At 42.3% G+C, this 144,179-nt stretch overlaps 2 protein-coding genes across 4 annotated transcripts; both read left to right on the top strand.

The window, feature by feature from the left end:
• Window positions 1-24,812: 24,812 nt before the first annotated feature.
• On the top strand, window positions 24,813-110,534 carry RBM6 (RNA binding motif protein 6; the record flags this gene model as incomplete). Of its 2 annotated transcripts, none has more annotated exons than XM_084247981.1 (20): window positions 24,813-24,856; window positions 30,545-31,808; window positions 33,091-33,180; window positions 34,902-34,971; window positions 52,375-52,448; window positions 84,537-84,611; window positions 90,315-90,375; window positions 92,990-93,253; window positions 94,947-95,107; window positions 96,814-96,911; window positions 97,567-97,609; window positions 97,767-97,848; window positions 98,094-98,179; window positions 98,723-98,869; window positions 100,795-100,890; window positions 102,039-102,299; window positions 104,518-104,592; window positions 105,256-105,353; window positions 108,675-108,804; window positions 110,409-110,534. In XM_084247981.1, the coding sequence occupies 20 exons, from the start codon at window positions 24,813-24,815 to the stop codon at window positions 110,532-110,534; spliced, it is 3,345 nt and encodes a 1,114-aa protein (XP_084104107.1). The 2 variants fall into 2 exon arrangements, with proteins under 2 accessions (XP_084104107.1, XP_084104106.1); XM_084247980.1 differs by having other exon boundaries at window positions 92,984-93,253.
• Window positions 110,535-115,538: 5,004 nt separating this feature from the next.
• Window positions 115,539-140,233, top strand: RBM5 (RNA binding motif protein 5; the record flags this gene model as incomplete). 2 transcript variants are annotated; one of them, XM_084246982.1, is made up of 24 exons in its annotated part: window positions 115,539-115,555; window positions 117,174-117,339; window positions 117,864-118,019; window positions 123,093-123,162; window positions 123,657-123,730; window positions 126,183-126,266; window positions 127,655-127,715; window positions 128,551-128,616; window positions 128,910-129,070; window positions 129,483-129,580; window positions 130,473-130,560; window positions 131,002-131,079; window positions 131,164-131,236; window positions 131,848-131,933; window positions 132,309-132,393; window positions 132,618-132,706; window positions 135,387-135,548; window positions 135,948-136,097; window positions 136,180-136,251; window positions 136,802-136,981; window positions 137,569-137,643; window positions 138,654-138,751; window positions 138,831-138,960; window positions 140,108-140,233. In XM_084246982.1, 24 exons carry the CDS (start codon window positions 115,539-115,541, stop codon window positions 140,231-140,233), a joined length of 2,445 nt encoding a protein of 814 aa, XP_084103108.1. The 2 variants fall into 2 exon arrangements, with proteins under 2 accessions (XP_084103108.1, XP_084103107.1); XM_084246981.1 differs by having other exon boundaries at window positions 132,615-132,706.
• Window positions 140,234-144,179: the final 3,946 nt, after the last annotated feature.

Below are 144,179 nucleotides of genomic sequence, written 5' to 3'. Positions count from 1 at the left end.
GGTGGTGGGGAACTCAAGGATATCTGGTAATCAAGAAGTGTCTTTGGGGCCTTCCCCATGGTGCAGAGGGTTAAGTCTCAGCACTATGAAGCTATTTGCAGCCACTGCAGCACTAGTTGATCCTGGCCAGGGAGCTACCCACATGGCACAGCAGACCTTTCCTGTCTCGCCCACTGCTCCCCCTCAGCAGTAGATCCACTTGTTCTGCTCCCCACTCTGTCTCTGGTGAATCCTCTCACCCCCTGCACCTCTGGCCTACACCCCCATTCTTGTATGCATAAATAAATAAATCTTTTTAAAAAAATCTTTCAAAAAAAAAAAAGTGTCTTTGCCACAACCTGTCCGCTCTTCTCTCTTGAACTCATTCCAGTTAGACTTCCACCTCCATCACTCCAGCAAGATTGCTCCCATCAGGCCAACTCAGGATCATCTCACTGTATTTAGCAGCAGCAGCGATGGATATACTTGATTATTTCCACTCTCTCGAAGCACTTTTTCCTTTTGTACACCACTCTCCTTTCCCATTCCTTCCCCCACCTCATGGGCCATTCTTTCTAAGTCCTCTTATAGCTGAGGCACCCAGATTTCAGTCCTTGGATCTTATCTCTGTTTTCATTCAATCTCATTCAGTCTCATGTTTTAAATTCTCACTGATACATTAATAATTCCAATTTTTATTTCCAGCTTCATTCTCTCTTCTGATTTCTAAGGCCATGTACATTTAACTGCTACTGGATGTTTGCCCTTGAAAGTCTTACAGTATCTATCTCAAGGTTATAGTACAAATTGAGTTCCTAATTATCCCCTTAATAAGTTGTTCCTTGCAGAGTTTTCTTTATCTCAGTGAAATAATTTCATGCTTTTAGTTATTTAGTGAAAAATCTCAGACCTCCCTGGTGGCCTAGGGGTTAAGGCTCAGTACAACTTTCCTAGGACAGATTGTTGATGTTAAGTGGGAAATGCCATATCCAGATTCTCACCACTTCTCATCACCTTCACCACTACACATTGATCCTAGCCACCATTATATTGCTCTAGGAGATCATTGCAAGTCTTCTTGTTGGGGGAAAGGATGACCTGAATGAACCCCACAAACATAGGTTTTATGGAATCCACCCCTACCCCAGACCAAAGAGATCCAAGATAACAAGGACTACAAATCCCATAATGTCATCACCACCGAAGGGAGGATCATTAGGAACTGAGGGTGGAGTTAAGCAGCCAGGATTGGTATGTAACCAGAGATGTGGGCCTTTGGGGTTCTTGTTTTTTTTCACCAGCTTTCAGCGTGCTATTGGGATCCCAGCTCCATGGAACTGGTAGGATGCATTCACCAATTTATCTCACTCTCTTTCTCCCTGTGTTTTTTCTGTCATCATTCCCCCCCCCCTTTTTTTTTTTTTTTGCAAATAAACCTTTATTAACCTTTTTGTGTGTGCCTGTAATTGAGTCTCATTATAAGTCCCTTTCCAGCATGAGGGTGAGGACCCACAGTCAGGCAGCCCATTTCACATTGGGGTTGCCCTGTAACATTCTAACGAGTCTCCCCACTTCTGCCCTTGTCCCTGCAGTTTATACATCTCCCAGTACTGAAACACAATTCACGTCACATAGAACCTCCACTCATAATTCTGTCTTAGTCCATCTCATTCAGTGAGGAAGTCAATCTCCTCACTGTGATGCACTAGGCCTCACTCTATTTACCACCTCCCCATTTCTTTGACCTCATTGCCTACACTTTTCCCCCCATGCTTGTCCCACTTTGCTTTAGTTCTGCCATTCTGAACCTATAATTTTTCTTAAGTATAATGAAAATGTAAATTCTTAGTATTCTTTCACTTCAGAGTTTTGCCTTGCTGAACTTTCTCCCTGGTCCACACCTCCCTGCTTTTCCTCTGTCTCTCCCCTCACCTATCCCACTGCCTGGGCTAGATATATACATGACTCAGCTTCCTTCAGGTCGCTGCTCAAGTGTTGCCTTATCAGAGAGGCCTTTCTGCACAATCCCTAATCCTTATTCCCCTGGCCCTGCTTTATTTTCCTACATTGAAGGTCACTGTGACCTGTGACAAATTTCAGAATGCCAGCTCCACACAGGAGGAGTTTAACCACTATTTGCCAGATAAATAAGTTTTGGAAAGGAAGATCAAAGATCCTCACTGCCATGTGGTCTCTGGAGACCCTTGTCTGGGGGTGGGGGGGAAGATTTGTCCTTGGTGGTAGTCAAGTGTTTAGAAATAATCTCTCTGGAGTCAGAGAGGCCTGGATTAGGTTGGCATGTTTTTTGTTAAGTCTCAGCTTTCTCATCTATAAAATGGGGATATTAATAGCACAATTCATTGGGCTGTAAAAGTGCAAAGTGAGATAATCCATGTAATTTGGTTATCTTGGGGCATAGTAGGTTCTTGTGCTGTAGAGCAACCCCGATACAAAACGGGGGTCCTCACCCGCGCGCTTAAAAGGACTTATCAATGCTCTACTGCAGGCACACGCGAAAGGTTAATAAAAGGTTTATTTACAAGGGAAGGGGAAATGAGGAAATGTACAGCTCAGGGAGAAAAGTGGGAGACAAAGTTTTAAATGAGTCCTACCCGATCTGCCGATCAGGAATCCCAAAATGGCACTCTGAGAGCTGGCAGCCAGCCAGGAGTGGTGAAGCCAGGAGGTGAGCGATAGCGAGCCCCCCAAGGCCCACGTGTTTGGTTTTTATATCCAACCTGGCTGCCCAACTCCACCCTCAGGTCCCAGCCACCCTCCCTTTGGTGGTGATGGGATTTGTCTTTCCCAATGTCTTGATGGCTTTAGTTTGGAGTGGGGGTGGGGTCCACAAAGCCTGTATGGGATTAACTCAGGACATAATTTACCCCTAACAATTTGGGATTTGTCTTTCCCAGTGTCTTGATGGCTTTAGTCTGGAGTGGGGGTGGGGTTCACAAAGCCTGTATGGGATTAACTCAGGACATCATTTCCCCCTAACACTTGTACATTCATCTGCTTATTTAGCATCCAGACTGTGTATAGTGTTAACATGGAACCAGTGGCCTCTGCCATGTAGCTTGCTCACCCTGAACCAGGCCCTGAGTGAACTGGCCTGTACTTCTGATCTCATGAAGCCAGGTGGGCTCTAGCCTAAAGTGACTCACTTGTGATGTAGGCCAAAGAGCTGTCCATTGGTCTAAGGCTGGGAGTTTCTCCAGGCTAATTGGCTATTCACTGGCCCTGGGTTGCAGGAACAGACTAACAGTTCTCTGATGTTCCTGGAGTCTCTCCCAAGTTGAACAACTTGGTCTGCCACATGCCCTTGCTCTGTGGTCTTGTAACTGACTCAAAGACCCAGACAAAGTCTACAGCAGTTTACCCAATGTCCTGTGGGTCAACTACCCACTGATCCTCTATAGCTTCCCAAGCCACTTGTAGCTTCAGTTGACTGAACCCAGAGTGGTACCCAACTTGGTACCCACATGGAATAGAAGCAGGGTCAGCTGGCTGGAGCTAATCTCCACCACATTTCTCCCGTCACTTGAAATCATGCATCATATTATCACCTCCAAGGCCGATGTGGGAACCCAGCCAGAAGCCTTGATGAAGCAAACAGTTCTCTGGATATTTATTTTGGAAACTAAGTAGGGAGGGTGAGTGACTTACAACAAAACTAACCCAAATCCACACTGGAACTGTAACCTGTGTAGCTGAAGCTTCTGGGAGGCTGAACTTAAAGTAGTTAAGCAAGAGAGGTCTCTTGCAATCAATCCCAGTTGTTCCCATGGATTCCTGTGCTTTCCAGGCAGCCTCTCTAGAAGCCCTTAAGGCTTACCACTTTCCTTAGAAGAGCCCTCTTGTGCCTATGAGCAATGACACCAAACAGGTTGACTCAATCAGCCCTTACAGTGAGTGTGCAATCATGGGGGGTGGTTTGCGAGAAGGGGAGTGGTTGAGCCTTGCAGGAGCCCCCTCCCTACTAGCTGGCTAACACTCTTCTCCCTCTTCCTGCTTAAATAGTTCTCCATCCTGCCTTGACCCTTCAGGGAATGGTGTATCTGGGAGAGTGGGCCCAAGAAGTATGCATGTGTAGCAGAGAGAGCCAGGGGAGGCTGTGCTGTAGCTGCTTCGGCTGGAGCCTACTCCATGCTGTCTAGGTACTAGTCATTGCTGGTGCCACTCCCCTTTCTGACAAAGGCTGCTCACCCTCCCCCAGGAAACCTGATCCCAGAAAGGGTGGCTCACCCAGTACAAGGGGCAGCCCGGTTATCCAATCAGGGCACCGTAGAGAGCAAACTCCCAAGCCCCGAGACACTTCCAGGATCTTCAGCTAACCCCACAATCAACTCTGCCATCTTTGAAAAGACTTGAAATCTGGGTGTGTATTGGGGGCGGGCCTTACCTGGCCTCTGCCCCCTACTGGACTTCGCCCTCCCAGTAAAAGGATGGGTTCCAGGAATTGCCTTTTGTATTCTCCAGCTGGGGGCCAACCAGCTAAAGGACCCCAAAGAGACTACTTCAAATGATGGCAGGGTCCCCCAGTCTTCAAGCCCCTCCCTCCAAGGATGACAGCTCTCCTGTCTCTCGGCACCCCCAGGCCACGTGGGTTAGCAGACGGACTCACCTATTTCTTTGGGGGGCCCTGGACGCACAGAGATTGCCGGTCACTGCCCTCTGTCGGACCCCCAGGAGGGCACGGGTGTCGGGCCAGGCCAGGTCTGAGGACGCAGATTGGTGGGGCCACGGCCCCCTGCGGACGCAGACATAGCCACAGCGCAGGACACCTGCCCTTCCCACCGCCCCTCGCCCGATTGTCGGTGCAGGAAGAAGACAGCCCTAGCCGGACTCTCCCGGCGGAGGCCCGGCTCCAGCCGCTGGACCCGGCCCTGCCCGCCCCCGGGTGCATTATGGGAAATGTAGTCCACAGTGCACTGCCGCCGGCGGCTGGCGGGTCGGGGCGGGTCGGGGCCGCGTCGAGGCCTGACCCGGTCGCAGATGCCTCAGCCAATGTCGCCTTCTCCGCCTCCGGTCCAGGCCCGGGCGCCTCCCCAGAGCCCAGAACCCAGAACCCCGGGTGAACCACAGACGCAGACTCTCCGACCCCTCCACCCGAGACAACTAGAGATTTATTTCAAGTGGAGAAAAACACGTTGATATTGTTTCCTATATTGATCATGGAAAGGTGCAATTTGAGGGGGCTGGATAAATGTCATTAGTGGGCTAGACTACACTGACTACAAAGGATGTGAGCATGCGCAAAAGCCACACTAATGCCTACCCAAAACATCTTTTTTTTTGCCACTTTTTTTTAATTTATTTGCCTTTTATTTATTTATTTATTTTAATTTTTTTATTTTTATATTTTGCCACGTTTTAATATATCTGTATGAGGGGCCTTCCTTCCTTGTGGCGCAAGGGGTTAAGACGCAGCACTATGAAGCTATTTGCAGCCCCACTTCGATCCTGGCCAGGGAGGTGACCCACATGGCTCAGCAGACCTCTCCTCACCCACTGCTTCCCTCAGCAGTGTAGTTCATTTAATCCACCTGTGCTGTTCCCCAATCTGTCTCTGGTGAATCCTCTCACCCACCACATCTCTGGTGCGCACCCCAGTTCTTGTATGCATAAATAAATATATGTATGTGCGCGTGTGCACACACACAAACACACTCTGAATTAGGCTCCAGAACAGTAGTTCTCAACTCTTGACTGAAAATAGAACGACTTGGGGAACTTTAAGAAAACATTAATGCTTGAACGCTACTCCTAGGGAATTCAATTTAATTACACTGGGATGGGACTCAGCCATCACTGTCTTTTTAAAAGTTTCCCAGATGATTTGCCAAGACAAGGGAGCACCGTCACAAATATTTTTAATTTCCTGGGTGCATAGCAATAAAAACAGTAGGAAAACATAAAGCTTTTCCAAACAATTTTATTTTTGGAAAACGGTTAAAGAAGCAAAATTAGGGATTAACAATACTGCTAAAGTTTCCTCTGAAGCAATTAAACCACATTATAAACTTGTGGTTATTTCCCCCAACAGTTCTGGGATGAAGTAAAAAGTCTGAAATCACGCCAGTGATTCTCCCTCGCTTCAAGCACTCCAGTGCACTGTCCTGAGCCCATCTCAATCCTACAATGGAAATGGGGGAGAGCTCTGCTAATGGCTTTTTTTCATGGTCTCAGATGCCTGTCTCTTGGAATCTACCTCCACAGCAGTGGCCTATCACTAACATGGTGACAAAACTGTGGCTTTTACCATAGATGGCTTTACACAGCCCCTCCCCTTTAAATAACAGCAAGTGAGAAAATGCCCCATTCCTTAGTAATCTTTTCTCCTGGAGAGGAGAGAGAGGAGAGGAGTCCCTCCCGGTCCCCACAGATTCTCACTTACTCAGGTCAGGCTCCTTCCCTTATGGTAAAAATAATTTATACAGTTTTGCTCTCATTAATTCCACTACTGAAAATAGAAAAGTTTAAGCCATGGGGCCTCCCTAGTGGTGCAGGAGTTTAACGTTTCAGCACTATGAAGCAATCTGCAGCCACTGCAGCATTAATTCGATCCCCAGTCAGGGAGTTATCCACATGGCACAGCAGACCTCTCCAGTCTTGCTGGCTGCTCCCCTCAACCATGAAGTTCTCATGTTCTATATTTGGTTGAGAAATACACCGGCTTTATTCTTTTAGCCGGAAGTTGCACCCCACAGAATTGATTCTCTTTGAATACACATTAAGGTTTTATTTTTTTGAAGATTTATTTATTTATTTATTTATTTATTTATTTATTTATTTATTTATGCATACAAGAATTGGGGTACAGGTCAGAGGTGCAGGGAGGGGGGAGAGATTGAGAGGATTCACCAGAAACAGAGTAGGGAGCAGAACATGCAGATTGATTGAAATACACTGCTGAGGGGAGCAATGGGTGAATCAGGAGAGGTCTACTGTGCCATGTGGGTCACCCCCCTGGCTGGGGATCCAACTCGTGCTGCAGTGGCTGCAGATTGCTTCATAGTGCTGCAAATTAACCCGTTGTGCCACCAGGGAGGCCCCGAATTTAAAGATTTCTAATACGCCTAACCAGTCTCAATAGTCTCCATGTTGACCTAAGTGTCTGTTGTCAGAGTCTCAATCTTGCTTGCAGGCACATTAGATTCACCAGAGAGAACCACTGTCATTTGAAAGTATTGCATCTACTTAGCCAAGTAAGTAGCCATATATAGCAGGTCTCCCAATAATGTCGATCATTCAATATCAGCTGGGATTGTCTTTTGCTCATGGATGTTATAACAAAATGACTTTGAAGAAAACATTACTCAAGGACTTCCTGTACCCCATGTGCTCTGGCTAAGACTTTTGCCTAGGATATTCTCACAGAACAAACCATTATAGCTACTTACTAAAACATTTTTTTAAAGATTTATTTTATTTATTTATGCATGCAAGAGTGGGTGTGGTGGGGGGAGGGATAGTTGGGAGGGGTGAGAGGATTCACCAGAGACAAAACAAGGAGCAGAACAGGGGGATCTACTGAAATACACTGCTGAGGGGAGCAGCAGGCAAGACAGAAGAGGTCGACTGCACCATGTGAGTTAGCTCCTTGGCTGGGGATTGAACTCATGCTGTTGTGGCTGGCAATAGCTTGATAGTGATGAAACTTAACCCCTGTGCCACCAAGGAGGCCCTCTTTCCTTTTTTATTTTTATTTTTTTAAGATTTATTTATTTATTTATACAAGCACTGGGTACAGTCAGAAGCGCAGGAGGGTGAGAGAATTCACCAGAGCCAGAGTGGGGAACAGAACAGGCAGAATGACAAAGTACACTGCTGAGGGGAGCAGCGGAAGCGGCAAGAGAGGTCTGCATGCCATGTGGGACCCTCTCCTTGAGGCCGGGGATTGAACCAGCGCTGCAGAGGCTGCAGGCAGCTTCACAGCCCAGCGCTCAACCGCTGTGCCACCAGGGAGGCCCACCTTTCCTTTTTTAAATAACCATTTTTTTGAAAATTTAATTGTGGTAAGAGTTTTCTTTCATAGTTATAAGTGGACATTTCAGAACCTCAGGTGCTATGAAGAGGTTGTGGCTAAAGTGACAAGGCTCCATTGTAGCCTGAGGCTATGCTATCTTGCTTGTCTGACTAGGGGCAAATCCTTTAGTGATGTTTTCAGTATCTTCAGCAGTTCCCCATCATATATAAAGCAAGATATTGAATGTGAAGTATCCTGAGCTAATAATAACAGTCAGGCCTTCCCTGGAAATTTTGAAGAGGTTTTCCTTCCTGCCTTTATTACTTTGCAGCTCCTGGGAAGGCAGCCGGAAAAAATTTCCTGCTTTGCTGGAATGTTACGTCAGTGGTCTTATATCATTGGTATCTGTCCTGGTTCCAGTCTCTCATTTTAACATTTGATCAGACCCCTACTTCCTATGATGAAGAGCCATGGCCCCAAATGAGAGCAAAGCAACAAGAACAGCAGGCAGGACAATGTCCTTCTCTTTGCTAGATCCTCCCTCTGAGGATTTAGGGGCTGAAAGTGAGTCCACCCTACTGTACTCCCTTCCAGCTGGGGGCACTGCTCTGGGTGAGTGCTTCTAAATAGCTCAAACTTCCTTGTCTTAGGCAGTAAAAACCACCTTACAGATACTGTGAGCCCATATGCAATGAAAAAAAAATTCAGAATCTTCCTCTGAAAATCCTCATAATCACTATAAGAAAAAAGGGAAAGTAGTGAGGAGTATGAGTCTTGGAGTAATCAGACTGACCTGGGTTGGAATTCCTCCACCTTCTACTTTCCAGCTGTGGCAAGTTACTCACTCAGTCTTGCTGGACTTTGGTTTCCTTGACTATAAAAGGGAATATCATATGGTAATTGTGAAGATTAAATAAGATAATGAAGTGCCATCACAATACCAAACATATAGTATGATGAAAGGTAGCAATTATTATTATCTAAGGATATTGGGCATAAGGCAAGAATTAGTTCTTTAATATTAGTTCCTCTACCTCTTTGGAAAATATAGTACTATCACTGATAATGGCTTAATTTGGGAAACAAAGTAAAATATCCAGAGTTCTATATAACCGTTTCTTCTCTTCCCTGGAAACTCAAAGATGCTGGTGTACCCCAGGGTTCAGTGTTGGAACCCTGTTCTTCTGTCTACACTCACTCCCTCATTCCCTTGGTTATCACATGTATGGGTATGGCTTTAGATCCCAGCACCAGCAATATGCTAATACATCCCAGGTTTGCATCTTTAACTTATTGCTTTATCCTGAACTCCAGACTATTATATCCAACTGCCAACTCCATGTCTCACTTGTCTACTACACATTAAAAACTTCAATTGACCCCAAACTGAGCTTCTGCTCTTCCTACCAAAACTGCTTCTCCCACGTCCTTCCCTGCATCCTAGTCCACATCTCCTGTTTTCATTGTGGCCACACAGGTACAATTACAATCTTCTGTATTATTGTGACAATCTCTTAACTTGATGCTCTGCTTCTGCCTTTCCCATCTTCAAGCCTTTCACCACACAAGCCAGAGGGATTCTGGATATTATTCTGTTTAGAGCCCTTCACCAGTTTTCCATCTCCCTCTTTATAATAACCAAACTCACTTTAGCAGAGATTGTGTATCTTGTTTAGTTTGCATCTCCAGTAATTGTTCCAACCTCATTTCCACTAAGGCAGCAGAGATTATCAGCCTTATTCTTTCCTGTATCCCCTGCTGGCAAAGAGCAGGCACTCACAGTTTTTGAGAAGGAATGCTTCACATAAAAGATATCTGAAAAGTGGAAAGGTAACTTTAAAGTCTACTTAACTCAACAACTTCCTTTCTCTGCAGACAAGGCTTGATTTATTTTGTAATGCTTTGCAGACTTTCTTTCTCTCTTTTTCTCTTTCTCTCTCTCTCTCTATTTTTTTCATACAAGAACTGGGGTAAAGGCCAGAGGCACAGCGTGGGAGGGTGAGGGGATTCACCAGAGACAGAGCAGGGTGCAAAACAGGCCGACTGACCGAAAGCACTGCTGAGGGGAGCAGCAGGTGAGGCAGGAGAGGTCTGATGCATCATGTGGGTTGCTTCCTGTCAGGTCGGGAATTGAACCCGTGCTGCAGAGGCTGCAGACAGCTTCACAGCGCTGCGCTCAACCCACTGCGCCACCGGAGAGGGGAGACCCCTACAGACTTTCTTGTACCAGTCATCTTTGATCTCATGATGTTGAATTTAGACTATAAAATCAGGTTACCTTCCCTAAGGGAAAAGACACTAAGTGGCTGGAACCAGCAAACATTTCAACAGTATAGACAATCCATTGGGAAGCTCGGCACTGGCTATTTGAAGAACACTAGCTGGAAGGAGATTCTGGAAATGAGTTACAGATTGAAAGCTGTGCTGCCCTGTTTTCCACTACGTTGCAGATTTGCAGGTGTCTTTCAGTTTGCAGGTGTCTCTGTAATCTTGCACAAGTCACTCTTGTTCAGCTTTATTGCTCAAGAACTAGCAAGGCCCTCTGAAAGCTGGGTGGATTTTCCTTCATAGGTAGGGCTACTGAAACTTCTTTATGTATGTATGTATGTATTATGTATATATGTACATACATACGCATTATGTATGTCTATGCACTGAAACTCTTTAACATAGATGGTTTACCTGGATTCTTGAGGGTGGACACCTAACCTGGAAATCCATCAAAAGGAGAAGGGGACAAGCCTCTTTGATTACTGCTTCTCTAATTCAAGTATTTCTCTTGCAACCATCCCAGGCTAAATTCTAGGGCTGGGAGGGTCAAGAGTAGGGCACTGGGGTGGACAAAAAGTCCCTTCTAGAAGGCACAGGATAGAGAAGTGTCGCGTCCTTTCCCTTTACACTAACGGACGAGTAGGAGGCTTCGAGCTAGGCAGGCCAGGGCCGTATTCAGGCTCCTAGCCAGGAATAAACCTCGAGAAGGCCAAGTTACCGAGAGCCCACGCGCCAGGCTGAACTCTCACCGAGAGCGCAGGAATACAAGAGGCCTCAGGTACGAAGGCTAAACCACAACCCCCAGGCGCCCCAGCGATCCGGGCCTGGGCAGCGCGCCCTCCCATTGGACGCCAGTGAACGGCGTGCCGCCACGCCCCGCCCCCGTGTGCAGGCCGACCCCACCCCTCCCTGCGCGGGGCATGGCGGGACTGGAGTCTGCGAGACCCGCCGCTGTACTCCATCTCCCGGCGGGCTGCGCGCTGGCGGCGGCGGCGCGGCGCCTTTGTGGAGGTAGCGGCTCCGCGCGGAGGAAGTTCCGGTCTCCGCGGCGCTGGGTCGGTGGCAGTGGCTGAGGATTAGGGGGATCGGGCCGCGGAGGCCGCGGTGCCTCGGTAAGGGTCTGGGGCGGCCGAGAGGGAGTGCTGGAGCCTGCGGGGAAGGACCCGGCCTGGCAGGCCGCTCTGGCTGTCGCGGGCCCGCGCGGCTTGGAAACTGCGGCTTCGGTGTCGCGGGGCGGCCGCGGCCTCGCTCGGGAAGAAGAGAGCCGAGAGCGGTGTGTGAGGGAGGCGCCGCCCACGGGAGGAACGCCCCGGAACGGTCGCGGGCTCGGGGCGGAGTCGGCTCGGCGGCAGAATTACCGGTTTAGCCTCGGGGGCTTGGGGGCTGGCGCGTGGTGGAGGTCCGGTGCTCCCGGTCCTCGGAGCCGCAGGCGGGCCCTGTTTGCCTGCTTTTGCAGAAATTTGATCTAGTTCCGAGTCGTCACCGAGAGGGAGACTTTCTTGTGCCTGGGACGTAGCCTTACTCTCAGACACGGACAGATGGGAGTGGACGCAGTTGGCCCAGAGGGCGCGGGAGCTCAGAGCCCGGCACGAGGGTGGTAGAACTTGGGCGCGGGGGAGTGGTCTGGTGGGTTTTCGCCCGTTGGGTAAATGTGTGGAGAGAGGGAGAGAGGGAATTCTCCTTGTATTCAATCTTTAGATTCCTTTTGGTGTTGTAAATCTGTTTTTCTCTTTAGAATTGATGTGCTGCTGGGTTCAACTCTTTCAATAAAGAGGCGCTTGTTTCGTAGAGACAAATTGTAGGGTAATTGTATGTTTTGCATATTCGAGGTTTACCTATGAAGGTCAGAATTGCTGGATCTCAGTGAAGATATTCAGTAGACTCTCATGTGCCAGGTCACCTGGTTCATTTTTTGAACTCTGGATTGTGTCCTCCGTTTGTTAGTTTTTAACTTCCTGTTGAGTAATGCCACCATTGTGAATGGTTTAACAGTGTTAACATCAGCAAACTTGTAAGGGCTGTAGTGAGGTATCAAGAACTCTAGCAGGACTAGCAAATGTCTGAAGTAATTGATGATATTACTGTTTTGGTGAAACACACAGAAATGGGACCTGAATCATGTCTGTTACCTAAGTAGGTACCCAACCTAGGGGGCTATCTGTAGTACCCTTCTTTATAGACTTCTGTTACAAAACTTGGGTTTATTTTTGTTGCCTTTATGATCCTACGTTCTAGTAGCCTATCAAAGGAAAATTGTCAAGAGGAAGGTTACTAAATGAACTCTCCAGTGTAGTGCAGATATTGGGCAACGTATACTCTTCTAATGTTTAAACGTGTAATCTGGTGTTAAATGTATAAATGTGATTCAGATTAAAATTTGTAAAGTTATGAAAACTTAAAGATATAAAGCTTTCTTTGGTGGATTCTTCTACCTACATACTCAGTGCTTAGTGTTAATTTTTCTGCTAGACTCCCACAGTACATTCTTCATCTCAGTCATTTAGATAATGGGATATTTATTGAGTGCCTTTTTTTTCTTTTTAAAGATTTTTTTATACAAGAACTGGGGTACAGTCAGAGATGCGGGAGGGTGAGAGAATTCACCAGAGACAGAGTGGGGAGCAGAGCAGGCAGACAGACTGAAGACACTGCTGAAGGAAGCAGCGGGCGAGGCAGGAGAGGTCTGCCATGCAATGTGGGATTCTCCCTGGCTGGCCGGGAATTGAACTGGCGCTGCAGAAGCTGTGGACAGCTTCACAGCGTGGCACTCAACCCGCTGTGCCACCGGGGAGGCCCTTGAGTGCCTTTTTATAACCCTCCTTTCACACTGTGGGACTTGGTATAGCAGAATGGGTAACTGTAGGAGCTATAGAATCTGATGGGGTTTGAATCCCTGAGTACTCCACTAACTCAGTGACATTGGACAAATTACCCAGCCTCAGTTTACTCATTTGAGAAATGAGATTAAGAAATGTAACCATCTTATATATCGTTGTGCCGCTTATGTAATACATGTAATGCCTGTAAAACTGGTGTGCTGAAAGTTCATTAACTGTTGGCCACCATTGTTACCTTTCTTTCTTAACAGCTTTGTTGAGATGTACTTCATACACAAATACACTTCACCCATTTAAGGTGTATATATTTTTTTGCATAGTGCATTATTTATTTTTTTAAAAGATTTATTTTCGGGGCCTCCCCGTTGGCGCAGCGGTTGAACGCTGGCCTGCGAAGCTGCCTGCAGCCTCTGCAGTGCTGGTTCGATCCCCGGCTGCTCCCTGGCCACCGGAGGAGGGTCCCACATGGCGCGCAGACCTCTCCTGCTGCCCGCTGCTCCCCTCAGCAGTGTATTTCGGTCCTTCTGCCTGCTCTGCTCCCCGCTCTGGCTCTGGTGAATTCTCTCACCCTCCCGCGCTTCTGACTGTACCCAGTGCTTGCATAAACAAACAAACAAATAAATAAATCTTTAAAAAAAATAAAATAAAAGATTTATTTTCATTTATTTATGCATACAGGAGCTGGGATGTAGGCCAGAGGTGTGGGGGGTGAGAGGACTCACCAGAAATAGAGTGGGGAGCAGAACAGGCAGATTGACTGAAATACACTGCTGAGGGGAGCCGCAGGTGAGATAGGAGGGGTCTGCTGTGCCATGTGGGTCAGCTCCCTGACTGGGGATCATGCAGCAGTGCGGATAGCTTCATAGTGCTGAGACTTAACCCCTTGTGCCACCAGGGAGGCCCGCATTAATTTTTTTTTTGAAGATTTGTTTATTTATACAAGAACTGGGTTACAGGTCAGAAGTGCGGGAGGGTGAGAGGATTCACCAGAGACAGCGGGTGGCAGAACAGGTAGAAGGACCAAAGACACTGCTGAGGGGAGCAGTGGGGCGAGGCAGGAGAAGTCTGCTGTACCATGTGGGTTTCTCCCTGGCCAGCCGGGAATTGAACCCGTGTTGCTGCGGACAGCTTCACCACAGTGCTCAACCCGCTGCACCACCAGGGAGACTCCTGCATTAATTTTTTTTTTTTTAAATTGTGATAAGTATATTTTGTTACATATGTTGTAGCAAAAATTGCCATTCAAACCACTTAAGTGTAACATCTCAGCTCATTAATTACATACAACCCTCACTGCCATCAATTTGTAAAACTTTTTCATCACTTCAAACAGAAACTCTGTTAACTGTTACAAATAAATGCCCATTGTCCTGCTCCTCTAGCCTATGGTAACCTCTAACCTATAGTCTCTATTAATTTGCCTGTTCTGGGTAATCCATATAAATAGAATCATAACAATATTTGTCCTTTCCTGTTTGATTTATTTCATTTAACTTAATATTTTTGAGGTTTACTTAGGTCAGCATGTATCCAAACTCCATTCCTTTTTAAAAATTAAAACAAAAAAAAAATTTGGGGGGGTGAGATATAGTGGACATCTGTTGTTGGTAGATGTTTGTTTCCATCTTTTGGCTATTGTGTAATTATTATACAATGTTATACAAATGTTTCTTTATGTTCCTACTTGCAATTTTTTTTGGTTTAAACCCAAGATGGGTCATATGATAATTTCTATGTTAGCTTTTTGAGGAAGTGCTGTACTTTTTTTCCATAGTATTTGCATTATTTTACATTCCCACTAGTAATGCGCATCAATTTTTCCACATCCTTGCCCACTTTTTTTTTTTTTTTTTTGAGATTTATTTATTTATTTATACAAGCACTGGGTACAGTCAGAAGCGTGGGAGGGTGAGAGAATTCACCAGAGCCAGAGCGGGGAGCAGAGCAGGCAGAAGGACCGAAGTACACTGCTGAGGGGAGCAGCGGGCGGCAGGAGAGGTCTGCGCGCCATGAGGGACCCTCCTCCAGTGGCTGGGGAGCAGCCGGGGATCTAACCGGCGCTGCAGAGGCTGTGGGGCAGCTTCCAGCTTTGCCACCCAGCACTCAACTGCTGCGCACCGGGGAGGCCCCACATTTGTTATTTTTGGTGAATATACTAAGTACATTCACATTGTTGTGCAGCCATCATCACCTTGTGATCTCAGAATTGTGTTCATCTTCCCAAACTGATACTCTGTACCTATTAAACAATAACTCCCCATTCTCCACTCTAACTTCTGGCAACCACCATTCTACTTTCTATCATTGTGAATTTGCCTCTTCTAGATACCTCATATAAATAGAATCATAAATCTCACATTAGTTTGTTTGTGACAGGCTTATTTCACTGACAGTGTCCTCAGGGTTCACCAGTATTATAGCATCTTCCAGAAAAACTGAACTTCATAAAAAATTAAAAGCTTTTGTGCATCAAAGAACACTCATTTGAATAAAAGGGCAACCCAAAGAATGAGAGAAAATATTTGCAAATCACGTATCTGATAAGGGATTAATACCAGCATATATAGAAAGTTCCTAGACTCAACAACAATAAAAAACAATTTGATTCAAAACTGGGCAAAAAAAGGACACCCAGATGGCCAATAAACTCTTGAAAAGATGCTTAACATCATCAGTCATTAGGGAAATGCAAGTCAAAACTACAGTGACATGCCTTTCACACCTATTAGGATGACATTTAAAAAAATGTGCTGATGAGAATGCGGAGAAACTGGAATTGTAGTCTACAAGGCTGCCATAATAAAACACCTGTGTCTGATGGCTTAAACAACAGAAATTTATTTTCTCATAATCTGGAAGCCCAAAGTGCAGCAGGATTGGGTTTTGGTGAGGCCTCCTTGGCTTATAGAAGACTGCCTTCTTGCTGTGTCCTCACATGACTTTATCTCTGTGCTTGCAATCCTGATGTCTCTGTCTCTGACACCCCTCCGGTTGATTTGACCCCGCCCTTGGGCCTCTTTTAACTTTATCTCTTTCAATGCCCTATCCCCAAATACAGTCACTTTGGGGGTTTGGTACATCAGCATGTGCATTGTGCTGAGGTGGGCACAAAAGAGAATTGAAAGCAGGGACATGAAGAGATACTTTACATCTCTGTTCACTGCATTATTAAATTCTTTTTTTTTAATTTTTTAATAGAGGCATGTTTTATTTGTTTGTTTGTTTGTTTGTTTTTGTTTATACATGCACTGGGTACAGTCAGAAGTGTGGGAGGGTGAGAGAATTCACCAGAGCTGGGAGCAGAACAGGCAGACTGTTGAAGTACACTGCTGAGGGGAGCAGCGGGCAGCAGGAGAGGTCTGCACGCCACGTGGGACCCTCCTCCAGTGGCCAGGGAGCAGCCGGGGATTGAACTGGCGCCGCAGAGGCCGCGGGCAGCTTCGCAACCTAGCGCTCAACTGCTGCGCCACCCGGGAGGCCCCACTGCAGCATTATTAACAATAGCCAAGAGGTGGAAGTAACCCAACTGTCCAGTGGACGAGTGGATAAACAAAATGTGGCATGTATATACAATGGCATATTATTCAGCTTTAAGAAGGAATGAAATTCTGATAGATGCTTCTGTATGGTTGAACCTTGAAAATACTATGCTGAGTGCAATAAGCCAGTCATGAAAGGACAAATATTGTATGATTCTACTAGTATTATTAGATATGTAGAGTAGTCAAAATTACAGAGACAGAAAGTAGAGTGGTGGTTACCAAGGGCTGGGCTAAGGGGGAATGGGGAGTTACCATTTACTGCGTAGAGTTCAGTTTTGCAAGATGAAAAAAGTTCTGTGAATGGATGGGGATGATGCTTGCATAACAGTATGACTGTACTGGCCTTTATACTTAAAAAATGGATTAAATGGTAACTGCATTTTATAACAAAAAAGAAAAATGAAAAGTAGGTCTTGTTGATTCTCATTTTCCATTTCCGCTTTCTTATTAACCTTTTCCCCTCTTTACCAAAAAGTCATCTCTCCATTTAAGTCTAAGTGAAGTACACTACCCCAGGGAGGAAAATCCTTCAAGATATCACATGATATCTGTTTTTATCATTTATTGAAGAGTAGTTGGGTGGTTTCCATTTTTGTTTAAAACTGTTATGAATAAAGCTGTTGGGAACATTTTTGCATGTTCAAGTCTTGTGTTCATTTATCTTGGGTAAATAACTTAGAAGAGGAATTGCTAGGTCATAGCATTGTGTTTGTCAGACCAATTTCTAAAGCGGTTGTACCATTTTGGATTCTTCCCAGCAGTGTATGATATTTCTGATTGCTGGAAATCCTTGTGTATTTGACTTGGTGAATCTGTAATTTTAGCAGTTCTAGTGTATGTGTAATAGTATCTCATGGTTTTATTTATTTATTTTTAAGATTTATGTACTTATGCATATGAGAGCTGGGGTACAGGCCAGTGGTTCGGGGGGTGGGGGAGGGTGAGAGGATTCACCAGAGACAGAGTGGGGAACAGAATAGGCAGATTGAGCAGCGGGCGAGACAGGAGAGGTCTACTGTGCCATGTGGGTTGCTCCCTGGCCGGCCGGGGATCGAACTCGTGCTGCAGAGGCTGTGTATTGCTTCATAGTGCTGTGCTTAACCCCTTGCGCCACCAGGGAGGCCCCGGTATCTCATGGTTTTAATCGTTTTCTTTCTTTCTTTTTTTTTTTTTAAAGGATTTATTTATTTATTTATACAAGCACTGGGTACAGTCAGAAGCGCGGGAGGGTGAGAGGATTCACCAGAGCCAGAGCGGGGAGCAGAGCAGACAGAAGGACCGAAGTACACTGCTGAGGGGAGCAGCGGGCGGCAGGAGAGGTCTGCACGCCATGTGGGACCCTCCTCCAGTGGCCGGGGAGCAGCCGGGGATCGAACCGGCGCTGTGGAGGCTTCGGGCAGCTTCGTAACCCAGTGCTCAACCGCTGCGCCACCAGGAGGCCCTTAATCTTTTTCTTTTATGATTTATCTTTCTGGATCCTACCTAAGAGTCTTTGCTGATACCAAGCTCAAAAAGATTTTCTCCTTGTATATGCATTGGAGAACGGGTGTGTAGGTCCGAGGTGTGGGGTGAGAGCTTTCACCAGAGACAGTGGGGAGCAGAATAGGCAGATCAACTGAAATACACTGCTGAGGGGAGCAGCAGGCAAGACAGGAGAGGTTTGCGGGAGAGGTGCAGGGGGTGAGAGGATTCACCAGAGATACAGCAGGAGCAGAACAGGTGGATTTACTAAAATACACTGCTGAGGGGAGCAGACAGGAGAGGTCTGCTCCGCCATATGTGGGTTAGGCCCCTGGCTCAGGATTGAACTCAGGCCATAGTGGTTATAGTGCTGAGACTTAACCTCTAGGCCAGGAAGGCCCTAAATCTCATTTTTAATTAACTTTTAAAAGAGTTATGATAGTAGGCGAAGAAAATGCCATTAAACGGGAAACAAGCTATGAATCTTCAAGGGAGCTTGAAAAACTGTTGCCACATGGAGGGAAGGTATCAGACATGCAGATTTCCAACTCCAGGTCAGAGGAGATGACTTTTTGTAATAAAACACTTAAAGTCTTATAACAGGAATTTTTATGGTGGTAAGGGTGCTGCAAGAATCTACTAATTCTAACTCCAGTAGTTTATATTAAAATTACTACTGTTTAAAAACTCATAGTTAGATCTTAGTTGGGTAGATGCTCAAACTAATCCTTTCCTGTTAGTGTCCCCCTGATGCTCTTAGTTGAGTGTTTTAGGGGGCCCAAAGCACTTACTTTGGAAAAAATTAGAATGTTTCAAGCAGGATCAGATTGCTACACATGAGGGTTAAAACTGCTAGAATAAGACCCCTGATTATGCCTTTTTTTGTCTTTTGGAACTGCAGTCACCATCGAGGCAGATGGCCGTGGGGTATAGGTATTGTTATTAGAAGTGAAACTCTTGGACCTGTGCAACATGAACCAGAGGGAGAGCATTTGACTAGAATGTTTTTATTAATAAGGAATGAAAGGCAGAGGCATAGAAAACAACCAACTACCATCGTAGTTCAACTGTAAAAGGTGCTGACCTATAGTGAATGGGGAACTTCATTCTCAACCCACTGGTCAGCTTTTAGGAACTCAGGCAGTTTGAATGTAAGGCTGAAACTGAGATGAATTGATAGAAGGGCATCACCAGCACTGTAGCCTATAGTTTAACATGATGCTTGCCCTCTCTCGGGGCTAGCTGATGGGGCTGTCTGTTCAGCTGTTTACATGGAGCCATTTTTCATTTCATACTTCAGAACTCATTTGACTTTTTACTATTATCAAGGTTTGCACCAGTGGCAGCTTCACCTGCTCTTAAGCCAGTCTTCAGAACTCAGCTCAGGGGCTCTTCTATTTACTGCTGTGTAGCATCAGTTGAGGATTTGGGTAGTTGAGGTAGCAGACCCTTTTAGCTCCCATGTACATGTTTACTGCCAGCCATAGTCAATTTGTGGAGTTGATATTTTAGTACAATTTATTTTCAGTTAGGTTATATGGTAGTGACTTACATACTCCTAGTGGATTCTGACTTTCTTGACTTCTGTCTTGTATATATCAGCTATGGGTCTGATGAGCTGCAGCATTTAAAGTCTCAGCCTGGCATTTGGTTCATTGCACAGTGCCAGTGGCCCTGGCTCCCTACCAGCAACTCAGAGTTTTTACCCATTTAAATTTTGAAAGGGCCTTCCCTGGTGGCGCAGTGGTTGAGCACTGGGCTGCAAAGTTGCCCGCAGCCTCTGCAGCGCTGGTTCGATCCCCGGCCACTGGCGAGGGTCCCACAAGGTGCGCAGACCTCTCCTGCCGCCCGCTGCTCCCCTCAGCAGTATATTTCTTCAAGTCTGCCTGTTCTGTTCCCTGCTCTGGCTCTGGTGAATTCTCTCACCCTCCCGCGCTTCTGACTGTACCCAGTGCTTGTATAAATAAATCATTAAAAAAAATTTATTTATTATTATTTTTTTTGGCCTCCCCGGTGGCGCAGCGGTTGAGCACTGGGTTGCGAAGCTGCCTGCAGCCTCTGCAGCGCCAGTTCCATCCCCGGCTGCTCCCCGGCCACAGGAGGAGGGTCCCACATGGCGCGCAGACCTCTCCTGCCGCCCGCTGCTCCCCTCAGCAGTGTCCTTTGGTCCTTCTGCCTGTTCTGCTCCCTGCTCTGGCTCTGGTGAATTCTCTCACCCTCCCGCGCTTCTGACTGTACCCAGTGCTTGTATAAATAAATAAATAAATAAATAAATAAATAAATCTTTAAAAAAAAAAATTTTTTTTTTTTGAGAAATTTTCTTGTATATTGACCATTTGTGTATCATCATTGGAGAAATGTGTATCATAGCCATTGTCTATTTTAAAACTTGGGTTTTCCTTTTTTTATTGAGTTCTAAATTTCCGAAGTCCTTTATCAGATGCATGATTTTTCTCAAGTTTCCCCCACTTTATGCGCTTTATGCGTCTTTTAACTTTTTTTTAAAGACTTATTTATTTATGCCTACAAGACCTGGGGTACAGGCCAGAGGTGTGGAGGGTGAGAGGATTCACCAGAGCAGAGTGGGGAACAGAGCAGGCAGATTGACTGAAGTATACTGCTGAGGGGAAGCAGCAAGTGAGTCAGGAGAGGTCTGCTGCGCTGTGTGGGCAGCTTCCTGGCCAGGGATCGAACTCGTGCTGCAGTGGCTGTGGACAGCTTCATAGGTTGCTTCTTAACCCCTTGCGCCACCTCTTTTAATTTTCTTAATGTTGTCCTTTAAAGGATAAATGTTTTAAATTTTGATTATAACCAATTTATTTTTATTGTTTGTGGTTTTGGTATCTATCTTACCTAAGAAACCATAGCTGAATCCAAGATGACATTCATATCTGCTTTTTATCCAAGAATTTTATAGCTTTACCTTTCACATTTAGGTCTATAATCCATTTTGAATCAATTTTTATATAATAATATAAATTGCTCTTTGTGTATAATCTAGGGTCCAACTCCATTCTTTCATGTAGAAACATCCAGTTGTCCCAATCCCTATGATTTGTAGAAAATACTGTTCTTTCTTAATTGAATTGTCTTGGCACTTTTGTCTGGAAGAGTTGACCAAAATGTGAGGGTTTATTTATGGACTCATTCTGTCCCATTGATCAGTGTCTATCCTTAGGCCAATGCAACACTGCCTTGATTATTGTAGCAAGTTTTAAAATTTGGGAGTGTGCTCTAACTTCGTTGTATATATTCTTTTCTGTTTTACACAGATGATACCATGTCACAATTCATGTTTAGTACACCTTTTAAAACTTAAGATATATTAACTTACTCTGTAGCAATTAATATAGCTAACTCAATTTTGAGAGTTGCATACTATTTCAATAATATAAATGTATTTTGTTGAAATGTAGATTTTATAATCTTATTGCTGTCACAAACACTAATATATTAGTCACATTAAGTTTCTAGAGAATGAATTATTAGAAGAGGAACTGGAAAGTCAAGGTAATATGCATTCAAAATTAAGTGACTTGGGGCCTCCCCTGGCGGCGTAGCTGTTGAGCGCTGGGTTGCAAGGCTGCCTGCAGCCTCTGCAGCGCCAGTTCGATCCCCGGCCACTGGCGAGGGTCCCACAAAAATAAATGAATAAATAAATTAAATAAAATTAAGAAGTGACTTGGGGGCCTCCCCGGTGGTGCAGCGGTTGAGCGCTGGGTTGCGAAGCTGCCCGCGGCCTCTGCGGCGCCGGTTCGATCCCCGGCTGCTCCCCGGCCACCGGAGGAGGGTCCCACATGGCGCGCAGACCTCTCCTGCCGCCCGCTGCTCCCCTCAGCAGTGTACTTCGGTCCTTCTGCCTGCTCTGCTCCCCGCTCTGGCTCTGGTGAATTCTCTCACTCTCCCGCACTTCTCACTGTACCCAGTGCATATATAAACAAACAAATAAATAAATAAAACATGCCTCTATTAAAAATATATATATATAAAAAAAAGAAGTGACTTGGGCCTCCCTGGTGGCGCAGGGGTTAAAGACATGAGGCTGTCAAGCTATTGCCAGCCATTGCAGCACCAGCCATTGCAGGATGAGTTTGATCCCCAGCCCGCCAGGGAGCAACCCACATGGTGCAGCAGACCTCTCCTGTCTCACCCACTACTCCCCTCAGCAGTGTATTTCAGTAGATCTGCCTGTTCTTTTCTGCTCCCCACTCTCTCTGTTGAATCCTCTCACCAACCTCCACTCCCCGTACCTCTGGTCTACAACCCAGTTTTTGTATGTGTAAATAAATAAATCTTTAAAAAAATAAATAAATTTAAGTGACTTTAATAGTTTTCCTTATGTTATTGACTTCTAGCTTTATCCCATTTGGGTCTGATAAGATATTTTGTATGTTATTTATTGTATAAAATCTATTGAGACAGTTTATGACCTAATAAGTAGTCCACTCTAGAGAATATCCCATGTGCATTTGATTTATGGGCGAGACAGGAGAGGTCTGCTGCCTCATGTGGGTCAGCTTCCTGGCCAGTGATCGAATTCATGCTCCAGTGGCTGTGGATAGCTCTTCAGTGCTGACACTTAACCCCTTGCACCACCAGGGAGGCCCCCATGTGCCTTTAAGAAGATATGATCCTATAGTTGTTGGACAGAGTATTCTGTATGTGAATTGGTTCTAATTGGCTTCTTGTATTATTTAAGTTCTCTATTTCTTTATATTCTGCTTGATTGCTCTATCATTATTAAAAGTGGAGTTTGCATTGTCCAGCTATTACTGTAGAGCAGTTTATTTCTCCCTTTGAGTCTTTCAATTTTTGTTTCATGTATTTTGAGAATCTCTTAGGTGTGTAATCTTTTTGATCATTTTATCTTCTTGCTGTATTTTTTGAACCTCTTAATGAATATGTAATGTCCCTCATTGTCTTTTGTAACCTTTTTGTATTTAAAGTGTATTTTGTCATATGTTAGTATGGTCACCCCAGCTCTTCTTTGGCTGATATTTGTCTCTTTTCCCATCCTTTCACTTTCAACATGTTTGAGTTTTTGGATCTAAAGTGAATCACTTGCAGACAACATATTGTTTGGTCTCATCTATTTTGCCAGTTTCTGCTTTTGATTAGAAGAGTTTAAGCCATTTACATTTAAACTAATATGGAAGAACTTCTGCCATTTTGTTATAGGTTTTCCGTATTCTTACTGCTTTTGTTATCTTTCATTTCTTCCATTATTACCTTCTTCAGTGTTTAATTGGGTTTTTCTAATGAAATATTTTGATTTTCTTGCATATGTATTCTATAGATACTCCTTTATAGTTACCATGGAAATTATTTATTTAATATTATTCAGTTATAACAACCTAATTTGAATTTATACCAACTTAATTTCAATAGTATACAAAAACAACTCCTTTACCTCCTTCATTCTGTTAATAATGTCACAGTTGGACAGAGAGTTCTGCATATAAATTGTGTCTCCAATAACCTAGATTGTTTTTTATGTGTTTGTCTTAAATCATTTAGAAAATAAAAAGTTGTCTTTTTTTTTTTAACTTTTTTTTTTTTTTAATAGAGGCATGTTTTTTTATTTATTTATTTGTTTGTCTGTTTGTTTGTTTTGTTTATACATGCACTGGGCACAGTCAGAAACGAGGGAGGGTGAGAGAACTCACCAGAGCCAGAGCGGGGAGCAGAGCAGGCAGAAGGACCGAAGTACACTGCTGAGGGGAGCAGCGGGCGGCAGGAGAGGTCTGCGCGCCATGTGGGACCCTCCTCCGGTGGCCGGGGAGCAGCCGGGGATCGAACCGGCGCCTCAGAGGCCGCGGGCAGCTTCGCAACCCAGCGCTCAACCGCTGCGCCACCGGGGAGGCCCAATAAAAAGTTGTCTTTACCAGATAATTTATCTTTACCAGAGAATGAGCTTTCTCTTTTTTTTTTTTTTAAAGATTTATTTATTTAGGCATTCACCAGAGACAGAGTGGGGAGCAGAACAGGCAGATTAACTGAGATACACTGCTGAGGGGAGCAGCGGGTAAAACAGAGAGGTCTGCTGTGCCGTGTGGGTTAGCTCTCTGTGGGGGATCGAACTCATGCTGCAGTGGCTGGTAATAGTTTGACAGTGCTGAGACTTAACCCCTTGCACAACCAGGGACGCCCTGCTTTGCTATTTTTTGGTTATTTTTGTGTATGTGTGTAGAAGAACTGCGTGTAGGCCAGAGGTATGGGGGGTGAGAGGATTCACCAGAGACAAAGTGAGGAGAACAGTCAGATTTACTGAAACACACTGCTAAGGGGATCAGCGGGCGAGACAGGAGAGGTCTGCTGTGCTATATGTGGATTAGGTCCCTGGCCAGGATCAAACTCAGGCTGAAGCAGTGATAGAGCTGAGACCTAACCCCTAGGGTACCAAGCAGGCCCATGATGATATTTCTAAAAGGAAGATAGAATAGGTGCTAGAAAACTAGTAAATATTTAGTAAAGAGAAGTATGTTTAGTACTTTGAAACATTTATGGTACCTCAGAGTATATATTTCTAATTAAAAATGTATTTTTCTGGTTATAAATTAATATGTAAATATTTAAAAGTGACTTCCAAAAATATGTGGTTCCTGTTATGCCAGATAGGAGGAAATTAGTTTAGCCTTTAGTTCATGTTCTAAAATAATTATTTTTTGTGCTTTGTTTTGTATAGGTCCTACTAAAACCAGGGTTTGGTAACAAAAGGATCTATTTATTGGGGTCCTCTTGGCACAGAAAGAGATGTGGGGGGATTCTCGATCTGCTAACAGAACAGGACCTTTTCGGTAAGTCTTGAAATTTGAATACTGGAATTGCCAATATTTTAATGTTAAAGATGTAGTATGATTTTTTGTTTGTCTACCATAAAGGAGGATATTTGTGTAAAAACAGCTCTATTTAAAAAATAGAAACTATTTAAAAATTTTCTACTCATTTCTGAAGTGATTATGAGATGGACTACCTGGCATACCAAGTACGTTGTGTTTTAGCATTTTTTGTAAGATTTATTTTTATTTATTTATGCATACAAAAACTGGGGTGTAGACCAGAGGTATGGGAGGGCACGATGATTCACCAGAGATAGAGTGAGGAGCAGAACAGGTGTATCTACTGAAATACACTGCTGAGGGGAGCAGTGGGCAAGGTAGAAGAGGTCTGCTGCACCAGGCCTCATGCCACAGTGTCTGGTGATAGCTTGATAGCACTGAGACTTTAACCCCTGTGCCACCAGGGAGGTCCTTAGCATTTTTTTAACATTAAGAACTCCCCCCAATTTTACTTCACTTTTTTTTTAAAAAGATTTATTTATTTATGAGTACAAGAACTGGGGTACAGGCCAGAGGCGTGGGGATGAGAGGATTCACCAGAGACAGGGGCTGGGGGGAGCGATGGAACAGAGCAGGCAGATTGACCGAAGTACACTGCTGAAGGGAGCAGTGGGTGAGCCAGGAGAGGTCTGCTGTGGGGCTCGAACTCGTGCTGCAGAGGCTGCGGACAGCCTCATAGGTTGTATCTTAACCCCTTGCGCCACCAGGGAGACCCTTAATTCACTTCTTATCTCTTTTAATAAAGTAATACATATTTGGCTAATAAGAGTTAGCAAAAATGTACATATAATTTATTATGTATTTATTTATTTATGCATACAAGAACTGGAGGTAGGCCAGAGGTGGGGGGGATGTGAGAGGATTCACCAGAGACAAGAGTGGGGAGCAGAACAGGCAGATCTACTGAAATATACTGCTGAGGGGAGCAGCGGGTAAGACAGCATAGGTCTGCTGCACCATGTGGGTTAGCTCCCTGGCCGGGGATTGAACTCATGTTGCAGTGGCTGGCGATAGCTTGATAGCTGTGTCTTTAACCCCTGCACCACCAGGGAGGCTCCTGTACATGTAATTTATAAATGCACATAAATGGCCCATTAAGTTCACTAATTCTGTCTAGAATCCAGAGCCTCATCTTGCCCATCATACATTGTGTTAGGGCTACCATAAGTAGTTCTGAAAAGTAAAAATTACTTGATGTAATTTTTTTTTTTTTTAAATCAGAGGTTTTTTTTTTTTTTTTAATATTTATTTATTTATTTATTTATACAAGCACTGGGTACTGTCAGATGCACGGGAGGGTGAGAGAATTCACCAGAGCCAGAGCGGGGAACAGAGCAGGCAGAAGGACCCAAGTACACTGCTGAGGGGAGCAGTGGGCGGCAGGAGAGGTCTGCGCACCATGTGGGACCCTCCTCCGGTGGCCGGGGAGCAGCCAGGAATCGAACCGGCGCTGCAGAGGCTGTGGGCAGCTTTGCAACCCAGCGCTCAACCACTGAGCCACCGGGGAGGCCCTACTTGATGTAATTTTCTAAGCTACATTTCAATTTTAGGGGTTACTGGGTACAAAGAGAAGTGATGCCATTCAGTTATAAAAAGATTATATTTTAGATTTAGGCTGTTTATGTGTTGGAGTCTATGTAATAAGCAGTGATGATTGTAAGTTAGATTATTTTTTAAACTTTTGCATTGTTTTCATTTAATAAAATACTATAGAAATGTGTTTTTTTATGGTTTTGCTTGGTATAGGGTCAAGAACTATAACCTTAAATTATACATTAAAAAGTATTAATGTGTCAATTGAAACTTGTGTCACTAGTGAATTTTCTTTTGGATTAGCAGTTGGTAAGATTTTTATTGTATAAATTCAGCAGACATTTTCATTCATTTTTCTGAAACTTGGGGTTCCAATGAAAAATTTAAAAATTCATGTAATACTCAGTAAAGCTAGTGTTTAATGAATACTAAATGATAGGGGTCTTTACTTTCTGCTCAGCCATCCTTAAATTAAAGCATTGGTGGTGATGCTGGGTATCAGCTGGGTATCAGCTGGGTATCAGTACTGTCTTTCTTTCTTTTTTTTTGTGAGACCCTCGCCGGCAGCCGGGGAATGAACCTGCGCTGCAGAGGCTGTGGGCAGCCTCCCAGCGCTCAACCGCTGTGCCACCAGGGGAGGTCCTATGTTTTTTCTTTCAAAATATCAAGGTCTGGATCAGTGGTCAGCAAATTACAGCCTGTAGCTTGTTTTTTTGTTTAATTGGATCACAGTCATGATCATTTGTTTACAAATTGTCTGTGGTTTCTTTCATGCTGCAATGGCAGAGTTGAATAATTGAGTTGGAGACTACAGAGCCTAATGTAATTATTATCTGGCTCTTTATAGACAAAGTTGACCTATTAGTCTAGCTCAGGGGGCTTAAAGGTTAATAGTTAACATTAAAGGTTAACAATTTAAAATATTTAGATTATAATCTTTCTTTTTATTTGTATTTATGTGTAATTATTTTGTAAGTCAGACAATTTCTTGTAGAATTAACCCAAGTTAAATGGTTTTGGTGCCTTCAGAAATGCTAGGTATCTTTAGCTCTATTGCATAACTTAAAAAATTTTCCAGTGCTAGCTTTGGTAGCACATATACTAAAATTGGAACAATACAGAGAAGATTAGCATGGCCCCTGTGCCAGGATGACAGGCAAATTCATGAAGCATTCCATTAAAAAAATAAATAAAATTTTCTGTACAGAATTTTTTTGACCTGTTTATTACTTAAAATTATATTTCCCGGGCCTCCCTGATGGTGCAAGGGGTTGAGCACTGCACTGTGAAGCAGTCCGCAGCCTCTGTAGCACGAGATCCATCCCTGGCTGGCTGGGGAGCAACCCATATGGAGTGGCAGACCTCTCCTGTCTCCCTCACTGCTACCTTCAGCAGTGTGTTTCGGTCAGTCTGCCTGTTCTGTTCCCCACTCTGTCTCTGGTCAGTTCTCTTTCCCTCCACATCTCTGGCCTGTACCCCAGCTCTTGTATGCATAAATAAATAAATCTTAAAAAAATGAAATTATATTTCCCTATCTTAGTTTAAACATGAAACATTACATGTTATTTTTTAAGATCTTTGATCAGAAAAGATATATAGCTTACATAACATAACTGTTGGTGGGGACCAATTTGAATTTTAAAAGGTATCTTATAGTTAAATGATTTTGTGTTTCATTTTCACAACTTCTTTTTTTTTTTCATTTGGTTGAAAATTTTCATAGCCACTGCTGTTTTATATTAATATAACTGCCTTCTTGAATAGTCTACATAAAATGCAGTTCTAAAAACCCGAGTGGAGTAGGTTACTCTAGATCTGTTTAATCTTTTTGAATTAAGAGGGTATGATAGGGCCTCCCCGGTGGCGCAGCGGTTGAGCCCTGGGTTGCGAAGCTGCCCGCAGCCTCTACAGCGCTGGTTCGATCCCCGGCTGTTCCCCGGCCACCGGAGGAGGGTCCCACATGGCGCGCAGACCTCTCCTGCCGCCCGCTGCTCCCCTCAGCAGTGTACTTCGTTCCTTCTGCCTGCTCTGCTCCCTGCTCTGGCTCTGGTGAATTCTCTCACCCTCCCACGCTTCTGACTGTACCCAGTGCTTGTATAAACAAACAAACAAATAAATAAATAAATCTTTAAAAAAAAAAAAAAGAGGGTCTGATAAACCTTAAGGCAGTATTCAAAGACTATATTGAATGTGTTCTAGGCAAAAAACATGGAGGTTATGATTCCTCAGCACTGATCCCGTGAGTGTCTGCTGAGACTTAAAATCTTCCTGCAAGCTAACTGTTGGAATTTGAATGCTTTGTTTTTAAAATGGAGACACTAGGATTAGTGGTTATGTCTTAATTTTATTTATTTATTTTTAAAGATTTATTTATTCATGCATACAAGAACTGGGGTGCAGGCCAGAGGGGTGGGGCCGGTGAGAGGATTCACAAGAGAGAGTGGGTAATAGAACAGACAGACTGAAATACACATCTGAGGGGAACCGCGGGTGAGACAGGAAAAGTCTGCTGCACCATGTGGGTAGCTCCCTGGCTGGCCGGAGATCGAACTTGTACTGCAGAGGCTGCGGATAGCTTCATAGTGCTGTGCTTAACCCCTTGCGCCATTAGGGAGGCCCTTAATTTTAAATTGTATTATTTATGAAGAACATTTAAACGTGCTCCTTTCGTGATGAACCACATAGATGTACCTAATGTTAATGGGAGCTAATGGAAGTAATCACATTCTGCAAAACCATTAAATGTGCATAATTCTAATATTTAGGTTTGCTGTTGTTAAATTCCTGTTTAAGAAAGTGTTTTGCATTGTAACTGTTTCTCTTGAACTGAGTGACCCAGAATCAGTTGTCCTTTGAATCTTTCTATAGTAGTATAATCTGAGTTTAGAAAGATCATTTAATAGAACTTACATATTCTAGAAGGAGATAACTGAATTGGAGTTGATTTCTTAATACTCTTGTTCTACTGATAAATAGTGGAGAACTTTTTGGATCATTTCATGTTTTCCTTTTTCATATCCTCCCATCCCTCCCCTCCCCTTTAAGCTTTAGATAACTAGGTGCCTAATTGCCTATTTAAATTCTCTAATTTTTTTACCTATGCCAAAACTTGTAAAATGACCTGAACGTTAGGAAAAGGGAAGAAGTTGGGTTGCATGAATGATTGGACCAGTTCTCATTTGTCTTTTGAGCTTTGTAAACTGAGAATGTGAACGCAATATATTATGGTTTTTTTAAAAAAATGTGTTATTACCCTGAAAAATTAGTATGGGGCATTGTAGTCTGGAATACCAGCTTTTTCATTTGCAACCCAGAGATAATGCTTGAAGGCCTAGTTCTCTCTGGGTCACTTTTAGCATTAAACTCCTGAATGCTGTTGTTTGTCTTTGTCAATTTACACATGCTGGTGGCATGATTGATGCTGCCTTCTGCGATACCCTTAGATAGACACAGTATAGAACCCAAGTGAGAACTTCTAGGTGGAACCACAATAGAACTGGGATTGAAAAGCAGCCAGGACTGATGCTCAGCTGGTGAACACTGATGTGCTCCTACTAGTGATTTACACCCAGTGTTTCTTCATTTGAGCTTATACCATTATGATTAGGTAGTTTCCATGCTGTGGCTGTAATAAAATATTTTGGAGTATTACCTCAAAAGAGAATGACATCTCCTGAAACTTACTGTTAGAAATTTACAGTGATTTGATTTTTCTGATGTATAGGAATCATCATGTTGCTCTTGGAATTCTAAGTTCCCTGGCTGTAGGAAATGGAAACTTTGTAGCATGTCACCATTGCTAGCTTATCTGGTGTTGCGGATTTTCCCTGTTGCAGGACTGGGTGAAAGCTTTTTCTGCAGCAGTCATGTTGAAAAACCTTGTGTTGACTTTCCTCGTGTTCTGAAATGGGAGCATAAAACTTTACTCCGCCACTTCGTCTTAAAATAGCAAAACATTGCTGTTTTCTGCAGATCTAGGACTTTGTTACAGAACTCTGCCAAAAAAAAAAAAAATGTTTACAGAAGAATGTGCTGTGATTAGAGAAGAATATGCTGGTGTGTAGATTTCAAACTCTCTGGACAATATGAATAACACTGTCTTTGTTTCTACAGTGGGAGCCAAGAAGAAAGGTTTGCTCCCGGGTGGAACAGGGATTATCCTCCTCCTCCCCTTAAGAGTCATGCTCAAGAGAGACACTCTGGCAACTTTCCTGGCAGAGATTCACTTCCCTTTGATTTCCAGGGGCATTCGGGGCCTCCCTTTGCAAATGTAGAGGAGCATTCTTTCAGCTATGGAGCTAGAGACGGACCACATGGTGACTATCGAGGAGGGGAGGGACCTGGACATGATTTCAGGGGGGGAGATTTCTCATCTTCTGATTTCCAGAGCAGAGATTCATCACAGTTGGACTTCAGGGGTAGGGACATACATTCTGGGGACTTTCGGGATAGAGAAGGACCACCTATGGACTATAGGGGTGGAGATGGTACTTCTATGGATTACAGAGGTAGGGAGACATCGCACATGAACTACAGAGACACTGTTGACTTTAGAGGTAGGGACGCTCCTCCATCTGACTTCAGGGGTCGGGGCACTTATGATTTAGATTTTAGAGGCCGGGATGGATCCCATGCAGATTTCAGGGGAAGGGATTTATCTGATCTAGATTTCAGGGCCAGAGATCAGTCCCGTTCTGATTTTAGGAATAGAGATGTATCTGATTTGGACTTCAGGGACAAAGACGGAACACAGGTGGACTTTAGAGGCCGAGGTTCAGGTACTAGTGATCTAGACTTTAGGGACAGGGATACACCACATTCAGAGTTCAGAAGTAGACATCGGTCTAGGACTGATCAGGATTTTAGGGGCAGAGAAGTGGGACCTTGTATAGAATTTAAAGATAGAGAGATGCCCTCTGTGGATCCAAATATTTTGGAGTACAGTCAGCCTTCTACACAAGATAGAGAACATTCTGGTATGAATGTAAATAAGAGAGAAGAATCCACACATGACCGTACAACAGAAAGGACTGCTTTTGGCATTCAGAAGGGAGAATTTGAGCATTCAGAAACAAGAGAAGGAGAAACACAAGGTGCAGCCTTTGAACGTGAATCTTCAGACTTTCGGAACAGCCAAAGTCCACGTCAGGACCAAGACAAGTCACAGCTTCCTGGAAGTGAACAACAGAATTCAGATGCTGATCTGTTTAAAGAAGAAAGTGGTCTGGACTTTCTTGGCCAGCAAGACACTGATTACAGAAGCATGGAGTACCGTGATGTGGATCATAGGCTGCCAGGAAGCCAGATATTTGGCTATGGCCAGAGCAAATCTTTCTCAGATGGCAAAACTTCTCGAGATGGTCAGAAGGATCTTCAGGTATGTTAATGGAGTAGATTGCTTTGTTGCTTTTCTGGAGGATAAAGTGTAGCATCCAGGACCAGAACCTTTAGTCCTGGATCTCTCCTTGTATAACTATTAAAAAGCAAAATTTGTTTTTAAGAATGGTATATACATCTCTAGAGAAAGAACTGTCAACTCAGATATATTTGATATGTGCCTTTTCATTATTTTTTGCTTTATGGTGCTTATTTAAATGCCTTGGGATAATTTAATTTGAAAAGTGTCTGTCTTTGAGAGTTGGTTCTCTCAGCTCTTGCATAGTCAGGCCTTATAGCTGTTGAGGTTTCACTTTTCTTATACCTTCATTTTAGAGACTACTTAGTAGTCTTTCTCTAGTCATGAGGAGATGATGTTGATGTTGCAATTATCTTGTTGGAGTTAACTTAAATTTTTACATTTATAGTATCTAAAATATATATAATCTGAGAAGAGTTATGTATATAATCTGTGAGGAGAGTTATGTTTGCAGCTGACCATGAAAATACTACCTTTTAAATAGATTGTATTGTACCTATCTCAGGTTGGGTTTTGTTTTTGTTTTTAAATTTTGAACTGTAACCTTAAGACATGCTTTTATTAAAGAATGAGTTTTGTGAATAGCAGCGCTTGAATGACCATGTATTTTATTGCTCAAATCAATAAAAAAATCAAATATTTTCAAGAGTAAAAGAGGACACTGTTGATGATAATGCCAGGACTGTAGGCATACTGGGGGGTGTAATTGCTTAGTGATTGGAGACTTTTCCTCAAAAGTTAAATCTCTTAATGACTTTTGAAATGGCAGGAAATCACTTGTAACTGAGTCTTTAATGAATATGGAAAATGCAGATTTCTATGAATTGTACAGTTGTAGGCTTTAGACTCAGATGCCATTTGTACTGAAATTTGTTTATAGATCACATTTTTGATAAATGACATCTAGTTAAAATTTTTTTTCTGCTTTACTCATTCTGGAAAAGAAAATTACAGTTTTGCGTATATGTTAATTTCTTTTTTCCTGATTATAAAAGCCTTATTCAAATTTGTTTCCTTAATGTCCTGCTTTACTATTTCAAGACTCTCTCATGAACCTTAGCTTATTTGTATTCTAATAATTTGAAATCAAATTTTGGATCTCAGAAAAAGTAGAGAAAATGAAGAATTTTCATATAATGCAAGTCATTTTTATTGGATACTGAGGAATTTACATTTCATATTGTTTGATTTTACACACTACGACACAGTTATTTCTAAAATAATTTTTTATTCTGAATTCAAGGATCAGGATTATAGGACTGGCCCAAGTGAGGAGAAACCAAGCAAACTTATTCGGTTAAGTGGGGTGCCTGAAAATGCCACAAAAGAAGAGGTAAATAAATCTCCTTTTTTCTTTTTTGGGGGGGAGGTTGGGTAAAAAGATTTTTTAATTTTATATTTAAAAAAATTATAGATTGGGCCTACCCGGTGGCGCAGCGGTTGAGAACTGGGTTGCGAAGCCGCCGGCAGCCTCTGCAGCGCCGGTTCGATCCCCGGCTGCTCCCTGGCCACCGGAGGAGGGTCCCACATGGCGCGCAGACCTCTCCTGCCGCCCGCTGCTCCCCTCAGCAGTGTACTTTGGTCCTTCTGCCTGCTCTGTTCCCCGCTCTGGCTCTGGTGAAATCTCTCACCCTCCCGTGCTTCTGACTGCTTGTATAAATAAATAAATAAATCTTTAAAAATATATATACAAAATAAAAAAAAAAAACAAAAAAAAAATAATAGATCACAGCAAGGTACAAAGAAATGTATGCAAAGCCTTGCTTATTCTTCACCTAGCCTCTCCTAATGATAACATTTTGTATTACTGTAGTATAATAGCTAAAGCAGGAAATTTGTTTTGGTACAGGCCATAGAGCTTATTCAGATTTCAGGTATGTATAGTATAATCTTAAGAGGGAGGATTGGAGTGCAGTAGTAAACACTGAGATGCTGCCTAACTCCTCATTGTTAAAGGACTGTTTGATTAAATGATGACTGAATTTGCAGAAGAATTTGGTCCAAAAATTGTAACACACACAAAAAATGCTTACTCTGCTGGGCATTGTGTGATGCTCATAAGCATTTGTTCATTTAATCATCACAATATACTGTAAATAGTTACTCTTTCATTCACTCCAAGTATTAAATACTTCTGTGTGCCAGACTCTGTTACAGGCACTGAGTGATATAGCTGTAAACATTATTACATTACTGCCTTCACAGATAATAAAAAGTAAGCAAAAACTAGTCGTTTCAGGCTGTGATAAATGCTCTGAAGAAAACTGAGGTTAAGGTTTAGGTCATCACTAGGGTAGTGGCTGTTTAGTTCTACTAGTTAGGAAAGGCATCGCTGAGGAAGGGAAGCCCAGGCCTGAATGCAGTAGGAAAGCAGTCCATTTGTAGATGGGGAGAACAGAGTAGGCTGCAGGAGTACAAGTGCCGTGACTGGAGTGAACTCAGTGCATTATCTTACTTTTAACAGATGAGAAACTGGGTACTGTAATACAGCAGGTGACAGGAGAGGCTTGGGATGTAGGCAGTTTGATTTCAGAACTAGAGCTTGAGCTCTTCACAGTTAGGTTCTTCTGCTTTTTTCTTATAAACTTGGAAATTTTTGAGTAATTATATTCTCATTTAATATTTGTTAAAAGCCTAAAATGTGTTTTAATGTTGCCTTTATAAAGCAATAATAGCTTTAAATTATGTGGAATAAGGGCCTCCCTGGTGGCGCAAGGGGTAGGACGCAGCCTGTGGGGCTGTCCACAGCCACTGCAGCACGAGTTCAATCCCCGACTGGGGAGCTACCCTCATGGCACAGCAGACCTCTCCTGACTTGCCCGCTGCTCCCCTCAGCAGTGTATTTCAGTTGATCTGCCTGTTCTGTTCCCCGCTCTGTCTCTGGTGAAACCTCTCACCTCCCACACCTCTGACCTAGTACCCCAGTTCTTGTAGGCATAAATAAATAAATCTTTAAAAAAACATTATGTAGAATAAAAGCCTGTAGAGAAAAGATAGTGATCAGTGTTTGATTGTTATTTGTATCATTAGTGTAAGCACACCCTTTTTTTGCAGATTCGTAACGCCTTTCGGACGCATGATGGCATTCCTGTGAAGGACTTGCAGTTGAAGGAGTATAATACAGGTGAGTTTTTTAACATGCATATAGTCTTGGGTTAGGAGTGGTCTTTGTCAGATCTCTGCATTGTGTGCTACTCAAAAAGTTTTAAAGAAACCACAATTAAGATGTCCAGAAGCCTCTTTTGTTACCTTCAAATAGCAGCCAACTTTAGTCTTAGCTATGGTTCTTTGTGGATGTTTCTTCACACCTGGTTGATGAGAATACCTATCCCCTTTCTTCTGATTGGCTCAGAAATACAGAGTGTTACAGCATTTGTACTGAATATATTTTATATCATTAAATCATTAAAATTGCTATTTATGTTCTTTGTGGTGGTAGAATGTTTACTTTGGGGCCTAGTAGGATTTAATAAACTTATTAAATCTAAAACTTTACATTCAGTTGCTTCAGCATGAAATTTACAACTTTCTAGAGAAATTGTGCAAATTAGTGGTTTCCTGAATTTTCAATCTTTCTTTGAGAATGGAGTTTCACAACAGCTATTTTGTTGAAATCCATGAATATATCCAGAAGAATTTTCTCTTTGACTTCTGTTCTGTGGTCTGAACTTCAGATTAAACTTCATAATATCCTTCTAGTATTTTATAGTACCAAGTTTGGTGAAATCCTTCAAAGTAGTCAGAAAAAAGTAGTCAGAAGTGAAATTCCAATCACTTAGAAGTATTGACCAGTATTTTTAGGACTGCATAATGTGAATTGATTTAGGATAAAGATAATCTCTAAGTGATCTATTTTGCAGATTTTAAGTTAAAGAAAATAGAACATTAATCTTTTCCTGGAACTTAGACTTTCAATAATCCAAGTTAAAGAATCTTTCATGTAAGATCATGCCATATTATTGAGGATATAATTTTACTTTCAAACATTTTACCATGGAGTAAAAATTTTTTTAAGATTTATTTTATTTACGCATACAAGAACTGAGTGGGGTCTAGGCCAGATGTGCAGGGGGGTGAGAGGATTCACCAGAGACAGACTGGGGAGCAGCACAGGCAGATCTACTGAAATACACTGCTGAGGGAAACAGTGGGTGAGGCAGAAGAGATCTGCTGTGCCATATGTGGGTTAGCTCCCTGGCCAGGATTGAATTCATGTTGCAGTGACTATAGCTTGATAGTGCTGACACTTTAACCCCTGCACCACCAGGCAGGCCCCATGGTAAAAATTTTATGTTAACTAGATTCTTTTTCATATTGGTTCTGCAGAGGTAAACTATCCACAAAAATCAATTTTTGTGCTTGAAACACTGGCATTTAAGTTCAAAAATATTTTTTTCTGTAGTTTAAGAAAAAGCTCAAAAGCAGGGCCTCCCCTGGTTGCGCAGCAGGTTGAGCGCAGTGCTGTGAAGCTGTCTGCAGCCTCTGCAGCGTGGGTTCAATCCCGGCCGACTGGAGAGGGTCCCACATGGTGTGGTAGACCTCTCCTGTCGCGCCCACAGCTCCCCTCAGCAGTGTATTTCATCAGTCTGCCTGTTCTGTTCCCCGCTCATTCTCTCTGGTGAATCCTCTTACCCTCCTGTGCATCTGGCCTGTACCCCGGTTCTTGTATAAATAAATAAATAAATCTTTAAAAAAATTAAAAAAATAAAAAAAGCTGAAAAACATTGTTCCTCAGAGATCTAAGTATTTTTTGTTTTAAAAATTACCAACTTTCAATTTGCGGAGAAAGGATTAAGTAGTTATTTTGTTCTTCTTGCATACTTCTTTCAGTTTTGTTTTATTTAACACATGCCTCATACATACTTTCTTGATTACTATTATCTTAGGGAACTAAAAGTAGAATTTGCAGGCTGTAGTTTCTTTTTAACTCACAGGGCAGTAGCCTTAACTTTAAACTTGTTTCATGAACTGTGCTTTCATTAAGTATTGGTATATTTAGGAAAGATATCTTGTTTAAATAGCAGCAGTTTAAACTCCTCATTTCTTTAGTACTCATTGACTTTCTATTTATAGTGTCAGAGTTATTAGCAGAGTAAGACTTACATGTTTATGTATAGCATCCAGAGAGGAAATGCTTAAATTTGCAGGCTATGGGAGCTATTAGAATTGTAATTGGTAGACAAAAGACATTGAAACACATGTGAATTCTTTCACAGCAGTAGTTAAAAAAATATATACCTTTCAGGGAATGCAGGCTTTGGTTTTTGGTTTTTGGGTTTTTTTTTTTTTTTTAGCATTTTATTATATAAAATGACTATAATTTTTAAGTGTATGATATATATATAAATTACACTTGAACGCACACACAATTCTTTTTTAATGAAAGGATTGGATTTTCAGTCCCATGTTACTCATACTGCATGCCTGTATGGCAAGTAGAATGAACTTTTTTAAATAATTAAATTTATTTTCTTTTTTTTTTTTTTTTTTTTTTAAAGATTTTATTTATTTATTTATACAAGTACTGGGTACAGTCAGAAGTGCGGGAGAGTGAGAGAATTCACCAGAGCCAGAGCGGGGAGCAGAGCAGGCAGAAGGACCGAAGTACACTGCTGAGGGGAGCAGCGGGCGGCAGGAGAGGTCTGCGCGCCATGTGGGACCCTCCTCCGGGTGGCAAGGGAGCAGCCAGGGATCAAACCGGCGCTGCAGAGGTTGCAGGCAGCTTCGCAACCCAGCGCTCAACCGCTGCGCCACTGGGGAGGCCCTAAATTTATTTTCTTACATTGTTGTTCTTTTTTGTACAATATTTGATTTCATCACTTAGGTCTAGTCCCTGTAGTTCTCCGACTACCATAGCACCTGTGAACCATTTGAGTAGTCCCTTGTGCTCTTCCCTCCCCTGTTTCCACCCCCCTCCATCCTCTTCTCCTGCTGTATGCCTCAGATCTATGCAAGTTTTGTCTTTTCCTGACCCTTTGAGAACCAATATTTGAATATATCAGTCATATCATGTTACCCCCATGCCTAAAACCCTCTAATGGCCTTCCATATCACTGGAAAGAAATTCCCCACTTCTTGTTCTGACTTAGAAAACCCTATGTGAACTGGCCCTTGGTTGTTTGTCTGTCCTTATCCTGCACTGCTTTCTTATGATGCGCTAGCCACACCGAGCCTTTCTCTTGTTCTTGACCAGTACAGACTTCTTACTGTATCAATGCCTTTGCATTGTTCTTCCCTCTTTTTCTTTAGTTCATGGTTTCTCTTTCATCTCTCAGAGGCTTTGCTTAACCGTCTAATCTGCAATCAGCCCTCAATCATTTTTCACTGTATCCTACTTTGTTATCACATGATCTGTCACTTAGATTTTTTTTTTTGAGTGGTTTTATATGTTTTACTCCTACCAGAATTAGCTCTGTGACAGTAGGAGCTTTGTCTGTCTTGTTCCTTCCTGTTTCCAGTGAGACATTCTGCTTGGCACTAAGGGTTCCCAGCATAAGTGGAATGAATAAGTGATATATCTGGAGAGCAGCTAATCTCTTAGGTGAGGATCATTAAAGGGTAGTTTAGGTTTCACAGCATTGTAGTTTTACATATCTGCTAAAGTATATGTCTTGAAACAATTACGCAGCCTGAAACCTTTAGCATTTACTTGTTAAAAGATTGTGAATTTCAATAAGAGTGTGACTTTCAATAAGAGTGTGACCTTACAGGATAATCATCACCTTAAGAGAGGAATTATGAGGTGGAGTTTACCCTTTAAGTTGTTAAAATGGGGAACTGCTCTGTAATCTAGAGAAAACATGAATGTCTGTTCACTGACCTCTAGTTATTATCAATTTAATTTTTTTTTCTTTCAGAGTTGTGTAACTATAGGGCCATAACTTTTATCCAGTATCTGTGAGGTCAGATAAGTTTATTAATTTTTCTGTGATTAGTTTAATGGGTTCAGGGTTTCCTTTTGGGATAATAAAAATATTCTGGAACTAGATAATATTGATGGTTGTATAACTCTATGAATATATTTAATACCACTGAATTGTATACTTTTTAAAAATGGTTAAAATGGTAATTTTATGTTATGTGTTATTTGATTGTAACTTTTAAAAAAAGATTACATATTGTATGATTGCATGTATACAATATTCGGGAAAAGGCGAAGTTACAGGAATAGAAAATAGTGGTTGCCAGGTATTGGGGTTCACAGTAAATGGTATTATGAGGGAATTTGGACAGAATAGAATTTGTTCTGTACATTAATAGTGGTAGTTGTCTATCATTGTTTAATTCACTGGAGTTGTTAACTAATCATCATAGGAAATACTGAAGCTTTTAGGGGTAAAGGACCATAATTTTTGTGTTTTTTTTCTCATTGTTTTAAAAAAATACTTGATATATATAGGGAAGAGTAATGATAAAGGAACTTATACAGAATGTATCAACAGATAAAATCTGGGTAAAGGGTATATAAGTGTTTTTTTTTTTTTAAAGATTTATTTGTTTATTTATTTGTTTATTTTATTTATACAAGCACTGGGTACAGTCAGAAGCGCGGGAGGGTGAGAGAATTCACCAGAGCCAGAGCGGGGAGCAGAGCAGACAGAAAGACCGAAGTACACTGCTGAGGGGAGCAGCGGGTGGCAGGAGAGGTCTGCGCGCCATGTGGGACCCTCCTCAAGTGGCTGGGGAGCAGCCGGGGATTGAACCGGCACTTCAGAGGCTGCGGGCAGCTTCGTAACCCAGCGCTCAACCGCTGCGCCACCAGGGGAGGCCCTTATAAGTGTTTTTTTATAATTTTTGCAACATTTTTGTAACTTGGAATTTATTTCCAATAAAAAGTTGAAAAAACACATAAAACCCATGTATTTTTAAACCATCAGTGAAAATCTGGAAAGAAAAACTATACTGAATAGCTTCTGTCAATATGTAAACTATATAACAGTGATTCTCAAAATGTGTCCCTGGATTAGCACTACTGGGAATTTGTTGGAAATGTAGATTCTCTTGCCCTCCCTTAGACCTACTAAATCAGAAACTCTTGGGCTGGCTCCAGCATTCTGTGCTTTAACAAATGTTCCACGTGATTTTGATGGACTCTGAATTGTGAAAACCACAAAAATAAATTGATTATTCTTGATTCTAGAACTTTTTTGCAGCTTGAGAGATTTAGCAAGCAAGTGAGCTTCCTATAAGTAGGAAAATCTAATACTTACTGTATTTTAGGAGCCCATGGTAAGCACATGCCGTGCCTACCTGATTTGTTCTGTTGTACATAACTGAGTTAGAAACAGGAGTAGGGACCTCCCTGGTGGCGCTAGGGGTTGTGTCAGCACTATGAAGCTCTCGGCAGCCACTGCAGCACTAGTTCGATCCCTGGTCAGGGAACTAACCCACAAGGCACAGCAGACCTCTCCTGTCTTGCCCACTGCCCCCCTCAGCAATGTATTTCAGTCATTGTGCCTGTTCTGCTCCTCACTCTGTCTCTGGTGAGTCTTCTCACCCACCACACCTGTGGCCTACACCCCAGTTCTTGTATGCATAAATAAATAAATCTTATATTTTAGGTGGGCAATGTTGTATGGCTTGTAAGGTTGCTGTGAAGTTTTTTCAAAAGGAATTTGTATCATTTAAAGCAAAAGTGCTTTAACGTGGAAAGTAACTCCATAGTAATTGAAGTGCTACAGAAGTTTTTTTTTTTTTTTTTTAAAGATTTATTATTTATACAAGCACTGGGTACAATCAGAAGTGCAGGAAGGTAAGAGAATTCACCAGAGCCAGAGGGTAGAGCAGAGCAGGCAGACTGACAAAGTACACTGTTGAGGGGAGCATCGGGCGGCAGGAGAGGTCTGCACACCATGTGGGACCCTCACCCAGTGGCCAGGAATCGAACCGGCGCTGCAGAGGCTGCGGGCAGCTTCGCAGCCCAGCGCTCAACTGCTGCGCCACCAGGTGAGGCCCTGCTGTTTTTTTTTTTTTTTTTAAGATTTATATTATTTATGTATGCATACAAAGAGCTGGGGTGTAGGCCAGCGGTGCGGGGGTGAGAGGATTCACCAGAGACAGAGTGGGGAGCAGAACAGGCAGATTGACTGAAATACACTGCTGAGGGGAGCAGCTGGCAAGACAGGAGAGGTCTGCTGCGCCATGTTGGCTTAGCTCCCTGGCTGGCTGGGGATCAAACTCTTGCTGCAGTGGCTACCAATAGCTTCATAGTGCTGAGATTTAACCCCTTGAGCTACCAGGAAGCCCGTAAGTATTTTAGTACTGTTTTATTATTAGCATTGTAAAGTTAGAGGGTTAATAAGGTGATATTATAGGAAGAAGTAATATCTTGTTTTGATAATGTGACTATTCTTTTGGTGACTGGGCATTCTCTGAGGCCCTGGGAGAGAAAGCTCTTCTTTTTTTTTTTTTTTTTTATAAATTTTATTGTTATATTCCCCATACAGTTGCAGCCCCCCCATTCTGACCCCAATCCCTCCCCTCCCGCCCCCGCCCCCCTAAAAGTGTCTCTGGTTCATAGTTTTTTGTTGATTTTGATTTTCACTTTCTTATATTCATTTTCCTGGTCCCTTATTTAAGTTTTCTAGATTCCTGCTATGAGTGAGACCATCCGGTATTTTTCTTTTTCTTTTTGGCTTATTTCGCTGAGCATGATCCCTTCCAGCGCCATCCATGTTGCTGCAAATTGCATGTGTTTATCTTTTTTGAATGCTGAGTAATATTCCATGGTATATATGTACCACATCTTCTTGATCCAGTCATCTATTTTTGGGCATTTGGGTTGTTTCCAAAGCTTAGCTATTGTAAACAGTGCTGCTATAAACATAGGGGTGCAGGTGTTCTTTGGAATTGATGTTTCTGTGTCCTTTGGGTAAATACCTAGGAGTGGAATTGCTGGATCATATGGAAGCTCTATGTTTAGTAGGTCCAGAAATCTCCACACAGCTGAGAAAGCTCTTCTTAGGAAGTGATTGCAGTGACCCTTGCATTTGGATATACTGAAAATGACACTCTGTCATTTACTGAGGATAACATTAAGAATCATATCCTTTCGTTTTTCACAATTGAAATGGTTTAAGTTTTTACTCCCTCATTGATAAAATGGAAGTACCTTCCTTAAAAAAAAAACCCAGAGAAGAGCTTTCAATTTAGGGCAGAACTCCATTGTGAAATGGATTAACAACACTTACTATACAAAGGATGCATAGTTACGGTACTCAAATGGAGTGTCTAAAGACACCAATTTTTTTTTAAATTATGCTTAGAATAACAGGGTGTAGATCAGAGGTGTGGGGGGGGGTGTGAGAGGATTCATCAGAGACAGAGTGGAGAGCAGTACAGGCAGATATACTGAGATACACTGCTAAGAGTAGCAATGGGCGAGATAGGAGAGGTCTGTTGCGCCATAGGTGGGTTAGCGCTCTGGCTGGGGATTGAACTCAGGCCACAGTGGTAGTAGCATGGTAGTGCTGAGACTTAACCCTATGCCACCAGAGAGGCCCAAGATGCCAATAGTTTAACATCATCTAGGGGAAATAAAGTTATAGTTGGAAATGCAAATGCACATTTTGCAACATTTTTGGCAAGGGAATAATTTTAGTTCTTAGGGGAAAAAAGAACTGACCAAAGGTTAATCAGAGAGTATCACATTTACTTGTCACATCTCTAAAACTGTTAAGGTGATGTTTTCAACCAGGAGTCTTACCAGGTTTGGTACATATGGGGGGCAGGGGGAACCTTAAGGGAATTGAACTTCAAAACTAGGAATGTCTGGGGAACCAAGAGCTGAGCAGGTCTTGTGGGGGGAATGGATTGGACCCTGTGGCTGAGTGGAAAACAACACACTTAGAAAAGAAGTTCATGATGCAGTGCTAGAGGGATCATGTGAGCCTGGAAAGAGGTGCCTGAATGAGGGTTCATTTTAGTCATCTTTGGAATTATCTGAGATTTGCCTTATTTATTTCATTTTCAAAGTTTTCCACCTCAAAGACTTTTTTTTATTTTTTTAAAAAGATTTATTTATTTATGCATACAAGAACTGGGGTGCGGGAGGTGAGAGGATTCACCAGAGATAGAGTGGGGAGCAGAACAGGCAGATGTACTGAACTACACTGCTGAAGGGAGCAGCGGAGAGACAGGAGAGGTCTGCTGCACCGTGTGGGTAAGCTCGCTGGCTGGCTGGGGATTGCACTTGTGCTACAGTGGCTGCAGATAGCTTGAAAGCGCTGTCCTTAACCCCTGCGCCACCAGGGAGGCCCCCAAAGACTTTTTTAATAAAAGATTCTGTAAAAGAGAATGGGTGTTCATTTTAAGGTTCTCATTATAAGGACCTTCCATATGAGAGATTATCTTGGCGTAGATTCTGAGACTAGAAAACCTGGCCATGTCCCGTGAGCAGTAACATGAATAGGTTTTCTCTGATTGTTAACATATTTTGAAGTTAACGTATTTTTTTTTTTTTAAGTTCACCCGGTGGCCAGGGATCGAACCAGCGCTGCAGAGGCTGCGGGCAGCTTCACAACCCAGCGCTCAACCACTGCGCCACCGGGGAGTCCCTATTTTGAAGTGTTTTAAGTGGTGTTGGTGCTTACTACAGAATAGGGGCTCATTAGGCTCTTGGGAATGATAGCTTGAAGTCCCTATACACTGTATGTGAGTAGTGTCTTAGAGTTTAGTTCTGTTAGCTAGTGAAGGGAGGAGTGGCATAAGAGAATAGAAGTATCTTTTTAGGGCTTGGTCAGCACTTTTGAAGGCTTGTTGACTAAGTAGAACCCCAGACTATATAGGTTTGCTGGTTTAACTTAACTAAAGCTAACTTAACTAAAGCAGCCTTTAGATAAGGGAATAGAGTTTTTTGTGTCATTATAATCTATTTAAATAATTTGTTTTAAATTAATTGTTTTTGTTTTAACTTTTGGATTAATATTAAATCCTAGTAAGTGATTACCTTGTTTGTCAGACAGTAGTATGTTTGATAGATATACGACCATATCTAATGAAATGGACATTTTTTTAAGAAAACCATAACCAAGAATAGTTCTATATTTTAAAATGACTGCCTGAAAGACAAGTGTTGTCAGTTAGCTGATTACAGAGGTGTTTGCAGTTGAACTCAATAGAAAGTGTGTGTGGGGCCTTCAGGTGAGTTGAGAGATGGAGGTCTGAACATGTCAATGGAATGATGTCTGCAGAAAGCAGTGTTGTCCAGTGTTCTTGGCTGGACAAAAGGGCAGATCTGCAAAACTTCCACTCTTCTGATGCTTGCTCTGTTGTTCATTTGTTTTCAAGTGAACAAAAATTGAACTTAATCATTGGCTCTGTAGGGAATAATTGTTCCTTGATAAGTAAATCCTGGGAATGTAATGTTCAACATGGTGACTGTAGTTAACAATACTGTACTGTATATTTGAAAATTGCTAAGAGTGGTTGTTAAAAGTCTTTGTCATATATGCAGAGAGATGATGAGCTTTCTTCAGGTCACTTCCCCAGGTTGTCAGATCCCCAGGTTACCCACATTTCAGTTGAGTATTCTCACAACTCCCCTTTCAGGTTTCATAATTTGCTATAATAGATCACAAGACTCAGGGAAACACTTATAAACCAGTTTATAATCAGGACAGGTGAAAAGATGTATAGGAACCTCAGTCCCTTGGAGTTAGGGTGTAGTACCCTCCTGGGACATGGATGCATCTACCAACCTGGAAGCTTTCCATATTCTGTCATCTAGAGGTTTATGTCCCAAATGGGACTCCATTTAGAGGGGGTCTCATTATGTGAGCATTATTGATTAAATCACTGAACATTGGTGATTAGCTCAATCTCCAGCCCCTTTTCTCCTCCTTGGATGATGGGGTGCGAGGCTGTTTGATGACCAGGCCACATCTTGGAACTATCTTATAACCCACCAAGAGTTGCCTTGTTAGAACAAAAGACAGTCAGAGATTATCCTTATCACTAGAAAATTGCAAGAGTTTTAGGACCTGTGTGTCAGGAAACTGGTACAAGGAACTGTCTTTCTATGTTACCACAGATGGGGGTTTACAAAGCTGTATCTGGTTGGTACTTAGTGCCTTTAGTTGGGTATCCATTACGGGGCTTGGAAAGAAGACATAAGGTGTGTTTCCTGGTCAAAATGAGTTTTATAGAATGCCAGCTATCTAGTCTTCTCTGAATGTTAGTTCACTTCTGGAATAGATGAGTGACTGGGCCAGTATGGTCTGCTCTTACCCTGTGCAAATTCCAGCTCAGAAGCCACTATCCTTGTAGAACTTTCCCGAAATCCTTAGAACTGTTGTGAGTTGTTTGTGTTTTTGTTTTGTTTTACTTTTTTGCACTGGGGTCAAGGCAGTGGGATAAAGTGTTTATGGACCATGTTTTTTTTCCCAGTGAAAAGGAAAATAGCTTTGTGGCCTATGGGGGAAACAAATAAAGTCTTAGTATTCATTTGAAATTAGTTTGGTAATTCATCAGTAAGAAATGTTAATAATGGGGTATATTTGAAAGAAAGCAAACTATAGGTCGTTGCCGCCTATCCAGGCTCTGGCAGTGCTTTTTAATAAAAATATACTGAAGTATATTATCTTTTACACCCCTGAAACCACCCTACTTAGCAGTTACCATCATTGCTATATGGCATGAGATAAGCCAGGCCCAGAGAGATGTGACTGGTGATTGACAGCACATAGAGAACTGGTTGTAACTTCTACATATGTACAGAGCTGTAGAAATTACTTCTCTTGTGTGTTCTCCAATGAAGATAGTCATTACAATTAATGTCACATTGACAGAGTATCAGTGTGTGCCAGGTTTTATGCTAGTGTTTGGGATACAGAAATGAAAAGAACACCTTATTCCCTAATGAGATCTCTTGTTCTGTGATCATGCTGCTCCTCTTGGGTAATTCTTTCGCCATGCCTGCACAGTCTTTCCTGCTAGGCAGGAGTGTTCTTGGCTGGACAAAAGGGCAGATCTGCAAAACTTCCACTCTTCTGATGCTTGCTCTGTTGTTCATTTGTTTTCAAGTGAACAAAAATTGAACTTGATCATTGGCTCTGTAGGGAATAATTGTTCCTTGATAAGTAAATCCTGGGAATGTAATGTTCAACATGGTGACTGTAGTTAACAATACTGTACTGTATATTTGAAAATTGCTAAGAGTGGATGTTAAAAGTCATTATAAGAAAAAAAGTAATTGTATAGTGATGGTTATTAATTAAACTTACTGTGGTAATCATTTCACAGTATATACATATAATAAATCATTATGTTGTACATCTAAAATTAATATGATGTTAAATGTCAATTATATTTCAGTTTTTTAAAGATTTATCTTTCTTTATTTATGCATAAAAGAACTGGGGTGTAGGCCAGGATGTGGGGGAGTGGGAGGATTCACCAGAGACAGAGTGAGGAGCAGAACAGGCAGATTGACTGAAATACACTGCTAAGGGGAGCAGTGGGCGGGTCAGGAGAAGTCCGCTGCACCATGTGGGTAGCTCCCTAGCCATGGATCAAACTCGTCCTGCAGTGGCTGTAGATAGCTTCATAAATTGCGTCTTAACCCCTTGCACCACCAGGGAGTCCCTATCTTTCAATTTAAAAAAAGAATGATTATTCCCTTTTTTAACTTCTGTAGCATCTTGAGGTGGTCTGTAGTTAGCTACCTGCTATAACTCTTCTATTAATCTCTGAGGGAAGGGATTCTCTGCTCCTCTATACCCAAGTAGTAATGTTAGCACCAGTGGAATTGGAATAAATTGAATAAAGGTGAAAATTTCTTAACAAATGTTATCCTGAGCCCAGGAAGTAATCATCAGTATATAGTGACCTTACAGTTAATTTTGGGTTTTGAAAACTACTTGAAAATACAACCACTTCCCCCTATTTTTTTAAAAAAAAATTTATTTATGCATACAAGAGCTGGGGTACAGGCCAGAGGTGTGGGGCGTGAGAAGATTCACCAGAGACAGAGTGGAGAACAGAACAGATTGACTGTAGTACACTGCTGAGGGGAGCAGTGGGCGAGTCAGGAGAGGTCTGCTGCGCCGTGTGGGTTGTTCCCTGGCCGGCCGGGGATCGAACTCGTGCTGCAGAGGCTGCGGACAACTTCATAGGTTGCGTCTTAACCCCTGCACCACCAGGGAGGCCCACCAAAATTTTTCTTTTTTCTTTTTTTTTTTTTAGAATTAGATTTTTAAAAAAAGATTTATTGATTTATTGATTTATACAAGCACTGGGTACAGTCAGAAGCACAGGAGGGTGAGAGAATTCACCAGAGCCAGAGCAGGGAGCAGAGCAGGCAGAAGGACCGAAGTACACTGCTGAGGGGAGCAGCAGGCGGCAGGAGAGGTCTGCGCGCCATGTGGGACCCTTGCCAGTGGCGGGGGAGCTGCCGGGATCGAACTGGCGCTGTAGAGGCTGCGGGCAGTTTCGCAACCCAGCGCTCAACTGCTGCGCCACCGGGGAGGCCCCCCAAATTTTTTTTTTAAATAACCAGTTGGAATAACCAGTTGCCACAGATGGAAAATTAAATGAAATAGGGCCATATATAGCTTTTTAAAAAGTTAGCGAGTAATCAAGTTTCTATAGTCTTAGTTTCATCTGTTTTATTATGAACCAGTAACCTTTGTATGCACAGCTGAGGAAGAGAATTGAAAGTGCTTATAAAATGTCAAAGTGTTGGATTTCATGTGGGCCAATTCCATTCTTCCCAGATGGTAGAGTGACATAAAATCAGATATTTCCCTAATTTTCATAATGAAAGCTGCAGGTGCATGTTCACTTGATGTTTTAACAGAGCAAGATGCCTGTTGCAAATCATGTACACAGGGCTCCTTTCTTGTGTTATTCCCATTGGTAGGAATTCAGATGCCTAGATCGATTCTGTTTTGGTTTTTGCTGAAATCTCTTAACTTGATAATAATATACTTATTTTCTAAAAACCTTTACCTCTAATAAAATGTAGCTAGGAAAACAGCACCTGTGGAACTAAGGTCTCTGATCTCTATTAAGATTTTTCATGGTTCTTTTTATGTTTATAATACTTTATTCCTAGAGAAATAATACTCCTTGTTTAAATGGGGAGAGGGGGATAACCTCTTTTTTTCCTTTTATTCAAAGATATCCAATAAAATAAAGAGCATTCTTTTCCTCTCTCCCCATGTTCTTCAAAATTCTGATTTTTTACATTTCAGTGTTGCTATATATATATTCTGGGCTTTTTCACAGTCAAGCAGTACTCTCCTAATGGGGCATTCAACCAAAATCGTTTATGTTAGTTGGGTTTTTCTAGATCAGTTTGAATACAGGGGTCCTCATCTTGTTTTCCTAAATAAATATTGCTGTATAATTTTTATGAGTGTGAGGCTTGCTGTCAATATTATAGGATAACAATTGACTTAAACAGTCAAGGGCTATGTTTTCCAACATCACTGTCAACTTAGGGGCAGAGAACTAAAGATTAGGTCTGGGATTGGATTTTATTTATCAAGACTTTCTTTTCTGTATCTTGTGAAGCACCTGGCTAGCTTTTATCACAGATACATTTTGGGGGAATAGGGAACTACATGATTAATGAAGATGGAGAGGAATTGAAATTTTAATGTTATCTTTCCAGATTTCCTTTCCTTCGCATCTTTCTAAACTGCCAAGAAAAGTATAAGCAGCATTCACTTTTTTTGAGAAATCTCTATATTTAGGTTAGAAAATGGAGTAGGTATGCTATTTATTATATAAATGAGCACAAAGATCAATCAGCACAAAGATCCTTCCCAGCATGTGATGGTGGAAGAAAAAGGTAATAAAAGGAACTTTCGGTTATTCTTTTTAGGTAAGAATCTGTGTGTGGGGCTATTAATGCTAAGTTTACCATCTTGATGATTTCAAATGGTTTCTAACAATTCTAAATGCAAGTCTGGTTAGTTGGTTTCAGAATATTTAGGTCTCTGGATAGAACATCTTCTGGGCTACTAGAGCTTTTTCTGTGAATTATAAAATCACATTTGAGAAACAAACAAAACCCCCAAATTATCCCATGACTATAACAGTACAACCACTGTAGTCTTTTTGTGAACAGCTGTGTCGCATAACATCATTTTCCAATTTCTGTATATTCACCTGGACTTGTTCAACCCTTCTTCCACACCCCATTTTCCCTCTCTTGCAGTGAGCATGAGAGGTGGGGTTGTGACTCAACTATGGCTTCAGTTGAGCTCTGTTTTCCAAGTTTCTCTAAGTGAGCATTCATTGTGCTGGCTGTGATTGTTATTTAAAGTGATATATTTTTCATACATTATGGCCCTTAAATGCAAGCCAACCTCTTCATCTGGTGTCAACCAAAAGAAAAGTGATCTGTTTCGACGCTGGAGGAAAAACTGGCAGTGTTGGACTTAACCTATATTGAAAAGATGGTATGTTGTTCTTCCCCTTGGGGCGTTCGAATCTGATTTTGACAATGCATGGTTTTCATCTCACATGCTGACTTTTAACCTGAGTTAGATGCAATTTCATTGTATTTAATTCCTGCCCTTTTTCACCCAACACACATTTTATGAAATCATCCTCATTTTTAAAAAAACACTATGTTAAGTATACTGAGTATCTTACCATACCAATTTTGCAACCATTATCAACAAGACTTTGGGTTTTTGTCTTTTCAGGAGGCTTTTGATAGCCAGTATAGTCAGTCTATGAGTGTGAATACTTTCTAACTTGCAGACTCGAATCCAATCACAACGGGTATTTTAGAATAAGAGTAAATATTGTGCTGCACATTTCAGTGTTTCTTAACTGTAGATACGATCTTATCTCTATTGAGGTATATGGGGCCTTTTTTTTTGGTAGAGTTTGGAATTCAGATTGCTTAAAATCAGTTTAGGATAGTAAAGGGTAAGAGGTTATATACAGTGTAGTGATTGAAAACATTGATTTGAATCTGAACTGCTTGATTTGAAGTCTGGTGTTGTGACTTACCAATGAAATGATTTTGAGCAAATTATTTTTCTTTGCCTGCCTCTCCATGGATAAAATTAAGTTAATAATACTTTATAGAGTAGTCTTTTGTGTATTAAATGATTATATGTAAAGTATTTAGGATACAATCTTACATCAACAAGTGTTTTATATAAATAATCTATTTTGGCTAAGCCTGAAAATAACCATGAGTCTTATATTCATAAAATTCCTGGGATAAAGATTAAGCGCTCTTAAAAATTTTTAAGGCATTATAATTAAACTTTAAATTTCTGTTCTTATTTGGTAGCTAAAGTTTTAGGCAGAAGAAATTAAGTTTTTGACCTGTCAATTCAATATTAAATCCGAGGTACATTGTCAACATGAAGTATTGCTGAGTTGATGTGTAGAGATTCTATTAATATTTCGTAGGGATTATATCTTCCCCTTCCCAATGACTTTAGTATCAAAGTCTGTCTGTCCTTTGGCAAATGAATGTTGTCATGAATCTCTCTTTCTCTCTCTCTCTCTCTCTCTCTCTCTCTCTCTCTCTCTCCCTTTCTCTCTCTCCCTTTCTCTCTCTCTGTCCACAGATCCTGTGTGCTCCTCTGGGCCACAATAGTTACTTTAAGCACAGAAAGGAAACTCAGGACTTTGCCAATTTGGTCGTAGTTCCCTGTGTTTTTCATTTTGGCAGGTATGGAGAGAGGGTTGTTTTTTTACACATCTTGACACTCCTTCTATTTGTTCTGTAGAGGAAATCAGCACACTGAGAGTACATCTGCTTGTTTCATGATTGTCTTTCTAATTGTGGATGGGCATTTTGAGTGTTTGTAGTAGGTATTTGGCGATAAAAGTCACCTCAGTTGCTTCTGGTATTCTGCATTGTTTTTTAAGAATAATAGAGCTCATTAAAAAAATGTGGAATGTTTTATATATGAGATGTTGACTGCATTTGATCAAGAAAAACAGCTCAAAAGGAACCAAGTAATAAAACAGTTTCCACTGTTAATAGGATATAAATAAATGTATATACTGTTTCTCAATAATAGTTCCAATTCTTGAAATAATTACTAGTCAGTGATTTTTGGTAAGTTTAAGTAGAGGTTGCAGGGGTTAGTTTTAATCTGTTTTGGTCAAATTTATGAAGTCTGGCAGAAAATCTCAGCCTGAGGTCGTGCTCATATTTCTATTACCTTCTTCCTGGTCATTTCCTAAAATTCAAAGTAAGAATCAGTTTATATATTGGAACATTTCATAGTGAACTTATAGTACTTAACAAATCTTAAAGTCAAATTTTATTACTGTCATGATAAAGTGTTTTAGGCATTTATTCCATGTGACAAGGAATTCATTTCATTTCACAAGTTTGGTTAGTTTTTTAAGTTGGTGTTTTCTGTTACACTAGTTTGTTTTTATTTTTTGCCTTTGATACATTGATTCAAAGATATTTATATCTTATTGTTACACGTGTTATTACTTGTGCTCAAATTATCATAAGTTTTGTGTTGTTTCTTTCTCTGGGTTTTATTTTTCATCTGAACCTATCACATCTTTTCTTGCTGTTCCATTTGCACAGTGTCAATCCTAAAGATGAACCTCTTTATCCTGTGAGGCAGTGGAGGAAATGTGGAAGTCACTCGCAGAGCTTTGCATTGACAAGTGTATTTTTGTAGGAATATGATAGCAGTATCAGAAATTATATGGGTTAGCAGTAGGGTTCAGCAGCCTGTAAATCCCATGACCTCCCACTTTCATGGGTCTGAGAGCCACTAATGACACTTGCTCAGAAGAAAGATGCAAGAGTGTTCTAAAACTAATGCTGCATACAATTCTTGAACATGTGTTAATTGCTAACAACTGCTGTCTCTCCCCCAGCCTACCCCACCGCCAATCTTTGTGCATAAGCACAATTTTGGACCCAGCTATTTCTACTTAATTATGCTGTTACACCTTCTTCCTTTCATAAAGATTTTAGCTGGTTTATGACTTGAATTGAAACAAGAAAAAAAAGAGGAGACCTGAAATGGTCTGTCCCCTGCCAACCAGAAGCCTCCTGTGGTATCCAAACAGAATAGTTGCCTCAGTCTGTCAGCACTTCTGTCTTTGAAGGTGGTTTCTGCTTGAAAAGTGGTGACTATTAGCATAGTTTTGGGGATTATTGCTTCTCCTTCCTCTCTCGGGATACATTTTTTTTTCCAGATACTTTTCTGTTCTTGTTGACTTTGTTTTTCCAGAAGATTCAGCCTGTGATTAAAATGTTTCGGGTCCTCACTTGAACACTGGGATTGCCAATTCTGGGGCATCCTGGCCAGATCATCAGCACAAATGCGGGCAAAGGATCTTCTTGGTTAATATAAAATGCCATTTTGGAATGACTTTCAAAGTTCAGAAACACCCAGACTTCCTTCAGTACTTTTTTTCTGTTTGGGGTAGCAACTTTGCCTAGCATAGGGGAGGGAGGGACTAAATGGGAGGGCTTATGTTTAAGGGGTTCAGAAACAGGGGATTTAAGTGTGTCTTTTGTGTTTGCAAGGCACTAACACCACTCCCGTCTGTATTTAAATGCTGTCCCCAGGTTACGACTATGGCTATGTCTGCGTGGAGTTTTCACTCTTGGAAGATGCCATCGGATGCATGGAGGCCAACCAGGTTGCTTTATACTTCGGTCAAATGATGCTGGAAGGATATATTTTTTATGTACGGGGAGGGAGGGTTTCAAATGATTAAACTTTTGGAAAGGTACCAGAAATCTGTATTTGGAATATACCACAATCCAAACAGAAGGTGGCTGTGAGGAGAAATTTTAAAGGAGGCTGGGAAGATTTCTCTGGAGTTAATGGGCACAGTGTATATTTTAAAAACTAGAGCCCAGTTGCAGTTGGACTAGATTCCAAAGACAGTTGATGGAAAAAAGTGACAGTTCTGGAGTGCTGCCCTTAGGAGTGTGAGTGAGATGGGGATCCTCATACAGAGAATGATCCTTTACTGTCTGTAATCCCAAGGTTCTGCCTGGCATAGAACCAGGTCAATTCTAGGTCAATACTTATACCTAGACCTAGGGTGAAGGCCACTGATGGCAGGTCCTATGGCATAGCACTTAGGTTCTGCCTGCATGTGCTATTTTTGCAAGGGTGCCTTCAAAGAGGAGAAGTGGATTGTTTGTGTCTGTTGCATTCATCAGTGTTTTTTGCAAATTGGAGTTTTGTACTCAAGTTCATGGCTGTATATAATCAGAGCTGGTGAATCTGAATCTGTACTTTATGTTTTGTCCATCCAGATATATCAGCTTGCCACTTAGAGTTGTCATCTGGGTCTTTAATTGAACCTTTCCTGGTAATTTGGTAGAAATTACGAAATGGATATAACCCTTCTTGTCATTGTATTAGGTAGAGTTGTTTTCCTTGTAGTGTCCAGTTCCTCCTTCTGTAAAGTAGGAGAAAGAAGCTTGGGGTTTGATTTTTATGTATCTACTGTCTATACTTAGCAGTGTGAATAAAATGTGCCCAGAATTTTAAAAGATAACTCTGAAGAAAAAACTAGTATTGCATGGGAACTCTTATTTTTGTATGGTCTAATGCCTTTCATCAGCTTTATTCCATTCAGTCTTACCCATCACACTTGGCCTTTTCCCTTCATTGGCCATGTTCTTCCCTTAGGGCTATGGAGATGACTGCTTTAAATCCTTTGGTAGCAAACACTGATAAGGGGAAACTTTTGATTTATCTGCCTATTGTTAGTAATATAAATATTGCCAAGTCCTTAGAAAATGACTGGATTAAGGCCATATTCCTTTGGCAGGTTTTCATTGACTGTTTTATGCAGTGTCCATCATTGAGTCAGTCATTTAACAGATACTAATTATGTCAGAAACTGTTATCTGCCAGTATTTGGGGGAAAAGAATGAAGATCCCAATCTGTATGCTTATGTTTGATTCCACTCTAACAATATATTTTGATTTGAGAATCCTCATTTAATTCATAAGCCTCTTGTTGTTATTAGTGAGTGGTCATTAAGTTCTTGCCATTCAACTAAATAACACCATGAGTGATGGAAACATAAATGGAGAATGAACCATGGCAGATGCAATCTTTTTTGCACCATTCTCCCAACTGTGTGTTTTGTAAAGGGTGTTGCTTTTTAACAGAGTCATTTATTCTTTGATCTTGAAAATAATAATGTTCTAACATAATGTCTCTCCCCTCCATTCCAACAAAAAGTCCTCTCTAAAGTATCCATTCCTCTAAAGGGTAGTGTCAAATAGAACAAGGTCAGCCTTCTTTAAAAACAAGGTTATTCTTAGGTAGGATTTCTGTTAGAGCCACCTCTGAGAAAATGTTCATTTACACAAGCAGTAGAAAGGGGCTGTTGACCTATGGACATCACCCTCCACACCCTCCCCATCCATTCTTTCCCATCCGTCCCTCATGAATTATCCTTGCCCAATAAATGGGGCACGAGAACAAAGCCGGCAGAGCCAAAATTCTTCCTGGTATGAGATAGTAGCCATTCTCATGCATAGCATGCTGTGTTGTACTTTGTGCGGGAGTACAAGTATTTCCTAGGACCTTATAATTTCAGACTAAGAAAAGTGAATAGAGATTACATGGTACCCATGGACCCCAGTATATTCTTATAAACTCCAGCTTTTGATCTGTTCTCATTTTTAATATTCACTGGGGTTATCCCTAACAAGACATTACCATATCTTTAATTGGCTGATCCCATTTCCCAGAGTTTTATTCTCCTAGTCATAGGACAGAGGGTATGCTGTTAGCACTGCCACACAGTAGGATACTCTCTTGTTGATCTGCATAGACTTCATGATCCAAAACACTCTTTTTTTTTTTAAAGATTTATTTATGCATAGAAGAACTGGGGTATACGACAGAAGTGTGGGGAGCGAGAGTATTCACCAGAGACAGAGTGGAGAATAGCACAGGTGGATTGACTGAAATACACTGCTGAGGGGAGCAGTGGGTGAGTCAGGAGAGGTCTACTGCGCCATGTGGGAAGCTCCCTGGCTGGCCAGGGATCGAACTCGTGCTGCAGATATCTTCATAGGCTGTCTTAACCCCTTGCACCACCAGGGAGGCCCCCAAACCACACTTTTAATAATCTCTCTTTAACAATCTCTGCCACAACTGAATCATTTTCATGGAATATTTTTTTGATAATGGTGTCATTAGGTACACTTCTGTACTCTGGTAGAGTGGCACAGAAAGAGATTTTGTCTTACATCTGAAGAGATGTGACCCTAATCCCCTAAATCATATACAGTGTTATAAACTAATGTTACCTCAATAAAAATAATACAATTAAAAACAAAGAAGAAAGGAATATGGGTTCTATAGTTAAATATTATTTCCTAGTTGGGTTGTCTCTGGCTAGTTTCTCAACCTTCCTCAGTCCCCTCTGTTACCATTACCTCATGGGGTTCTGAGGTGCATTAAAAGAGAACATACAGCATATGATGCAATTAATTGTTTCAAGACGGGACTGATAGAAAAAAAAAAAAGAGAACATACATTCATGAGTGCTGAATGCTAGCAATGCTTTAATAAATAAGACAGATTGTGGTAACTTTTGTTTTAATGACAGAAGACAGCATAAACAAGTAGACAAATGATGGTACTAAGGGCTGTGAAGATAATGAAGCAGGGTGAGAGAATGTATAATGAAGTAATTTTAGAGGGTGTGGTCAAGGATACTTCTTGGAGTGATATGACATTTGAGTAGTGTCTCTTGGTGAATAATTTGTGCCAAACACTTAGCATAGTACCTGGTAGCCAGGAAGCATTTGAAATTAGTCTGTTATCTCCTCCTTTTCCTCTCCCTCTTCCTCATGTCAAACAATTTCCGGTTATAATTCTAAGAAAATAAATTATTTTTATATCTGGAGTTTATTAAATCTAATTCTTTAAGGAAATGGATGTGGCATCAGCTCCAAATTGTACAGTAGTTCAAAATCTTATGGAAGAAATAACAGTGTGAGAGGAGAAGTCCAGACTCCTGAGAACGTGTAAAGCAAGTGTTTATGGAAGATGAACGTCTGATCTATTTATTCATTCTTCTTCCCTCCAAGTTTTATTTGTAGACCAGATTGGTAAAGATTCTGAGTTACCATATGCGGGACACTACTGAGTAGAATATGTGTGTGTGTGTGGGGGGGGGTTGAGAAATGCATTGGTTGAATTTTTTCTAACTCCTTGCTATTCTGACTCGATGTGAATTGTTTTATCATTGACTGATACTTAAAGACCTATGCGGAGGAATAAAGGAGTCTTCTGCCTGCTTGCTTTCTCAAATATTGTGGGGTACATGTGCCATAGGGAGGCAGTTCAGAGTGATAGCCAAGGCTCTTCTATCCCTTTCCCAATGCTTGCAGTAGGAGCTCCGTAGTAATACTGAGCATTGTGGCCAGGGGGACTCACCAGAGCATCACTTAACCAGCAGCTGTATGGGGAAGTACTTTCCACCAGAGATATATCAGCTCTGTCTAGGACAAGTAGAAAACCAGCAAATACTGTGAGGCCTTTTGTTTCACTCCTAATGCAGAAAGTATTTCTAGCAACATCATATATTAACATATGTTTGGCTTTCACTATTACTAGGTCTATGAAAGGTACAGGGTGGATATCACTGTGTCTGGCCACTGCACTGGGACTGGGAAAGGGAATAAGAAGCTTTGTGTTAGAGTTATCTGTCTTTTTCAGTGCTTGCCCAGTTGTGAGTATTAGCTTTCTCAAACTATTGTCATTTGGCCTGTAGAAATTAGCATTTTATTTCCCAAATTTGCACATATGATATTTGTTGCCTGTTTCTTTTTGGTTCACTAAAATGCCCTTACACAAGAAAATTCTGAGAGAATAATTTATTTTTCTGGAACTTCTACTCGTCTTTCTTAGCATCAATGGCCATATTTAGCCAAAGATGACGTTGACTTGTAGGACAGAATTAGCCTCATTTTATAAAGTACAAGGCAAAGGATGCTATTACTACTTAACATGAAAATTCCTTCAGACACTGACTTTTTCTGGTATGGAGTTGAAGGCTGTAGAGTACATTGCTTTATGAAAGTGTTTCTGTGTCACCAAAGTTAAGAGAGTTTGGGTTTTCAAAGATACCGGGATGGCCAAGGTGTTTGTGAATATAAATGAAGGAAGCCAAATCTTAAATGGGATCTGTCCTTGTGATTAAAATGAAATCAATAGTGAAACTTAGGGTTTTTTGGGAGATGAGAAGACTATTTATGAGGCCGTGATAGAAAATAAAAATGGGTTAAGACCCAGTTTTTGGAAACTTACTCTATTGATAACAATGACATAATACTGTATGAAACAAAAGTGCGCATCCCAAGCCACAGCAACAAAATCTTTACAAAGACCTGTAAGTCCACCTAAACCCTCACCCCAAAACTACTTCACTGAGAAGAATGTGGTGTCCTGACCAGAGCTCAGCTATATAACCTTGGCTGGGGTCATGCCATTCTTCCCTGGAACTTCAGTTTTACTACCGTCTCCTGATTGCCTTCAGTAGAGGTACTGGTGAAAAACAGAAAGGAAAATAAAAGCAAATCAACATTTATTGGAACTTTCAACTTTCAGAGAATTGGGGGTATTCAGGGAATTTAAAATGATTTCAAGGGTTGATGATTTGATTATGCAATTTGGTTGCCTATCTAGTGATTTAGTCTTGACTGGCCACTAGTTAGTATTTGGTAGTAGTTAAACACAGGACTTTGGAGTATAGACTAGCTGGTCTTATATCCCACCTCTGTCACGAGTGCAGGCATTTGTGCAAGTGTCTCGTGTCTCAGTATCTTCATACTTCTAGGGATTAAATAAGTTAATGCATGTAAATTTATTTACTTTTTTAAAGATTTATTTATGTATATAAGAACTGGGGTACAGGTCAGAGGTGCGGGGGGTGAGGGGATTCACCAAAGACAGAGTGGAGAGCAGAGCAGGCAGATTGACTGAAATACACTGCTGAGGGGAGCAGCAGGCGAGACAGGAGAGGTCTGCTGCGCAATGTGGGTCACCTGCCTGGCTGGGGATCAAACTCAGGCGACAGTAGTTGTGGATAGCTTCATTGTGCTGACGCTTAACCCCTTGTGCCACCAGGGAGGCCCAATGCATGTAAATTTAGAATTGACTGAGTTTGGCATCCAAAGAATATTGAGTATTTGTTATTATCACAACTCATCTGACCAGAATGAGAAAGTTTTAAATTATAGACACTGCAATCTTGGTTTCATGGAGTATCAGCTAAAAAGGAACTTTTTGAAAATGCTCAGGATTATTTTTGCTACCACAATACTTTTCATTTAATATGTTGACTGGGACTGATTATCAGGGGACTGTCTCCACTCTCTGTAGGAGTTTCTACTGCCTTCACCTCCAAATCTTAAATTCTCTGAAGAGTGGAAAATGTACCACATATGGGGTATGGGCTACAATTAGACCATACTGGACATCTAACCTTTTACTTTAAAACTCTAAGCTCTCATAACCAGTCCCTGGCTTTGTCATATCTCAGACTTCTCCAGTAATTATAAAAGGTCCTCTAAACTGGATTCAGTTTAATTTTCTTGAATTTGAAAAATAAACATCATTTGGCAGACCAGTTTTAGGAAACTTTCTCCTATGAGGTTTGTAATTACTTTTATTGTATATTATGGATCATTTCTTTCCTTTTTTTAAAAGATTTATTTATTTTTATACAAGAATTGGGGTACAGGCCAGAGATGTGGGGGGTGAGAGGATTCACCAGAGACAGAACGGAGAACAGAACAGGCAGACGGACTGAAGTACACTGCTGAGGGGAGCAGCGGGCGAGACAGGAGAGGTCTGCTGCGCAATGTGGGTTTCTCCTTAGCCGGCCGGGGATTGAACTCGTGCTGCAGTGGCTGCAGATTGCTTCATAGGTTGCGTCTTAACCCCTGTGCTACAAGGGAGGCCCTATTATGGTTCATTTCTATGGAATAATTTAATTTAGTTCTTAATTTGTCCTAAATTGGAAAGGTGCCTCCATATTTTAATCTTGTGCTTTGATGTTATAATTTCTGTATTTTTAGTTAATGCCTGACTTTTCATAAAAATGGGATTGTGCAAAGTGCTAATTTTCAGTCTTGTGACCTTTTAGAACTTGATTATGGGTAATTATTGAAAAAATAAACAGAATATATATCATTCTAATTAACCAGCTGAGGGGTAATACAAAGGCACAGTTCAGTTTATGATCTTGATTATAACTTTGGTTTATGACTTTGTATATATCCAAACAATATGGAGTTAGAAGTGCAGTCAGCTTTAGAATTCCAGCTGCATCATTTCCTAGCTCTTTTGTGTCTTCTAATTCTCAGTTTTCTCATCTGTAATGTGTGTGTGTGTGTGTGGAGGGGGTAATCATAGTATCTGTTTCAGACCTGTTGTCAGAATGTAGAGTATGGAGGGTATGTGAAGTGCTTGCCTCAGTGACTAGCATATGTAAAGTACTTAGGAGTAAAAAGTGATTCTGATTTTGGATTCTCCATGGTTGTCCTCCTTTTCCATGACTGCTTATCCACATAAGAGATTCCTAAAAAGTGTAGTGCTGCTTTGAGTGGTAGCTAGAAGTTTGGCAGCCTCTTCAGATGGTGCTTTTGCCCTATACTTCTCCCGAGAAACTGGGCTATCTGGACTCAAAATGAAAGATAATGCCTGTACTGTCAGCCCCTGAGTGCACAGGGATCCAAACAATTGAGGGCAGAGAACTTCGTTGTATTTGAAGCAACTACATTGCAGTAGTTCTATCATAGAATTCTCTTGGCTATAGTTGGTATTGAGTATCATTAGGTATGTTCTCCATCTGAGTTGAACTTGGGGATTATAATACATCTTTGTGTCTCATTCTTCACAAGTGTTCAGGCACTTTCATGCCATCCTCTAGCCATTTATATATGCGCTCTGTGTGTGTGTGTGTGTGTGTGTGTGTGTGTATAATGTTATATATAATGTTTACATGTAACCTGTACATATTTCTTAAGATTATTGATGGCATGACTGATAATCATGGATAAGCTTACTCTCTCACATGATAGGATTAGTGATACTGATGTTGCATTTTTTAAGATTTATTTCTTTATGCATACAAGAACTGGGGTACAGGCCAGAGATGCAGGGGGTGAGAGGATTCACCATAGACAGTGGGGAACAGAACAGGCGGGCGAGACAGGAGAGGTCTGCTGCGCCATGTGGATTAGCTTCCTAGCTGGGGATCGAATTCAGGATTGCAGTGGGCGGTTGCGTTGGTAGCACTGACTCTTAACCCCTGGCCACCAGAGTGGCCCTAATGTTGCATGTTAGGGATACATATTTTACCAAAATCCATGGCCAAATGATATTTATGTTTAATGTGTATAAATGCTGTTTCCAAAGGAAAATAAGAAAAAGGTAAGTCTATCACAGAAAATAGATTATTGGTTACCAGGTACTTGGGGGAATGGGGAAGGACAAGAGGGAATAGTGACTGCTTATGGGTAACATGGTCTCTTCTTGGGGTGATGAAAATGATCAGGGATTATATAGTAATGATGGTCATCAACTTTGTGAATATACTGAAAACTCCTGAATTGTATAAAGTACTTTAAAAGAATGAATTTTTTATTATGGTGAATTATTGCTCAACATTTAATAATAAATCTTTAAACTTAGGATGGAAATGAGTTCAGTGTCCCAACCAGTGGCAGTGAATCCATGTCTAAAATAAAATACTGATTTATTTACAAAAAAAAAAAAAAAATCCCCCAAATTAGTGTATCGGTTTGTTTGGAAGCTAGAGATTTAAAACTTTGATCTCAAATTGTATGAAGATTTTTGCTGATGGTATCTGCTACCGTAGAAGAACCTATAAGCTAAAAATCTGCAAGGTGTTAGATGGAGTTGGTAATAAACCACATTTGAAGTGACTTGTGCACACAGTAGTTGCTTAGTACTGTTGAGTGGGCTTTCTGCTATAGTATACACACAGAAATAAAGGAAGGACTACTTTGAAGTAGATTTAAAGTTAAAAATATCTTTTAGGAAATCCTTGTCCTATTTTTTAGAGGCAATATTTCTATAACTGGATAGCTTGTAACTATCAATGTAGATCTTTTCTGATTTCCTGGAATTCTTAACCAAAGCTCAAAGCTTGGGGAAGTGAGGATGGTGGTCTGAGAGATCAGATCACTGCTTGGGGAGATTTTCTCCCTGTATATCTTTCTTAGAGACTTTTATCCAGCAGCATTGTAATTGCTGGCATCTTTGACTTCTAGTATGAGATTACAGGTGTTTTTTTTTTTTCCTAAAGAGAATAAATTACTGTGATTATATATCATGAAATCCACCCATTTAAGTTTGCTTTTCAGTGATTTTAAGTAAATTTACCAAGTTGTGCAGCTATCATAATCCAATTTTAGAACATTTTAATTACTCCAATAACATCCCTCTTCAGGGATACATTAAAAAAAATTTTTTTTTATCTATTTCAGACTTACAGAACAGAAATGTAAAAATAGTGCATAGAATTTCTCTGTTGCACCCAGATTCCCTAAATGTTAACATTATATCACATAAATGCAGAGATTTTTAAATACCAATATCACAATCCCAAAGAGGGGGAGGTTTGAATCTGGCCCTATTTCCCTAACCCCAGCCTTAGCTTGCTCTCACGAGATCACTACAGTGCCTTATCCAGCAGTGGTTCCTCTTGGGAACTTTACAGAAAACTAACAAATGAGTTCCCCTGTGAGAGAGATGGTATTTCAGTGTCTGAAACACAGGGACTGTGTGCTAGTCAACATTAGACCAAGAAGCAACAGCAACCAGGGGAAAGGGGAAGCAAACCTGCTTCCCCTGATTTGATAACGTTTTTTGTTAGGCAGTGGTCCTTAACAATGGGGAGAGGCAATTTTGACATTTTCTCTTCCCTCCCCAACCATTGAACATTGTCGGTGTTGGAGACATTTTTGGTTGTCACTCTTGGCATCTAGTAGAGATTAGGCATGCTGCTAAACAACCTACAACACACAGGGCAGCCCTCCTAATGAATTATTATAATGCCAAAGTTAAGAAGCCATCATGTGAGGGAACAAGAGCTGTGGTTAACCAAAGAGCTTGCCAGGGTAGTCTCATAATGAATCTCTCCTTTCCTTTTTTCTGATCCTAACAGAGTGAGGGAGTGATGGATGGGGTTAGAAGTGTCCTGAGATTGGCTCACGTCACAAACTACAATTCATAGATCTAGCCTTGCATAAGGGTAAGAGCTTTAGAATGAGATCTGTGTGATGTGTTGATCAGAATATGTTCTTTAAATAACCACAGGTGAATTTTAGAATCAGCCTGAGATAAGACTAAAGATTTAGTTATCCAGTAGACATACCTGTTGGATATATGGGGCATGTGGATCAGCAGATTACACAGATTGGTATCAGTTACTGGGAAAACCACTCTAAACAAATTGTATGTCACATGCCAGATAGTTTTCCAGGGAATTTTTAAAATACAGGTGCTGATTTTCTCAGTGTGTGAAGTCTCTTTGGGTCATCTTTTGATCTGGCTTTATTATGGAAGATGGTTTTACAGAGCCATATAACTAGGACCAGCATGCTAAATTAGCTTTAGAAATTGAACTCAAAGATATGTTTTATGTTAGGGGCCTCCCTAGTAGTGCAGGGGTTAAAGTCAGTGCTATCAAGCTATCAGCAGCCACTGCAGTAGGATTTCGATCCCTGCCCAGGGAGCTGACCCACATAGTGCATCAGACCTGCCCTGTCTCGCCTGCTGCTCCCCTCAGCAATGTATTTCAGTACATCTGCCTGTTCTGCTCCCCACTTTGTCTCTCTTGAATCCTCTCATCCCTACCCCCACACCTCTGGCCTATACCCCAGTTCTTGTATGCATAAATGAAAAAAAAAATCTTTTAAAAAAAGATATGTTATATGTTACTATAATAGTACTTTGCTATAAATGGGACCTGTTCTGCATTGTTTTACTGGTTGTTCTGGCTAGAATCACAATGGAAATATCAGAAGCAACTCATTTAAACTTTGTTAATAGGGTGGATATTAAGCACCACCTCTGCAAGGTCCTAGACTAGTTTTGGTTTACATGTTATTAATGAATAAAATAGACATGGCTCCTCGCATTCTTGTGAGATAAGAGTGTTTAGAAATTTTTAATTTTTTTTTAAAGATTTGAAGATTTTCTTTCTTTTCTTTTCTTTTTTTTTAAGATTTATTTATTTATTTATTTATACAAGCACTGGGTACAGTCAGAAGCGTGAGAGGGTGAGAGAATTCACCAGAGCCAGAGCGGGGAGCAGAGCAGGCAGAAGGACCGAAGTACACTGCTGAGGGGAGCAGCAGGCGGCAGGAGAGGTCTGCGTGCCATGTGGGACCCTCCTCAGGTGGCCCGGGAGCACCCTGGGATTGAACCGATGCCGCAGAGGCCGCAGGCAGCCTCGCAACCCAGTGCTCAACCGCTGTGCCACCGGGGAGGCCCAGAAATTTTTAACTTTTAAAGCTTTTCATATTGGAGTAATTTCAGACTTTATTTAAAAGGATACAAAAATACAGAATACCCAGTATTCTTCTCATGTTTACATTTCATGGTACAATCATCAAAATTGAGACGTTAGCATAGACACAGTATTATCTAATCCAGTTGCCCCACTAATGTCCTTATTCTGATTTACTGGGTCACATATTATATTTAGTTGGCATATCTTTTCTTTTTCTCTTGTGACAGTTCTTCAGACTTTCTTTGTCTTTTATGATCCCGAGACTTCTGAAGTGTGCTGGCAGTTATATTTTTTTAGGGCAGCTCTCAATTTGGTTTTGTCTATTTCCTGTGATTCAGGTTATAAATTTTTGGCAAGAATACTGTAACAGTGATGTGGTATCTTTCCAAATAAATCATCAGGTGGTGCATAGTTTTGTTCCATTATTAGTGATCACTTTGCTCACTTGGTTAAGGTGGTATTTGTCGGGTTTCTCTGCTATTACTATTTAGGTATAACTGACTTATTAACTATAAGTTAATCGTGGGGACATACTTTGAGATTATATATTCTATTTCGCAGCATACTTCTTTCAGTTAATAATTTTAGCATTCATTGATGATTCTTGCATATAATAGTTATTACTGTGGAGTTAGTCAAATGGTAATTTTCTGTTTCTGTTGTTCTTCTACATTTGTTAGAATTCTATAAGGAAGAACCATTCCTTTGCCTTATTTAGTTTTTATTGTAAAAGATTAATGGATTTTTATTCTGTGAGTTATAATCCATTACTTTTTTTAATTTGCTTTTTTTTTTAAGATTTATTTTTATTTATTTATACAAGCACTGGGTACAGTCAGAAGCGCGGGAGGGTGAGAGAATTCACCAGAGCCAGAGCGGGGAGCAGAGCAGGCAGAAGGACTGAAGCACACTGCTGAGGGGAGCAGTGGGCGGCAGGAGAGGTCTGCATGCCATGTGGGACCCTCCTCCAGGGCCGGGGTGCAGCTGGGGATTGAACCGGTGCTGTAGAGGCTGTGGGCAGCTTCGCAACCCCGGGCTCAACCGCTGCACCACCGGGGAGGCCCCCCATTACTATTATTATTTAGTTAAAGTTGTCAGGTTTATCCATTAGGATTCTTTAAATTATCTCTGTGTTCTGTCTACATGCCTCCATCTTTGTTTAAGCACCTAATTTCTAGAAGGTATACCACAAAGTGTTTCAAGTTTTTATTAATACTTTCCACCTTGCCCATTGCTGAAATCAGCCATTTTTCCAAAGAGCTCAGATTTTTAAAATTTTATATATATATATATGTTTTACATCATTATTCATTTTTGTACAGTGCTTGACTTCTTCTTGCAGGTGTAGTCCCCGTAAAATTCCCACGACCAAGTCACCCATGAACCATCACGGTAGTCCCTTATGTTCTTCCCTCCCCTGTTTTGATCCCTCCCCCCCACCCCATGTCTCTGATTTATGGTTACCTGCTGGTTGTTTTTTTTTTTTTTTTTTTTCCTTTCTCAACCCTTGTTTGGTTCCCCTATATTCCTCCTATAAGTGAAACCATCCAATATTCTTCTCTTTCCCTTCTGGTTTATTTCACTGAGCATAATCCCAGCTCCATCCATATTGCTGAGAATGGCATGAGTTTATCTTTTTTGTTTACTGAATAGAGCTCAAATTTTTTATTTTTTTACATTTTTATTTTTTAAAGATTTATGTATTTATTTATATAAGCACTAGGTACAGTCAGAAGCGCGGGAGGGTGAGAGAATTCACCAGAGCGGGGAACAGAACAGACAGACTGACAAAATACACTGCTGAGGGGAGCAGCTGGTTTGACAGGAGAGGTCTGTCGCGCCATTGGGACCCTCGCCCGGTGGCTGGGGATCGAACCGGTGCTGCAGAGGCTGCAGGCAGCTTTGCAACCCAGCGCTCAACCACTGCACCACCAGGGGAGGCCCACTCATATTTTTTAAATAGGAAAATGGTATTTAGAAATCATGACCTGGGCATGTTCATTGCTGCTGGAGTTAAACTGTTTCCAGACCCTCTCAGTAAACAGCAGTAAAAAAATAGACGGCATATATGCCATCTATTTCTGTGTTTCTATATTTATCTGTCTAATTACATTAAAAACCATGATTTCATGATGATAGCACCAATTCCATTCCATTACCACAGAGTTCGTTCTAGCTTTATCCCATTCCTTATTTGTAACTCTTTTTTTTTTAAATAAAGATTTATTTATTCATTCATTCATTCATTCATTCATTCATTCATTCATTCATTCATTTATACAAGCACTGGGTATAGTCAGAAGCGCGGGAGGGTGAGAGAATTCACCAGAGCCAGAGCGGGGCGCAGAGCAGGCAGAAGGACCGAAGTACACTGCTGAGGGGAGCAGCGGGCGGCAGGAGAGGTCTGCGCGCCATGTAGGACCCTCCTCCGGTGGCCGGGGAGCAGCCGGGGATCAAACCGGCGCTGCAGAGGCTGCGGGCAGCTTCGCAACCCAGCGCTCAACCGCAGCGCCACTGGGGAGGCCCTGTAACTCCTTTTGCTAACAATGAAAATCCTGACTCTCATTAGCTACAATATATTCACTTATCTGCACAATCCTATGGTAGTTCCAAAATTGTTAATTCTTATCCCCGTGCAAAACTGAAAATCAGTATTTAGGTACAGTTCTTTTTGTCTTTAGTCTGAGAGTACATCATTAGAAATACTGTTTCCAGGGCCTCCCTGGTGGCCCAGCGGTTGAGCGCTGGGTTGCGAAGCTGCCCGCAGCCTCTGCAGCGCCGGTTCGATCCCCTGCTGCTCCCCGGCCACCGGAGGAGGGTCCTGCATGGCGCGCAGACCTCTCCTGCCGCCCACTGCTCCCCTCAGCAGTGTACTTGGTCAGTCTGCCTATTCTGCTCTCCACTTTGTCTCTGGTGAATTCTCTCACCCTCCCGTGCTTCTGACTGTATAAATAAATAAATAAATCTTAAAAAAAAGAAAGAAAGAAATACTGTTTCCAAAGTTACTTAAGTTTGTTCTTTACCACCCCACCCACTCTTCAGTGTGATTGTTATTTATTCTGTAAAAAAAGTGGAAAATACAGGTTAAAAGATAAAAGAGTTAACATCTTTAGTAATTTCTGTATAGCTATCTTTTTTTTTTTTTTTTGATTAATGGACATTTTCTCCCTCTTAAACAGGCTTTTTTAGTTTTGTGTACACACAAAAAAAAAATTAAGCAAAAAGTTCAGTTCTCATATGCCTCTCTCACCATCACACGTATAGCATTCCTCACCATCCTGCTACCAGTGTGATATTTATTAGAATTATAACAACACTGATATATCATTATCAACCAAATCATTTTTCACATGAGGGTTCATTTTTTTTAGACGTTTATTTATTTATTACACAGGAACTGGGGTGTAGACCAGAGGTGCAGGGGTTAAGAGGATTCACCAGAGGCAGAGTGGGGAGCAGAACAGGCGGATCTACTGAAATAGACTGCTGAGGGGAGCAGCAGGTGAGACAGGAGAGATCTGCTGTATCTCTGGGTCAGCTCCCTGGCCGGGTATCAAACTCATGCTGTAGTGGCTGGTGATAGCTGATAGCGCTGAGACTTTAACCCCTGCCACAAGGGAGGCTCAAGGATTCATTTCTGATGTTGTGCATTTGGACATATCCACCATTATAGTATCAAACAGAGTAGTTTCAGTGCCCTAAACTCCCCCTGTACTCCACCTATTCATTCTTCTTTCCCTAAAACCCTAGGCAGTCACTTGATCTTTTTACTGTCTCTGTTTTTTCCAGAATGGCATATATTTGAAATCATATAGTATGTAGCCTTTCAGATTGGATTTTTTCACTTAGTGCTATGCATTTAAGTTTCCTCCATATCGTTTCATAACTTCATAGCTTTTTTTTTTTTTTTTAAAGCTTTGAATAATATCCCATTGTCTGAATGTGCCAGAGCTTATTTCTCTGTTCACCTACTAAGGACATCTCAGTTGCTTCCAGGAATTGGCAGTTATGAATAAAGCTGCCATAGACATCCATGTGGGTTTTTTTTTTTTTGTGGACATATTTTCAACTTTTTGGATAAATCCCAAGGTACCTGATTACTGAACTAAAGATTTGTAGGAAACCAAACTGTCTTTCAAAGTGACTGCTATTTTGCATTCCCACCAGCAATAAATGGGAGTTCTTGTTGCTCTAAATGATAATCAACATCATTTGCTATTATTAGTGTTTTGTATTTTGGCTGTTCTAGTAGGTACTTAGTGTTATCTTACTGTTTTAATTTGCACTTCTCTGATGATGTATGATGTGGAGCATCTTTTCATGCACTTATTTGCCAGCTGTAGGGTTTTAAAAAAAAATTCTTTATCAAGCTGATGAGGTTCCCATCTATTCTTAGTTTGCTAAGAATTTTTTTTAAGATTTATTTATTTATGCGTAAAAGAACTAGGGTGTAGGCCAGAGGCGTGGTGGGTAAGAGGATTCACCAGAGACAAAATGGGGAACAGAACAGGTAGATTGAAATACACTGCTGAGGGGAGCATGGGGAGACAGGAGAGGTCTGCTGTACCATGTGGGTCAGCTCTCTGGCCAGAGATCGAACACATGCTGTGTGGGGCTGCTGGTGGCTGCTGATGGCTTCATAGTGGTATGACTTAACCCCTTGCACCACCAGGGAGGCCCCAGAATTTTTTTTTTTAATTATGAATGGGTGTTTTTCTGCATCTGTTGATATGTTTGTGTGATTTTTCTTTAGCCTGTTGATGTGATTACATTAATTGATTTTTAAAAGCTGAAGTATCTTTGCATATCTGGAGTAATTTCCAGTTGGTTTTACGTACTGTTGTGTTTGATTTGTTATACTTTGTTGAGGATTTTTGCATCTACATTCCAAGGAGATAAGGGTTCTTTCCTTTTAATGTCTTTGTCTGGTTTTGGTATTAGGGTGGTACTTGCCTCATAGAATGAGTTAGAAAGTGTTCCCTCTACTTTTGTCTTCTGGAAGAGATTGTGGAGAATTGGTATAATTTCTTCCTTAAATGTTTGATAAGCCTTATCATGGCCTGATGCTTTAGTTTTGGAAGATTAGTAATTACTGATCTTATTTCATAGATCTAGGCCTATATAGACAGTCTTTTTTTTTTTTTTTTTTAAAGATTTGTTTATTTATTTATGCAAGCACTGGGTACAGTCAGAAGCGCAGGAGGGTGAGAGAATTCACCAGAGCCAGAGCGGGGAGCAGAGCAGGCAGAAGGACCGAAGTACACTGCTGAGGGGAGCAGCGGGCGGCAGGAGAGGTCTGCGCGCCATGTGGGACCCTCCTCCAGTGGCCGGGGAGCAGCCGGGGATCGAACCGGCACTGCAGAGGCTGCGGGCAGCTTCGCAACCCAGCGCTCAACCGCTGCGCCACCGGGGAGGCCCTAGACAGTCTTATTGTGTGAGTTTTGGCAAAGTTTTTTTTGCTAAGAATTGGTCTTCTTCATCTGGATTGTCAAATTTGTAGTCATGGACTTGGTCATCATAATCTTTTATTACCCTTATAATAATGATAAATTCAGTAGTGTCCCCCCCCCCATTTTATTTTTTGTGTTAGTAATTTGTATCTTTTTTACTTAGTCTTGTTAGATACTTATCAACTTAACTGATCTTTTCAAAAAACCAATTTTTGGTTTCATTGATTTTTCTCTGTTGATTTCCTATTTTCAGTTTCATTGCTTTCTGGTCTAATTTTTATCATTTATTTTCTTCCACTTATTTTGAATTTAATTTCCTCTTCTTTTTCTAGTTTCCTGTAATGGAAACTTTAATTACTGATTTCATATCTTCCTTCTATTGTTTGTATTCAATGCTGTTAATTTTCCTCTAAATACTGCTTTCATTGCATCACACAAATTTCAGTCAGTTGTATTTTCAGTTTAATTTAGTTGAAATTTTAAAATTTCTTGATTTCTTTTTTTTCCCCAAAGATTTATTTATATTTATGCATACAAGAGCTGGGGTACAGGCCAGAGGTGTCAGGGGGGCAGTGAGAGGATTCACCAGAGACAGAGTGAGGAACAGAACAGTGTACTTCAGGCTGACTGAAGTACACTGCTGAGGGGAGCAGCGGGCGAGTCAGAAGAGGTCTGCTGCGCCATGTGACTTGCTCCCTGGCTGGCCAGGAATCGAACTCGTGCTTCAGTGGCTGTGGACCGCTTCGTAGGTTGCATCTCAACCCTTGCGCCACCAGGGAGGCCCTCTTGATTTCTTTTGATCAGAAATGTGTTATTTGATTTCTAAGAATTAGAGAGATTTTACAACTGTTAAATGATTTCTAGTTTAATTCTGTTGTAGGATCTGAAAGCATACATTGTGTGATTTCTATTGTTTAAAGTTTCTCGGGGGGTTTTATTGTCCAGAATGATGTCTGTGTTAGTGAATGAATGTTCCATATGAGTTTGAGAAGAATATCTGTTCTGTCGTTAGATGAAATAGTTATTGAATTGTTGGTGGTATTCTAATATACCCTTAAAGAATTTTTTATTCACTTATCTATTATTGCTATTTTTATAAAGTAGGATAATCATGTACTGTGTTACCAACATTTTTTGTATATTGTATTTTGTTTTTAGCATCCCATCATGTCTACAAATTACTCCTCTGTGTCTGAGATGTTCAACAGCTTATAAAATAGGCTTTGTGTTAGATGATTTTCTCCAAACATGCTGAGCATGTTTCAGGTAGTCTGGGCTAAGCTATAATGTTCAGTAGGTTATATGTGTTAAATGTATTTTCAAATTAAGATATTTTCAACTTGGGCCTCCCTGGTGGCGCAGCGGTTGAGCACTGGGTTGCAAAGCTGCCCACAGCCTCTGCAGCACCTGTTCGATCCCCGGCCACCAGGTGAGGGTCCCACATGGCGCTCAGACCTCTCCTGCCGCCCGCTGCTCCCCTCAGCAGTGTACTTCTGTCCTTCTGCCTGCTCTGCTCCCCGCTCTGGCTCTGGTGAATTCTCTCACCCTCCCGCGCTTCTGACTGTACCCAGTGCTTGTACAAATAAATAAATAAATCTTTTTTAAAAAAGAATAGTTACATTTAAAAAAAAAAAAAGATATTTTCAACTTACAGTGGGTTTATCAGAACATAACCCAATCTTGAGGAAGATCTATATGACTAAGTGAATTAGTAAATTAAGTATAAGTAGACATTTGACTGTTTCATTCACACCCCCAAAAGTTTATTTATCAAAGTCAATCTACTTGCTTTTTGTTGGGAAAAATGGACATTCCCTTCTATTTAGAAATCCTCTAATTTTTAGTTAATGGTCATTGGGAACCAGAGCTTTGAGTGAGAATTAGGGTGTGAAAAGGAGGATGAATATGGTAGTGCTCACTTAGAGGCTATGGTGTGGGGCCAAGTGGGGTAGGTAAGATATGACAGCAGATTTTGAGGTTATGTATACAAGAACTGGGGTACAGGCCAGAGGTGGGGGGGTGAGAGGGTTCACCAGAGACAGAGTGGGGAACAGAACAGGCAGATTGACTGAAATACACTGCTGAGGGGACCAGCGGGAGAGTCAGGAGAGGTCTGCTGCGCCATGTGGGTAGCTCCCTGGCCAGTGATCGAACTCATGCTGCAGTGGCTGTGGACCGCTTCATAGGTTGCGTCTTAACCCCTTGTGCTACTAGAGAGGCCCAATAGCTAACTTTTTTTTTTTTTTTATAGAGGCATGTTTATTTATTTATTTATTTATTTGTTTGTTTTGTTTATACATGCACTGGGTACAGTCAGAAGCGCGGGAGGGTGAGAGAATTCACCAGAGCCAGAGCGGGGAGCAGAGCAGGCAGAAGGACCGAAGCACACTGCTGAGGGGAGCAGCGGGCGGCAGGAGAGGTCTGCGCGCCATGTGGGACCCTCCTCTGGTGGCCGGGGAGCAGCCGGGGATCGAACCAGCGCCGCAGAGGCCGGGGGCAGCTTCGCAACCGAGCGCTCAACCGCTGCGCCACCGGGGAGGCCCCCAATAGCTAACTTTTTAAATTTCCATTCCTTACAGGTTCTGCTCTGAGTTAACCACTATATACCACATTTATTATTTTTGTCTGTGCATCTGATAATGTTCATGTTGTTTAGTACCTAGGGCATTTTAGTTTAAAGGTATAGGGTAAAGGTTTATTTTTTTTTCCCTTTGACCTGATTCCTGTGAGTCCAAAGCAATGCAGGATATATAGGGTTTCCTACAAGCTGGAGAAGTACCAGCTCACAGAGAGATTTATGTTTGTTCCTCTCAGGTTTCCAAGCTCAGCTAGGCCTTTTTGCATTTAGAGCACATTAGTTTGAGTGTCTTACCTAGAAAAATGCTTCTTTTGTGGCTCTTCTGAATACTTGAAAGAGGGGGCTCTTCTGAATACATGAAAGAGAAATATGGCATAAAGGAATAAATAAATAAAGTTGATCAAGTTGCTGGGTAACAACTAGCAAAGACCTATGTACAATAAAACAAATGTCAACAGATAAAATTAAGTATCTCTAAATTGAAAGATCTATCTATCTTTTCTTTTTGTCACTACTTTTCCTTCACTGTCCAAGTGATTTAGAACTATACCTGACAATATATGATGTATAATGAGGTATCTAATAAGCTAGGTTAATAAATGTTGAATAAAGTGTTTTCTAGCTATTCTTTTTTTCATAAGCTCTTAGTGATATGTTTGTTTCTGCATAATATGGCAAGCTCTAGTCCTCCCAATCTGAGCAACCTCTTGACCTTCCGGATTCTGGCACTTCTGTTAGGTTTTTCCCTACAATCTTTGACAACAAATAGTAATATATTTTTTTTCTCACAGTGGCAGCCACATCTTGTTTGTTTGGCCTCCCACCTTCCTATCTGAATCTTGTTCTCGTATACCCTGGGAAGTAGTGGAAGAAATATCTTGGAAAGTGCAAGGTGGTTTGTCAGGGACCTTGCATTTAATTTTAATTTGAAGATATGGGGGAACTACAAGAATATAATAAAATCAAATGACATTATATGGAAATTCTTCTTGTGGTAATATATAAACATGACTGAACGGAGATTCAGCTGAGGAAAAGATCCCATAGACTCTAGCATGGCAGTTGAGATGTGAATTAGTGGCTCATACTAGGGACTGGGAGTAGACATGTAAGGGGCAAGTCAGTTTTGAAAGAGAGTTTGAATAAAGAACCTCTAGGGTTTGGTAACAATTGATATTGGATAGAGGAACAAGAGATATGGGTAGATTCACTCAGAAAAATGGTAGTACCATTAGCAGAAATAACACAGGTGGAAAGAAAAGGCTTTTGGGAGGAAGAATGAAGAAGATTGTTTTATATATGTTGAGTGTGAGATAACGGCAGGGTCTTTAGGTCACTGTTAGCAATATAGGACTAGAGCTTGGCAGAAAACACTTTTTTTTTTTCATTGTAATTTCTTACACATTTTGTTCCACTACGTAATTAGGTTAATTCTACATCTTTCTATTTTGTAGTATCTGTCTTTTGAGCAGAATACCTGTATCTGCCTAACACGAGTAATTACCAAAAGCATTGGTATACATGTCTAAAATTTGAATACAAGATCAGTAGGTAGAGAAATGTACAGTGTGATAAAGGCCATGTTTAACTGGTACAACTTTGGATAAAATTTTTCTGCATGAGTTCTAAATCTTGTTACTACAAACATAAAAGATTTATGGTGAACACAAATAGAATAATGCCTCTTTTATGATAGCACCAGCATTTTTGCCAAGCCAATCATAGCAAGAAAAGAATATGTCTTGATCATGTTTATTTGTGAACTCTTTTTTTTTTTTAATGGTGAAAAATCTATATTTAGAATCAAACAGCTGGTCTCCGTTTAAATGACCACAATTTTGTTGGCAACATCCAAAGCATCATAGTCAGGAGCCAGTCAGATATATGCCTGCTCTCCTTCAAGTCTGATCAGGGTCTTGACCTGGGCCATATCAGTCTTATGGAGCTTCTTGCAGACTATTTGATCTGGTGCTTATTGGTCTTGACATCTACAATGAACACAGGGCGTTGTCTTCTATCTTCATGGTTGACTTGGTGGTCTGGGGAACTTGATGATAGCATTAGTGATAAGTAGGACCACTTTCCTGAGGATATTTGGGTTACCTTCAGATAGTGGGTGATATGTAGATCTTTTTCTTGTGCTATAGACACCTTTTAGCACTGCTTTCTTGGCCTTCAAAGCTTTTTCTTTGGCTTTCGTGCCATTTTCATGGAAGGAGTTCTATCTCATTTTTCTTTAAGCACAATTTTATCATTTTCTTCTCTCTGGGTCACATCCAGTTTTGTCCATTGTACTTGAAGCTGATAAACTGTCAATACAGTTGACCTCTCAGCATAAACTCTCTCATTCTTCTTTTGCCTCTTCTGGTAATGTTAAAGAACTCTTTCGTTTATATAATTCTCCTGATAAGAATATCAGGTAGCGATATGTACTTTTTATTTATTTAAAAGTGTGTTTGTTAATTGTCTTGTTCTTTAAAATATCTCCATGAGAGCATTGCTGGGTTGTTTAATCTATAAAATTCTAGAAGTCTTCCCCTAGGAAGAAATAATCATTGAATTAAAATCTTTTGGAAAGACACAGTCTATATGTTGTAAAATTAACCATCCTCCTGAACCTCAGATTGCTTTGTACTGCCTGGCACATGGGCATTCAACAGGCCAGAACACTAAGTTGGAATTACCTTGAGAATCCAGACATACAGCCTATTCCATATAATAGAAACCTCAAGATGCTTCCTAATACTGCTGAAGACCCTCCCTTTTTTAGTGTATTTTTTCCAATAAAGAGAAGAAATTTTCAATTACATGATCACTTACTTCGGTTATTTTGCTGACCTTCAGACAGTTTTAAAAGGGATGCCTTTTAATACACTGGATGGTATGTCTTAGGTATGAGAATATTTAAAAGGTATCCACGGGTCTGTTAGTTTACCAGGGGGGTTTCTTGATAACTGTAGCGGTGCCTTTGTAGCTCCGGCAGCAGCTCCAGCAAGAGCATTACTAGTGTTCTCTTGGCTTATCTTCTCCCAAGCTGCTGGATTACCAGAATCTACCCTATACAGAGATTATTTCCTCATTCCTGAAGTATCATTCCTGATACTACAGCTCAGCAAATTTTGCTTCATCATGTATTGAATGTGAAATTCCCTCTCCCTTTCAACCCCCCACCCCCCGTTTTTCTTAGAGGCCAAAGTTTGATAATTCTGAGTTATTAGCATGTGAAAATTTGTAGACCTGAAAGGATTATAGACCTAACCTCCTGTCCCAGTGGACCTTTTGTGACTCAAAGCCTCCATTCTTAGTCTTGGAACTTCTGTCAGTGTGGCATTGGGTCTGTAGCTTTTTGCCTAAGAAAAAAAGAATGGTGGGTGGTCACCTCCCTAAAATGGAGGTTGAATAGTGTGTATTCAGGAGTCTGGCAGCCCTGTGTTATATTCATCTTTTCAGGACACTGTTTCAGCAGAAAGTAAATCAGCAGGGCTCTCTGAAATGTCTGGGCAAGGACATTGAAGCCAGAATGGCTAACAGAGACAACCTTCAAGAGAGTTAAGGTTCTCCAGTGGGAGGTAGTAGATAAAGAGCCAATAGAAATAACCTCTTGTTAGTGGTGAAGCTGGAAGAATAGCTGCTGGTTCTTTGGGAGATGCCTGGGGAACATATCCTTTGTGGTGGGCTCAGCAGTGTCTTAGGACTTGTGGGCCTCATCTGCTTTCTCAGTTATTCCTTGCACCTCCTGCCATCAGCTCTGTAAGAAAAAGAAAAATGGTTTGATTGTGTTATTCAGTAAACAAAAAGAAAGGAAGCTTTACATGTTCCACACAGATTTTAGAAACTGCCCTTTTGTTTCCCTATGTTAACTCAATTTAGAGACTAGACAATGAAGCATTCATATATGTTGAATTTAAGGTCACTTTTTCCAGAGGAAAAGTGCCTGAGAAGCTATTATAGAATGGTCATCTCAAAATGTAAAAGAGTGTGTGGAAGAAAAGTGATCCTAATTTAAACAGGATAGAGAACCTCTCTTTTATCTGGAGTTAAAATCCTCTGCCCTGAATACCTCACAATTACTTTAGGGTTAACTGGAAAAAAAAAAAAATGTTAGAAAAGAACAAGTTGTTTCTTGTTTCTATATTCCACTTTGATTTGAATGCTTTGATTTCATTATGATGTGATTAAAACCTACTGAAGGATGAGGGGAAAAAACAAGATGGAAGCTGTAGAATCCTAAAGGTTATCAATGAAATATGTTCAGATGTAATCTACTTAGGTAGGTCATATTTTTGTTTGAAAATTATTGATCAGGGAAATCTTTTTTTTAAATTTATTTTTATATTCCCCATACAATTGCAACCCCCTTATTTTGACCCCACTCCCTCCTTTCCCTGCCCGCCACCCCCCATAGTGTGTCTCTGGTTCATAGTTGTTTGTTGATTTTGATTTTTTCTTTCTTATTCTTTTTCCTGGTCCCTTATTTAGGTTTTCTAGATTACTGCTATGAGTGAGACCATCCGGTATTTTTCTTCTTCTTTCTGGCTTATTTCGCTGAGCATGATCCCAGCTCCATCCATGTTGCTGCAAATTGCATGTGTTTATCTTTTTTGAATGCTGAGTAATATTCCATGGTGTATATGTACCACATCTTCTTGATCCAGTCATCTATTTTTGGGTATTTGGGTTGTTTCCAAAGCTTAGCTATTGTAAACAGTGCTGCTATAAACATAGGGGTGCAGGTGCTCTTTGGAATTGATGTTTCTGTGTCCTTTGGGTAAATACCTAGGAGTGGAATTCAGGGAAATCTTAACGAGGCTGAGGTCCTTATAAACATTGAGTGAAAAAATGCTCTAAAAGATATAAAATTTTAACAGAAAGTCTCAAAATTATTTGCATTTTAGTGGTTTGATGTTGCTTGATTATTCTAAGTACTCATAGGTGGAGCTTGTAAATAATTTCTTTGAAATATGTGTACGGTAAAGAAATTTGTTGATTTTTTCCCCTTCTGCCTGGTAGTCTCAGTTTCTGTGATATTCTTATAAGAGAAAGATCTTGTGGCTATTTTGTTTATTCATTTGTTTATATTCTGCCTCTTTTTCTTTTTTTTAAGATTTATTTATTTATTTATACAAGCACTGGGTACAGTCAGAAGCGAGGGAGGGTGAGAGAATTTACCAGAGACAGAGCGGGGAAGAGAACAGGCAGACTGACAAAGTACACTGCTGAGGGGAGCAGTGGGTGGCAGGAGAGGTCTGAGTGCCATGTGGGACCCTCACCTGGTGGCCGGGGATCGAACCGGTGCTTCAGAGGCTGCAGGCAGCTTCACAACCCAGCGCTCTACCGCTGCGCCACCGGGGAGGCCCCTGCCTCTTTGTTTTTAACTCAAATTGACACCTAGAATGGAAGAGTCTTACGGGTCTCCTGGTAGACTTCTATTTTTGTTAAGTCACCCTGGACTTAATGAATTTATCTCCAAGACTTCAGATCACTGATTTTCTTTCATAATGGCAAGAGGCATTATTTAGAGGAATTGGGGTCTTAATATAAAATATGCAAAAGGGCCTCCCCTGGTGGCACAGGCGGTTGAGTGTCATGCTGTAAGGCTGTCTGCAGCATCTACAGCACCAGTTTGATCCTGGCCGGTCTGGGGCCCACCTGACGTAGCAGACCTCTCCGGTCGTTCCCGCTGCTCCCCTCAGCAGTGTATTTCGTCAGTGTCCCTGTTCTGTTCCCCACTCTGTCTCTGGTGAATCCTCTCACCCTCCTGCGAATCTGGCCTGTACCCTGGTTCTTGTATAAATGAATGAATAAATCTTTAAAAAAATAAAATAAAATAAAATATGCAAGACTATTAGTGAGTAGTGGGTGGAATATATTAATATTCTCAGCACCAGATACCTATATAATATCCAAATTGCAATGTCAAGGCCTGACATGGAATGTGTGTTCCTGGAGCCCAGTTCATTTGTGACCCCAGCTTTGGCCAGATCAAATTTGGTAGCTAGGGTTCATTGAAACACAGATCAGCCATATTATTTCACAAGCACAAGGTTTTAGCAAGATGTTGGTTGTCACCTCTTAGGAAATGATCTGATAGTGGAAAATATTTTCATTTTTTATTTTTTTAAAGATTTTTTTTTTAATAGAGGCATGTTTTATTTATTTATTTCTTTGTTTGTTTTGTTTATACATGCACTGGGTACAGTCAGAAGCATTGGAGGGTGAGAGAATTCACCAGAGCCAGAGCGAGGAGCAGAGCAGGCAGAAGGACCGAAGTACACTGCTGAGGGGAGCAGCGGGCAGCAGGAGAGGTCTGCGCACCATGCGGGACCCTCCTCCGGTGGCCGGGGAGCAGCCGGGTATCGAACCGGCCCTGCAGAGGCCGCGGGGATCGAACTGGCGCCGCAGTGGCCGCGGGCAGCTTTGCAACCCAGCGCTCAACCGCTGCGCCACCAGGGAGGTCCTTTTTTAAAGATTTTTTATTTATTTATTTATACAAGCACTGGGGGTACAGTCAGAAGCGCGGGAGGGTGAGAGAATTCACCAGAGCCAGAGCGGGGAGCAGAGCAGGCAGAAGGACAGAAGTACACTGCTGGGGGGAGCAGCGGGCGGCAGGAGAGGTCTGCGCGCCATGTGGGACCCTCCTCCAGTGGCCTGGGAGCAGCCGGGGATGGAAGCAGCTCTGCAGAGGCTGCGGGCAGCTTCGCAACCTAGCGCTCAACCGGTGCGCCACAGGGGAGGCCCAGTGGAAAATATTTTTAAGGAGCATTTTAGAAAAAGTCTCTGTTGTGCTTTCATCTGGATAAGAAAATAGATTTTAAAATAAATAGCAGCCGAAAGGGTAGTGTCTCCTTTCCCCTCAACCTTAAGTGGAATCCTGAAGTGAGATTCTTTTCAAGTGGATTACATTGTAGCCTTATTTCCCAGATGCTCAGAGGGCAATTTATTATAGACCTGGTTGGGTGAAAGCCAGTCTAGCAAGGGCGCAAGAGGTTACTTAGCCAGCTACAGTGCTGCCACAGGGTACAGTGTGTGCTTCCCCTCCTCTCCTTCCCGCCTCCCTGGCCTCTTTCTGGCTCATTTTGGTTTTGACCTCTGGGAATACTGAGTTTTACACAATATTTGAACTATAGCATATCCTTGCATCAGAAAGAATGAGCCTGACTGCTTTGCATAAGATTTTTATTAAAAAACCACTGAGAGGAATGACGAACCTGTCTTAATCTTAATCTGTTACTTTGATTGCCATAGTTGTTGAAACTCCAAAGTAATTGTAGGTACTTTAAGAGCATAAAGACCACCTTGAACAGGCCAGTTTGGGGGTTGCTGTTGAGAAGCAGGGTCTTCATGGCACCTGAGAAATTACCTAAAAATTACCTATGGGTCCATGACCTGTATATTTTCTTTGGACTTTAACTTGTACCTTTTGTCATCACAAACCACCTCTCATGGTGTGGCAAGTATTAAGTTGACTGACTCCCTGGAGTTTAAAAACAAATAAAAGCAATATGGTGAAAAGAAAGCCTGAGTGCAGACAGTTCTATGTATCAGCCATACTTTTCTATGTTCTGGAAATAGGTTTTGCTTGTGAGGATTAAGTGAGATGATATTTGTGAAGAATGCCTTTGTAATACTGTAACTGCTTTGTGAATAAAGATTACTATCTCTGATAAACAGTACCATTTCTCAGCCACCAGTAACCTGATTCTCCCATCCTGTATTTGGAAGAAGCACAAATCTACGAAGAGGGATTGCTGATTTTTCAGTGTGAGTTGTATTTACAGGGCTCACATACTTTCCCCCTGCATTTTGATCCTGTCTATCTCTCTGTGCTTTCATGGATGACCTGATATATCACAGAGAAACTGTATTCTCAGTACAAAGTATAACTGTGACTATGTGCACATGTTGGAGATCTTAAACCAAAATGCAAAGCTGCTTGCTAGGAATGTTCTTTCCATTTTCTCTTGTACTTACCCAGTTCTTAAGAATTCTTGGGTCTTGGTTATAAGTCATCTGGATCATATGTTAGCTTGTCATTTCTGACCCAAGTCCTTCTCACAGGTTGACAGAGACAGAGTGGAGTTATAAATGTCCAAGAACAGCTGCTGAAAAGGGAAATGGAAATGTGAATGTTGAATTCAACAGCCTTTATACTCAGTGTGTGTTTCCTCTAGGTGGAGAATAAAGATTTGCTTTGCCGTTGAGGAGTACAATTATCTCTAGCTTTTTGCAGCTTCACATAAAGACCCTTTAGCGGGAAAGACCCCTTGAGATGTACTTAGGAACATCTACCTGTGACTTTGCCAAGAAATGGCTTTGGACTTGGGATGATTTTAGTGGTTTTTATTCTAATTTTGTTATAGGGCAGCCCCGATACAAAATGGGGTGCCTGACTGTGGGTCCTCACGCGCGCGCTTAAAAGGACTTATCAGTACTCTACTGCAGGCACACGTGAAAGGTTAATAAAAGGTTTTTTTTTAAGAGTTATTTATTTATTTATTTATTTATTTATTTATACAAGCACTGGGTACAGTCAGAAGCGTGGGAGTGTGAGAGAATCCACTAGAGCCAGAGGGGAGAGCAGAGCAGGCAGACTGATGAAATACACTGCTGAGGGGAGCAGCGGGCGGCAGGAGAGGTCTGCGCGTCATGTGGGACCCTCCTCCGGTGGCCGGGGAGCAGCCGGGGATCGAACCAGCTCTTCTGAGGCTGCGGGCAGCTTCGCAACCCAGCGCTCAACAGCTGCGCCACCGGGGAGGCCCCAATAAAAGGCTTATTTACAAGGGAAGCGCAAATGAGGAAATGTACAACTCAGGGAGAAAAGTGGGAGACAAAGTTTTAAATGCGCCCTACCCAATCTGCCGATCTGGAATCCCAAATGGTACTCTTGAGAGCTGGCTGCAAGCCAGGAGCAATGAAGCCAGGAGTCGAGAGAGCTACCCCAAGGCCCACGTGTTTGGTTTTTATACCACACCTGGCTGCTTAACTCCACCCTCAGGTCCCTGCCACATTCCCTTTGGTGGTGACGGGATTTGTCTTTCCCAATGTCCTGATGGCTTTGGTCTGGAGTGGGGGTGGAGTCCACAAGGCCTGTAGCTCAGGACATCCTTTCCCCCTAACTATTTCAGTCCAGTATCAGTAGAATGTGAAACTCTTTACTTAAACCTAATCCAACTTCTGAGAAAGGAGATGTCCTTGGTTTTACTTTCAAATATATGGTAGCTCTTTTTTTTTTTTTTAAGATTTATTTATGCACATAAGAGCTGGGGTACAGGCCAGCAATGCGGAGGGTGAGAAGATTCACCAGAAACAGAATGGGGAACAGAACAGGCTGAGTGAAATACACTGCTGAGGGGAACAGTGGGTGAGACAGGAGAGGTCTGCTGCACCATGTGGGTTGTTCCCTGGCAGGCCAGGGATTGAACTCCTGCTGCAGAGGCTTCAGATTGCTTCACAGTGCAGTGCTTAAATCCCTTGCGCCACCAGGGAGGCCCTATGGTACCTCTTAAGGAGCCAGACCATGTTAATCAGACTAGTGGTGTACATGGTTCTTTTGATTTAGTAACTTAGTAAATATGTATGAAGGTGATACATAATAGCCAATTTAAAGTGGGCAACCAGAAATGATGAACTCATCCTACCCATTTATTATTCCAACTCTCCCTATAGTTTGCCTCCCTCCCTAGGCATAGTTTTACTCCCTCCCTGGCAGAGCTTTACTAAGTCTGAACAAAAGGCCTTGAAGAGATGGGAGGGTTTGGTGTATGCCACACTCTTGCTTGGTTTATGATAGCCTCTGGGGTATTAAATCATAGATAAACCTGATTATTCTCATTCAAGTTTTTTTTATCTTTATTTGTTTATTTGTATTAAAACAATGGGCAGTTCTTCATCTGTAGCAGCCTTACTCTAACCATGTGTGGGTTGAAAAGAAATGGCCACTTTGATTGTAGGGGACTGAAGATTAAGAAATCATTGCCGGGGGCCTCCCCGGTGGCGGTGGCGCAGCAGTTGAGCGCTGGGTTGCGAAGCTGCCTGCAGCCTCCGCGTCGCAGGTTCGATCCCCAGCTGCTCCCCAGCCACTGGAGGAGGGTCCCACATGGCGCGCAGACCTCTCCTGCCGCCCGCTGCTCCCCTCAGCAGTGTACTTCGGTCCTTCTGCCTGCTCTGCCCCCCACTCTGGCTCTGGTGAATTCTCTCACCCTCCCGCGCTTCTGACTGTACCCAGTGCATGTATAAACAAAACAAATAAATAAATAAATAGAACATGCCTCTATTAAAAAAAAAAATCATTGCCTTGGGCCTCCCCTGTGGCGGTGGCGCAGCTGTTGAGCACTGGGTTGTGAAGCTCCCCGCAGTTTCTGCAGCGCTGGTTCGATCCCCGGCCACTGGGTGAGGGTCCCACATGGCGCGCAGACCTCTCCTGCTACCCCGCTGCTCCCCTCAGCAGTGTGTTTCGTCAGTCTGTCTGTTCTGTTCCCTGCTCTGGCTCTGGTGAATTCTCTCACGCTTCTGACTGTACCCAGTGCTTGTATAAATAAATAGATAGATAGATAGATAGATAGATAGATAGATAGATAGATAGATAGATAGATAGATAAATAAATCTTTAAAAAAAAAAGAAAAGAAATCATTGCCTTTATAACACATGAGGTGAAGATAATCTTCTCAAAGTTGATGTGCTAATAAGGACTCCTGACAGGAGAAATTCCCCACCCTCTACAGAAAGTCATCTGTGGCTCCTGAAATGGCGTATTTGTTATTTGAGGAGTATGAAGTGCTCTCTGCCTTAGAAATTCCTGAATCTACTGATGCCTCCAAGTGGTGAAATTAGAATTTGCACTTGACTGCAATTTGTACTAATTTAAATGCCTTGATCCGATGTCACTGTTCACTGTTCAGATGGCAAGCCAGGTTCATGGATTGGGTGTACACTGACAGCAGGACCTCCCTGCAGATCCACTGTGTGCTGAGTACTTTGGTCTTCAGGGGTAGTTGGATCCATTTATCTTTTGTTTATTCTGTAAACACTAAGTTCCTTTCCTGTACCTCAGGTATTGTTCTTGGTGCTGAAATAAAAAAAAAAGCAAGATTTAGCTTGAACTCAAGATTTAGCTCAGCAATTGACACTAAGTGTTTATAAAGATATAAGTTCTGATATTCAGTAACTTTTCCTGGTGAAAGCTAAGTCTTTAGTAAATTAAAATGAATCGTGAAATAGTAATATCGCATACATAAGTGAAGTAAAGTGAGTTGCTGTTTGGCCCTGTTTAGTTTCACCTGCTGATGCTGGTCTTTTTCTAGCACTTTTTCGAGGTTTGAAATACACTTATTGAGCCCTCACTGTGTTCCACGCTAACCTCTTTACTTGTATTAAGTTTCTTAATCCTCATAACTACCTTATGAAGTAAGTACTGTTATCCCTACTTTATAGATGAGGAAACTGAAGCTCAGAGAAGGACCTGGTTGAAGGTCATGGAAGAGAGACAGGATTCAAATTCAGGGAACCTGACCCAGAGTCCATGTTTTTAAATGATGTGCTCTATATTACGTCTGTGTAGATGGGCTACCATTTTGATCAACTCTGCTTGGCAGAGTGGTAGTCCCCTGATGCTCACTGCCTACAGAGCTTTTCCTAGCTTGGCTCCTGAGGCCAGATTGCATGTTGCTTATCCTGCTGAGGAGTGGGTGCATGAGGCAGGAATGCCTTCTCTATAGCTCCAGATAGGAATCTGACTTTGCCTCTCACCAGCTAGGTGACCTCCCCTTTCTGAGCATGTTTCCTCACCTATAAGGTAGAAATAAGGTGATTTCATGGGATCATTTAGGGGATTAAAAATAAGATACCATACTTAACTGTTTCTGGCTCTGAGTAAGCGCTTTATAAAGTTTAGTAACTTTTTATTATCGTCTGTTAATCTTGAAAACAAGCCAGCTAACAATTTCTCAGATACCAGATTCTAGGCCCTACATAGGTGGGCAGTTTCCTTTGGTTTTAACAAGACAATAATTGTATTCTATGTATTTCTCTTGACTCTTTTGGTGTGAAAAGCAGAGAGGTAAAGCATTATTTGACAGATGTGTGGATTCAAGCAAGAAACTGAGGTCCAATTGCAAAGAAATGCCTTGTATAATTCAGAGCCCTGTCTGAGGAGACACAGAGGACCCTAGAGGGCGGAGAATGAACACAGCGCAGGGGCTAGTTCCAGAGTCGCATCCTCGGTTAGTTCACTTACAAGCGTGGGAGAGGGTGCCTTGTCAGTAGGCAGAGATTTTTTTTTTTCCCTCTGCTCTCACACACATCGCTGGCTAGTATTTATTAAGCAAAACTTTTCCCCCTTCTTGACGTGACATGGAATTTGTAACATCCAAAATGCAGAGACAAAAGAGTTCTAACTGCAGGCTTACTGGGCCCTTTTCCCCAACCTGTTCCCATGCCAGACTTTCCCAAAGTTCTTCTTTGCCAATGGTTGCTCCTCAAATCTCACGGCTGGCTTGCTCTCTAGGCTCCGAGCCAGAGTGATGTTGCTGCCGCCGTCACCACCACCACTGCTGCCACCATCAGCCATTTGGTTTCCTGCTATAAGGATGTGACCTGCCATGAAGTTTTACCTTACTTCTTTCGTCCTGTCTTCAGTGTCATATCTCTTTCTCCTGGTGCTTTTGCCATACAACCAGTGTTCCAAAGAAAGTTTTCAGGCACCAAAGTTAAGAGCCCTTACTACCTCTCCGAGGAGATGTGAGTTAGCCATGAAAAAGAAGATAATTGAGAGGGCTCCTGTGCCTTGTGCTGCGGAAGGAAAAGTTTGCTTCACGATAATGTGCTAGCTCCTGAACTAGGTGGGGGACTTGTTGGGACTCATATGAGAGTGCACTCCGTGACTTCCAGAGGAGTAGACTGGGCCTAACCTGCCCAAGGACAGCGCCCCAATCTGCAGGAGCCATGGCTGAAGACTGATTTCATCTTCTACTCCTTTTCCCTAAGCTTAAGCTTGCTCTGCCACACTCCTGAGTATGTGGCTTAAAACAGCCATTTCCTTTTGTCAGTAAATAAGCTCACTCTTTGCAAAATGTTTCAGCTTGGGGACAGGAAAGGCTCTCTGTGCCTTCCTGTCTCTCTCCATTTCTCCGAAGGTTGATGTTGATGGCTTCTGTCTTTGTCTCCACAGGGAACTCTAATGATCCATGACAAAGAGGTCACCCTCGAATATGTACCAAGTCTGGATTTTTGGTACTGCAAACAGGTAAGTGCCAAGAATTCTTTTTCTTAGACATAAGGATCTGGCATCCTCTGTCTCCAGGTATGCTACATGATAGCATATTGTCAAAGACAAAGCTCTTCTTCATTGGTTCACTTCAGATGAACCAGTGACCTTAAGGTAAGGTCATCCATAACTCCTGCTTCCCAGCTGATATCTGTGATCATAGGGGGTTCTGGATCTATAGTGGAAGACACTTTTCCAAAGACATATGCCATGCTTTCTGTTGATTATGAACTGAAAGAATAATAGTCCCTTGAATTAGAACTTCTACCCAGTTACCCTTCCTAGGAGTATTCACAGGGGATTAGTGTTAGAGAGGTTGGAATGTATCTCTGGAAGAGATACATTTTTTGATATTCTGGGGTTTCCAAGGATATAGAACTTAACATACCTTGGCATTTTACCTTTGTTAAATTCATATTCTTTTAGACTGATAGAAATATTTTAGGCTAGGGCCTCCCTGGTGGTGCAAGGAGTTAAGATGCAACCTGTGAAGCTAACCGTAGCCACCACAGCATAAGTTCAATCCCCGGCCAGGGAGCACCCTACATGGCGCAGCAGACCTCTCCTGACTTGTCCTTTGCTCCCCTCAGCAGTGTATTTCAGTCAGTCTGCCTATTCTGTTCCCCACTCTGTCTCTGGTAGATCCTCTCGCCACCTGCACCTCTGGCCTGTACCCCCGTTCTTGTATGCATAAATAAATAAATCTTTAAAAAAAAAGAAATATTTTAGGCTATTAAAGCTTAGCTTAATTACAAATGAGCATGAAAGATAGTATTTTTCATTGATAGTACTTAGTTTTGATAATAATTGTGGAAATTTTTTTTAAGTTTCTGAATCGTGACTCATTAAAGTATTATAGAGGGCCTCTCTGGTGATTAAATCTCAGCATTAATCAAGCTGTCACCAGCCACTGAGGCATGAGTTCGATCCTCAGCTAGGGAGCTAACCCACACGGCGCAGCAGACCTCTCCTGTCTCGCCCACTGCTCCCCTAAACAGTGTATTTCGGTCAGTCTGCCTGTTCTGTTCCCCACTCTGTCTCTGATGAATCCTCTCACTCCCTGCATCTCTGGCCTATACCTGAGTTCTATGCATAAATAAATAAATCTTTTAAAAAGATGTAAAAGTAAAGTATTATAGAACTTGACAACATTCAATAAAAACTTTTTTTTTTTTTTTAGTTTTAATTTTTTTTATATATTTATTTATACAAGAGCTGGAGTACAGGCCAGAGGCATGGGAGGGTGAGAGGATTCACCAGAGACTGAGTGGGGAGAAGAACAGGCAGACAGACTGAAAGCACTGCTGAGGGGAACAGCGGGTGAGACAGGAGAGGTCTGCTGCACCATGTGGGTCTCTCCCTGGCCGGTGGGAATTGAACCCACACGCACTGCAGAGGTTGCAGACAGCTTCACAGTGCTACGCTCAACCTACTGCACCAGGGGGAGGCCCTCAATAAAAACTTTAGTTAGACATTTTGTTAGTCTCAACGATGCACAGTTTGTGTAGCTGTGGTTGTCATTAACCAAAGCATTCATATTTCATGGATAAATTACCTTGAGGTGTTAATTTAGGAAAACAGTTCTTTTTTTTTTAAGATTTATTTATTTTTATACAAGAGCTGGGGTATAGGCCAGAGGCACGGGCGGGTGAGAGGCTTCACCAGAGACAGTGTCGGGAGCAGAACAGGCAGACAACCAAAATAGACTGCTGAGGGGAGCAGTGGGTGAGACAAGAGAGGTCTGCCACGATATGTGGGAATCTCCCTGCCTGGCTGGGAATTGAACCCCTGCTGTGGAGGCTGCAGACAGCTTCACAGTGCTGTGCTCAACCTGCTGCACCACCAGGGAGGCCCAACAGTTAATTTTTTTAATTAACTGTTTTAAACATTAAACCATTTAAGGCATATAATTCAGTGGCATTAAGTACTTTCACTGTGTTTTTTCTAACCATCAGCAAACATTATCTTTTTCTAGAACTTTTTCATCACCATGAAAGAAAACTGTATTTATTAGACAGTCATTCCCATTCCCTTTGCCCTCAGTTAGTGGAAATCACTAATCTGTTTTATACATCTGTGGATTTTCCTATTCTGGACATTTTGTATATGTGGAAAATCATGCAATGTATGCATTTAGCATGTTTTCAAGGTTCAACTGTTTTGTGACATATATCATTTTTATGATACATGGATATTGTGAATTGGTTATACGACATTTTATTTATCCATCAGTTGGACATTTGGCTGTTATGAAATGTGCTTGATTTGCGTTTCCTTAATGACACGCAATGTAGAGTAACTTTTCATATGTGTGTTGGCCATCTGCACGTTTTTTTCAGTGAAATACTTATTTAGATTATCTGCCCATTTTTAATTGGGTTGTGTGTTTTGTTGTTAAGTTGTATGATTTGTTTATATATTTTATATTTTAACACCTTGTCTGATAAATAATTTGCCAGTATATTCTCCCATTCAGTACATTGCCTTTTCATTTTAACAGTGGTGTCTTTTGCTGTACAGAAGCTTTTTAGTTTGTTGTGGTCCCACTGATTTATATCCTCTTTGGCTTCTCTTGCTATTGGAGAAAGATCCACAAAGAGATCACAAAGGCCATTACCAAAGAGCTTATCACCTATGTTTTTCTCTCTGTATTTTGTGATTTTAGGTCCTATAGTCTTTAATCCATTTTGGTTTTTTTTAAAGATGTATTTATTTATGCATACAAGAACTGGGGTACAAGCCAGAGGCATGGGGGGGTGAGAGGACTCACCAGAGACAGAGTGGGGAACAGAACAGGCAGATTGACTGAAATACACTGCTGAGGGGAGCAATGGGCGAGACAAGCGAGGTCTGCTGCACCATGTGGGTCACCTCCCTGGCCAGGAATCGAACTCGTGCTGCAGTGGCTGTAGATAGCTTCATAGTGCTGCATCTTAATCTCTTGTGCCACCAGGAAGTCCTCTCTTTAATCCATTCTGAATTAAATATATGGTGTAAGATAGTGGTCTGTTTTCATTACTTTGTACATGGTTGTAGTTTTCCCAGCACAATTTATTGAAGAGACACGCCTTTCCCCATTGTATATTCTTGTCTACTTTGTCATAAATTAGTTGTCCATAAATGTATGGTTTTGTTTCTGGGCTCTTGATTCTTTTCCATTTATCTGAATACCTGTTTTTGTTCTAATACCATGTTTTGTTTTGTTTTGTTTTTTAAGATTTATTTATTTATTTATACAAGCACTGGGTCCCTTCTCTCACGGGAGGGTGAGAGAATTCACCAGAGCTAGAGGGGAGAGCAGAGCTGGCAGACAGACAAAACACACTGCTGAGGGGAGCAGCGGGCGGCAGGAGAGGTCTACGCACCATGTGGGACCCTCCTCCAGTGGCCGGGGAGCAGCCAGGGATTGAACCGGCGCCACAGAGGCTGTGGGCAGCTTCGCAACCCAGTTCTCAACCGCTGCGCCACCGGGGAGGCCCTATTTTGATTATTTTTTGTTAGTCAACAGCAACAAAAAATTTTATACCTGCTGTCCAGATTGTATAGCTATTGCTAAGACTATAGCTTTGAAAGAACAGCATGACTTGGTTATTGTGCCCTGAAATGCCTAGCTGAGCTGTCTCAGGGGTACTGTGTGATATCTGTATTTTTCTGAAGGGTTAAGGTGCCAGTTTTACATATTGATCTTTTTTTTTTTTAACTTTTTTTTTAAGATTTATTTATACAAGCACTGGGGTACAGGCCACAGGCATGGAAGAGTAAGAGAATTCACCAGAGACATAGCAGGAAGGAGAACAGGCAGACGAACTGAAAGCACTGCTGAGGGGAGCTAGTGGGCAAGACAGGAGAGGTCGGCTGCGCCATGTGGCAATCTCCCTGACCGGCCAGGAATCGAACCGGTGCTGTGGCGGCTACAGACAGCTTCACAGGGCTGCTCTCAACACTGCCCCACCAGGGTAGCCCTACATATTGATCTTTAACCTGATATGGAGTATGCTGTTTTGGGGTTGTTTTTTTTTTTAGTGCTCCTGGAAGTATTATTCATAATAGCCCAAAAGTAGAAATAACTCAAATGTCCCAACTGGTGAGTGAATAACCAAAATGTGGTCTAGGTATCCAATGAGATACTATGGCAACAAAAAGAAATGAAGTTTGATATGCAGTCTGAAATGGATAAACCTTGAAAAAACTATGTCAGACATAAAAGACCATGTATTTCATAATTTCATATGACTGAGGAGTGAGAATTGGAAGTTATTCCACTGGGTTTCTTTGAGGATGATGAAACTGTTCTAGCATTAGATAATGGTGTATACGCTATATATGTACTAAAAGTCATTGAAATGAATATTTAAATTTAATGAATTTTATGGTATTTAAATTATATTTACCGGGGCCTCCCAGGTGGCACAGCGGTTGAGCGCTGAGTTGTGAAGCTGCCCGCAGCCTCTGCAGCGCCAGTTCGATCCCCAGCTGCTCCCCGGCCACCGGAGGAGGGTCCCGCATGGTGCGCAGACCTCTCCTGCCACCCGCTGCTCCCCTCAGCAGTGTACTTCGGTCCTTCTGCCTGCTCTGCTCCCCGCTCTGGCTCTGGTGAATTCTCTCGCCCTCCTGTGCTTCTGACTGTACCCAGTGCTTGTATGAATGAATGAATGAATGAATGAATGAATGAATGAATGAATGAATGAATGAATCTATCTATCTTAATAAATAAATAAATAAATTATATCTGCCTAGGATCACTGAGTGATGGCATATGAGACGGGCCTGGTACATAGTGTAATGTTGTTTAATCATCAGTTGTTGCTGCTGTTATTGTCATTGTTCTCTCTTCTCCATTTGACTTACTCTTATTCACTCTATAGACCCCTATTCCATCCATCGTCTCCATGATTTCTGCTTTTCAATTTCTTACAATCAACTCTCTGTCCCTAACTGTACCTTAGAGCTCAAGGGATTTGGGTTCAGGTGATATGCTTGCCTTTTTGTTATAAGTTCAGACTAGAGCTGTATTCATATTGTAAAGTGTCTTTTCCTTTGTTCAGGATCAGTGAATGTTCCTTTTTCTAAAATGTTAAAAACATCATCAAAATAGCTGCCAGAAATACTACCTGTATATGTTCTTCTTGCAGGCCCCCGCCCCCCTGCTTTTTTTTTTTTTTATCACTATTTGAAAAATAAGTTGATAAATGAATTATCAGTACCAACCAAGCCTGAATGGAGCTGTCATGACCAGTTCAGGACCAAATTTTGTGTGTAGATTGTAAGTGTCAAAGACTTCAGGGCAGTAAACCATTTAACAGCTTTCTTAGTTCCTTTCCTGTAGAAATGGTTTTCTGAGACAAAGGCATTTTAGGCTTCTCCAAAGTCCAAATGCCCTCTTAAAAGGCAGCTCTCAAGCAGCAGCTCATCAGATTCAGTCTCTTAAATTCTGAGGAATGCTAAATTCTTTAGACATTAAGGTGATACTCATTTTTTGGCAGGTATTACTGTGCTGGATATACAAAAAAAAAAATTTAATGGGGCCTCCCCTGGTGGCGCAGCGGTTGAACGCTGGGCTGCGAGGCTGCCCACAGCCTCTGCAGCGCCCGTTCATTTCCCGGCCACCGGCGAGGGTCCCACAAAAAAAAAAAAAAAGTAATGTTTTTGGTTAAATTGAATATTTTCTTCTTTCCCTTACAGTGTAAGGCCAGCACTGGAGGACAGCGATCTTCATGTTCATTCTGCAAATGCCCACGGGAAGGTGAGTGGTGGTGGAATTGGTGGAGGTTGTTTTTATTTTGTGCAGATAAAACAAATTTCATGCTTTCCTTGGCTTTGAAGACTATTCATTCCTAAATTGATCTGTAAAGCTTTTAAAGTGCAATGTGAACGCTAACTTTATGTAACCTGTTAGTAAACAGTTTTGGATTTCACAGTTCCATTGAAGCGGCTAAGTTGGCAGCTTGATGTCAGGTTGAGAAAGAGTCTGCATGGTATTAGCCTATGTGACCCCAGCCTTACTACCCACTTCTTTGAAATTATTGAGAATAATTTGTGTCAATATTGCTTTGTGATTTATATTCTAAACATTTCAGGATCTTAAATAGAAAAACACTGTTAAGAATAGAGAAAATAACAACTATGAACTAGAGACACACTTTGGGGGTGGGGAAAGGAGGAATTGGGGTCAAAATCAGGGGGTTACGATTGTATGGGGAATATAAAAATAAAAAATAAAAAAGAATAGAGAAAATAATCAGATTTGAGAGTATTTCTTTAAAGATTTATTTATTTATTTATACAACACTGGGTACAGTCAGAAGCACAGAAGGGTGAGAGAATTCACCAGAGCCAGAGTGGGGAGCAGAACAGACAGACTAACGAAACACACTGCTGAGAGGAGCAATGGGCGTGGCAGGAGAGGTCTGTGCGCCATGTGGGACCCTTGCCGGTGGCCGGGGATCAAACCGGCACTACAGAGGCTGCAGGCAGCTTCGCGGACCAGTGCTCAACTGCTGTGCTACCGGGGAGGTCCGAGAGTATATATATTTTTTAGAGAAAAAAACTTACCAGTCTTTCAGTCACTTGAATCTAAAATAAATTTCTCCAGAAACCTTTAGGTACACAACCTGGAAGAGTCTATCAAAGGGACCCATATCAACAGTCCTGTAGAGGTGGCTGTTATGGCCTGTTTCCCTTAAGGGAAGCTAGAGAAGGACCATAAAATACAGTTCAGTGCCTGTTTGTTCCAAGGTAAAGCATATGCCTACAAAGAATTTCTTTTTTTTTTTAAAGATTTATTTATTCATTCATTCATTCATTCATTCATTTATTCATTTATTTAATTACACAAGCACTGGGTACAGTCAGAAGCGCGGGAGGGTGAGAGAATTCGCCAGAGCCAGAGCGGGGAGCAGAGCAGGCAGAAGGACCGAAGTACACTGCTGAGGGGAGCAGCAGGCGGCAGGAGAGGTCTGCGCGCCATGCGGGACCCTCCTCCGGTGGCCGGGGTGCAGCCGGGGATCGAACCGGCACTGCAGAGGCTGCGGGCAGCTTTGCAACCCAGCGCTTAACCGCTGCACCACTGGGGAGGCCCTACAAAGAATTTCTTAGCTGGACTTTTGACCTGTAGACCTGTAGTGGAGAGTCAGTTCTCTAGTGAGGCATGTGAAGGTGTTCTGAGAATCTTTTGGGGGAAGGCTCTACATGCTCTAGAGTCCAAACCAACAGGTGGGAAGGTGAGTAAACAACTGAGATTTTTTAGTTGTATTATTTCAGTTAGGCAAAATTGTATCTTTTCTCACAAAAGACTTTCTCAGTCTATTCTAATGAATGTATGGGTTATCAAAACACTTGGGCAACAAGGTGTGGTACTTTAACCTGGAAATATATAAAAGCTGGATGTTCACTAGTCACACTGCTATTAAGTAATGTCCATATTCTATAAAAAGTTTATGACTTTTGGCCTCCCTGGTGGCGCAGCGGGTTGAGCACAGCACTGTGAAGCTGTCCTGCAGCCTCTGCAGCGTGGGTTTGATACCTGATCAGCCAGGAAGATTCCCACATGGCTCGGCAGACCTCTCTGTCACGCCCACCGCTCCCCTCAGCAGTGCTTTCGGTCCTTCTGCCTGTTCTGCTCCCCACTCTGTCCCTGCTGAATCCTCTCAACCTCCCACACCTCTGGCGTGTACCCCAGCTATTGTATAAATAGAAAATCTTTTAAAAAAATAAATAAATAAAACCATAATCCTATTTTTTAAAAAAAGATTTCCCAGGGAAGTCATCTAAAAAGAGTGAACCCTCCAAGAATGAATGAATTGTAGAAATATTCCCCTTAATAATAGACAAATTGTCCTGCTATTGAAAGAGGTTTGAAATAGGGGCTCTCTGGTGGCACAAGGGGTTAAGACACAACCTATGAAGCTATCCGCAGCCTCTGCAGCACGAGTTCGATCCTCCGGCTGACCAGGGAGCAATCCACATGGAGCGGCAGACCTCTCCTGATTCGCCTGCTGCTCCTCTCAGCAGTGTACTTCGGTCAATCTGCCTGTTCTGTCTCTGGTGAATCCTCTCACCCTCTACACCTCTGGCCTGTGCCCCAGTTCTTGTATGCATAAATAAATCAAATCTTTAAAAAAAAATTTAGGAAGTAATAGAAAACTTACAAGTTGAATTTTTCAAATAGTTGGGATAGTTTCTTTTGTGAATTATTTCATGTATTATCTGTCAAAGGCCTTTTTTTTGTAGGTATTTCTGACATTAAAATCATTCCAATATATTTATTAGGTGGCAGGTAAGGAAGAATCATAGTAGTAGTATTTTTTAGATAAAAGTTGCTAGAGATTCTCTGTTTCTGTTTGTTTCTCTAGTGACAGAGGCCAAGCAAGAATTAATAACCTACCCTCAACCTCAGAAAACATCCATACCAGCACCATCAGAAAAACAATCCAGTCAGGCCCCAAGGTCAGCTGATAAGGAACCTGAACTCAAGAAACGGGAAGAAGGACAAGAATCACGCTTGGGACATCAGAAGAGAGAAGCAGAAAGGTATCTGCCTCGAAGAGAAGCACCCACCTTTCGGAGAGATCGAGAGAAGGAACCATGGTCTGGGGACACACGCCAGGATGGAGAGAGCAAAAGTAAGTGGTTTGTCAGGGCATGTGACTGTGATCTGTGACCAGACTGTTGTGGCTGGAACCCACTGCTTGTCACACTCCAATGGAACTGTTCAGCCTAATTAAGGTGCCTATTACTTTCTGTGGCCTTTTTCTTCTGGTTAAGGGAATCTACATTCTCCAAATGTTAGTGGGCAGAATAGGTCCTGCCATCTATCACATGAAGGCAAAGTATACTTTGTTGTTTTGCATAAGATCTTCAATAGAAAAAAACTTTAATAGAATTAGTGTGTATAAAGAGAAGAGAAAGGATATAGTTTCCCAATGAAATATCCAGAGTTACCCATCCCCTTGTGGGTAAATGTCTGACCAAACAGGGTTGGCCCAAAGCAAGACCACTGATACCTGAAAGCTTGCCACAAATCTAAGGCACCTTCTGGCAAGGTATCTGCCTTCCAGCAGAAGGTATCAGGCAAGTCTAGAAGGAAAGGAACAAAATAAAAGTACAAGTCAGATAAAGGCTGTCGTTGTTAACCTCCCCATGGTTGCTCACCCATGTCTCTTTCAGCTGTCTCCTTCTGTGTCCCCCAAGTCCCTGGTGCAAGTCCAAGGTCGAGAAGCAAGTGTAGTTTATTCTTCACATGTCTTTCTGCTCCATGTGTCTCCTCAAGTTTTCTTTTTTTTTTTTTTATCCTGGGACCCTCGCCGGTGGCCGGGGATCGGACTGGCACTGCAGAGGCTGCGGGCAGCCTTGCAACCCAGCGCTCAACCACTGCGCCACCAGGGGAGGCCCCCCTTTTTTTTTTTAAAGATTTATTTATGTATAGAAAAACTGGGGTGTAGGTCAGAGGTGTGGTAGGGAGGGGTATGGGGTTTGAGAGGATTCACCAGAGACAGGGTGGGGAGAAGAACAGATGGATCTACTGAAATACACTGCTAAGGGGATCAGCGGGCAAGAGAGGAGAGGTCTGCTGTGCGATATGTGGGTTAGCTCCCTAGCCAGGGATCAAACTCAGGTCCTAGTGGGGATAGCTTGATAGCACTGAGACTTAACCCCTACACCACCAGGGAGGCCCCTCTCTATGACTTCTCTCCCAAATCCTTTTAAGTTTCCCCTCTGCTCAGCCCTGCCCATCATTATGTGGGGCAGGGTACATGGAGCCTCCCCTTTTTATGGAGAGTACACTGTTACACAAATAGCGAGTTACTATTCAAATGCAACAAGGCATAGTTTTCAATTTCTAAGGTTTTGTTTTGTTTTTTTTTTTTTTTAAGATTTTATATATTTATTTATACAAGCACTGGGTACAGTCAGAAAGCGCAGGAGAATGAGAGAATTCACCAGAGCCAGAGCAGGGAGCAGAACAGGCAGACCAACGAAACACACTGCTGAGGGGAGCAGCGGGTGGCAGGAGAGGTCTGCATACCATGTGGGACCCTCACCGGTGGCCAGGGATTGAACCGGTGCTGCAGAGGCTGTGGGCAGCCTCGCAGCCCAGTGCTCAACCACTGCGCCACTGGGGAGGCCCCTCGATTTCTAAGTTTTGATGAAGCAAAATATGAAGTACTTGACTAGCATTTCATTATGGAATCAGCCTTAGTAGTCAGAGTAGTATCTTTAGTCATCTGCAATAAAAAGTACAATCTGGCTCTGAGGACTTCAAAAATTAACCTTTCTCTTTCCTTGCTTTCTCCCATTTGTGCATGATTTGTTCAGCAATCATGCTAAAACGCATCTATCGTTCAACTCCTCCTGAGGTGATTGTGGAAGTGCTGGAACCCTATGTTCGCCTTACTACTGCCAATGTTCGTATCATTAAGAACAGAACAGGCCCCATGGGCCACACCTATGGTTTTATTGATCTCGACTCCCATGCGGTGAGTTTCCCCTACCTTGGAATGGCTTTAGGGACAGGAGAGTATAGAAACCTAAAAAGGGTTTGAAGGACTTCTTTATCATTGGAATTCTCATGTGCTACCTAGTATTGCTTTAATAGATTTAATAGTATTGCTACCTAGCATTGCTTTAATAGATTCTCACAGCTTGAGGTTTTAGATGTGGGGCTCTTTACTATGGAAGTAACTTACAAGGTAGTAATGAAAATCATTGGTAGTTCTTAGAGTCATTGCTCAAAAATTGCAAGAGTCATTGTAAACTGGATCTGATGTAATGACAGTTGCAGCCTCAAAAAGAGCATTTGAGTTTTTTGAAATTTTGCCACATAACCCTTCTTGTTTTCTTTTTGGGGTTTAAAGTTCATGTAATTGAAATACCTGCTCTTAAAAGTTAGAATTCTTGAGTGGTTTTTCGGGACCATTTTTGTCTTGTGGCATTTACAATTTCCATTTGAAGTTAAGTGAGAATTCAATCTACTTGTGAAGAATCTAAATACTGAATCTCTGAAGATCTTAATGAATTTTCCAATTTCTTAAACTTTAGTCCAGCTACAAGCAGTTTTCTGTCTTTTTTTTTTTTTTAAGATTTAGTTATTTATGCATACCAGGGGTGGGGGTGAGAGGATTCTCTAGAGACAGAGTGGGCTGCAGAACAGGCAGATCTACTGAAATACACTGCTGAGGGGAGCAGTGGGTGAGACAGGAGAGGTCTGTTGTGCCATGTGGGTCACCTCCCTGACTGGCTGGGGAATTGAACTCATGCTACAGTGGCTGACAATATCTTGATAGCGCTCTCTTTAACCCCTGCACCACCAGGGAGGCCCCAGTTTTCTTTTTGATGGTGATAGTCCTATTACCATCCTTTTTTGTCTCAAAGTATTGCTTTAATAGATTCTCACAGCTTGAGGTTTTAGATGTGGGGCCCTTTTCTATGGAAGTAACTTCTAGGTAGTAATGAAAATCATTGGTAATTCTTAGATTCATTGCTCAAAAATTGCAAGAGACATTGTAAACTGGATCTGATGTAATGACAGTTGCAGCCTCAAAAAGAGAATTTGAGTTTTTTGAAATTTATGCCACAGACTGACATCTACTCAAATCACTATTAAGGTCAACCCTTCATTAAGACTTGCCTGTTTTCACCAGTTTTCTCTTATTGTTATAATTACAACTAGAACATAATGTTTACTAAATTTTTTTTCTCCTTGAGGAGGAAAATTCATGTTCAGTTCTCTATCAAAGGACTTGTTTTTTACTCTCTTTGGGTTCAAATGCATCTTTGGTCTCAATGTCACTAATCGTTAGGGAAATACACACAATGAGATACATAATAATTGCCCATCATCAAAAAGAAGCAAAGGGTAGAGACAAGGAGAATTTGAAGAAATATAGTCAAAAGGTGCAAACTTCTAGTTATAATAAATATACAACATGATGACCAAGCTGACACTGCCATTTGATAAAAAGGAACGTTGTTAAGAGTAAATCCTAAGACTTTATCACAAGGAGGACTTTTTTTCTCTTTTTGTTGTATCTATATGAGAAAATGGATGTTTGCTGGACCTACAGTGGTAATCATTTCACAATATGTGTAAATCAGATCATGCTGTATGCCGTAAACTTAGACAGCGATATATGTCAGTTGTTTCTCGACTGAAAGTTGGGCGGTTATGTCTTTGGTTCCTCAGGAAGCTCTTCGTGTAGTGAAGATTTTGCAGAACCTCGATCCACCATTTAGCATTGATGGAAAGATGGTAGCTGTAAATCTGGCTACTGGAAAACGAAGGTAAGCCAAAGAGGTGGGGTTCTCTTATGCTGCGCCACTCAAGATTTTGATAACAAACTCCTGTTCCTGGCTAGAGAGATAGTGACAGTGTGGGTTGTATGTGTTTTATTTTTCTGAAACTTGCCTTATTCTGAATCTAGATTCTACCCCCTCAATACCCCACAAATTAGTACTTTAGTCCTATTAATAATACTTCAGTCCTCTCTCTCTTGACTGCCCAGTATGTTTGGGTCCCAGATAATAGTATGATCTTGGATATAGAGAAAACCCTTGATAGATCCTTGCCATTCAAAATCCTAAGGAAATGCTGTCTTGATTTCCCACTCCCCTATCCTTATTCATGACACTATAGCACTAGGAAGTCAAATTGCTCTTTATTCCCAGTTGCTGCATCAGAGAGAAGGCTGACAGGGCTTATAGCAGATATTACTCCAGCATCCTCAACTCAGTTGCTGTTTTGCTCTAGCAGATGGCTTTGCAGGAGTGCCACTGCTGCAGTGCCACCCTCAAGAGTCACACCACCATTTGCTGTCTGAATTGGTTCCTTTCCCTGCATATTAAGGGGAAGACAGTTTCTTGGCAAATCTGTAGGGCTAGGCACTCCTCAAGTGGCTCTTGGTAGCAGTCTCATGACATATTTTATTGTTTGTTGCAGAAATGATTCTGGGGACCATACTGACCACATGCACTACTATCAGGTAGGCTTCAGCAGATGGGGAATGCTCAATTAAAATTCTTACTGAATTGAGGGTCTTGATCTTAACTGAAAGAGTGAACTTGAATTCTACAATGGGTGACTGTGAAGGTTAATGACTATCAGAAGTTCCATAATTTTAACTTACCTTTCTATGATAGGGTAAAAAATATTTCCGAGATAGGAGGGGAGGTAGCAGAAATTCAGACTGGTCTTCAGATACAAATCGACAAGGACAACAGTGTAAGTGACCTTTGTTTAATTTCTGTTGTACTTTTTGGCTGGACTGCTCATTATTTGCAATCTTTGTGGTCACACAATTGGCAAGAGATGCCACTGACTCAGGGTGCTCTTTCAGAGAGAGCAGATCTCACAGGTTCTGCACCTGTTGAGGTTGAGCAGCCTCATTCTTGTGTTGTTCCTGATGAGTCTCCAGCAAGAGCTTCATTGGACGGGGACTAACATTGCTCTGGTTTTATTCACTCTAGCATCATCCGACTGCTACATATATGATTCTGCTACTGGCTACTATTATGACCCCTTAGCAGGAACTTACTATGACCCCAATACTCAGGTGAGTTTTAGACTTTATTTACATTTTTAATGATTCTTTTGAGAAAGGTGCCTGTGCTTTGCTACTTTGAAGATTTTATTCCCTGCATTTCGAGGCTGCTCATTACATGAAAAATGCAAAAGTTTAAATATGTGGAAACTGAGTGTTTCTCCACACAGGCAGCTGCTTTAACCCTTGTACTATCTCTACCTCATGTTTAGCTTAGTGTTTTAAAAAATCCAGCTTTTATGTTGAGTTGTATTTATTCAGATGGATTTTAGAGATGATGACCTTTATGTTAACTGGTGCCTGTAATGAAAATCAGTGCCTTGTGGCATTACAGGTAAGAACAGTGCTACTATTGGAAAGGTCAACATTGAGTTGGTCTGGATGTGTCACCAAAGTGGGTCTTGAGATGTGTTCTAAATAGACATTTGATGTGGTCTTCATAGACCTGTGAGTGAAAGAGATCTTTTTCCCAGAAGTGAATTGTGCTTCTGAGATCTGAAACTACTGGGAAAGTGAAACATCCTGTAGACTTAATTGTTTCCAACTGTGTTGCAGCAAGAAGTCTATGTGCCCCAGGACCCTGGGTCACCTGAGGAAGAAGAAATCAAGGAAAAGAAACCTACCAGTCAAGGAAAGTCAAGTAGCAAGAAGGAGATGTCTAAAAGAGATGGCAAGGAGAAGAAAGACAGAGGAGTGACAAGGGTAAAAGAACTTGAGAATCTGTTCACTTTTTACCCTATAATTATAAGTTAAAGTGAAGAGTCATAGAGGAGATCTAGGTTTCTTACCTCTTACACCCCATGGTAACTCTCTTTCACAGATGGAAAAGCTTGGGTGTTAAAATGATGACCCCACTTAAACCCCAGCACTTCAGCTCCACACAATCCCACTTTCCTCAGGTCCCTTGAGTGCTTGAGTCTGTGTGCACAATTCTGTAGGTGTAATTGTAGCATTCTTTACTCTTTAATTATTATTTCAATGCCTGAGTTGAAGAAATTCACAGTAAAATGGTTTTTCCTTTATTATCTGCCTCCTCTTTCTAATCTTATACTATCAACATATGCAGCATTTAGCATTTTATTTCTCCTTTTTAAATTCCTGGGGACACATTTTCTTTTTCTTTTCTTTTTTTTTAAAGATTTATTTATTTATGTATACAAGAGCTGGGGTACAGGCCAGAGATGCAGGGGGTGAGAGGACTCACCAGAGGGGAGTTCTGGGGAACAGAACTTGCGGATTGACTGAAATACACTGCTGAGGGGAGCAGCGGGCCAAACAGGAGAGGTCTGCTACGCCAAGTGGGTTGCTCCCTGGCCGGCCGGGGATCAAACTCGTATTGCAGAGGCTGTGGATTGCTTCGTAGTGCGGTGCATGACGCCTTGTGCCACCAGGGACGCCCTCTTCTTTCTTTTACATTTAAAAGGACAGGTTTATTAGGAAAAGGAGAAAAGGAGAGGCACCTGCATTCTCACAGGTGGGCAGGAGAGCTGCTACTCCTGTTTTGCAAAAGAAAAAAAGGTTTGTAAAAAGAAACACCTGCGTAGTCACAAGCAGGCAGGAGACCTGCAGGATACATTTTGAAGACAAAGATGATGAACATTTTTATATCTCCTGACATAAAATCAGACTATTTTCCAAAGAATTGTATTAACTCTGACACTAGTTACACATTAGTGGAAATGGATGGATTTGTTTGTGATTCATTTCATAATTTGTCTCCCCCATCCCTTTGTTATACTAGATGTTTAGAGATACAGAGAGAAAGAGTGTGTCTGAGAACTCAGACTTCAGAGTCATACTGGCTTAATATTTGAATTCTATTTTTACCACTTATTCTTTCTAACCATTTTCCTGTCATTTGTAAATAAGAATATTAATTCCTATTTGGAGGATTGTAGTTTAAGATTGAATGAGATAATGCAAATAAATGCTTCATCTGGTACCTAACTATTGAAATCATTAAAACTACATTGCAGATATTTCACAAATTAGAAGAGTTACGGGGGACTCTCTGGTGGCACAAGGGGTTAAGCGCTGCACTGTGAAGCAACCCACAACCTCTGTAGCACAAGTTCGATCCCCGCCTGCCAGGCAGCAACCCACATAGTGAGGCAGACCTCACTTGCCTCACCCGCTGCTCCTCTCAGTAGTGTATTTCAGTCAATCTGCCTATTCTGTTCCTCACTGTCTCTGGTGAATCCTCTCACCCCCTTCATCTCTAGCCTGTACCCCAGTTCTTGCATGCATAAATAAATATTTTTTTAAAATTAGGAGAGTTGGAAAATCAGACTAATTTCAACAGGTTTAACTCTTTTTTTTTTTAAGATTTTATTTATTTATGCATACAAGAACTGGGTGTAGGCCAGAGGTGTAGGGTGGATGAGAAGACTCACCAGAGACAGAGTGGGGAGCAGAACCGGCGGATTGACTGAAGTACACTGCTGAGGGAGCAGTGGGCGAGACAGGAGAGGTCTGCTGCACCAGGGATTGAACTTAAGCTGCAGTAGTTGGAGATAGCTTCATAGTGCTGACACTTAACCTCTTGCGCCACCAGGGAGGCCCCTCAACAGGTTTAACTCTTAATCTAACTTATGTGTGTCATATAAGAATTCCTTGCATTTGATCAGTTTCAGGAAAGTACCAGTGAGGAGACAGCTGCCCCAGAGGATGTCTTTAAGAAGCCCTTGCCTCCCACCATGAAGAAGGAAGAGAGTCCTCCACCAGTAAGACTAAGCTGATGCCTGGGACTAGGGCTGGGTCTGGTTCCAAATGGGAAAGGAAGTTCAGAGACTGATCCCTCTTTGGTGTTAGTCCTTTAACTCTTTGTGTCTCACAAAAAAGAGTTCTTCTTGAATATAATCACGAGGGGAATTGTCCTGTTTGCTAAATAGGGATATTACTGGAAAAATCAGGCATTTTAACTTTACTGTCCTCTTTTCCACTATACCCCCGACCAGCCCAGGGATTGCCTGGCCCTTTTTAAGTTAACAGCCTTGGTCTTGTTAATTCTGTTCTAAATGACTATTGAGACCCATTTACTGGCCCTGATGTTTCCAACCTTTTGGCATTGCATAAAAATCTCTTAGATGAGGAGTTCATGCATGGTCATTTTTATAGTTTTCCTGCTTCGCCAGAGTGATCAAGGTATTATAACATTGAATATACATTTTCAGATGCGGTAATGTGATCCTGTTGATTGTGGCTGAATATAAATATATGTATTTATATATTATATATAATATATATCACAATCACAATAAGGACCTTGGTTTTTTTTTGTTTGTTTGTTTCTTCAGAGGCCAGGGACCACATGCATCATTATTTAACAGTCACTTTGCCTGCTCCACATTATTATTTCAGTTTGTTTTATCATCTATCCTAATCATGCCTTTGCCTTTTACTCAGAAGTTGGCTATGTTTACCTGAATGTTTATCCTTGTCTTACTTTTAGTCCACCTCCTAAATCCCTTTTGGGTAGGGGTCACTATAACCTTCATGGGCTTTATCTTTCCTTTACTCTGGGTTATAGTGACCTGGAGGTGGTTGTTATTTCTTCCTCTTTATAACTTGTGATTTTTTAACTCTCTCTATATTCTATATAAGTTCCCCTTTTTCTTCCTTTTTTTCACCATTCTGTTGATAGTCACTTCTAAAGGAAACTTTCTGGTTATCTTAATGAGCAGGAAGCAAAGTCAAGCTTAAGTTTTGTTTCCATTTGGGAATGAGTAATGTGGCCAGTGAGCCTATTCTGAGCCCATGTCGTTATTCTTACTAAAAGAGAAGAAATGAGATGCCCCATATCAAAATATCCAGGAAACAGACCCCAAAGTATAGGTTGAGTTTATTGTTATCCCTGGCCTTCTTCTTCCAGCCTAAGGTGGTAAACCCACTAATTGGCCTCCTGGGTGAATATGGAGGAGACAGTGACTATGAGGAAGACGAGGAGGAAGAGCAGACCCCTCCTCCGCAACCACGCACAACACAGCCGCAACAGCGAGAGGAACTCGCCAAGAAGGAGAATGAAGAAGACAAACTCACTGACTGGAATAAACTGGCATGTCTACTCTGCAGAAGACAGTTTCCCAACAAAGAAGTTCTGATCAAACACCAGCAGCTCTCAGACCTGCACAAGGTACTAGGGGAAGGGACTCTGACCTTTGAAAATTTACTCTCACCATCAAATGAGCATTACAGGGATAAAGAAACTCATGCTGACCTTCCTCAGTCTATATCATCCCCAGTTCCTGTAATTAAGTCATTCTAATTCAATAATGTATTGCTCCTCCACCTTTGTTCATTACCTGCTCTGCATTAAGGCTATGTCCATCTTCAAAAAAATCAGTGTGTAAACCCAAGGGAAACAGCATAGTGGTGACTGGAGCATCAAACACAGCATCTGTGCTGAAAACAGAAAGGGTTATGGAATAAAAACTCACTTGCTGGGTTTCTCATCTTAGCTCTGCCATTAACCTAACAAACAATTAGAGTTCAATTAAGCCCTTTCTCTTCTTTGATACTTAATGGCTGGGTAGACCTCGTTTCATCTAGTTCTAGCAGTGTGCATCTTTCCCCAGCGGTGGGTCACATTCTTCCATCTTGTGAGTTACTGCTATAAGCCATGACGCAAAAGCTATTCTTGGGTGTTAAACTGACATACATTGGTCCTCCCCTGCAGTCTTCCATTTATACATACTGACCAAGGAGCCAAATTCTGGACAAACAAAGCCCCTAGATGGAATCATGTTCTTAGATTAGAATAATTTCACACTCCTTCTCTAGCAGGTGTTGACAGAACAGGTGAGAAGGTTGGATATGGACTTTCAATTTAGAACCCAAATTCGTAGCAAAAAGCTGGGAAGCTCTGCTTTTGGTAATAGACACACCTCTTTTCTCAGCTGCCTCTGTGGTGGCTTCTAGGATCTGAGAAGCTCTTCCTGACAATCCTTAAAATAGACTATCTCCCAAGTGCCTTAGACCTTTTGGAATTCTGAGCCACCAGATTTACACACATAAATTTCAGCTCTTGATAGCCGTGACCACTTGTGTCTTTTGCACCTGTACCCACTGACTACATGAGGCCTCATACCCAGGTACCCATGCTGGCCACTACCCAGCCACCCAACATCACCCTGTGCCCCATGGGGGCCCAGACAAAGCTAGGGCTATACAGCTGTGCCACCAGTATGGTGCCCCCTTTGATGTTGGAGGGAATCAAGGACTGTGTTCTTTACGCCTTAAAACTGTAAGATTGACCCAGAAAAATTCTCAATAAATTCCCATTTTATGAAAGATCTGGGCTTAGAGGATTTGAACCAAGTGGCAATTATGGCCTTGGAGAATGAATTTGGGTTTGAAATTCCTAATACAGATGTGGAAAATTTAATGTGTCTACAAGAAATTGCAGAGAAGATGAATGTATGTGAATAAAACATCAGGCCCCCTTTCTTCACTGAAAGAAAACTCAAGACACTGGCAAGTGTCTCAGAGTAAGCACATGTTTTGATGTCATCGCTGACTTTAACACAGTAATTCTGTTTTTGACTTGTATTTAAATTGTCTAGATGTTTTTGCTCTTTGAAAACAAATCTGTAAAACAAACAAAAAAAAAAGAAAAGAAATTCAGCCCTCTGGTGAAAAGGAATATTAAAGGGATAAAAAGTAGTTTTCGGGAAAGAGGAGCCAGAGGTCTGGTGAATCTACAAACTAAACTGACGCTAGGACAATAGAAAGTAGGCTGTACCAAATTTTATTTCCTTATAGTGATCTAGTGCAAAGGTCCCCTCTCCATTTAAGAGCTGTTCTGGACACCTTAAGTTTCTTAAAAATGCCTGAGGGCAGTGTGTAGTGGAGCCATGCCTGAGGCTTATGGGGCCTATAAGGAGCATGGGATCCTCAGAGCAGTCTGTTCTTTTGGGACCTTGGGGTCCTTTTTCATATTTCTCTGGGAACTTGAAAGAGTGATCGTGTCTGAGGAGGGTGGGGGGCAGTAAGCAGCATATGTAGGCATTTTGTTTTCTTTACTGGTGTGTTTAGATTTCCCTCTCCCATATTTTTTACCTAGATAGAGATGTAAGCCAGATTTCTGTATTATGCATTTTTAGAGAAAAGTAGAATAAGGTTCCCTGTTGTGCCACACATCTCATCTGTGTGATAAGCTGTCATTCAAACCTGGGGCCCATTAATGAACCTTATGCAAGATAGGTTAGGGGCTGTTGACAGAATACATGATCATTTAGGAGACTTGGTTGGTGAAAGGAACTATAGTCTTAAAGCAGCAATTGGGAAGCATTGGAGGCATTTCCAGGGCCACATTTTCTAGGTCTACACTCATAGAGCGCCTCTCTTCTCAGCAAAACCTGGAAATCCATCGGAAGATAAAACAGTCTGAGCAGGAGCTAGCCTATCTGGAGAGGAGAGAACGGGAGGTAAGCCTGGTGATGTTACTTCCTGACCCCAACTCTTCTTGCTTTCTGGTGTAGAATTTGTAGGATATGCTGATTTTCTTAGAGGTAGGCAGAGAACAGACCCTAAAAGATGGTGTACACATTCCTCAAAATGTATCAAACTGAGTACATTTTATAAATTGTACCTCTATGAAGTTGATTTTATTTTTAAACATAGTTAAGGTCTCTAAGTATGTCAAATAGCACTTCTTTTTCCTGCCGAGCTTTAAAAATATATGGTGGGGTAGTGAATAGGACTGCTGAAATAATGTCTTTTACTAAGTAACTACATAGACTTAACAGTTAGTCAAACCTCACCTATTTAGTCACAGCATCACTGGTCTCTGGTAGATCTTGTGTGATGAGACCTACCTGAAGGAACTTACTTTTGGAGGCTTGTTAGAGAGCACTTCTGCAGAGTAGGAAGAGACAGCTAAGCCAAGTATTTGAGCTTAATCTATCCCAAATTATACCAATCAGAAAAGCCACTGCTTTCTAAGAAGGGTGTGAAGGAACTGGCAATTCCAGGAGTTACAAGTTCAACTCCCTTTGTGTCAAAAGAAATGTCAGGAAAAAAGTGAAACTTTCCCCACTCTCTATCCCTTCTGATGGAAATCTCGGATCTGTTTTTCTCCTTACCTACAGGGAAGGTTTAAAGAAAGAGGAAATGATCGCAGGGAAAAGCTCCAATCCTTTGATTCTCCAGAAAGGAAACGAAGTAAATACTCTAGGGAAACAGACAGGTAAGCCAGGAGTTCTACATGTTTAGACCTCAAAGCCTAAGAGTAAAACATCTACTCCTACTGTGTTACTGTTTTCTCTCTTAGAGAAGTGAGGTTATTGAAAGCAGGTTCTGTCTAAACTCCTTGTATATGGGGTTTAACCCAGCATTCTGACCACTTTTCTTTAGAGAGGGAATATATGTTTGAATGGAAGACTGGCAGGCTGCTTCAGCTGCTCAAAACCAGAACTACTACAGCCATGGCTGGAAACCCTTTCTCTCATTAGTGCTACTGTATCTCCTTATGGGCCTGATAAGATTGTCTCACTCTTGGGCTTTTTTCTCTAGGAAAATCTCCATTCTTACAGTAGATGCTAAATCAGTGTCCAGCTGCTGATAGAAATATGTGATTCTAGCTTCCTGTCCTTATTTCCAGTCAGGTAGTTCCCAGGTTATGAGCCCAGAGTTACATAGAATTTGTTGACAATCTAGTGTTCCAGGTACTGTACTAAATACAAAGGAAAATCAGCAGCCGCCCTGGTAGCCTAGGGGTTAATTGAGAGCACTGTCACTGCTATCACCTGAGTTCGATCCCTGGGGAGCTAACCCTCATGTGGGTCAGGAGGCCTCTTCTGTCTCACCTGCTCCTCCCCTCAGCAGTGTATTTCAGTAGATCCGCCTTCTCTGCTCCCCACTCTATCTCTGATGAATCCTCTCACTCTCCTGCACCACTGGCCTACACCTCAGTTCTTCTGTACAAAACAAACAAAAAAGGAAAATCAGATAGACAAGAAATACATTATCCTGTACTGTCTGAACAAGGAAATAAGGAAAGCTTAGGTAATACCATGTCTCATAGGGCAGACACAGAAGTCAGGTGGAGGAGGGGAGGACATTTCAGTTGGAGGGAGCTACACACACCATGGGTGAAATAGGTAATAATGCACTTGAAAAGTTGTAAGTAGCTCTGTGGGGCTGATATGGGGCTTTGCTGTTGAGTGATAGGAGATGAGAGTGGCTTAACTGACAGAAGCCGGTTCCATGCGGACGAAGACTTTGTCTCAGGGCAGTGTGCGGTATGAAACAATTTTTGTTTTTTTAAAGATTTATTTATTTATGCATACAAGAACTGAGGAATAGGCCACAAGTGCGGGGGGTAAGCGGATTCACCAGAGACAGACTGGGGAGCAGAAAAGGCAGATCTACTGAGATACACTGCTGAGGGGAGCAGCAGGTGAGACAGGAGAGGTCTGCTGCACCATGTGGGTCTGGCTGGCCAGGGTTCAAACTCGTGCTGGCCATAGCTTGATAGTGCTGTCTTTAACCCCTGGGCCACCAGGGAGGCCCGGTTATGAAACAGTTTTAAGCAAAGTATTGATCTAGTGAGTCTTGAGCAAGTCTTTATATTGGTATATAAAAGAACCAAGAGCTAGGGAAAATTGTGCCTATAGGGAAAGGGGAGGTGACTGATGTAGAAAGGTCCCTGGGGGGCTAGATGGGTTCTGGAACTCTGATGTTCTAACTTAACTTGCTCATAGTCTACAATAAGAGCTTATTTTTTTAACCTTGGCCTGCTAATTTTTTTTAAGATTTATTTATATTTATTTATGCATATAATTACTGGGTGTAGGTCAGAGGTGTGGGAGGTGAGAGTGTTCACCAGAGACAGTGGGGAGCACAACAGGCGGAATGACTGAAATACACTGCTGAGGGGACCAGCGGGTGAGACAGCAGAGATTTGCTACACCATGTGGGTAGCTCTCTGGCCAGGGATCAAACTCATGCCGCAGTAGCTGGTGATAGCTTGATAGCGTTGAGACTTTAACCCCTGTGCCATCAAGGAGGCCTGCGAGATAATTTTGTGTGTGTGTGTGTGTGTGTGTGTGTGTATAACTGAAAAAGAAGTCCATGAAAAATACTACCTTGCTGTGTGAAATAAACTGTGATATTTTTGTTCTGTTACTAGTTTTTTAAGAAATACTAAGGTGGAACTACTTAATCACTATAATTTCCAATTGGATATCATTCTTTGTAATTTTAAATATTCTGGATTAGGACAAAAGTGAAAGAGTCACCTAGGAAATCACCTTAGCCCTAAGTCATTTGGGCAGAGTGCAGAAAGAGATTTTTCTCTTCACCACACATTTTACTGACTCTCATCCTTCCTAATTCTAATTTTCCTGCTCCTTTTTCTGTGTAATAAAAGACATTCTGTAGGCTTTGGCTCTCGGTATTCCTTTATTCTGACCGTTTCAATCTCTTGATTGTCTAAGGTACCACTTTAGCTACCACTAACAGGCTAACAAGTCCTGTGACTCCATTCCAAGTCATTTTTGTTTTCTGAATTCTATTCTTTTTTTTTTGTGTGTGGGACCCTCACTGGTGGCCGGGGATCAAACTGGCACTGCAGAGACTGCGGGCAGCCTCGCAACCCAGCGCTCAACCACTGCGCCATCAGGGGAGGCCCTGATTTCTGAATTCTAAATCACTATTTCCAAAAAAAAAAAAAAAAAAATCACTATTTCCATTTACCTCCTGGGCATGTCTGCTTGGACACCTCTCAAGTCCCTCACACTAATTATTATTATATTCCATATTTTACTCCCATCCAGTCCTGCAAAATCTAGTGTATTCCTATTTCAGAGTAGTAGCATCATAGCATCACTGCCTCCTTGGTCTCACCCAGCCTTACTTCTTTATATCCTATGTCCAGTTAGTGACCACATCCTTCATTAAACCTTGCCTCATTCCAGTTCATCACTGACCTGGAATCCTTATTCTCAATCTTTGCTCTTTGGTCTTCAGTCAATCCTCTACCCCACCACTAATATATCCTTTGCTGTAAGGCATGACCCAGACTTTCAATGTGATCCCAAGCAACTTTTTGTCAATTCCTATCACACGCTCCTGGAAAAATTACACTCTTGCACTTCTCCTTGCTTATGTCCTTTTCTCCCTTGCTTTTTCAAAACCTCCTCATCTGTCAAGAACCAGTTCAGACTCACCCTCTTATTGGAATTCCTGTCATTTTGGTGACACCCCTCAAGGCTTTGTGTTCTCCCTGCTTGGTTTCTGTAGCAGACATCTACTGTTGCCACCTCTAGGACTGAGCCCTTCACTGTGCTATAAGATCCATTGACATGTTCTTTCTTACATGCTTTCCCATGAGTACGATCAGATCTTGGTCATCTCTATCCCCAGGACAAAGCCTATTGTGTAGATAGCAAGCACTCAGAAATTCTATAATACATGTAAGAGGAGGAAAATCTGAATTGAGGTATTTAGCTCACAAATTGGTCTCTCTGAAGGTCATGGTTTCTAAGTATGTCTGCTTACTTTGCAGTGATCATAAACCTGTTGGTAAAGAAGGTATCGACAATAGTGGAAAAGGAAGCTGTGTCCAACAGACCCCTGGCTGGAGGAAAGGGGCAGGCCTTGGATATGGCCATCCAGGATTGGCTTCAGCAGAAGAGGTAAAATGGTTTCTATCTTGCTGGGGTGGAGCGAACCTAGAGTATATGCAACTTTCTGTCATTCTGTGGCCCAGAGCTGTAGCTGGACTTTCTTTTAGCTGGACTTTCTTCACTCCTGGCAGAGGACATGAGAGCTGAGGAGCCTGTTCATCTTGATTACTGGTTATAGCTAGGCATGTTGGGCCCTTTGCAGTTTGGTTGGCAGTGGGAAGGGAGCAGAGAAGCTGGAATGGGGCTCATCTTACTCTGAGTAAGAGGTGAGGCATTGTGGAAATCAGGCAGTTTGAAATTGAAGAGTCATTTGGTGAAAAGAACTAAGGAACCAGCAATGAAAGGTACAGTTGAGAGGGACTGTCATCAGAGGTCTGGGATGGCTAAAATTGAGGAATATGATGTTAGTACTGGTTCCCAGGAAGGGATTTCCCCTCATATTTCAGCAAAGGAAGAAGTGAAACGAGAGAGAGCAGTAAGAAGGAACATTGGGGCCTCCCCGGTGGCGCAGCAGTTGAGCGCTGGGTTGCGAAGCTGCTAGCAGCCTCTGCAGCGCCGGTTCAATCTCCGGCCGCTGGGCGAGAGTCCCACATGGCGCACAGACCTCTCCTGCCACCCGCTGCTCCCCTCAGCAGTGTATTTCGTCAGTCTGCCTGTTCTGTTCCCCACTCTGGCTCTAGTGAATTCTCTCACCCTCCCTCACTTCTGACTGGTCCCAGTGCTTATATAAATAAATAAATAAATCTTTAAAAAAAAAAAAAAAGAACATTGACCTTTTTATGTTGGTGTGGTCCCCCTCTAAAAATGACAACTAGGGCCTCCCTGGTGGTGCAAGGGGTTAAGACGCAACCTATGAAGCTGTCCGCAGTCACTGCAGCACAAGTTTTATCCTCGGCCAGGGAGCGACTCACAAGGCACTGCAGACCTCTCCTGTCTCGCCTGCTGCTCCCTTCAGCAGTGTACTTCATTAAGTCTGCCTGTTGTGTTCCCCACTCTCTCTCTGGTGAATCCTCTCACCCCCCACACCTCTAGCCTGTACTCCAGTTCTTGTATGAATATTTTTAAAAAAAATAAAATACAAACGACAACTAAAGAAAGATTAACTTCTCTCTTTCATACAGACTTCTCTGTTTCTATTGTTGAAGCCTTCATATTGAAATCACAATGTCACTTACTCTCCATATTTATCTTAGGTGATTGTTAATAATTAAACAGCCCAAAATATCCTCATCTTGCTCCTGAGGATGCAGAAAAGCTTTTAGTCAAAAATCACCCCTGACAGAGCCTCCCTGGTGACACGGGGTTAAGTGTCAGCACTATGAAGCTATTGCCAGCCACTGCAGAATGAGTTCGATCCCCAACCAGGAGCTAACCCACATGGCGCAGCAGACCTCTCCTGTCTCACCGACTGTTCCCCTCAACAGAGTGTTTCAGTTGATCTGCCTGTTCTGCTCCCCACTCTGTCTCCTGTGAATCCTCTCACCCCACACACATCTGGCCTACACCCCAGCTCTTGTATGCATAAATAAAATAAATAAATTAAATCTTAAAAAAAAAAAAAATCACCCCTGAGGTTAATTCATGAAGCCCACTTCATTGTCTTTGTTTTGCAGAATGAAGGCCGGATGAGGGGACCCAATGTGGGGGCTCCTGGAAGAACCAGCAAGAGACAGTCCAATGAGACTTACCGAGATGCTGTGCGAAGAGTCATGTTTGCTCGGTATAAAGAACTTGATTAAAGAATGGAGACATGTCCTACAGGACAGTCTCCTTCTTGTTTTGTTTGTCCATCTCTCTTTTTGTTTTGTTACTGTTCTTGCTGCTAGAACTTTTTTAAATAAACTTTTTTTCAATGTGATTTTTTGGTTGCTCAGTTTTTCTCCTGTAGATGGGTGGGGGGTTGGAGCAAGTGGTAGGGGGTACAGATTGCTGCCTTTGAAATTATGCTAAAATGGCAAGTGCTGGTGTGAGCCTTGTGACATTACTTACTGTCAGTGTGAGTGTATAAGTTGCAGCGACCTTTAAACTCTAGTTTGTATGAATGTTGTCAGGCTTTTATACTATTTTCCTAATCTAATTATTGAAAATAGCACCTCGTTTGTTTTCATTTCTTTGATAACTCCTAAGGCAAATATATTTCCATATTTTGGTTTGCTATTTATTAGGCATTCTAAAGTTCTCTTCTAACTTCCCCTTTATTTCAAGACAGGGAGTGTAACAGCTCTTTCTTTTTCTGAGTGCCTGCTGGGTACTCATTGCTTCATACATTGTGACCACCATCACAAGTTGACAGAGTAAAATTCCCACTCTTCCATAGCTATTCATCCCCTCTATAGCCAAAACTCTGCAGAGACCTAACTGTACTCACTCTTTCTTAATTCCCCATTGTATCACTCATAACATTTCACGGGATTTCCTCAACAGTGAAATGGGTTGTTTTTTTTTTAAGTATTTGTAGTTAAAAAGGATTACATACTAAGAACATACTAAGACACTTAAAAATAATTCCTCGAGGTAACCTTAACTGTACTAACAATTGCACTTAGATGTCTCAGGGAAATGAACTGTGTGTTTAGAAGAGCATGTTGATGGTGTAAAGGTGGGAGTTTGCAAACTTTTCTGTGAATAGCCAGAGAGTATTTTATAGGTTGGATGATCTCTGTTGCAAGTACTCATCTCTGTTGTTGTGAAAAAGCAGCCATTGACAAAACATAAGCAAGTGGTTGAGGCTGTGTTCCAGCCAAGTTTTATTCCAAAAACAGGTCACCAGCCAGAATTAGTGTTATAAAAGAGATCCCACAGAGCTTTCTACACCCTTCTATCATATAAGAATTCAGCCAGAGAAGGGCCTTCACTAGACCATGCTGGTACCTTAATTTTGGATTTTCCAGACTCTTGTCTGTAGTATTTTGTTATAGCAGCCCAAGATAGATTAGATAGATGATGGATGGATGGATGGATGGATGGATGGATGGATGGATGGATGGATGGATGGATGGATGGATAAAGAAAGTAAATTCCCCCTCTCCTAATCCAGATTTCTACTTTCATGTTTTTAGTTACCAAAAGAGCTTCCAGTACCAGTCATTTAATGCCCTTGATCTTGAAGGATAAGCCATGGTTAGAACATGTTTAAAGATGTTCTTCCAGGAAAAAAGATTTTCCAGCATATCTGAACAGCTGTTTTAGAGTCTTCTCACATTCACATAACCAGAAAGAGAGTAGTATAGTTGTAGTTTTCCACAACATATCTTCCTCTGCCTTGTCATGGTCTAATTTTTCAATCTGTATATGTGACCTGAAAGGTAAGTCCCACTAGAATATATAATGCTGGAGGGCAAATTATGCTAACTGAACATATAGGCAGATTTGTTAACCAGATTTGTTAACCAGAAAGAGAGTAGTATAGTTGTAGTTTTCCACAACATATCTTCCTCTGCCTTGTCATGGTCTAATTTTTCAATCTGTATATGTGACCTGAAAGGTAAGTCCCACTAGAATATATAATGCTGGAGGGCAAATTATGCTAACTGAACATATAGGCATACTGTCATCTCATTGACCAGTCAGGGTCCAAAATAATTCCAAACTATCCAGAGATCCCTATTTCTTTTCTAACATGTCACACTTTCCCTGTTTCTTTTCTAAAAAAAAAAAAAGGTCACACTTTCAGCTTTGGTAGTGTATTCGTTAATTCATTCAACAAATATTTATTGAGTGCATTCCTTGTACCAAGCACCAGTAGAAGTATTGGGGATATAGCGGTGAACTAAAAAGGTACAAGCCCTTCTGGAGCTTATATTGTAGAGGTTGAAGGTATAGACTCTGAAATGAAACTTACTAGTTCATATCCCAATTCCACCATTCTGTGACCCATTGTCTCTGTAAAACAAGCTCAGGGGCCTCCCTGGTGGTGCAGGGGTTAAGTCTCAGTGTTATCACAGCTGCGACCTGAGTTAGATCTCGCCAGAGAACTAACCCACATATGGCTCAGCAGACCTCTCCTGTCTTGCTTGCTGCTCCCCTTAGAAGTGTATTTCATTAGATCTGCCTGTTCTGCTCCCCACTGTCCCTGGTGAATCCTCTCACCCCCCATCCTCTCATACCTCTAGCCTACACCCCAGTTCTTCTATGCATAAGTAAAAAATCTTTTTTAAAAAATACAGTGACAATGGTTCTGACTAGGTGGAAAGCAATTGAGGTGGCTAAGAGTAGTCATATCCTAGGAGAATCTGAAGGCAGAGTCCACAGTTTACTGGAAAACTGGGTGCAAGGGAAAAAAGAAGTGGATGGTTCCAGAGTTTTTGTCTGGAGAAACTGGAAGCAGCAAGTTGCCATTTATGACCTGGGAAAGGTTGTGAAGGATTCGAGGTTGGGCATTTCATTGTGTTAACTTTGAGATGTTATTAAGTGTCCAAATAGTAACTGATAAATTAACTCTGGAAAATTACTTTCCTGAGCCTTTACCTTTATCTTAGACTAGAGAGTATCAATGATACTCTGAAACCTGCCTTCAATTGTCATGGGGCCTCCCTGGTGGTGCAAGGGTTAAGACGCAAACTATGAAGCAATCCGCAGCCACTGGGGCATGAGTTCTATCACTGGCCAGGGAGCTACCCACATGGTGCAGCAGACCTCTCCTGACTCGCCCGTTGCTCCCCTCAGCAGTGTACTTCTGTCAAGCTGCCTGTTCTGTTCCCCGCTCTGTCTCTGGTGAATCCTCTCACCCCCCACACCTCTGGCCTATACCCCAACTCTTGTATGCATAAATAAATCTTTTAAAAATAATTTTTATGAACCTCACCTTCTTCACCTGCAAAGTGGACTTAATAACCATCTCCTAGGGTAAGATGAAATAGATATTTGTTAAGCATTTAACCCAATAATCTAGCGTTCGACAAGCCAACAGAACCTGTTGGCTTGTTCTCTTAAAACTGGATTAAACGTGATGTTTTAGATTGTGTCAGTGAAAACAAACTGTACTCTCTAGAGCCCCGCAGCAAAGATTTACTGTACCTAATGAAAGTAAGAGCTCTACTCTGGGTCTGCAGAAGTCACAGTGGCAGCTCGGCGTTGGTTTTGTAGAAAGGGAAATACGCAGGAAATTAACACTGGGTGTGGTAAATGACAAGCTGCCCTGGCGACCACACTTCCCAGCAGCCCTCGCGCAGCCAAGCACCTTCGCGGATTGGACGCCTTCTCATGAGGCGGGTGGCGGGGGGGAGGGGATAGACCCGAGGTACTGTGGGTAGGAGACGGCCGGCGGCGAGGGCGCCATTTTGTGAGGCGGCCGTTCCCTGTTGAAGGTTCTGGGGCATAAAACCACTACTGCTGCTGCTTGGGTCCCTCCTGGGGGTAAGTGCAGCTGCCACTCGTAATGACCGGCGGTTCTTAATGTCGGAGCAGGCCTTGTGGCCCCTCCCTGTCACCCGCGGGCGGTGGTCGATCGGCCTCAGCCGGGTCACTCCAGGTGCTAAATTACCCCAGGCATCGGAAGGCCGCGCCCCTCCTCTCCACCAGCGCTGTCAGCTTGCAGAGGGCGTCCTGCAGCCCGCTTCTTTCGGGTTCTGAGTTTTCCCCGACCGGCACGCGTCTCCGACTCCACAGCCCGGCCGCCTGTCCCTCGGGTACTCCTTCGGGGCGCCCCGCAGTCTGTAGCCGCCATCGCCCCGCAGCTGCACTTGAAACCGCTCGCTCCGCAAAAGTGATCTGCGGACTGGGGACCTCTCGGGGGATCGGGAAGCACTGTCAGGGAGGAAGGGAGAGCCGGACGTCCAAGCCGGTCACGCAGGCCGTGTCGCCGCCATCTCGGCTGCGACATCCCACGGAGGTGGGTCTGGGTACTGCCGGGGAGAGAAGGGATGGCATCGGCACTCTGTCTGTGGCCTTGTTTTCTCCCAGATGGTTCGCTTCCGTTTATTAATTCTGCAAACGTTCGTTGAGCGCCTACTCTAGAACAGGCGCCACGGACGGCTGTAACTAGTTACTCAGTCCAAGTGCGCGTCGAACGCGATTTCGCTCTGTGATGTTTCATCGCCGCCGTGCGCTGCGGGGCGCCGCTGGCCGCCACTCAGACTTCGGTAGTGGACCGACTGGCCCTATACGTGGTGCTTTTTGTTGCTGAAGAATTAAGTCGTGTCGAGCTCTGCGCTTGTCTCATTGAAATAGCTTTGGCTTAACCAGTGCGTTATAAATGGAGTATATTTCAATCAACTCAGCGTTCGACTTGTAAAAGATTTTAAATTTTTCATCAGAAAATTTTGAATTTCATGTTGCTCCTTGTATTAACAAAGACACTTTGATTGATGTCTTAACGGTCAACCCCCATTGGAGTTGCTTTGATTTACAACACTGGGAGCTGACTGCAGATCTATTCTTTTTGCTTTGTGATCTTAAAGTAGAAGCAGGAAAGGAGTCTTAGGAGTCTTATGCTTGCACCTTTTTAAGGGTTTTGTTGTTGAATATGGAATCTAATATTTTAAAGTAGGCTTCATCTTCCTCCTATGCTCATTGTTACCAAATGTTAGCATGTTTTAATCTTGGCAGTTGGTCCCCGCCCTCACTTTAGATAATCACTATTCATGATTTGATGAAATTCCAACCTCAGTAAGCGTCCCTGTTTATAGAACGATTGACTCAAGTGATCTCTCAGATTTGCAACAACCAATCTCTTTGTCTTCTAGGGAGGAAAAAACAACAAAATTTGAACCTTTGGAGCCCAGTGCTAGATCTTAACTAAGACAATGGGTTCAGACAAACGGTAAGTTACTGCTGCTGTACATGACTTTGATCTCAACATTTCAGTGGGGATTCAATAACTTGTTAAGAGTGGTTTATCAAATAAGTGTGTCTATTTTATGCCAGGCATTGCTATGAGCACCATGATACTTGCTCTCAGTAGCATTTACTTTAGTGAGAGAATTACTGTGTGAACCTGCTGTGATAAGTAATTTGAGGGTACTGTTAGAATAAATAGGAAGTATGTATTTTTCTGGAAACAAGCAAGAAAGCTACCTGGAGAAAGTTTTCTCTAAGAAATTCTCTAAGAAAGTATTCTCTGAGCCTGAGCGTAGGTAAGAATTAGGCAATGGAGGGCAGGATGGAGTGTGTCCCTGACGTTTCCCAGTGTGAATAACAGCCTCTTAAGAAGCCAGGAAAGCATATAGTGTGACACTTTGCACTCTGTCAGCAATCAGTGAATACTTGTTCCTGTTGTCCCCTTGAAAACAAGGTGATCCAGATTTACAGAGCTGAAGCTTTGAATAGTGGGTTACATCAACAGCAACAAATAGCAAAACTGCTGAAGAATTAGTGGAGAGTTAAAACGTGACAGCATTTGCCTGTGGTGTTATCTGTGGATACTCCCACTCAACCTTTCTTGAGCGTTGTATGTTAAACCTTTGAGTTAACACATGCAACCTTTACTTATTCGGCTGCCTTGCCTCCTTGGTATTGAGGCCAATCCCAGTGATGGATCAAATTGATGGCCCAGAGAAAGACTCAGGAAATGTGCAGGTCACATGATGTCATTGTTGTAATGCTGTGTCTGTCAGCAATCTGTCATTTAAAAAAAATTCCCCCAAAAAAACACTTTAAAATGTAACCTATACCTGTTTAGTGTATCTCATCCCCATTCTGAAGTACACCTAGACTATTTTTCATTGGTTTCTTTTTATTAAATTTATATATTCTATATGAGGCTCTTGCAAGCCTTTCCTTTGTCTTGTCCTTATACAGTTTTATGAACACAGTAAACTGTTCGTGAAAGAACTGTATCTATGGTCAACCTCATTATTAAATTTTCCTGTGAAGCCGATTGCTGCCCAATAACCAAAAATAAACAGGGTGTTTTAGGAAACAATGTTTTGACAGTGCTAGTTATATCTGAATGCCTGGAAAAAGATTAATTTAACTCATCTAGGTTGTTGCTCCATTTCCCAGTAATAAGAGACCTTTGAGGGATAAGTTAGCACGCATTCTCCTCTGAAATTGGGTGAAGTGTTACTAATTGCTTTTTTCCTCTCTTTAATCACTAAAATCTCAAACAGGGATGGAAGGAGGGATGTGTAGACTATTAATAGACTTGGGAAAACACAAGACAAAACTGGACAGCCAGACCCTTTCTCAAAAATATTAACCCAAACTTTTAATAGCTTTATTTTCAAATTTAGCGTGAATTTCTGAAAATTACTTTGCCTTCAGGAATATAGAAGTTTCCCCAGTGATTTTCTTTGTAGACTGGAATTTGGTGATAAAATTAAAGGGATGTGTTCAGCTATTTGAATGTCTTGTAAACTGAGCTACGGGTATATACGTGTTTTCAACAAATACAAAATGTGATGTACTTCAGAGTAAATGAAAATTGTTTTCCCTGACAGAGTCAGTAGAACAGAGCGTAGTGGAAGGTACGGTTCCATCATAGATAGGGATGACCGTGATGAGCGGGACTCCAGAAGCAGGCGGAGGGACTCAGACTACAAAAGATCTAGTGATGATCGGAGGGGCGATAGATACGACGACTACCGAGACTATGACAGTCCAGAGGTGAGTAACCAGCAACTGTTAATGCAGTTGTTGGGATTATGAACTGTATGCACATACTGCCAAGATTCTTGAAATATGTACATTAAGTGTGCAAATCTCTCCTTGAATGTTATTTTCAAACCCTCTATTTTTCTGAAATCTTTTGTGAGTTGACTCTAACCCTTAAAACAAACAGCCTTATGGAAATATTGGCCAGGCTTGCATAGGCTTAGCATGCACAAGACATTTAACTACATGAACTCATCATACTTACCTATAAAATGAATATTATTACCATTTTAAAGAGGCACTAGAAGCATATTAATATACCCCTATGCCTCAGACAGTGCTATTTTTCCTGAGCTAAATGTTCATTGCTAGTTTGTTTTTTGCTCTGTAAAAGACATTGCGATGAGCATCATCGTGGATGATGGAGTTCTGATATCATCTCTGTTATTCCTAAAGATAAATTCCTAGGAGTGGATGACCTAGATCAGAGGGTATAAATTCAGTGTGATTTTAATTGTTTGTTTATTGTAAATCAGAGAGAACGCGAAAGAAGGAACAGTGACCGATCTGAAGATGGCTACCATTCAGATGGTGATTATGGCGAGCATGACTACAGGCATGATCTCAGTGATGAGAGGGAGAGCAAGACCATCATGCTGCGCGGCCTTCCCATTACCATCACAGAGAGCGATGTAAGGGAAAACAGTTCTAATGAGCAGTCCCATAGGTGCAACAAACTTGGAGCTTCTGACACTTTCTTGTGTGATTATTTTATCTTAAACTAATAGCTCAGCTAGTGAAATATATTTCGGTCTTTAGGGTGGAGTTCTCTCATGGTGCAGATAAATTAATATTTTTATTAACACTTTGAAGCTCAATGTAGAGTTTTTAGAATTTCCTTAACTACAGGTTAAGGAACTACAGAAGTTCCTTAACCACGTCTTCGATAGCCCTTACGGGGGGGTAGTCAGTACATTTTCATTGAATTGGTACTTATTCAGTAAGGATCGTCTCATTGGTAAAAACACTTATGATGTGTCTGCCCTTTGGTTTGAGGAAAATTAGACTATCCATTTGAGACCTCTGAGAAGCCTATTGAAAAGGAAGGGTCATTTTCTGGCTCCCCATTCCTCAGACTGGGCCTTGGTATCCTGAGCACTGCCTTATTTCCACTGGCTTCTTTGACCCTCACCCATTCCTATCAGACACATCTGATAGGATGTGTCTGCTTCCCCTGCAGTCCACTTTAGACACATCCATCATTCTACCAAATAACCTCTTTCTGCTTGAAGGCCCTTTTTTGTGAAGCCTTTTCAGAAATAGCAAGCAAAATTTCTTCTACCTGGTTTTCTTCCCAAAGCACTGTATTTGTGACATATAGCACCTAGACTGGTTAACAACACACCTATCTCATTTCCCCCATAAGATCATAGATTTGTGTGAAACTCATCATTCCTGTGTTCCCACCCCTGGAATGCAAAAGACTACTCAGCCACCCCTGGTGAAATAAATGTGAGGTTTTGAAGTATGTTTTTAAAAGATGTAAATGCATAGCAGTGTGTTGGTGTCTTGAAGCATTCAGAGTAATACTTTCATGTTCCGGGAATTTTAGACAAAGTTAAAGATAAGTATTGGGTTCACACAGCTTTGGTCTTTTAAACACTAGAAGTGATAAATGTGAGATGGGATATTTGAGTTAATAATGGGTAATCATTCCATTATTTGGTCCACAGCACACCTCTCTACTGTGTACTATCTTAGATGCTACAATGATGCAGAGTTGTGGATCCTTCCTTGAAAAAGCTTATAGATGAATAGCTATGATCAGCAGATGAAAATAATGCAGAGTGAAAAGGAATCAGTGTTGGAAGAGGTCCTGTGAATGGCTCTGGAAGTTTCTTTAATGAAGGTTGTTACTAGTGGAGGGATTTTTGAGGAACAGAAACGGTTTGGTGGAGAACTATGGGGAAGGTATGCCCCTTAGCAGGGGCACTGGTCAGACAGACCCGAGAATAGAAAGAGAAAGAATCAGCAACTTGATTTGACTAAAGTCAGAGACTTTTGGAGGAGGAGGCCGATATAGAGATGCTGTCGGGGCCAGATGTTAGAGTCTGAAATCTCAGCTAAGTACAAAATAAAGTTACTGAGGATTTTGCCTGATAGTTGAAACAGTGCAGGTTAAAATGATGGAGGGAAAGAATAGTGATAGATGAGACAGGAACAACAACTGAGCTCAGGTAAAGGAAGCAGTGGGCTTGTGGAGTAGAAAGTGAGAAATCCTGCAAGAATCAGTTCAGGCAAATGTATACCTTTGATCAGATTGCCCTCCTATGGAGCCTTTTAAGCCCATGACCCTGAGCCTCCTCAGAGAAAGTAGGTGGCATGGGGGAAACTGTGCCTACATGACTTGGGAGTCTTCCTTCTGGTAATGAAATAAAGTTGTAATAGTTAGGTAATTCAACCTTTGTCTGGGGAGTTTGTAGTGCCTACCCTAAAAGAACTGGTTTTCAATGGAGAATTTCCAGGATTCCCAAATATTGTGCAATATTAGAAAATTTGTTGAGATCTTTAAAACATTTTTAAATTAGTCTCCTAAACTTCAGTTTATCCTTTTTCATTGTCTTTAGTGTTCTGGTTCCCCATATATGAACTTTTTTTTTTTTTTTTAAGATTTATTTATTTATGCATACAAGAACTGGGGTGCAGGCCAGAGGTGCGGGATGTGAGAGGATTCACCAGAGACAGAGTGGGAAACAGAAGAGAATTGACTGAAATACACTGCTGTGGGGAGTAGCAGGCAAGACAGGAGAGGTCTGCTGCACCATGGAATTATCTCACTGGTCAGGGATCAAACTCTTGCTACAGTGGCTGCTGATAGCTGAATAGTGCTGTGTCTTAACCCCTGCCACCAAGTAGGCCCCCATATGTGAACTATTAAGAGTAACTTTATTTAGTTATTATGTTGCTGTACCACTACTTCTTTAATGGTAACTATTAACTCTGGCACCTTTCTAGTTACTATGTTACTAAGGTTGGACTCAGTGTAGCGCTTCTCGTACCCTGAAAAAATAGATACTATTGATTCTTAGTAGTAGTAGTAGTAGTAGTAGTAGTAGTAGTAGTTAGGAATACTGAACCATTGTTCCTAGGGAAAATGCAAAGTTATGTTTCTCTGAACATCAACATTTTCATTACCAGATCAGTATGTACCTTGTTGTGTGTATTTCTATTTAGAAGCACCTCATTAATACATATTGTTGAATGATTAATGTTGAACTCAGTAGAACTGTAACACATGCCTGAATGAAACTTAGATCTAAGATACATATGTTCTCTGTAAGGGATATCACAGCTTTCTTGCACTTATGAAAACTAGACAGCACTTAAGCACTAAACTTAGCCATCTGGGCACAGGGGTTTAAGTCTCAGTGCTATCAAGCTGTCCCCAGCCACTGTGGCATGAGTTCCATCCTCAGCCAGGAAGCTGACCCACATGGCACAGCAGACCTCTCCGTCTTGCCGGCTGCTCCTCTCAGCAGTGAATTTCAGTAGATCTGCCTGTTCTGCTCCCCACTCTGCCTCTAGTGAATCCTCTCACCTCCCACACCTCTGGCCTACACCCCAGTTCTTGCATACATGCATACATGAAAACAAATCTTTAAAAAATAAACAGATTGGGCCTCCCAGGTGGCGCAAGGGGTTAAGATGAAACCTATAAAGTTATCTGCAGCCACTGCAGCGCGAGTTCAATCCCCGGCCAGGGAGCTACCCTCATGGTGCAGCAGACCTCCAGTCTCACCCACTGCTCCCCTCACCAGTGTATTTCAGTCTGCCTGTTCTGTTCCCCACTCTGTCTTTGGTGAATCTTCCTACCCCCCACACCTCTGACCTATACCCCAGTTCTTATATGCATAAATAATAAATCTTTTAAAAAAAATGAACAGATTAAGTAAAGGACACTTATTTACAATGTGAAAACTGAAACACTACAAAGCATTGCCCTAGCTGGGAACATGTGCATCGTGTATTGATTTGGAATTGTAAATTTTAGTTAATAGGCAAATTCACAGATACAAAATTCACAATGATAGTGGACCGATCTGCAACCATTGTACATAATGAAAAGTTGGGTTCACTAAGAATCTATTTCACAAATTCGGTCCTGGTTTTTTTTTTTTTTCCTGGGACTATTGCTATCTGGTATGCTTGATAAAGAAATCAGTGTTTTTTTTTGTTTTTTTTTTTTTATCATTTCCTGTTGTAGTAAGGTCCTGGCCTGACATTAGCAAATCTGTCTATTCTTCTATTAAGCTTATTTTGATTTATTAGAAATCTATGTATGTTTTGATTCTTGTTAATTTTTAGCATTAATTAAATGTAAGAAAACTTGATTTCTTAGGATTATTGGATGATTGGGATTTCTTAGGATATTGGGCAGAAATGTATCTCAAAGGAGTTCCTCAGTTTTGGCTACTGATTCTTTTTTTTTTTTTTTTTTTTTTAAAGATTTATTTATTTATTTATACAAGCACTGGGTACAGTCAGAAGCACGGGAGGGTGAGAGAATTCACCAGAGCCAGAGCAGGGAGCAGAGCAGGCAGAAGGACCGAAGTACACTGCTGAGGGGAGCAGCGGGCGGCAGGAGAGGTCTGCGCGCCATGCGGGACCCTCCTCTGGTGGCCGGGGAGCAGCCGGGGATCGAACCGGCACCGCACAGGCTGTGGGCAGCTTCGCAACCCAGCGCTCAACCATTGCGCCACCAGGGAGGCCCTGGCTACTGATTCTTAATCATGTACTTTAGAGGCCCTCAATGATATATCCTCTGCCTCTGCTAAATCTCATTTTCTCTCTGTTCCTTTAGAACAAAAGACTTAAAGATACTGAAGAATTAAAGAGGGAGTCTTGAGGAACAGTATACCATAAGCAAGACTTCATCACAACATAAATAATTGTGCCTGAGGGAATTCCCCAGGCTGCATATAAAGGACTTCAGGGCTGTTATACATTAATTTCTATGAAAAGTGTTCTTACTTCACTTTTTTTTTCTTACTTCATTTTTATATTTTATTTATTTTTTTGCATAGAATAACTAGGGTGTAGGCCAGAGGTATGTGGTGGGGGTGGGGGGGATTGAGAGGATTCACCAGAGACAGAGTGGGGAGCAGAGCAGGCAGATTTACTGAAATACACTGCTGAGGGGAGTAGTGGGCGAGACTGGAGAGGTCTGCTGCACCACATGTGGGTTAGCTGCCTGGCCAGGGATCGAACTCACTGCTCATAGCGAACTCATGGCCTCATAGCAGTGATAGCACTGAGACTTAACCCCTAGACCACAAGGGAGGCCCCACTCCATTTTTTTAATTGCATTTTGGGGCCTCCCTGGTGGCGCAAAGGGTTAAGACACAACCTTTGATGCTCACTGTAGCATGAGTTCGATCCCCGGCCAGGGAGCAACCCACATGGCGCAGCAGACCTCTCCTGACTCGCCTGCTGCTCCCCTCAGCAATGTACTTCAGTCAATCTGCCTGTTCTGTTCCCCACTGTCTCCAATGAATCCTCTCACCTCCCACACCTCTGGCCTGTACCCCAGCTCTTGTATGCATAAATAAATAAATCTTTTTAAAAAATAAATTGCATTTTGGTAATAGAAGTTTTAAACTTGACTACTTTAACAGTTGATGTAATCCCCTTGCCTTGCACTTTCTTTGATGTGGAATAGTTTGTGACTGAAGCTTTAACTTTAAAATGTGTAAAACTCTGTGCAGATTCGAGAAATGATGGAATCCTTTGAAGGCCCTCAGCCTGCAGACGTGAGGCTGATGAAGAGGAAAACAGGTGAGAGCTTGCTTAGTTCCTGCTGTTCTGGTTCTCTTCCCCATTCCCACCTCAGTCCCTAAAGAACATCCTGATACCCCCAATCTTCAAGCACATGAATTCAGAATGAAAGGTTTGCCATGGCTAAGGAATGTGACTCTTTGAAAACGATGTTAGAGAGCATCTGAGGACCTTTTTTTAAAAAAAAGCTTTGTTTTTAGGGGCTTTTTTTTCCTTCGGTAAGTAGTGATTTATAAACTCCTTGTTTGACTGTTTGTAGTCGGTTGCATGGTTACTTTTTAAGCGTGGAATCAAATCGAGTGGCATTTAGTTCAGGCGGCTTGGTTCCTTGCCATGGCAAAGTATCAAGAAGATCCCCAAGTCAAGTCACATTTGTAAAGCTGCTTCCCAATTGGCTTTGTCACGCAGTGTTGAAGCAGTGGGAGAGAGATTCACCTGTTATAAAGGAACTGACTAACACGAGTATCCCGTCTATATCTGAATGCTGTCTCTAGGTGTAAGCCGTGGTTTCGCCTTCGTGGAGTTTTATCACTTGCAAGATGCTACCAGCTGGATGGAAGCCAATCAGGTTGCTTCACTCACCAAGTCTAGATATTCATGAAAATGGAACAAGTCTGTACAATTAAAAAAAAAGGTTGAAGGAGTGGTTTGTTCCAAAGGAGTGACTTTTTAAAAAAAAAAAAAAGCTTTGTATATATTAAAATTGATATTACTAGAATAAATAACAGTGCCAAGGACGGCATTGCAGAATTTGCCCTGCTTTTAAACATGGCTGCCTGGCAGGGCTTTGTTAACCACTGAATTACCAGACTGGTAATTACTACAACATCTTGATGTTCTCTTTTTCCCTACCTGATTATATTCCTATTCATTATGTTCACTGAGAGTGATTTTAGAATATCCTAACTCTCGATTTGACAGCGAAGAGAATATAATGAAAGTTGACTACAGGCATTTTATAAGTAATTCCTTATTTCTGCTTGGAGTCCGAAAGGCGCCTGGAAGCATAACTGCTCATGTGGGTCTTCAAGAACTATTTAAGGACCTAGTGGAATTTATGAACAATAATTCTGATGAGATTAGCCTGGGAGCTGGTGTCCTGCTGCTGTCTAATCTAGTTAGAGTGGCATTAACATTCTAATCTCCCTGAGAATGCCTTTTATAGTCTGTTCAAAGCAAATCATTGATGGTTCTTTGATGCAGCGTTGACTGAAGTGTTCTTCAGTTTGTCAAGATAATGTTTGGTGCTTGGCAATTAAATAGCATTTTTTTGCCAGAACTCCAAAGCACAGTATTGAGTGCCATAACCAAGTGCATTCTGTGAGGTTTGCTTAACTCATTATATTGCTTTTCCATAGCATTTTATGACATAAATAAGTGTTATACTCTCTGATTGGTAATATATTACCATTTATAACAAGACTCACTCATGAATGAGGGTATCCCTTTAATTGACTGATTTGTTAGATTTTTGAGCCTCTCATTTTCTTAACTCAGAATTGACAGCCTGATCTTATAAAAGTAAAGCTTCATTCATTTCATACCATGGACACCATCCTAGTAAATTCAGAATATGCACAAGCTTCACTGAGTCTGCTTTCTTGATGTGATAGCTTGTTTTGATGCAGTGGATGTATCAGACTACTTCTGGGAGTTTAAAACTCCTCTGAGAAATTTAAACCTATAAGACATTTTAAAATCTCCACAATTTTAATGTATACAAAGCTATGTTAATGTGTAATACTTCATTACAGTTCAAATTCACTCCAGAAATAAAAGGCCAATAGGATTAGGGACTCAGTGGTAGTTTGGAGTCTCCCCCAGCACACATCCCTTAGTGGGATGATCTGTTGACATATATCCCAGTTTATTTTTGCTTCTGTACATCAGTGAGTGGATGGCCCTTCAGCGCTTTTTCTTTTGGCCAGAAATGCAGTCTTGCCTTTAGATATCACTGAGACAACATTCACAGCATGTCTTAACTCTTCCAGGATTTGCAAGAACCAAATTGCTAACAGTATGTATGTTTAGAGGAGTTAGACTCCTCTTAAAAATCTGGATATCTAACCGCCTACTTAAATCTGTTCTGATAGTGTCAACCAACACCCCACTCCCTCCCCATTCCTCCAAAAAAAAGGAGGAAAAAAAGACAGTGCTCCGGTTAAATGAAGGCTCTTTGGGGGCAGATGCTGGGTATACTCTTGGCTAGACTGATCCAGCTTGGAGTTTTGATATTTTAAAGTTAAGTCCCTTTTAGTCACATGGTTGACTTGAAGGATGAGGTGGTGTATGTGTTTATGAACTTTTCTTACCTCCCCCCTGAAGAAACTTCATTGGCCTCCTGGTCACTCATCTTGAAGAGAGTACCATCTATTACAGTGAAAAACGCTTCTATCATGTAGGACATTACATTGTTGCACTTGGCAGACAAAAATTCTCATTTAGCTGTTTTAGAGTGGATGGCATTCAGAATAGTCCCTCCTAAGAAAGAGTTGTAACCAGATTCCCTTTTAAAATGAGTTACCCTCCCCTTGTCCCCCACAGGACACATCCTGAAGCAAAAGTCTGGGGAAGGGGAACTTTGCATATGGATGGGGCCTGGGGGAATGTGAAGCGAAGCCCAAGGACACCATGCCAAGGGCTAAAGTAGGAGACAATCTCAGAACTGGGAGAGTTGTGTCTTCTGCTTTTTGAAATAGACTGTCACTCTCAGGCAGCCTGTCAATGCTGAATGTTAGGACTTCTGTCTCTGCTGGAGACACGGCCTGGTGCATGTCAGTGTTTAGTGTTTGGCAGCTTTCTCAGCACTCCCTGACTCCGTTTACCTTTACTCCGTATCCCATTCTCTTACTGCCTATCTGAAGGATTGGATGGGCAGAGTATAGGTGGCGGTGGTTGGTCCTCCCCGTATGTTGTCCATTTAATTCCAGAGCACTGATTTTTCCGAAGTGTGCTCTGCCCTGGGAAAATGGACACAAGTTCCTCACAATGGGAATAACTAATTGCTTCTTTTTTTACAGAAAAAGTTGGTGATTCAAGGAAAACACATTGCAATGCATTATAGCAACCCCAGACCTAAATTTGAAGATTGGCTTTGTAACAAGGTAAGCCGGTATTCTTCCCATGCTATCCAAATAAGGAAACTTTTAAGTATACAATCACTGACTTTTATCATAAGGTGATTTTCATACTTTGTGACTTACTTTAGGTATTAGAGGACAGGCTCCCAAGAACACTATAGAAATTTTAAGATCCAGTGTTTAAGCCCAGGGTCTCAATATAGATTTTAGGTTTGTTTCACTTTACCATTTCCTGAATTCTAGAACTTCTTAAGTTTTGGTACAGTCTCTTAATAAATTAATAAAAATCCTGTGACCCTCCCCAAGTTAATTAAGGTTAGCTATGGTCCTATCACCAGTACATCATTTTTCTTTAAAGATTTATTTATTTATGCATACAAGAAATGGGGTACAGGGGCCTCCCCGGTGGCGCAGCGGTTGAGCGCTGGGCTGCGAAGCTGCTCTCAGCCTCTCGCAGCACCGGTTCGATCCCCGGCCTCCGGTGAGGGTCCCACATGGCGCGCAGACCTCTCCTGCCGCCCGCTGCTCCCTCAGCGGTGTACTTCGTCAGTCTGCCTGCTCTGCTCTCCCCTCTGGCTCTGGTGAATTCTCTCACCCTCCTGCGCTTCTGACTGTACCCAGTGCCTGTATAAATAAATAAGTAAATCTTTAAAAAAAAAAAAAATTCTGAGAAATATAAATTTCATCCTGGAATGCCATACCTGAAAAAACAAGTAAGTGTGTAAAATCCCAAGTCCTAGAAAAAAAAAAAAGAAATGGGGTACAGGCCAGAGGTGTAGAGGGTGAGAGGATTCACCAGAGACAGAGTGGGGAACGGAACAGGCAGACTGACAAAATACACTGCTGAGGGGAGCAGTAGGCGAGTCAGGAGAGGTCTGCTGCACCATGTGGATAGCTCCCTGGCCAGGATCGAACTTGTGCCACAGTGGCTGCAGATGGCTTCATAGGTTGTATCTTAACCCCTTCCACCACCAGGGAGGCCCCACCAGTACACCATTTTAAAGTTTGGTATTGCCGTTGACATTTTGAAAAAGGGCAGCCTCTTTGTATTTGTCCAATAGAGAACTCTAGGCAGCGTTCCACTTACATTGTGTTTGTATATGTGAAGTGGCCCATGTCATTCTCCTTTAATATAATGGACTTTGTTGGTGACTCTTTGTAGATTTTATAGGAAAATACTAAAACTTTTTCCCAACTTGATAAAAATAAAATTCTACTTCAAAATAGGTGAGGAATTTTTTTCTTGGAAGAATTCAGAATTTTAGATTAATCCTTCTTGATCTTGGATATATATTACTCTGTTTTTTTATGTTGCTTATCAGCACTGCCGTGGCCATATTGCTCTAACCCACATTGTTACTAGTAAGCCTGACCTACTGTGAGAAATAATTATAGATATTTCTTTTTTCCAGTGCTGCCTTAACAATTTCAGGAAAAGACTAAAATGCTTCCGATGTGGAGCAGACAAATTTGGTAAGCCCAGATTCACCTGTTTGAAAAATGCATGAAAACCTGACTGATTGGGTTGTCTGTGAATCTGAGGGAAAGTGCACATTGTAGAGTATTTAAATAAGTAATTTGTATATTTACCTTGACCTTAGATTAGGCAGATGCTGCCAATGATGGTGAGAGTGGAGAGTTGTTTTTTTTTAATAAGCTTTATTTTATTTATGCATACCAAAACTGGGGTATCGACCAGAGGGGTAGGGGTGAGAGGATTCACCAGAGACAGAGTGGGGAGCAGGACACACAGATCTACTGAAATAGAGGAGCAGGACACACAGATCTACTGAAATAATACACTGCTAAGGGGAACAGTGGAAGACACAGAAGTCTGCTGCACCATATGAAGGGTTAACTCCCTAGCCAATGGAACTGGGGATATAGCCGTGATAGCGCTAAGAACTTAAGCCTTAGGCCACCAGCGGAGCCCCGAGAGTTTTGTTTTTTTTTTTAAGATTTACTTATTTATGCATACAAGAGCTGGGCTACAGGCCAGAGGTGGGAGGCAGGGACAGTGAGAGGATTCACCAGAGACAAAGTGGGGAGCAGAACAGGTGGGTTGACAGAAATATACTGCTGAGGAGAGCGGCGGGCAAGACAGGAGAGGTCTGCTGCGCCCTGTGGGCCAGCTCCCTGGCCAGGGTTGAAAGTCGTGCTGCAGTGGCTGCAGATAGCTTCATAGTGCTGAGACTTAACCCCTTCCGCCACCAGGGAGGACCCTGGATATATTTCTTACTTAAAAAATACATTGGTTTGTTTTTTGTTTTTAAAAATTAAATCTCCTCTCCCTCTATCCTTCTTGTAGACTCTGAACAGGAGGTGCCCCCTGGAACCACAGAATCAGTTCAGTCTGTGGATTACTACTGTGATAGTAAGTTCAGGTGTAAACTTTTGGTCTTTTATTAAAGGTTGGAAATTTTTATTCTCTTACCCTTTTAAATGAGCAAGTTTTAGAATGTCCCATAAGAGATTGGTTTTTAGAATCTTCACCATGTCGGAGTGAAAGATATACTAGATATATACTATAAACCTCCCAAAATTACTTTGTTTGAATTAATTGTTTGTATTTGAACATGCCTTGGAAAGCATTGGTGGTGGGAATGTGCATATATGTTGGGGGGGGGGTGTCTGTATGTCTCTCTCATTTGTTTCATTTGTCCCCAGCAATCATACTTCGAAACATTGCTCCACACACTGTGGTGGATTCCATTATGACAGCGCTATCTCCCTACGCATCCTTAGCTGTCAATAACATTCGCCTCATAAAAGACAAACAGACCCAACAGAACAGAGGCTTCGCGTTTGTGCAGCTGTCTTCTGCAATGGTGAGGTGCTCAATGACTCTTTCCTTTTAAAAGAAACAGCTTCTGGAGGCCTCCAATTATGATACTGTGTTTACGGCTCCTGGAGTCCAAAGTTCAAAAGTGCATAATGACATTTATTGTGGTGCTAAATTATAGGACCAATTGCTTCAATTGGTGGTAAAAAGAGCATATACCTGAGTTTGAGCCACAGTTCGGTCTTCATGCTTTGTTGTATTGATTTAGTACTTCCTTAATAATACTGGATAATTTTACATCCTGGAAGGGGGGGGGGAATTCTTTTCAAGGTTTCATGTCCACAAGCAAAAAGAAATTACTGGTAATTTTTAATAGAAAGCTTTATTTCTTTGAATGGGGTAGGGGGGTAAAGAGATTTCTAATTACTTGACAGATTTATTTTCAAATTTTCCTTCAGGATGCTTCTCAGCTGCTTCAGATATTACAGAGTCTTCATCCTCCTTTGAAAATTGATGGCAAAACTATTGGGGTTGATTTTGCAAAAAGTGCCAGAAAGTGAGTGGCTTCATTGTTCTTATTTCGAACTGCTGCATCTGTACACTTCTCTTGGGGCAGCTTTGCTTAACTATACCATGAGCCCATGTTCTGTACATTGAGACTGTCCTGCCTGGTTGCAGAGACAGTTGTCTTCTCATAGAGCTTATTCCCTCCTGTCCACGATAGCCAGTTGCCAAAAAAACTTTAGAGCAGGGAAAACGCAAACATGGCAGATGGATTAAGAATATACACTAAGCAAACTGCTTCGGGGTAATACAGACCCATCTGGAAATAATCCTTTCTTTCCAGAGCAGCATACTAATAGCTTCATGTATGTGGAGCTTTAACCTAGCAATGTAATTTCCTGTTTCTTGTACCACTGCTTATCCAGCTGGCACCTTATTAGATGGCAGGGTACAAAGTAGAGCCATGATTCTACAGCATACTTACCTACCGAGGAATTTGCCCCAGAAGGTTTCAGAGCTTGTTCTGCTCTAAAATGTGGCCCTGGTGGTATTCAAAACCCCCTAAAGAAGGCTGGAATGAATTGCTAATTCTTTTCATGTGGGGATACTTTTTTTTTTTTTTTAAAGATTTATTTATTTATGCATACTAGAACTGGAGTACAGGCCAGAGGTGCGGGAGGGTGAGAGGGTTCACCAGAGATAGAGTGGGGAACAGACCAGGCAGATTGAAACTCACTGCTGAGGGGAGCAGTGGGCGAGCCAGGAGAGGTCTGCTGTGCCATGTGGGTGGCTTCCTGGCCAGCGATAGAACTTGTGCTGCAGCGGCTGCGGACAGCTTCATAGGCTGAGTCTTAACCCCTTGCGCCACCAGGGAGGCCCCATGTGGAGATACTATTGGGAGCATATTGATGTAGGATCGAATGATTGGGTCTTTGCGGTTTCAGAGACTTGGTCCTCCCAGATGGTAACCGGGTCAGCGCCTTCTCTGTGGCTAGTACAGCCATTGCTGCTGCTCAGTGGTCATCCACACAGGTGAGATGGAGGATCTCTTTGCTCAAAGTAGTGACCTTTCCTGTAGTATTCGCCTATGAAGTAAACTATCCAAGGACCCTTTTTTTTTTTTTTTAGGATTTATTTATGTATGCATACAAGAACTGGGATGTAGGCCAGCGGTGCGGGAGGGTGGGGTGAGAGGATTGACCAGGAACAAAGTGGGGAACAGAATAGGCAGACTGACTGAAATACACTGCTAAGGAGAGCAGTGAGCGAGACAGGAGAGGTCTGCTACACCATGTGGGTTAGCTCCCTGCTTGGGGATTGAACTCATGCTGCAGTGGCTGTGGATAGCTTCATAGTGCTGAGACACTAACCCCTTGTGCCACCAGGGAGGCCCTATCCAAGGGCATTTTTAGGAAATACTCCCTAGCTTTCCTCACCCACTAAGTTTGTGTTTCCTCTTTTGATGGCTTGTAGTCTCAGAGTGGTGAAGGAGGCAGCGTTGACTACAGTTACCTGCAGCCAGGACAAGATGGCTATGCCCAGTATGCTCAGGTAGGTAGATTTTGACCAACATCCAACTTCTGATCTCCAGAGTGTGTCTGAGAAGAGCAATTTTAACAATGGACTTTTCTTTAGTACTCACAGGATTACCAGCAGTTTTATCAGCAACAGACTGGAGGATTGGAATCTGATGCATCATCTGTAGCAGGTAGTAAACATTTTCTCTCTTTCATCTTTTGTTTAAGCATCTGCATCTGAGGAGATACTTAACTAGATCCAAAAATATGTGTCAGTTTACCCGCAAGGGGGCTTGTGGGGTTGGATTCAGATTGCCTCATGCGCCTAAGGTTCTGGAGAAGTATTCAGATTGCATATCTACACCAGGAGCTAATGATAACCTCTTAGACACCATGTCATGATGGGTCTTCATTTTTGGATGTTAGCAGTATATTTTCCTTCACTGTTGTTAGGAATTGTGGAGAGCCACATAAGTTCCAGTGAGCAGACACAGTGTGGTCCTAGAGTCTGATGTCCAGAATGTCAATCAGAAGAGTCACTACAAGAAGCCTTTACTTTGTGTTCCATTATTATGTAACCTTTGTAGCTAAATCTTTTCTCAACCCCAGAGCAGAATGTTTAACTTTGTAGTCATGTTCTAGTGGGGTTATAGAAATGGTAATGTCATAGGTATTTAGTGGGAGTTAGGTTATTAAAGACTAACATGCACAAAGACAGGAGGCCAGATTGGGCATTACAGATAAAGTTGTTTGCCTTAAATTTGAGTGTTTTGTCTCTTCCTAATCCCTATTTTTATCATAGGCACAGCAGTGACCACCACCTCAGCGGCTGTAGTATCTCAGAGTCCCCAGCTGTATAATCAAACCTCCAATCCGCCTGGCTCTCCGGTAATCCTGATGTCCTGAATTCAGAAGTGGTGACTGTTGGGGAAACTTTGTTTTGGTGTACAAGTATTATCGTATTATATGAGCTAGAGTTGAGTAATACACACACATTCCAACCTTACTTCTCTTATAGTCTCACTCTATGTGTATGTATCTTAAGCATAAGATGCCAAACTGGGTATATTTATACTTTGTGCATGCTTCAACTTGACCTTTTAGGAAGAAAGTTACCAGCCTGTGTTTTGCTCAAGGAGTGCCTTAGTTCATTGCTACAGTATGTCTGTCAGGGGAGCGCTTCCTCCTAGGTGATTGCAGTGATTTAGTTCTCTTAAGAGGCTTTTACAGTTGAAATTATATTGAAGCTGCTGTTCTTTCCAGACTGAGGAAGCACAGCCTAGCACTAGCACAAGTACACAGGCCCCAGCCGCTTCCCCCACTGGTGTAGTTCCTGGTACCAAATATGGTAAGCCAAACCTCATGGGGCTGTTGACAGTTGGAAGGTCCTAGCTGTTGTCTTTGTTTAATAAGAGTTCCTCTCCCTTTGTGGGTGTCAAAGGGACACTGGGGATATGAGAGAGGACCGAGGACCATTAAAAGGCCTGCTGCATCTTGCTGGCTTAGAATTTAAGTGAAGCTAGTTTCCTAGCTGAAGGAAGAACTGTATGCTGGATTTTGTTTTTGCAGCAGTGCCTGACACATCTACTTACCAGTATGATGAATCTTCAGGATATTACTATGATCCGACAACAGGACTCTACTATGACCCCAACTCGCAGGTAAATGCACTGTTTTCCTCCTTTGTCTCACTAGGAATATCTTACTTTCACTTAGTCCATTTATGAGGTATGAAATGAAAATTTCCCTGCAGAGAAGCAAGCGACCCAGACTAGTTTTAACTTCTTCATAACCACCAGGGTGTAATTTTTATTTTAAGATTTAAACCTTTTTTACTAAGGATTTTATTTATTTTTTTGAAATTTACTCTCACGTGTTTTTGTTTTTGTTTTTTAATGCATACAAGAACTAGGGTACAGACCAGAGGTGTGGGGGTGGGGGAGGTTCACCAGAGACAGAGTGGGGAACAGAATAGGTGGACTGACTGAAATACATTGCTGAGGGGAGCAGAAGGTGAGACAGGAGAGGTCTGCTGTGCCATGTGGGTCAGCTCCCTGGCCAGGCATCGAACTCATGCTGCAGTAGCTGCCAATAGCTTCATAGTGCTGACACTTAATCTCTTGCACCAGCAGGGAGGCCCACTAAGGATTTTAAAAATGTGTTTTGAGTTAAAACATATTCACAGAAAAAGTACACACACCTGAATTGTGCAGATCTTTGTTTACATGTGTGCACATCTGTATTACATGTGTTCAATCTATATTACATACCAGTAGTGAAATAGGAGACAGAGTATTCTAACATGCTGAAACTGCCCTTGCTGGTCAGTACCCTTCTCCTTCAGTAACTACTGTTCTGACTTCTATTATGATGAATTCTTTTGTCAGGTTAAAATTTGTAAGTTAATCTTTGTGTAAAGACCTAGGTAGTTTTAAGTTGTGAGTTTTCTTTATTCATATGTGTGTGTATATATATATATATATATATATATGTATGTATGTTTTTATGCGGGGATTGAGAGGATCCACCAGAGACAGAGCGGGGAACAGAAACAGGTAGACCGACTGAAATACACTGCTGAGGGGAGAGCAGGAGAGGTTTGCCTCGCCATGTGGGTTTCTGAACCTGGCCAGTCAGGGATCGAACTCATGCTGCAGAGGCCATGATCACCTCATAGTGCGGTGCTTCACCCCTTGTGCCACCAGGGAGGCCCTATATGTTTTTTTAACAGATAAAGTTCACACAACAGAAAATGAACAGTTTAAACCTTGTAGCGTATATATATAATTCAGTGTTATTTTAGCATAGTCATAATTTTGTGCAACATCACCTTTGTCCAATTCCAGAATATTTTCATCACCCCAAAGGGAACCTGTATCCATCAAGCAGTCATTCACTAATTCCTCTTCAACCCAGAAACCACTGTCTGCCTCTGTCTCTAGGTCTGCCTATTAGACATTTCCTTTTTTTTTTCCTTTTTTTCCCTTTTTTTTAAGATTTATTTATTTATACAAGCACTGGGTACAGTCAGAAGCGTGGGAGGGTGAGAGAATTCACCAGAGCCAGAGCGGGGAACAGAGCAGGCAGAAGGACCAAAGCACACTGCTGAGGGGAGCAGCGGGCGGCAGGAGAGGTCTGCGCGCCATGCAGGACCCTCCTCCGGTGGCCGGGGAGCAGCCGGGGATTGAACCGGTGCTGCAGAGGCTGCGGGCAGCTTCACAACCCAGCGCTCAACCACAGCGCCACCGGGGAGGCCCTAGACACTTCCTAATGGACATTTCCAATTCCAAATGGAATTGGATAACACGTGACCTTAATGTGTTCCATCTTCTTTCACTTAGCATCCCTGTGAGTTCTTGAGTGTAGAAATTAACAGATCTATGGAGTGGTATTTTATTTTTGATGGTGTATGTCTTTTAGAGAGGAAAAGCAACTCCAACACTCCATAAATAGACAACTATTTATGACCAGGAGCGGTATATATAGAATAGTAAAATAAGTGCTTTTAACAGGAACTTTGCCTTGAGAGCTTGTGGTTTCTGAGAGAGAGGTGTGAAGCTATGTGGGACCTGCCTAAGCAGGCCAGACCTCTGCATGGTTCTTCCACTTCAATTACTAGTGAAGTCAGACCATTTCCCAGCAGTTTTTCTTCATGACCATAGAAGCTGCAACATGTATCTATAACCCACACTACCCTCCCTTACTGCCCTTACACCCCTTGCATAGCAATCTCTCCAGAGTCCCTGCTGAGCAGGTAGGTTGAGTGGGGAATAAATAGAGGATTATAAGGGCTGCTTCTCTGGTACACTTCTTGCCACACACTTTAGATCAGGTTCCTTTAGCTATCTCCTGCTCCCAGCCTCCCAAGCTAGCATTTTGAAACCCTACGTTTGGTTGCTCGGGTTTCTAAAAGGGTTTGTATGGTTAAACCCGATGACTAGATGTTAACTGGTTTTCATGGAGGATGTGTGATTAAAAATTCCTCTTGAACCGCCTGTTCTGGCCAATTTGGTTTGTATGAGTGGTCACTACAGATTGAGGGAGATGCATTGCTCTTTGGATGCCTTGAGGCCCAGGAATTGAAATGGGAATTACACACTTAAGAAGCCATATTCTGCTTTTGTCCAACAAATTTCACACTGTTCACTGGCTGGCTCATCATCCTATCCTACACCACGGTGGGTGGGCAGGAAAATTCCTGATCTGCAACTTGTTTTATGTTTGCATGTTTAGTTTTTTTGACAAAACAACTTTTACTTGCCTTTTTAACAAAACGTTACCTGATATTAATGGTTTGACATAGCAGAACGTAAGCATTAAGTGAATTTTTTTTTTTTCTAGTACTACTACAATTCCTTAACCCAGCAGTACCTTTACTGGGATGGAGAGAAAGAGACCTATGTGCCAGCTGCAGAGTCTAGTTCCCACCAACAGACAGGCCTACCTCCTGCAAAAGAGGGCAAGGAAAAGAAGGAGAAACCCAAGAGCAAAACAGCCCAGCAGGTGGTAACACATGACCCGGCCAGGGGACTCATACTTCTCTCTGGGCCTTAGTTTTTTTGGGGGGTGGCATTTACATTGACTTCATTTTGATTTGTAGAAACTGGGCCCATCTTACTTCCATTAAGTTCGTAGACCATTTTGCTATTTTTTAATGTTACCCATCTATTGTCTCTTAACTGTCTGTTAAGAGGGGGGGAGGGCAGTGGTCCTTGAAGACTCATAGCAATATTCATGAATGACTGGTTGTATGCAATAGCATCTCATGAAGATATTTGTAACTAGAAATGGAGCTAACACGGGTGTAAGACCCTTGTTGGCTTATGGTGGTGGCACAGGGGACTATTAAAATTCTAAGTTGCTCTACCTAAATGATAATTGGTGGTGGTTATTTGACATTAGATCGCCAAAGACATGGAACGCTGGGCTAAGAGTTTAAACAAGCAGAAAGAAAATTTTAAAAATAGCTTTCAACCTGTCAATTCCTTGAGGGAAGAAGAAAGAAGAGAATCCGCTGCAGCAGATGCTGGCTTTGCTCTCTTTGAGAAGAAGGTAACTGTAGCAGGAATGACCAGACTTGATAATGTGAACATAAATAACGTTTGGGACTTTTAACTTGTTCTCTGTTTCCCAGGGAGCCTTATCTGAGAGGCAGCAACTCATCCCAGAATTGGTGCGGAATGGAGACGAGGAGAACCCCCTCAAAGTAAGGAAGTGCCATCAGCATTTAAAGATCATTGTGGTTTATGTCTCAGTTTGATTCTTAACTGCATCGTAGCTCTTGTGACTGCTGCTGGGACTGGATGTGGTTACTGTCAGTGGGTATTTGGAGCAGCTTTTGCATATGGAATCCATGTTGAGGGCTTTGCTTTCCCTGTGTGCAAGTACGTGAGGTGGAGTGTTAAATGTACCTCAATTCTAAACTCAGTTAATTGACTTTGTTTGAATCTATAAATAGACAGTTTTAATGGTATGAAAAGAGAAAATTAAGACTCCGAAAAAAGTGTTTTACCTGATAAGACTGGTCTGGGTGGACCATTACTTTGATGTTTTGGGTTTTCACACCTGGTTAATGGTTTGAAACCACTCACTCTAACCAGGAACTCTTTTGGGGGGGCCCCAAGAGGTTGCTACCAGGACACCTACAGGCCATGGGAATTCTTTCACATCTTGGATAAAGATTTACTCTAGCCAGCTGTGGAGCCATTGCTGTCTTCCTTTTGTCCTTTTCCAATGACCCACCTTTTTGTCCCCAGAGGGGTCTGGTTGCTGCTTACAGTGGTGACAGTGACAATGAAGAGGAGCTGGTGGAGAGACTTGAGAGTGAGGAAGAAAAACTGGCTGACTGGAAGAAAATGGCCTGCCTACTTTGCCGGCGCCAATTCCCAAACAGAGATGCCCTGGTCCGGCATCAGCAGCTGTCAGACCTACACAAGGTGGCCGTGTTTCTCTGAGTTGTGCTGTGGTGGGGAGGGCAGGCAGTAAAATAGTGCAGGTGCCCACATAGCAGCAAAGACTCAGTAAATACACGCATTGAATCATTGCCTTCTAAAAGGCTATCCTGCTGCTAGTCTCTCCAGATTCTGGAGAGGAAAGGAGCATGGCAGCTCCATATACATCCAACTCCCATTTTTATATTGAAGTGTATTGGACTTTAATTCTTTTTTTTTTTTTTTTAAGATTTATTTATGCATACAAGAACTGGGGTACAGGCCAGAGGTGGGGAGGGGTGTGGTGAGAGGATTCACCAGAGACAGAGTGGGGAACAGAACAGGCAGACTGACTGAAATACACTGCTGAGGGGAGCAGCGGGCGAGTCAAGAGAGGTCTGTGCCATGTGGTCACCTCCCTGGCCGGGGATCGAACCCATGCTGCAGTGCCGGCAGATAGCTTCATAGTACTATGTCTTAACCTCTTGTGCCACCAGGGAGACCCTGGACTTTAATTCTTAGACTACGATAATATGACATTTGAAAGTAGGGTGGTCTAATTTCTTACTGTATCTGTAATATCTTTTATATAGCAAAACATGGACATCTACCGGCGATCCAGGCTGAGCGAGCAGGAGCTGGAAGCCTTGGAACTAAGGGAGAGAGAGGTAAATGAGGGTTCTGAACCACTAGGAGTATCTTGGGGCTATCTGCTTGAGCTTTTATTTGTAGTACTTAGTTTCAGGTCCCAGGGGCAGGATAGGATTTGTCACACACTTGTCTCCTGGCCATTGTGGTCTGGGTCACTGTATAACCCAGGCTATATGTCCTTGTGAGCCCTGTACTGTGCCTTTATGAGGGTGCACAGACCAAACCACACCCTTAATAGTGCTCACAAGTCCTGAATGCCAAACACTTGCTGGTGAAATATACTTGTTTTTAGTGAGGAGAAGAGTGATTTTGTTTGGCTTGGCCAGGAAAGTCATGGGCAACCTGGGAGACTTTAAATGAGGCTCAGGGGACAACAGGGCTTGGGGTGAAGGCAAAAAAAAAGCTTGTGAGTCCATTAATGGGCTGTCACTTTATACTTGATGAGGCTGGATGAGGGCCAGTGGGGCAGAGTTTCAAATACCAGTAGAGATCTATGGGGCTAGAATCCCCAGGCAAGTTACTTGAAATTTCCTACCCCAGGGTAATTTTGAGATAACTGTAGTTAGAGCTTTTGCTTTCCTGTTTTTTTCCCCACTGTTTGTGGTAATAACTACAGTGGGTCTCTGAATACCTCCTTGGTGCTGCCTGTCCCTGGTCGTGGGCCTGTCCAAAAGCTGAGGAGAGTATGGCTCCTCTTCCCTCCTCTTTCTGTGGGACCTCAGCAGGTTGTGCCCACAGCCCAGCAGCTGGTTGAAGAGCTTGGCAAGTGGTGGCTAATTAAGTAAAACAGCTTGTGGAGACATAGTTCTGCCTCAGGTTCCATATATAATTCATCTTTACTAACCTGCCATCTTAGATATCATGCAGTGTGTGAGGGAAACAAGGGCGTTTGGTATTTCAGCCCATTCTGAAAAGCCAAACTCCAGATAAAGAAAGTACTTGAGGTGATAATCTCAAAGTATCAGTGCACTGCACAGTTACAGACAAAAGTCTCAATAGTTCTGCTGGTGTCTGTCCCCCCGCATAGATGAAGTACCGGGATCGAGCAGCAGAGCGGCGGGAGAAGTACGGCATTCCAGAACCTCCAGAACCCAAGCGCAAGAAGCAGTTTGACGCTGGCGCCGTGTACGTGTTGTGTGTGTCTTTCTGCTTGTTAGCTGGAGCGCTGGCTCTGGTCAGTTAACTGCGTGTTTGCCACCGGCAGGAACTATGAGCAGCCTACCAAAGATGGCATTGACCACAGTAACATCGGCAACAAGATGCTCCAGGCCATGGGTTGGCGGGAAGGCTCAGGTTTGGGAAGGAAGTGTCAAGGCATCACAGCCCCCATTGAGGTAAGCAGTGGCATTGGGCTCCAGCAGCTCGTAGTTCCAAAGACTGGATGCGCTCACAGCACCCAGAGAGCAGAGGCAGGGTCCTTCCAGGTCTCGTCACCACCAAGTGGGGTTCCCTGAGTCCTGCCTTACTTTTCCCCTCTTTTAAGGTGTCAATTGGGAGGAATGGGTGTGGCACCCACTGGGTTTTTCTGACCTTTTGGTGTCTGTGGGTAAAACCTGTTTCTCCTAAGGACTGAGAATGTCTGTCTCTTGTTATAAACAAATACTGAATACCAAGACTGTGAAGCTGAGATAGGATTTATTTATTTGTTTATTTTTAAGATTTATCAATTTATGCATGCAAGAGCTGGTCAGAAGCCAGAAGATTGGGGGGTGAGAATGTTCACCAGAGACAGTGGGGAACAGAACAGGCAGACTGAGTGAAGCACACTGCTGAGGGGAGCAGTGGGTGAGACAGGAGAGGTCTGCTGCGCCATGTGGGTTTCTCCCTGGCCTGGGATCAAACTCGTGCTGCAGAGGCTTCGGATTACTTCATAGTAAGGTGCTTAACTCCTTGCGCCACCAGGGAGGCCCGAGACAGGATTCTTTTTTAAGGTACTATGGTTTAGTTTCTTTCTAGATGACTTTTTGGTTGTATATAAAAGAAATTATAATATGGTAGGATTTTTGTTCGTGATAAGAAATCTCTTAGTCGATCAGAGCCCAGACTGAGAGATAATCCCAAGAGCACAGACCCCACCCACAGAACAAGGGCGTGACCAGTGATTGCCTTTATCTCCGTCTGGCAACAATGCTGGGGTCAGACTTACAGACTGTTTATCCTGTACAAGCGAGTTCTGCTGACACCGGCGATCCTGCTGTGATCCTTACCCACAATACAAGGCCTTCCCTGGGCTTCAGTGGAGTGCTTTGGGGCCCTTATTTTGTATAGGGGGTGGGGGTTACATCTGCCTGTCTTCCACAGCCCATTTTATTCCTTTAGTTTCAAGTCTCCTGTGTAGAAATCTTAGTAGAAAACTTCCTCCTGTCTTCTCTCTCCTGGTGGGTGGACCTGCTGGGAAGGGAGTGTGCTGGATGAAGGGTGTGGGAGTGTTCTGCACCCTACCTGCCAGGCGCTGACAGCAATTTTGTGTCCCTCCGCCAGGCCCAAGTTCGCCTAAAAGGAGCTGGCCTAGGAGCCAAAGGCAGTGCATATGGATTGTCAGGTGCAGATTCCTACAAAGATGCTGTCCGGAAGGCCATGTTTGCCCGGTTCACTGAGATGGAGTGAGACAGAGAGATGACAGGAGCGCCAAAGAGCACAAGGAATGGTCTGTCTCCTGAATTCACTCTACTGCCTGTCTCTTTAAGGGCATGCCTTGTGCTGTTAATAGTTTTTAAGGTGAACCACTTCATTCTGCAAGGTTCTCCCTCCCACTTAAAGGAGTTCCCCTTACATGGGTTGTCTGGTGAATGTTCTTCCTTCCTGCCAGAGGGCTTGTGAGTTGGTGAGGGGACAGTGGGCCTTTTATACTTCAGTGTACATAGTGTAATGTAGTGTGTTTTACATGTGTAGCCTATACTGTGGCCCATCAGCCCCTCGAGTTCTTCGGGGGTGTTGAGATGCCGTAGGTGGTATGTGATACCAAAGCCGCCTCTCATTTGTTGTCGTGCTGTCTTTTCTTGGCAAAAGCCTTGTGTATATTTGTATATTACACATTTGTACAGAATTTTGGAAGATTTTCAGTCTAGTTGCCAAATCTGGCTCCTTTACAAAAGAAATACCTTGAAAAATGAGTGTGTGTGTGTCTTTTTTCTTGAGTGACCCAGTGATTTGAGAGTTTAGCATGTTTTGAAACTCTCTATGGAAATTCAACCATAACTGATTTAGCTTTTCTACTTTCTTCCAGTTTCTAAAGACTAAAGTGAACATAAACGCCCCACTCTGGTTTGCATGGGGCAGGGGTGTTACTGCTCTGCAGGGTAAATCCTCCCTGCAGAGGATTTGGCCATTGATAAAGGTGATAACCTGGTCCACCCTCTGCTGAGTTGGAAAAACTGAGGAAACCATCTCTCTCCCCCTGCAGCACTCCGCTTCTATCCTGTCACCTCAACTGCTGAGGGGTTACTCAGGGACGTTGCAGGGTGTCATCCCATCCTTGTCACCATTTTGCCAGCAAGGTCATGCTTGACAAGCAGAGGAAGTGTACTTGGATCTGAGGCTAATCCCCAGGCCAGATGAGGTAGAGATGGCTCCCCCTGTCATCATCCTGGCTAAACTGAGTGTTCAGGCTCCACATCTGATATATAGTTAGGGAGGGGCAACTTGTCATTAAAACTAGAACTCCATAAACAATAAATTTAAAGAAACAAACCACTGCAACTCCATAGCTTCTGTGGATGGTCACATGTTCCTGTTTTCCTGTTTTCAGGTAAGCCTGGCCCTTACAAAATTGACATGAAAAGTGTTCAGGAGGAGCTTTCAAGCCCTCACCACAGCCGCCCAAGGGGACACTTGGGAGAGCTTGAGTCTAATCCTCTCTCTGCTAGGGAGAGGTGGAGACAAATGCAAAAACCCCAAGCCTGGGCTTGTGTGGTTTAAGATTTGGGAAGCTCACAAGTAAGACCCATATTCCAGGCATGACCCTAGAGAGATCATTGCGTCTCCAGAGCCCTCATGGAGGTGTGCTCTGCTGCTTGGAGCGAGAGTCACAAGTAGCCTCATGAGACACATCTGCCCACTAGCCTGCAGGCTCTTCCAAAGGAGCGCATAACTAATATCTGGGAATCTCAATCACCTGTGCCCAGCGGTCAAGGGCTGGTTGGAAGCCCATTCCCTGTGGGGTAGGGGGAGGCCCCCTGAGCACTGGCAAGGGAATCAGCTCTCCATCAGCCTTCTTGAGCCTAGAATTGACTTCCCCACACAGGAAGGACATTTGAATTTGTCCTGCACTGCTTGGTGCTGACAGTTGCCTTTAGCAGCTGCTCAAAGCTCCTGTCAGACTGCTCTGTGCCACCGCATCCACTGCCCACGCTGGCATGGGCTTTCCTATGAACTTGAAGTTAGTGCCTGTCCTCAGAGAAACTGGCAACCCCCTCTCATTTCCAGTCTGCTCCAGTCACCTCACCAGCATACTGAGCCAGGTGAATGCTGCCCTCACCTTGAATCAATTTCTAGGTTCAATAGGCTGTAATTCTGGCTTATGTAAGATTGGTGTTTAATGGCTCTCCAGACCTGGAACAGAATCCCCAAGAGCCCAGATATCCCCCCACCCACGCCACCTATCAAGTTTTCCAATCCCGAGCCCGCAGGGAAAGTGCTGTGTCCTGCCATGTTCCAACTCCACTCAGAGCTGCTGTCCCTCATCACGCTTGAGTGTGGGCGCTCTACAAAAACTGCTCAAACTTCCCAAACAGGGAAATCCAAATTCTGAATTTGGAAGTCTTTTGATAAGAGGGAGCCTCTAGGGATCCCAGGTCCAGCCTGTCCTTGGCTGGGACAGCTGCTGCAATATGCAGGGCTTTGAGGGCCATCCAGGAGCAGCTGTCATGGCCATGCATCAAACGAGTCTCAAAGCCCAGATGAGCAGCCAGGCCTGAGCTAAGCTCCCCAAGCATGCACATTCTGGCTGGGGGTCTCAAGGACGCCCAGAGCACAGCCACCAGTCACCCTGTTTTTTGAAGGACAAGTGCCCTCATGGACAGATCAGGGCTGGGGGTAGAATGACCCAGAGACAAGCTGGGAGGAGGGCACTGTGTAGAGCACTATGTAGCTGATGGCCGCTAGGTGGCAGCACTCCATCATCTATATGGCCAGGCTGGTTAGGTGGCATGAGGATGTCTCACCAAGTCCCTTGGCTCTGGAGAGTCCCAGGGCCTCTTCCAGGTCTCTGAGATTTAAGTAGACCTGGCTAAAGTTTTGGACCTCAAAGTCCTGGAGCTGGGCAGGCATCAAGTTTTGCAGACCCTGCGGGTGCTTGACAGTCCCTTACCCCCAGAGATCCCTGCTGACTAGAAGGGTAAGTTGTTGCCCAGCCATGGGGCAAGGCCTAGACTGACCCTGTGCACAGTAAGTGCTTCCGTCTCAGCAGTCCTTTCCAACCCAGGTGAATAATTTCTGTGGTCGATAAAATGCATTTCTGCCTCTCACACTCCCTTCACTCATCTGATTATTGACTCTTGAAATACTCTCTTGGCAGAGTCCACATCAGATCCACAGCCTCTGTCTCTACTACAGTCAGGAGAAATAAGGGCTAAGCTTGTCCAGGGCTCCCAGATGAAGGCAGGGATGTCCATGTGTCCTCAGCCAGCCTCAGGAAAGGTGGGAAGGGCGCAGCTTTGCAGCAGAGGCAGGAGCCAGGGGCAGGGCCCTCCTGTCACTTAATCCCTGCACTAGTTTCATCTGGTTTAAAGGGGAAACGAACTCAAAGCAGAGCAGTTGCTGGAGGTTTATCAGCCAGGCGAATACTGAGCCTGGGTTTCCTTTGCTACACAACTAACTAGGCCCTGGGCATGGAGATGGGTTCTGAGCTGCAAACACAGGGTTAGGCTCCAGCTAAAGTGCTGAGTGTAGTGAACACCCTCCACACCATCCTGGGGAGAGAGAGAAGACAGGCAGGAAAAAAGACAACTGCAGACAAAGCAAGGCCTAGAGGATGCTGGGAAGTGGAGCGGGAGAGGTCCATGGCTGCTGCAAGTGGTGGGAGGAGGCGGCGGGGGCAAGATAACGCTGGGCTGGGCGGGGGGCTCAGGGTCTGGAGGAGTGGGTTCCTCTCCACCCCTGGCCTCTGCTGAGATAAGACAGCCCGAGCAGAAGCAGCCGCGCGGGTGAATTCTGCACATTAATGGGGGAAGCTAGGCAGCAGTAAGCAGGAGAGAGGAGGGGCCAGGGGACCCCCGCCTGCTCTCCTGCCAGACTAAGTAAGACCCAGAGAGACTGGCACACCCAGGACAGGCTCCCAGCTCCAGGCAGGCACCACTATCCTGAGTCTGACTGGACAGAAGCTATTTGAGAGTGATTCATGGGTGCAATTAAGTGTGCCCCCATTATCCCCCTATTAAGGCCTTGGGGCAGAGTAGGGGTGTGTGTGCAGATGTTGGAAAGACTGCTGTGCAAGGGTTGGGTTCAGTGTAGCCAAGCGCCCCAGAACACCCAGTTCAGATCTGTGGACCTGGAGCAAAGCAGGCTGGGTCGAAAACCTGAGGGTGCCGGGGTGAATGTTTCCTCCCCTTTCTCC

This window comes from Talpa europaea (assembly GCF_964194135.1).
Source record: "Talpa europaea genome assembly, chromosome: 11".
Classification (NCBI taxonomy): domain Eukaryota; kingdom Metazoa; phylum Chordata; class Mammalia; order Eulipotyphla; family Talpidae; genus Talpa; species Talpa europaea.
This window is presented reverse-complemented; position numbering and strand designations above follow the sequence as displayed.